The sequence below is a fragment of the Malaclemys terrapin genome, chromosome 8, assembly GCF_027887155.1.
Source record: "Malaclemys terrapin pileata isolate rMalTer1 chromosome 8, rMalTer1.hap1, whole genome shotgun sequence".
NCBI classification, from domain to species: domain Eukaryota; kingdom Metazoa; phylum Chordata; order Testudines; family Emydidae; genus Malaclemys; species Malaclemys terrapin.
The window spans coordinates 33,844,404-33,988,582 of record NC_071512.1 but is presented as its reverse complement, the minus strand read 5'-3'; the positions used below and the strand labels follow the sequence as shown (position 1 = coordinate 33,988,582).

General features: G+C 47.8%; 1 protein-coding gene and 1 non-coding gene across 2 annotated transcripts; both read left to right on the top strand.

The window, feature by feature from the left end:
- Positions 1-87,457: 87,457 nt before the first annotated feature.
- HSPA9 (heat shock protein family A (Hsp70) member 9) lies at positions 87,458-126,492 on the top strand. The gene is made up of 17 exons (XM_054036926.1): positions 87,458-87,620; positions 89,961-90,019; positions 93,938-94,025; positions 94,144-94,325; positions 102,843-102,967; positions 104,792-104,865; positions 104,951-105,057; positions 106,312-106,474; positions 107,266-107,358; positions 109,961-110,170; positions 113,143-113,370; positions 114,689-114,793; positions 115,897-116,014; positions 120,143-120,237; positions 122,759-122,851; positions 124,657-124,797; positions 125,781-126,492. The coding sequence occupies exons 1-17, from the start codon at positions 87,540-87,542 to the stop codon at positions 125,841-125,843; spliced, it is 2,025 nt and encodes a 674-aa protein (XP_053892901.1). The 5' UTR covers positions 87,458-87,539; the 3' UTR covers positions 125,844-126,492.
- Positions 114,253-114,323, top strand: LOC128842632 (small nucleolar RNA SNORD63). Its single transcript, XR_008446057.1, has one exon. It is a non-coding gene; the product is annotated as a small nucleolar RNA SNORD63 (small nucleolar RNA).
- Positions 126,493-144,179: the final 17,687 nt, after the last annotated feature.

The window sequence follows — 144,179 nt, the reverse complement described above, 5'->3', positions numbered from 1 at the left end:
TCTTTGGATATTTGCTGGAAAGAAACAACGTTTGGACAAGAAGACCTGCTCTTGCAACATTTCCTCCCCTATCCTGCATGTTCAGGAGGTCAGAGGCAGGTCAGATAAACACCTAACCTGACCGATGCTTCCCCAGACAGAACCCTGACTCTGTACCCAGAGGTCTCCCCGCAGCACTGCTCTTTCTGTTAGATTCAGGTTCTCATTCCAGGCTTATCACGGTGGAACTTGAGCACCTTCCAATAGCGCAATAAGTGACGTGACCAGCACTAGCACTAACTCAGAGCACCATCACCACTTTCTGACTATAAAAACAACAAGGAGTCTGGTGGCACCTTAAAGACTAACAGATTTATTTGGGCATAAGCTTTCGTGAGTAAAAACCTCACTTCATAGGATTTCAGGGTGTGACCCAACAGTAATGTTGGCTGACTCAGAACAGCAGGAGGTGACGCTTTGTGAATACACACAATTAAAAAAGCAAGAATACGGTGTCACGCAAACACACTTCGTCCATTTATTTGAAAACTGTAGCTGAGTTTACCCATTTCTGATGCGCCATAGCAGGCGAGTACATGTTCTGCAGTAGTCTTTGTAAAGAGGAATGAAGCCTCACTAACAGATCACACTGGTAAGCACTGTGCTATTAAATCTGTGTAAATCTGTGCACAGTCCAGCCCTTTGTGTGTGGATTAACCAAAACAAAGGAGTGAGGGTCTACAGTGTCCTAGTCTTCTATCTCCTGGGGCCTGATCCTAAGCCCACTGAAAGCAACGGGAGCCTTCATTTTGGGTCACACCCCTAGTGCACTTGCTGTGCTAGTACTGTAGCTATCAACTTTTGTCCAATATTTAGGAAATTTCCCAGCTGAGGCTCAGATTTCGTTCATGCAAACTATATATCTCTGAATTCAACATTTGACTCTCCTAACTGAAGTTTTGTAGCAACCACAGCAGAATCCCCATTGCCAGCAAACCCCCTCGGCAATCTCCTTTTTACCATTTGGAAAAAAAAAGCAAACTATTTTGTGGTCTTACCTCCAATTTAGGAAAAACCATAAGGCATTTTCTCTTGCTAATACCAGCTGTGTGCACCATTCACTTCTGCAGGCCGCAACCAAGCTCAAGTTTCATTGTGCTAGGCTCTGAACAGACAGTCCCTGTGCCAAATAGCTTACACTGTATAGCGACAGGACAGCCAGAGAAGGGCTCCTTGTCCCATATTTACAGATGGGAAACCAAGACCCAGAGAGAACACCTGCCTTATCCAAAGCCACACAAGGCTGAGAATCAAACCCAGATCTCCCGAGTCCCTATCTATTGTCTTAACCACAAAGCCAGCTTTTCTGTTGTCTTCCTGATTCTCTGCCATTCCACTGCACCCTCCCGGGGTTAATATTTACTCCCATTTTGACCTCTGAACTCTTATGGCTTCTTTGCCATCCTTTCTGGGACAAAAAAGGAAAAAACAAAATTTGGGGGAAGAAGCTTTTCCCCCTTCTCTGCTGTGTGGTTCAGGTAAAGCCGCCTTGGGGTGGTCAGCAAGCTATAAATGTTATGTCTGTGGATATGAACACAACTCAGCTTTGCTTCCCATCCATCATGCAGCCTTGATTAAGTGAGTGGAAATAAAACCACTGTGCAATCTGATAAAGGCAGCATCCTCCCAGAGTGGGCGATACGGAGAGTGCTCATCCATCAAGCTGTGCTCCGCATCTCTCGTCTACGGTTCTAAAATAGGACAGCGCGTACAATGGCTTTCTTCCTTGGCTTTTGTAGAGTGAGTTACCCCCATGAAAGGGTTAGTCTGCCTGAAGCTGCTGATTCCAGAGGCAGCCAGTAAGAGTACCTTGCCCTGGGGTATGATCAGCCAATGAGAATGTGGCCCAATGACATAACATTTGTACTTTGACAGCCTGTTGGAGGTGGAACCAGGGAGAATTGGAATTACTCCTCACCTGCTGATTTTAATTCAACTGTTTTTAACAGGAACTAATCTCCTTGGGTGAAATTCCAATTGAAGTTAATGACAAAACTTTAATTGGCTTCAATGGGACCAGGATTTCACCCTTTGTCTTCATTAATTCAGTTGTTTACTGCAGAGTTTCTTGAAGGCTTTTACTTGAAGGTTGCCCCAAACCCCTTCTGTCCACCCACCAACCCGAGAGGGGTGCTACTTTCACCTCTGGCTAGCCGGGCCATCCTGGCTAAAGGCTAGCCAGAGGCTAAAGCCCTAGTGAGGCTTTCACTGGGACTGGTAACTCACCTGCTTTGCAGTCTGGACACAGGCCCAATCACTTGAATGCTAATAATCTTCCAATTTCTTCCCACCTTTCCTGCCTTGTGTCCAGAAGGGCAGACAAGTTCTGCTTTGCAATGTGGCTGCTCACTCCTGGGCTAGGCCAACCTGGGTGCCAATCACCCAGGTTAACTCTGAAGCGAAGAAATACCAAAAATGTGTGAACTCTTCACAGCCAATCACTGAAGCGATCCATTCTGTGCTGTTCCCATACTCTGTACCTATATGGCACCAGGGCCGGCTTTAGGCCGATTCAGCCGATTCGGCTGAATTGGGCCCCGCGCCAAGAGGGCCCCGCGCTGCAGCTGTCCACCCCGCCCCCAGCTCACTTCCCCGGCCCCTCCTCCCTTCCCCTGAACGCCCCGCCCCCTCCACTGCTGAAAAGTCTGAAAAGAAGCAGGGGCGGGCCAGCAGCACAAGGTAAGCTGGGGTGGGGGTGGGGGTGGGTGGGGGTGCGAGAAGGGCTCCGGGGAGGCACGGCCCGTTCCCGCAGGCCCCAGCGGCTCTGGCCCGGCCTGGTCCCCGCGGGTCGGCTCCGGCCCGGTCCCCCCCCCCGTGGCGCGGCTCGGGTCTCTCTCCCCCCCCCCCCCGTGGCGCAGCTCGGGTCTCTCTCCCCCTGTCCCCCCGCGGCGCAGCTCGGGTCTCTCTCCCCCTGTCCCCCCGCGGCGCAGCTCGATTCCTTGCAGCAAGCCCCGCCCCCAGGAATCGGGCCCCGCTCTTGCTAAAGCCGGCCGTGTATGGCACCATGGTATCGAAGTGCCTTCTTCACCAGACCCCCTACATGACCATAATGTGGGGCTTACATTACACCAGTTGACTTGCACAGGCCTGCACTATGAGGAGTTTCATCTTAAAAGAGAATAAACATGGAACTGTTCAGCAAAGCACATGCTTAACATTAAGACCCATGGAACTAAATTTGCTGAATCAGGGCCTAGATCATACATATTCTCTCGGAGGACTTGATTCAGTAAAACATTTAAGCATGTGTTTAGTTGTAAACATGTGCTTATATCCGCCTCTGTTCAGCAAATCATCTAATCACATGCTTAAGCCCCATTAAAGTCTATGGGATTTTTCACTGGCTTCAAGTTAAGCATGTAAGTGCTTTGTTGAATCAGGGCCAGAATGAATGAAACACCCTGTAACAAATCCCTCCTCCTACCCTATTTATTTTCTAAATGATTTTTTATTGGTTAGGAAACGATACCTTTACTTTCTTCTATCATTGTAGTGGGCGTCGGGGAACCTTAGCTCAGTAACACTGCTTGGTTATCTGTGTTGTCATCTCCACAAAGAAATGGGCTCTCCAGGGAAATTTCTCTAATTGTTCCCCGTTGTAATCCTGTCGGGTTTGTCATTTGACTCTGCTGAGCTTTGATTATGGGAACCAAACCTGTGTCACAGTAAGCAACCGAGATTAAAAAAAATGTTCCTGAAAATGTCCATCCTTGTATTTTGCAAGTGATTGTTGAATATTTTAGCGTGCACACTCTCTCTCTCGTAGATAGGCTGTGGTAAGATTCATGGCAATGGGAAATGACAGGCAAGTCCATTTCAGACAGCGTACAGCATCTAATAAAGCTGCAATTCCAGTGGTACTGTTTGTCATATTTCACATCTCTTTTCTTTCCTAGCCATTTAATACCGGTGCAAAGCGCCAGCTTAGAGCTGTTTGAACAGTTTTAAAAAAGGAATAAGAGCATGGAGAGCGAATTGCTGTGGGTGTTAGGGTTGTGTTACTCACAACACCCAGCAGCTACTGGCAATACCCTACATTTTAGGATAGCTGATAACAGAAAATGTGTTATATTTTATTAATTTGTTGTTTTGTCATTCATTGTTCTCTAGTTTTAAAACATTTCAGTCATAGAGGACCCTATATAACACTCATTAAAGTTAATAGCGATGTTGCCCACGCTCCTGATTTTATTGCAAGTCTAGGGATAATTTATATTTTCAGTCAAACCCCAGCACCCGGTGTCATGGGATTACATGCGAATTTCAACTTTCATTGGAAAAAAAAGTTTCTGCCCTGAAAGTTGTTGAAAAAAAGCTTAGATATGTGACTTATAAAGGCTCAAAAGCCAGAAAGTAAATCAAAAGAACCCAACATTTATTATTTTCAAATCTCTTGATTTTTCAGCCAATCTCATGATGGGGGGAGGAGAAAGGGGGGTTGGGTCATTATTTTTTGAAGGGTTGGGGACACTGCAATGGAAGACTCCCATTGATCAAAGAGGGCATTGGATGAAGCCCATAATGAGAACATTGAAGTTATACCAAGGGGCCTGATTTTGCACTGTGCTACACCATAGGTATCTGTGCAAAGTAGACGTGAAATGCCACCACTCTGATTTGGTAGCCTTTGGCAATGGTGCAAGTGACTATCCCAACATGCAGGTAAGGAAGAGCCATGCCCCATGCAACTCACGTGACCAATCACACACCAAAAACAGGAAGCAGTTGAGTGGTTTGTAAAGAACCCTCAGGGTGAAAGTGATTCATCCAGTCTGTGTGGCAACTCCTTGAATAGTCCAAGGAAATCACAGCATGTGCAAAGGATTCACCAGTAAGGAAAAGGGGCTAAACCAGCAACAAATGGTAATCACAATGAGTAATGTGACCTGCTATTGTATAACTGGGATATTGAATTGGCTGGATAACTATTGGATAACTGGGAATGTGGGCAGAATCCAGCACAGTAGTGACAGACCCACCCTTTCAGGTGAGTTTTTCAGAAGTCAAGAGATCATGGAGGCAAAATAATGAAAAATTAGGGAGGGTATTGCAGGTCACAGGGTCAAAATGAGGGAATTCTGGGCTTGATGGGTGGAGCTCACCAAAGCAACAAAAAGCCCACCCCTGCAGAGGAGGGAGGGGCCACTGGACCACGATTTAACTAAGAACAGGGGACTAAGAAATGAAAGAACAGGGAAAAGGGTGCAGGTCACGGGGTCAAAACGATGGACCCAGGCAGCCAGTGCTGGAGAAGGATGTCCTCTGTCTATTCAGACACAAGAACGGCAAAGGCAGAGGAAGGTCATCCAACACTGACCTATCAAAGTCCAATATCCCAGACCAAAGAGGACCAGTACTATGGGTATAAGGACGGCTCAGGCCCTGTGCTTCTTGGGGAAGGATGCTGATAACTGTAGAGGTGGTTTTCTGATAAGGTCCTGGTCGCATCATGGGCTGAGTTCTTCTTTTCACTCAGCGCTGGGGTGGTTACCACTTTCAATCACTGACCTGGCCTTGAAGGGAAAGGTTCCCGCTCCTGTGAGGAATTCTCTTGACCCATCTTGGTCCCTATTTTGCATTTTAACACCTTGCCCTGAAACGTTGGCTGAACTTTCCCCCAGAGTTTTCTTTCTCCACCTGGCTGTTCAGAGGTCTTAGACTGAGGAAATGAAGGTGGTGGCAGCCTCTGATGAGCTGGGCTGCCATGGGCAAGTCATTGCATAACGAAGGTGCCTGGACTGAGGCTCCTATGCTGGGAACAAGAGTTCAGGATGTCCTGGACATGTTGAGAGCTCTCCTAGCTCCCTGGTATGACATTGGCTGCTTTGTATACTCAATATGACGCAGAGCTTTTAGACTGAATCAGTTTCCTCCTCTATCTGGCTGGGGACATATCTTTCCTCATCCTCACACTGAGGGTTTTTACAGCTTGTTAGCGCATTTCAAGCCCCGGAGCGATCAGTTATTAAGGATGATGATGATCATCCACAGACTGTACGGCAACATTCACAGGCCATCAGCACAAACAAAGCAGGTTTATAATTACCGAGAATAAATTGATGGCACAAACCTTAAGGACATTTCAAGCCTTTCCCCTCAGGAGATATTAAACAGCCCATTCACTGGGACAACAGCTGACACTTTGTCAGGCTATCCAAACAAATGCCTGAAATCAATCCAAACCCTGCATCAGCAGAACCATCTATCTCTGGTTTTTATCTTTTCACTTATTCAGTGCTGTGCAGCAAGGCATCTAAATTCCAAGTGCTCACACCACGCTTCCAGAATGCAGATACAGGAGCTAACTTGAAAGTACCAGGCAGTGGAATTAGTTGTTGAGGAAGGTATTATGCTTTGCTGTTGTCATGCAAAATAAAAATAAAACAGCCCCAAATCTCAGGCTGTATTTGCTGCCCTAACTTTAAATTTCTTTGCTTCCGAGGGACTTAGGTCCAAGCCAGACTTGTAACATACCTTCATCCTGGGTTTCTGCAGGTGATGTTCCACTGAGAGTGCAAAGGCAAGCTCCAGTCATAACAAGAGTTGGCATTCTCACTTCAAAGCCTGAGAGCTCACCCATCAACTCTAGGTGACCTAGACATGTATAAAGCCCAATCCGCATGCACGTACTCTCCTCCTCTTCCTGGCAGACAGTCCATTCTGAGGCCATGTCAGCACTCAGGGATCAATTAATTACTTTCAGTGTAGATGTTTCTCTCATTTTCACATCTGCGAGTTTATGCCAAATGACTTTATTCTTTATAGTCAGTCTGGAATAGCTGGTGCCTGTAATGGGGACATTGATCTAACTTGGGCTGAGATAAACTTGGTTTTAGAATTGCTATCTTACTTGTGGGGGCAGCTGAATCGCAATGGGCCAATTAGTGTTCACAAGTTGGGCATCTTTGCAGGGAGAAGCTTTGGGTAGGGAGGCCAGCCTCCTTTAGCCACTAAGGGTATGTCTACACTGCAATGAGACACCCGTGGCTGGCCCATGCCAGCTGACTTGGGCTCGCGGGGCTTGGGCTAAGGGGCCGTTTAACTGCTGTAGACATTCCAGCTTGGGATGCAGCCTGAGCTCAGGGACCTACCCACTTCACAGAGTACTAGCAGGGACGGATTAACTTTTTGTGGGCCCGGCGCTGTTACACAAAATTGGGTCAGCTAGTAAGCTTAGGGAGAACTAATGACCCACCAGAGTTTGGCAGAAAGCAGCATGCTTATTATATTGATAGCTAAGCTCAAAAGGGGGGGTGTCACATTCACACTCGCATACTCACGCTCCCAGGACAGGCACAGCACTGAAGATGTCAGGATCCTTCAAGGTAAGTGTCCCACAGCACAGCAATGGATGGTACGATGAAGGTAAGTCTTCCCAAGGCACGATAGAATGCAACGCGGAGAACCACTGGCCAGGCAGTCCGGGCGAAGGGCCTTCATGGGAGGTACAAGCTTGTGAGTGCACTCCTGAGCACATGGCCCTTTCCCCTTTTAAGGACCTGCTCCTCATGGCCTGCGACTAGAGATGACTTGGCCACGTCTGGTTGGTCACACTCCACCTCAGACAGCGTCCATGCCTTGGGTGTGTGATTGCTGCCTAATTAGAGTCCCAGACACTTTGTCTACCTGGGAGCTCTTCTGATCTTCCAGCTGTTCAACCAGCCCATTCATCCCACAAGCATGCTAGGAGGGAGGGAGAGGGGGAAAGCCACTTCACAGGTATTCAGAGGGAGAGGAGACAAAAGCAGGGTGAAAGTGTAACAGACCTTTTGAGCATACAGGTTATACATAGCATACAGATCACTGCTGCTCCTACAACAGGCGCCAAACATATTTGTGGGCCCCCATTGGGGAAATAGGGCATATGATGGGGAGCGGTCCGCAGAGCGAGGGGCCAGTTGGGGGCAATGAGGCACAGTGCAGTGGGAGTGGCCCCACTCAGCCCAGCACAAGGGCACTGTTTACAAATCCACAACTGCTAGATGTGCACTGGCCCGCCCAGCCCTGCACTGCCAGCATGCACCTTCCACACTGCCCCCTGCCCAGTGCCCTGCCCTTATGCACAGCACCCCCTCAGAGACCTCCCCCACAGATTCCTATGCCCAATGCACCCGGACCTGCTATGCCCAACACCCCCTCTCCAGAGACCCCCCCCACTGACCTCCCACCACAACTGCACAGCACCCTGCTCACCATACCCCCCGCCCAGCTCCCCCACCCCCAGATTCCCTACTATCCAGGACCCCCTTCACAGTCCCACCATCACAGCTGTACAGCACCCCATATTCCTGAGGGAATTCTGCATCAAATTCTGTGCATAATAAATTTTATTTATTTATTTACAATAAATAAATGTGGAAGCTCCACCATGGCAGGGGGAGCACAGGCCACTGGCTGCATGGAGGTGGGAGAATACCCTGCAGCCTACCCCACCCCCTGGGACAGGGACTTGGCAGTGAGGCTGAACCTGACCCTGACACAGCACAAGGGCCAGGCCTGCCAAAGAAACACCCTGGGGCCCTGTCCCTTTTGCACCAGGTGCACCAGATGTGGGCAGGGAAGCTCAGCCTGGCAGCAGGATCCAAGTGCAGAGGGACTTAATGTGGGGGGATTCAGATGGGGGTAAGAGGGTTCTGTGTGGGGCAGTCTGGGGGCAGGCAGCTCAGTGGGGGATCTGGCTGCACAGGGAGGTTCAAGGTGCAGGGGCAATGGGAGTCTGCAGGGGGGACCAAGTGAAAGTAGTTGGAACTCAGCAGGTGGGGTGTCTGGGTGCAGGGGTTCATTTGGGAAGGGGGGGTCTAGGTGTAGGTGGTTGGGCTCAGTGGGGAGGGTGTCTGGTGGGGGGCTCATGGGGATGGTACAGATGCAGGGGAGGTGGGACTTGTCAGGATGAGGATTTGATGGTCCTGTTTAAACAGGGGAGCCCCAGCTGCTGCTAAGGGGATCCGCATGCTGGGCTCAGGGCCGGCTCCAGGCACCAGCTAAAGAAGCAGGTGCTTCGGGCAGCCAATACCAGGGGCGGCACTCCGGCCGCTATTGGGGCAGCACGTGAGGCTCTTTGGCGGCGGGTCCCTCCGTCCCTCTTGGAGCAAAGGACCTGCCGCCGAATTGCTGCCAAAGAGTGGAGCAACGCGATCGCGCTGCCATGGCTTTTTTTGGGGTGGGGGGCTGCTTGGGGTGGTAGAAAACCTGGAGCCAGCCCTGGCTGGGCTCCCACTTCCCCCCTAGCCCCGCTTCCCCACTGCTCCATCTCCTCCCCATCCCACCTCCTTCCTTCCCCCTGCCTCTTCCCCCATCCTCCCGCTTCCCCCATCCCCTTCTCCTCCCCATCCTATGCCCCAGCTTAAGACATGTTCCTGTCTCCAACACTCAGATGCCCAGCTCCCAATGGGGTCCAAACCCCAAATAAATCCATTATACCCTGTATAAAGCTTATACAGGACAAACTCATAAATTGTTCACCCTCTATAACACGGATAGTGATATGCACAGCTGTTTGCCCCCCACCCCGCCCCAGGTATTAATACATATAGTTTGGGTAAATTAATAAGTAAAAAGTGATTTTATTAAATACAAAAAGTAGGATTTAAGTGGTTCCAAGCGATAACAGATAGAACAAAGTGAATTACCAAGCAAAATAAAATACGCAAGTCTAAACCTATTATAGTAAGAAAGTGATTACAGATGAAATCTCACCCTCAGATATGTTCCAGTAAGCTTCTTTTACAGACTAGTCTCCTTCTCGTCTGGGTCCAGCAATCACTCACACCCCTGTGGTTACTGTCTTTTGTTTCAATTTCTTTCAGGTATCCTTTGGGGGTGGAGAGGCTCTCTCTTGAGCCAGCTGAAGAGAAAATTGAGGGTCTCCCAAGGCTTTATATAGTTTCTCCTTGAGAGTCAATACTTCCCTCCCCCTGTGTAGAATCCCCTCTACAAGATGGAGTTTTGGAGTCACATGGGCAAGTCACATGTCCATGCATGACTTAGTCCTTACAAGCCAGGCCACATTCCCAGGAAAGCTCAGATGTGGATTGGCATCTCAACATTCATTTGTTCATGTGTTTCTTGATTGGGCACTTAACTTGCAAATTCCTTTCTAAAGAAGCTGACCAAATGCCTTACTAAAGCTACTTAAAATCAAACAAGTACACAGCCAATATTCATAACTTTGAATATAAAAATGATACAGTCATACAAATAGGATGAATATATTCAGTAAATCATAACCTTTACAGAGATATGTTACATGGCATATGTAGCATAAAACATATTTCAGTTATGTCATATATACATTCATAAGCATATTTCCATAAAGCATTATGGGGTGCAACGTCACAAGAATACTTTGCAGTCTCTCCTTTGGAGACAGAGAGTGGAGACTGAGGGACTGGAAGGCTCCTGAAGGATGAGGAGGAAGCAAGCTTCTGTGGCGGACACTGGCTCAAGGGCAGGAACTGGACCTCTGGGGAGAAGCCCTGGGAGATGCTGATTGTTACAAAGAGTCCAGAAAGGGATGGGGGAAAATGCCTGAAGAAATGGCAGGAAGGAATCCAGGAAGGCAGCGGCAAGATGTCTGAGGGAGCAAACCTTGGCTGCTCGGCCTAGGGTCCCTGGGGTGGAACCCAGGGTAGAAGCTGGGCCTGGGTTCCCCTCCCAACCAATGGGAAGGTGACGTGAAGCCCCTGACATAAGGGGCAAAGGACAATTTAAAGCCCTAGAAGAAAGGTGTAAGGACTGTGAGTCCGAGAGCTGGTGCTGAGGACAGATGTAAGGACTTTGGATTTTGTGTTGGACTTTTTGTTACCCCAGAATGGGTGGAAGTAAATGTGACTTGGCTGGAGGCCCGACTTACAAGAAGAGAGAGACCACTGAAGCGACCGTCAGGAGCAGGTGCTAAAGAGACAGCTGCTATGCCACATCTAGCCATGAAGGGGTGCATCAGCAGTAAGTTCCCTCCCCTGAAACCTTTGAGAAGAATGAAGTGGTCAGGCAGGAGCATGATACAGTGTGGTGATCCTGGTCAGCAGAGTGTCTTCTTGGCTGCTCTAACTTGTGCTGAGGGCCAGTTCAGCCCCCAGCAGCTTTCAGAATTAGCAAGAAAAGCAGAAAGGTGGCAGAAAACCTCTTCTGGCCACCCCTCCTGAGATGGATTAAGTGCTACTTTGGTGCATCTGGGGAATTGGCCTGATCTCTTAAAGAACATCCAATGTACATGGGAGTTTGGACCCACTTGACCGTCTGGAAACTGGGGTATCTGCCAAGAACTCAGGACCAGATAGAGGAATTATTAGACTAGTTCAGCCTCCCAGATGTGCTGAATGCCCCACTACAGTGCAGTTAGCAGGAGCCTTCCGCACACACTCCATTACTGCGCTTGGCTCCATTTCCAAGTTCCCTTTGCAGGTCACCTTAAAGATATTTCCCTCAGGCCTAGTCTCCTGATAGCAAAATCTTTGTACTTTGTCAAATGAGACTAACAGCAAAGTCTTGGCAGGGTTTTGCTGTAAAGGAGGATTGCCCTTTTTCTGTTCTGTGCTTACCTGGGAGGCTCCCCTTTGGAGGCCACTCCTTGGGGCGATTGGGGAGGCTGTGGTGATGAACAGCAGCATTTGCAGGCCCTGTGTGTAAACGAAGCAGATTGCAGCAATCGTCACTGGAAAGCAGAGTAGCCCACAGCAGCTATGTTCTTTGCATCTGATCCCTGGCTGGTAGATTCAGCCGAGTCCGGATGCTGTAAACTGGAAAATAAGATGGAGCCCCAATGGCTGGACTGTAAGGGATCAGTGATGCAACGGCTGTTGTTAAAGACTGAATCCTGCTGAATGATTGTTGAAAGCCGGAGGATCTGTCTACACTGTAGTTGGGCACTATGATTGCAGCCCATGTAGACATACCCGAGCTGGCTTTGATGTAGTCAGCTTGAGTAACAATAGCATTGAAGCCACAGCAGCATGGATGACAGCATGGGTTACCCCTACCCACACGGGACCTGAGCCACATCAACGCTAACTCAGGTATGTCTACATATACTGCAGTCGTGCCTCCAACAGCAGTGTAGATATGTTCTTAGACTGAGGACTCATGATAAGGCCACATGCTAAGGCCACAATGCTGGAAGAGCACACAGTGCAACTCAGGACAGGGGTGCAAGTGTGGGTTTAAACTACCTTTGTAACCCCCTGCTCCCAAGCCAGCTGTGTGCCAGGCCACTGGCATATGTTAGAGCAGGCAGCAGGGATCAGCTGGGAAATGGCAAAGTGCCAGGATATAGGGAAGCCCTGGACATGCCCCCTTTTCTTAGCCACATCCCCCTACTTTGACAGCTGCTACATTAGCTCTATGCTTCTGGAGTATACTCTTCACCAGGGAGACCTTCCTTTGGGTGAACACATCAGCACTGTGGTGCAAAATGGCCCCAATGCAGCCAAGGATTGGGGCCTACAAATCCTTCCTGGGCTGGATCATGTAATGAGGCATCTCTGTCTCTAACATCTCTTGGTCTTGATAGTGCTAAGTACCACAAGTCTGTGGGGTCTATGGAAGGTATCTTTGCCTTGGGTGCTTCTTCTCTAGCACTCTGGAGAAACTTCTTAGCTGACAGTTAAAGAGGATGTTTCAGGAGATATCATAGATCTAAAAATGGATGAGAAACTGGATGTTGGAGGATCCAAATCCTCCCTTCAGATAAGGAATAGAGCTAATGGGAATTGCAGGAGAATATCTGATGTGACAAAGTTCCTCCTCTGCCTTGGTGGGTCCTGCACTTTCCAGTGGATTTGCTCACCTCAGAGGTTCACAGCAGCCCTCAGTTTGGCCACTTTTGCCACTGGCTCAAACCTGCCGTTCACTCAGCTAACCTCATCATTGGCCAGCATGGGGGAAAGGAAGGAACACAATCCCCACAGTCTAGGTTGTCCCATCTTGTGGGTTGGGGACAGGCCAGAGACTTTCCCCTCTGATATGACACTCAGTACAGCTCAACTCCTCCTGTGTCAAATAGTGTGCTGCAGGAATGGGGCCCACCCTCTACTCCAGGTTCCAGCCCAGAACCCTGTGGATTGCAGCGGTCTACAATGTCTCCTGTAACAGCTGTGTGATAATTACAACTCTCTGGGCCACTTCCCCATGATTCCCCCCCCTTATCCTCACCGCAGGACCTTCTTCCTAATGCCAGACAGTATTTGTACTCCTCAGTCCTCCAGCAGCACACCCTCTCACTTCCAGCTCCTTGCACACCCCTCACTAAATGAAGGGAGGTCTTTTTTAACCAGGTGCCCTGATTACTCTAACCTGCTTTAATTGGTTCTAGTAGCTTCCTAATTGGCTCCAGGTGTCCTAAGTAGCCTGCTTGCCTTAATTGGTTCTAGCAGGTTCCTGATTGTTCTGGAACTGCCCCTGTTATCTTACCCAGGGAAAAGGGACCTGCTGGTTCTGCAGGATGATCTACCTGCCTTCTGCTCTTTTTGGTTGCCCCCCTGGCTACTACTACTACTACTACTACTGCTGCTGCTGTGGGTAGGACCCTGCTGGTGTGACCCTCAGAGGGGAGTGTGAGGCCCCACTTTCTCCATCATTTCTGGGGCCTCCTCTGGCTGGGTTGCTGCTGCCCTTGCTGCTGGGGAGTTGTTACTGCTGCTGGAGCTGAGGAAGGAGTACAGGAGGCCTTGTTTTGTGGAGGGGGTTTGTAATGTTCCTGCTTCTGTGGTGGTAGGCGCCTTTGCTGTGGGGAGCTGGGGGAGTGGCCTGGAGCTCTCCCCCTAGTCCACCCGCTCCCATACTGCCACCACCACCACCACCCTCTCCACCTTTCTACCTGCCTTCTGGCTCTGCTCCCTGGCCTAGCAGTTTGCTCTGCCCGTCTAACCATCCAGAGAACGTAGCGGCAGCAAACGGGCATTTGTATTTCAGATGCCTGTGGGTGCTCATTTCCTTTCCCTTCCCTTGGCTTTGTCCTCCCTCCCTTGCTGCATTTGGCTGGTGGATCCCCTTTTCCTCTGCCTTGTCCACTGCCCTGCAGTTGCTTGCCCCCTTTCCCTTTGCTGCCTGCCCTGCCCGTCCCCCTTCTACTGCCCTGTTCGCTCTGGTTTGCCCTGTTTCGTTTTTTGATCCTTGATTAGTTTGTTTGTCCCATGGTGCAGGCGTGGTTGCCAGCTCTCCCTCTCCTTCCTTCCATTTCCCTGCCCTAGTGGCCGTCCCCTTCCCTCCCTTTCTGTGGTGGGTGATTCACGGGGTGGGACTTCCCTGGACGCCCCTGCAGTTCCCTTTCAGTCCCCCTCCCTTGCGATGGCCGCCTCGACTGCTGCTGCCGGGCTGCCTGCCATCGCTGCCATTGAGGCACCGTCAGGCATGGATTGGGGCTCCCAAGACGCTGCTGCTGCTGTGACCTCCACTTCTGAGACCGCTCCCTTGGCCGGTAGGAAGGGTCGGGGGTCGAAAAAGGGCAAGGGCCCTGCCCGGAAGGTGACCGTGATTCCTTTTTCTGCTGCGGCCCCGTTAACGGCCACAGCTCTCCTTTCTCCCTTGCCCATTGTTTCCTCTACCAGCTCAGGAATCCCTGAGGGGGTTATGGACAGCGCCCCTCGCTGTCTGCTCCAGCCGCCTCCCAGAATACCATTCCTTGTGGTCGGGGCCCCTTTCCCACCCTCACCAGGGAGCACGGGGTGCGTTGCCTCCTGGTGCCGGCCTTGTCCCACGTAGAAACCTACGTGCGGGCGTTGGCGTGGGTGGTGGGGCCCACGGCCGTGGTGACGGCCTCAAAGATGTTTGGGAAGGTGGTGTTCTTCCTGGCGTCAGAGGCTGCTGCCCAGGAGGTGGGGGAGAGGGGCTTGGCGGTGGGGGGCATTCACGTTCCCCTCGAGCCTTTGGAGGACCTGGGCGTATGGGTGGTTTTCTCCTCTGTTCCTCCCTTCCTCCCCAATGCCGCCCTTTTGCTGTTCCTCTCCACCCTGGGGAGGCCCCTGTCCATCCTCAGCCCTCTTTTGTTGGGCTGTAAGGACCCCGCCCTCCGCCGCGTTCTGTCATTCCACCGGCAGGTGCAGGTTCAAGTTCCACCTGCGTCACGTGATGGGGAGGGTCTGGAGGGGTCCTTTCTGGTGCCCCATCAAGGGGCCCAGTACTGGGTTTATTATTCTTCAGGGGTGGCCTAGTGCCTTCTCTGCCTGGTGACGGGACATGTCCAGAGGGACTGTCCCCTGGCCCGGCTTGGAGGGGCATCTGGGACCCCCGATACCTGGAAGGGTGCCAGCTCTATCATTGCTGGCGGCCCTGATCGCCCAGTCCCTGGGGTCACCCCTCCTCCATCCGTGACCTTTGTCAACTCTGCTTGGGTCTTGGGGGAGGCCCCCCGATGTGCCCAGATGAGCGTGCGGGCCCCACCGCTGAGGTGGGTAGTAGACCGGGGCCCGCGGAGGAGAGGGTGGCAGGGCCGGTAGCAGGACTCGAGCGGGGCTTGCCTCAGGGGGAGTTTGTCCCTGTTGTCCTGCCCTTGTCTTCCTTTACCCTCCCGTCATTACCCTCGCTCCCAGGCCCTGACCCAGCTGGCCAGCCCCCCTCTTCAGGGAGCTGGGAGCTTGTGTGGGGGAGATGCCGCAAGCAGAGAGCTCGGGCTCAGCACCTCCTCCTCGTTGGTGAGGGGGAAGGGACCCCCTGTAAAACTCTGAAGGGGGTTGCTGGTGCTGGGCCTTCTGTTGACTCCCCTGTTGACTCCCCTGCTGACGTTCATCATTTGGTGTTGGCCGAGGTCGCTGCAGCTGCAGAGGCGGGTAGTACCACCTCTCCTATGGAGTCCCTCCCTGAGGGGGTTATGGACAGCGCCCCCGTTGCCATCTGTGCCCCCTGTAGGCACCACAATGGCTACTGCCCTGGCTGCTGTCAAGGGGGAACCTGTAGAGGTGGGTGGGGACTTTGCCTCTGTTTTTGCTGGGATCGAGGCCCTTGGCTTGACCCCAACCACTGAGGGAGTGGATGCCCCCCTGTTAGAAGGCCTTGGTAAGGGTGATTGCTCTCTGGTGCCCCCCCTTTCCCCTTCCCTCCGCCTCAGGTGGTTGCCCCCGTTTTGGCCTCTCCAACGCCCCGGGCCATGTCTGCCTGCCCAGCCGCGAATGGTAATCTGGCTGGCGAGGGCCGGGCTCTGAGCCCACGGGTGCCTTATCCCATGAGGCGGGCCGCTGCTCTCATCTCCCCCCAGCGCTGTAATCGTGGGTGCCTCTTTTAGTGGGGCACCTGAGCCTAGCGCTGTGGAGCTGCCCCACTCCCTTGCTGCCCCTTTTAGTACCATGTTGGGTCATGAGGCACCATGCCCTGGAGGTTCTGCCACTCAGACCCTAGATTTTGTCCCTGCTCCCTGCCCCGATCCTGCTCCCATCCTAGATCTGTGTTCTGTCCCTGTCCCTGACCCAGTTCCAGCCCTTGTCCCTGCCCTTAACCTCTTTTCCTTCCCCCCTCCTGTTGCTGCCGCCCCCGGGGTTGCCTCATTTTCTTTTTATGGGGGCACCCAGGAGGTGGTTTTTGTTTTTTTCCCTCTTCTGGCCCATCAGGGGCTGCAGTTCTCCCTCTGCCATTGTTCCTAGGGCCGAGTGCTGCATCAGGTGGCACAGTGCTGGAGGGACGGGCGCCACGGCGGGGCTCTGATCCCTGCAAGCCTGTCTCGATGGGCCACGGGGCTGGCAGGGGGGTCAAATTGGGGGACGCCCTGGGGTCCATGACCCCGGTCCCTGCCACGCAGAGGAGCGAGATGCACTCTTTCTTGGAGGACACTCGTGGCTCCACAAACAGAGTGCATCTCACTCTTCAGCGCTGGGGCGATTTCCATCTCGTTCTCCAGACCGTGAGGGCCATTATGGGGGAGGGGAAAGGGACCGAGAAGCAACATGCTGTGGCTTACCAGTGGGCCTGCGGCTTCCGTGAAGCTCTGCTGGCTTTCGGGGTTGGTCACGGTTTGCTGTGGGGTCTGACGGGAGCCGCTAGTGCCCCAGACCCCAAGGATCATCCCCAGCCCTCCTTATGTCGCCGTCCATCTTTGCCACTTTGAACATCCGTGGCTGTAGGTTGGGTCTCCGCAGGTGCCAGGTGCTCTCCTTCCTTCGGGGGGGGTGGGGAGGTACTCGATTATTTTCCTGCAGGAGACCCATGCAGATCCAGCCGCTGAAGCAAGCTGGTGGCTGGAGTGGGGGGACAGGGTCTACTTTAGCCACCTTTCGGCCCGTCAGGGTGGGGTGGCGACCCTGTTCTTCCCGCACCTACAGCCCGAGATGCTGGGGATTACCAAGGTCATGCCGGGTCGCCTGCTGCACCTCCAGGTTCAGATGGAGGGGCTAGCATTGCATCTTGTCAATGTCTATGCCCCAGCGTCCGGCCCGGTGAGAGTGTGCTTTTTTTCAGCAGGCATCCTCCTTCCTTGGTACTTTAGATCCTCGCGAGTGCCTGGTCCTCGGTGGAGACTTCAACTGCATCCTCAAGGAGCGGGACCGCACAGGGATCGAGCTGAGCCCGGCTGCTGTAGATGTCCTCAGGGAGATCGTAGTCCATCACTCCCTGGTGGACGTCTGGCGCGACCACCACCCGGACGATGACGCTACGTTCACTTTTGTCCAGGTGGAGGAACAACTGTCGAGCCACTCCCGATTGGATCGCATCTATTTCTCTCGCTGTCATCTTTCGCAGGCCCACTCCTCCAGCGTACGGCCAGCCCCATTCTCGGACCACCATTTGGTGGCCGTGACAGCCTCTTTTTCTTTGGAAAGGCCGGGGCCGGCCTATTGGCATTTCAATAACAGCCTGCTGGAGGATGTGGGATTTGTGGCATCCTTCCAGGAGTTTTGGCAGACCTGGTGGGAACAGAGGCGTGCCTTTCCCTCAGCGTGGCAGTGGTGGGATGTGGGGAATGTGCGCGCCCGGCTTTTCTGACGTAGCCACACCCGGGGCACCAGCCGGTGGAGGGATGTGGTGATAGAGCAGCTGGAGCAGGAGGTATTGGAGCTGGAGAGGCGTCTGGCCGCCAGCCCCGGAGATCCACCCCTGTGGAGCGTACCAGGAGAAGCAGGAGGAGCTCCAGACCCTTGACAATCTTCGGGCCTGGGGCGCTTTCGTACGATCCCGCATCCATCTCCTGCGGGAGATGGATCACGGCTCCTGCTTCTTCTATGCCCTGGAGAAGAAGAGGGGGGTGAAAAAGTACATCCTCTGCCTTTTGGCAGAGGACGGCGCCCCCCTCACGGATCTGGTGGAGATGTGCGAGAGGGCCAGGGCCTTCTATGCTGGCCTTTCCTCCCCGGATCCAACCAACGCCGATGCCTGCGGAGTGCTTTGGGACAGGCTCCCGACGGTCAGCGCGGGCGACCGGGACCGGCTGGAGCTGCCTCTCACTCTAGCCGAGTTCTCGGAAGGCCTCCGTCTCATGCCCACCAATAAATCTCCGGGCATGGACGGGCTGACCATGAAGTTCTACCGCGTGTTCTGTGACGTCCTCGGCCCGGACTGTGCCACCGTCTGGGCCGAGTCCTTGGAGAGCGGGGTCCTCCCTCTTTTGTGCAGGTGAGTGGTGCTCACCTTATTGCTGAAGGAGGGGGACCTCTGCGATCTTCTGAATATAGCTCCTCAGCACGGACTATAAGGTCGTGGCGAAGGCCATCTCGCTGTGGCTATGGTCCGTGCTGGCAGACATGGTCCATCCAGACCAGACCTACACCATCCCGGGCCGTACCATCTTTGACAACCTTTATCTGGTCCAGGATCTCTTGGAGCTTGGGTGTAGAGATGGTCTGTCGTTCGCCCTCCTGTCCCTGGATCAGGAAAAGGTGTTCGACCGGATGGACCACGGGTATCTCCTGGGCACTCTGCGGGCATTCAGCTTCGGACCCCGGTTTGTGGGGTTTCTCCAGGTGCTGTACGCAAGCTCAACTTGACCCTGACCGTGCCTGTACTTGGCGCAGTTTACCACTGTCCCTGAAGCCTGTCCCTTCTGTGGCGTGAGGGAGACCCTGGCGCACACGTACCTTCACTGCACCAGGCTGCAGCCCCTTTTCCGGCTCCTCCAGAACCTCTTATTGAGGTTCTGGCTGCACTTTTCCCCACACTTATTTCTTTATGCACGCCCAATCTGAGGCCTCACGAAGTTGTGGGACCACCTCGTCAACCTCCTCCTAGCCATTGTTAAGGTAGCCATTCGTAACACCAGGGAGAGGAGGTTGGCGGGGGGGGCAGGGCGGCCTGCAACCGTGGGGCCGTTTTTCGTTCTTTCATCCGTTCATGTATCCGGGCAGAGTTCCTCTGGGCAGTGTCCACAGGCTCTCTCGATGTTTTCGAGGAGCAGTGGGCGCTGTCCGGGGTTCTCTGCTCGGTGTCCCCTTCTGGTTCCTTAGTTTTGGCCTTTTGACCCACACACCTGTTCCTGTTGTTGCCTTTGTTGTCCCCCGAACTCAGTTGAGTTCCAGGTTTAGTAGCACCTCCCTAGGCTGGAGGAGGGGCTGTTTGCAGTGGGCGAGCAACACTGCAAACAGCCCCTCCTCCAGGAGGGCTACCGCTTGCCCACGTCCCGGTACTCAAAAGGACCACTCTCCTGTAGCCATCTGGCCTGACCCTGTCACACTGAGGACAGCATTTTTGCTCACTATGTGAAAATAAATAAATAAGATGGAAAGGGAGTAAAGTTTCCTTTTAACTTCCTCTTTCTATTGGATTTTTAGCCAGGCACGATTGTGTGTTCTCCACAAAGCAAGGGAGCAATAACATCAGAGATGCCTTGAAAAGGCAATAGACATTACCCGCTGTTATGCTTAAGAGGAAAAAAGAACAGCCCCCAAAGATTTTTGATGCTCACGCTGACCTCATTAGAATCTGTGAGAAAGCCAAGTTATTAGTTACACAGCACAGCAAGCATTAGGTCCCAGTTTCTTCAGTTCAGTCATCCAAAGCTAGAGAAGCATCATGTAATATGTTCCAAGCAAGATGTTTCTGTCACTGATGGCCACAGCGCGCGATGGTCAGCACAGCTGGCTAATACATATTATTTCTCTCATGCTCTACACTCTCCCAGTTTGTATCTGGGAATGTAAAACAAAATTCAGGCAAACAGTGACTGGTATTTTTCAGTTCCTTTCAGTTTTGCTGGTTTTCATTATAAGGAACTGGCTACTTCTTAGAGGAGATGCAAACAGAATTAGATGTGATACTGGTGTGAGATCAGAATTAAGTGGAGAATTAGATGGAGGTTTTCAGAAACACCTAATGGGTTTAGGGGCACCAGTCCAATTAATTTCAATGTATAACATTTTCATAAGCACTTGAGTGACCAAGGAACCAAGCCTTGTTGGAAATCGCTGGGACTTGTCCTCCTAAATCACATAGTTGCTTTTGAAAATCTTTCCCATAATGCCACCCTACAATCTGATGTCCAGGGGTATAATAAATATCTATACCTTTCAAGCTGATATTTTCAAAGGAGCCTAAGGAGGTTAGGCACTCAGATCCTGTTGACATTCAATGGGATTCAGCCACCTAACACCATTAGACTTGAAAATCCAGCTTAAATGAAGCCATCACAGGTTCCCATTATTGCCGGCCACATTAGGGCTTTTCATGAGTTCCCTGATTGTCTGCTGTTCTGAAACCTCACTTGTTTTTAGCAACAGCTGAGCTACAGAAGCTGAGTTACGGATGGGATGCTGTGCTGCTAGGATCTGCTGTGTTTTGAGGGTATGCTGTGCCGAAGTTCTTCTTCTCATGGCAGTTACAGATAACAGAACTGGCTCAGAAACAATCTGAACCTGTCTCCTGAACCATCATTCATTTCCTTTCACAATCAAACCTTTTCTGAGGTTCTGAAATGGTTGGATCTGTTGAGGTGTTTTTTGCTTGCTTTTCTCTCTCTCTTTTGGTTTTGTTTTGTTTTTTTAGATCAGACTGGAAATATTGTGAGAAGTTCTAAAGGCATTTCTAGCCAATAGCAGAAGTGCCAGAAATTTCTGTTCCAATGAGATTGCCAGCTGAGTTGGGCAGAATCAAAGGATCCTCCAAACTTTTGGATGCTAAGTCAAACCTATATGGTGAACATTTGGGGGATTCCCCCATCTCTAATGCAAATGACCCCATTTTATAGAGAGGGCTTCACAAATTCATGACAATTTTTTTTTTAAATGAGGCCAATAAACAAAGAATCTGCCTGGGTTGAGTAACTCAGCTGAGAGACAGAAAAAAGTCAGAATGGAGGATTTTAGAGGTTAATTCCCTTTGTTGACTGGACAGTCAAGAAAAAATCCATCTTGCCCATGATGATCGTAAAGGGAGGGTATGTCTGGATCTCTGTTGTTACGCTGCTGGTTTGCCTTCTTCATGAAAACCCTGTGTGCTCATCAGATATAGATCAGGTCTTCAGTGATATTAAGGACCAAAGCCTCAGCTGCTGGAAGCTATGCTGATTTAGTCCAGCTGAGGATCTAGCGCCAGGTCAAAGCTCAGCAAAATGGGTGTGCTGCAGAAGTGCGCGCACGCCACTGGTCATGTCCACAGAGCCACCCTGTTTTCACATGTACGTCATGGCCTTGCACACCAGAATGCCTCATTGCCTGGGCAATTACCCAAATGCAGGCATAATGGATGCACATGTGGTTTTAGTGGGGTACGCATTGAACTAGGCTTAGAAGGATCACCCCACTACTGGCAGAGAGAACATCCATTCTTCCGTAAGGCATCTCACGTCCTGCTTTCCTTTAACCCCTAAACTTTGGCCAGTCATAGACCTTAGGTGATTTTCTGGGGGTTCTAAACAATGTTCTACCACTCTCTCTTTCTCAGGGTTCCATTCACCACTTCTCTGAGGAAGGAGTGGGGTGGGACAAAAGTGGGGCACTGAGTTCTATTCTTGATAACAATAGGAGGTATAGTGCCTTCCCTCTGAGGATCCCGAAGCATTTTATGAACATTTAATCAAATTAGCCTCGGGGCAAACCTTTGAGGCAGATGAATAACCAGGTGACCACAACTGGCTTGTAGTAGGCTGCCTGGTTGGCTATGCCACCTGAGTGGTGGGAAGAGTCAGCAGACCAGCTCTTAAGCCCAGCAACAGCTCAAAGCATTCACCCACAGCTGCAATAGCTCTTGCACCTGCTTGTTCCTAGCCTTGCTCCAGCTTTGCCTCATCCTTACGCCCCCACTCCAGGCAACCCAGTTCTGCCCCTCAGCTCTGATTCCTGACCTCTGATTCCAGCTCTGACCATGGGCTTCAATTCCTGGCTACTGATTCCTGCTCCAACCGCTAGGCATGACTGCCCACATCCCAGTCATGTGACAGCGGCATATTATTAACACCAGCAAGGAAGAATCTGATGCACAAAGAGGTTACATGGCTTCCCACAGTCACACAGGAGATGTACAACCGATCAGAGGAACAGAACTTAGATCTCCTGACTTCCAGCTTTGGGTTTCAGTCACAAGCTCTTTGACTTTCTCTCCCGTACTTACCAGGCCTCAGAGAGGAACTGAAGCAGCTGGGAACAGGAGGCCTGTGGCTCATTAAACTTCCGAGGATTCCTGGAAAGTCATTGTGCTGGGCGATCTGTAGGAGTGTGTGAGCTGAAACAAGACCTTATGGAGAGACAGATTGAACAGCCGCTACTGAGCACAACACCCAGTTACTGTGTCTTTGGCTTCATTGCAGTTTGGACTCACATGGGCCCCTGTTCTACTGCAGAGCATATTTTAATAATAACATCTCTTGTCTGCAGAACTCAAATGTGGGCATATGCTATCTCTTCTGTTTTATAGATAGGGAAACTGAGGTACAGAGCGGGGCATTGACTTGCCCTAGGACCATGCAGAGAGTTGGTCTGTTTCTAGATCTGCAGCCCAAGGTCTCCCAGGCAGAAGCTCCTTCCAACATGTGTACTTGAGTGGAGTTCTCACTCACTGCGTTTCTCATCAGCACGTAAGGTTTAGACCCTTAACTCTGGCACAGACAAGAGCGCCCATATCCCTAAATAACTGGGAGAACTATTCTGTACGTGGCTGTGGTGAAGTGTGTGGCGGGAGCAGCAGAGGGCACGGACTGTGATGTGGTTTAAATGTGTAAAATCTTGCTCTTGGGGCTTTGTGACAGGTGTGTTAGGTATGCGGCTGTGGCATAGCACCATCTCATGGACACCACCCATAATTGACAGGAAGGGCAGAAGCAACAAGACAGGGGCCTGGTCTACACTATGACCTTTAATTCGGATTTAGCAGCGTTAAATCGAATTAACCCTGCACCCGTCCACACAACAAAGCCATTTATTTTGAAATAAAGGGCTCTTAAAATCGATTTCTGTACCCCACCCCAATGAGCGGAGTAGTGCCAAAATCGATATTGTCATTTCGAATTAGGGTTAGTGTGGCTGCAATTCGATGGTATTGGCCTCCGGGAGCTATCCCACAGTGCACCATTGTGACCGCTCTGGACAGCAATCTGAACTCGGATGCACTGGCCAGGTAGACAGGAAAAGCCCCGCGAACATTTGAATTTTATTTCCTGTTTGCCCAGCGTGGAGAGCACAGGTGACCACAGAGAGCTCATCAGCACAGGTAACCATGCAGGCCAATAATCGAAAAAGAGCACCAGCATGGACCGTACGGGAGGTACTGGATCTGATCGCTATATGGGGAGAGGATTCAGTGCTAGCAGAACTTCGTTCGAAAAGACGAAATGCCAAAACTTTTGAAAAAATCTCCAAGGGCATGATGGAGAGAGCTCACAATAGGGACTCAAATCAGTGCTGCGTGAAAGTCAAGGAGCTCAGAAAAGCCTAGCAAAAAACAAAGGAGGCAAATGGTCGCTCCGGGTCAGAGCCGTGGACATGCCATTCTTTGCTGAGCTGCATGCAGTTCTAGGGGGGGCCACCACCACTACCCCACCTCTGACCGTGGATTCCGAGGCTGGGATAATCTCATCAGCTACACCTGAGGATTCTGTGGACGGGGAAGAGGAGGAGGAGGATGAGCTTGCGGAGAGCACCCAGCACTCCGTTCCCCCCAACAGCCAGGATCTTTTTCTCAGCCTGACTGAAGTACCCTCCCAAGTCAGTATCCAAGACCATGACCCCATGGAAGGGACCTCAGGTGAGTTTACCTTTTAAAATATAAAACTTGTTTTAAAAGCAAGTGTTTTTTTAATGATTACTTTGCCCTGAGGACTTGGGATGCATTCGCGCCCAGTACAGCTACTGGAAAGGTCTGTTAACGTGTCTGGGGATGGAGCGGAAATCCTCCAGGGACATCTCCATGAAGCTCTCCTGGAGGTACTCCAAAAGCCTTGCCACAAGGTTTCTGAGCAGTGCAGCCTCATTCCGTCCTCCATGGTAGGACACTTGACCATGCCACGCTTGCAGCAAGTAATCTGGTATCATTGCATGACAAAGCCTGGCAGCGTATGGTCCCGGTGTTTGCTGGCATTCAAGCAACATCCGTTCTTTATCTCGCTGTGTAATCCTCAGGAGAGTGATATCGCTCATGGTAACCTGGTTGAAATACGGGAATTTAGTTAAGGGGACAGAGGTGGCCGTTCCTACGGGGCTGTTTGCCTGTGGCTGAAAAGAAATTCTTCCCTGCAGTTAGCCAAGTGCAGGGTGGGGAGGGGGAATTGGCCCTGAGCTTTTCGCGTTTGGCTAGCAGGGATCTTCCCTGATACCAGCCATGTGGTGGGAGGAGGGGTAAAGCGATCATCCAGAGAATTGGATGGGGGGAGGGGAGGGTTAGTTTGTTTTCTGCTGCTGAAGGTTAACAGGAAAACCGCAGCACTCAACGGGCTTTGCTTGGTATGTAGGAAAGGAGGGTGCAGAAGCCAAAAGACAATGGCTTACCATGGCCTTATGCAAGCCGAATTCTGTTGCCCGGACCTGCCTCTGATCTCTAGCAGCAAAGCCACAGGCACTCAATATTAAGAGGCAAAATGCGACCTTGCACAGAAATCACATGTGCTATGTAATGTGAATAGTGTTGGTCACTGTGAAAGAGTATAAGCATTGTTCTGCAAAATGCATCTTTTTAAAAAATTCTCTCCTTTTTTCCCTCCCTCCAGCAGATGCAAATTTTTCAAGCTTCCCTCCTCCGTCCCGAAGGCTATCTCAGATAAGGCGTCGGAAAAAGAAGATGCCAGATGAGATGTTCGCAGAAATCATGGAATCCACCCGCAGTGAAAGAGCTCATCTGAATGAGTGGAAGGACACGGTTTCAAAGTATAAGAAAGAAGCCAGTGAACGTGAGGACAGGAGGGACCAATGTGAGGAGAGGAGAAATGCTCGAGATGAGAGGTGGCGGCAGGAAGATCAGAGGAAGCAGGATGCAACGCTCGGGCTGCTGCGTGAGCAAACAGACATGCTCTGGCATCTGGTGGAGCTTCAGGAACGGCAGCAGGATAACAGAGTGCCGCTATAGCCCCTGTATAACCTCCCTCACCATGTTCCATAGCCTCCTCACCCCCACATGTAAGAACGCAGGGGGGAGGCTCCATACAACCTCCCATTCCACCCCAGTGGACAGCCCAAGCAAAAGGCTGTCATTTTTTTAACCTTTTTTAGCAGCCTTTTCCTTCCGGCCAATCCTCCTCCCAAACCCCACCCGGGTTCTCTCCCTCTTTTTATAATCAATTAATAAAGAATAAATTATTTTTAAACGATAGTGACTTTATTTCCTTTGAAAGCAAGCTGGGGGAAGGGGGAGGGTGGGTTCCTTACAGAGAATGAGTCAAAGGTTTTCATGAAGGAGAAACAAACAGAAATTTCACACTGTAGCCTGGCCAGTCATGAAACTGGTTTTCAAAGCTTCTCTGATGCACAGCACTTCCTGGTGTGCAGGGCTGGCTCTGGCTTTTTTTGCCGCCCCAGGCAAAAAAGCCGCCCCCGGGCCCCCGGCGGGGAGCGCAGCAGGGGAGGGGGCTGAGCCCAGCCGTGGCCCCGCTCTCCCCCGACGGCCGGAGTGCCGGGGGGAGGGCAGCGAGCCAGGCTGGGGCCCCGGTCTCCCCAGCGGCCGGAGTGCTGCCCCCTCCAGCTGCCGCCCCAAGCACCTGCTTGGTTGGATGGTGCCTGGAGCCGGCCCTGCTGGTGTGCTCTTCTAATCACCTTGATGTCTGGCTGTGTGTAATCAGCAGCCAGGCGATTTGCCTCAGCCTCCCACCCTGCCATAAAGGTCTCCCCCTTACTTTCACAGAGATTGTGGAGCACACAGGAAGCAGAAATAACAATGGGGAGATTGGTTTGGCTGAGGTCTGAGCGAGTCAGTAACGATCGCCAGCGACCTTTTAAATGGCCAAATGCACATTCTACCACCATTCTGCACTTGCTCAGCCTGTAGTTGAACAGCTCCTGACTCCTGCCCAGGCTGCCTGTGTATGGCTTCATGAGCCATGGCATTAAGGGGTAGGCTGGGTCCCCAAGAATAACTATTGGCATTTCAACATCCCCAACGGTTATTTTCTGGTCCAGGAAGTAAGTCCCTTGCTGCAGCCGTTTAAACAGATTAGTGTTCCTGAAGACGTGAGTGTCATGAACCCTTTCCGGCCAGCCCACGTTGATGTTGGTGAAACGTCCCTTGTGATCCACAAGTGCTTGCAGCACCATTGAAAAGTACCCCTTGCGGTTTATGTACTGGGTACCCTGGTGCTCCGGTGCCAAGATAGGGATATGGGTTCTATCTATCGCCCCACCACAGTTAGGGAATCCCATTGCAGCAAAGCCATCCACTATGAACTGCACATTTCCCATAGTCACTACCTTTCGTAGCAGCACCTCAGTGATTGCTTTGGCTACTTGCATCACAGCAGCCCCCACAGTAGATTTGCCCACTCCAAATTGATTCCCGACTGACCGGTAGCTGTCTGGCGTTGCAAGTTTCCACAGGGCTATCGCCACTCGCTTCTCAACTGTGAGTGCTGCTCTCATCTTGGTATTCTGGTGCTTCAGGGCAGGGAACAGCAAGTCACAAAGTTCCATGAAAGTGCCCTTACGCATGCGAAAGTTTCGCAGCCACTGGGAATCGTCCCACCCCTGCAACACTATGCGGTCCCACCAGTCTGTGCTTGTTTCCTGGGCCCAGAATCGGCGTTCCGCGGATAGAACCTGCCCCATTAACAACACGATCTCCAAAGCACCGGGTACCGTGGTTTGAGAGAATTCTGTGTCCATGTCCATGTCCATGTCCTCATCACGGTTGTCGCTGCGCTGCCGTCGCCGCCTCCTCCTCGCCTCGTTTTTCTGGTCCTGGCTCAGCATAAACTGCATGAGAACGCGCGAGGTGGTTACAATGTTCATGACTACTGTCTTGAGCTGAGCGGGCTCCATGCTTGCCATGGTATGGAGTCTGCAGTGTTCACCCAGGAAAAAAGGCGCAAAATGGTTGTCTGCCGTTGCTTTCATGGAGGGAGGGGTGAGGCTTTACTCAGAACCACCTGCGACAATGTTTTTTGCCCCATCAGGCACTGGGATCTCAACCCAGAATTCCAATGGGTGGGGGAGACTGCGGGAACTATGGGATAGCTATAGGGTGACCAGACAGCAAATGTGAAAAATCGGGATGGGGGTGGGGGGTAATAGAAGCCTATATAAGAAAAAGACCCAAAAATCGGGACTGTCTCTATAAAATCGGGACATCTGGTCACCCTAGATAGCTATGGGATAGCTACTCACAGTGCAACGCTCCGGAAATCGACGCTAGCCCCGGTACATGGACGCACACCACCGAATTAATGTGCTTAGTGTGGCCGCATACATTCGACTTTATAGAATCTGTTTCCAAAATTCGAATTATATAAATTCGGATTAATCCCGTAGTGTAGACATACCCAGGGAGACAGGCAGCATTTAGGGCAGTAGTGCACAAACTTTTCCAGTTGCACCCCCGTTTCCTCCTCCACCGGTAATGGAATCTGTCCATACCCTCCCCACCCCCCAATTACTGCACAGTCAAGGCTTCCTCAGCAGTGGAACTTGGGCTAAAGGAACTGGGGCTAGGGAGGAGCTGGGACTACAGGCAGAGCTGGGCTGGGGACGGAGCAGGGGGCGGAGTGGAACTGGGCTTGGGGGCGGAGCGGGATTGGGGGCAGAGAAGGATGTGGGAGATGAACGGGGTTGGAGGAGGAGCAAGGTTGGGGGCAGAGCTGGCCTGGGGTGGGGCAGAGCAGGGCTGGAAGCTTGGTGCTCCCTGCCCACCACCATGGGGGCTGGGCTGGGCTGGGCCTTGCCACACACACCTCTGAACATTCCTCTGTGCCCACCCCCCTGCCCCCCTGGGTTGCACCCCGCAGTTTGGGAGCCACTGGTTTAGGGGATTTTGGAGACATACTCTGAATCCAGTTTCATCCATTATGTGGTTGCTATAATGGTTAAATAAAAGCTGAGCCTGGAGACTCTCTACTTCCATGCGAACACATATAGTGGCAACTTTAACTGTCTCATAGTAATTTTTATGTCTAAATTACATAGAGTCATAGAAGTGCAGGGCTGAAAGGGACTCAAGAAGTCATCTAGTCCATGCACCTGCGCTGAGGCAGGATTAGGGAAACCTAGACCATCCCTGACAGGTATTTGTCCAACCTGTTCTTAAAAACCTCCAATAATGGGGATTCCATAACCTCCCTTGGTAAACTATTGTAGTACTTAACTATCCTTATAGCTAGGAAGTTTTTCCTAGCAGGGGAGCCCAAAGAACAATCTCATAGGCCCTCCTCAAAATCCAGTGCTAGGTATATATGTCCTGGAGCGGTTATGGTGGACACCGGCTGGTTACATTAGAAGGAGACCCCCAAAATGTTTTGCTGCCCCAACCCTGGAATGCTAAAGTGGGCTCTGCCTGTGAGTCACCTGAGGCCAAATGCACACAAGTGTAAAATCAAACAACATAAAAGGCTAAGTCTGTAGTCTAAAGGCAAAGAATAACATAGCTGAGCAATGTGACAGAAAATTGAAACAATACAAATGCCAAAGAAAAATCAGGCAGGATGAAAGGAACAAACACAATGATGTCAATGCAAATTCAAGCTGAAATGATGTGAATGAAATCCCCAAAGATGTGATGCCAAGAAAAATATTACCCAACAGAAGATCAGAAGGCCAAAATGAAACAAACAACATGGGAGGAATGGGGTGGAGAGAATAAGAAATGGAATAATGCACATCAGACAGAAGGAAATGCAAGCAAGTGTCAGAGGCAAATGGGCAACAACCCATGTGGTACAAATCAGAACACAGTCAATTCACAGGGGAAAAAAATCAAATAAAATGATAAATGATGCAAAGTGAAACCAGAACAGAACAATGTCAGACAAAACTGCAATGGGGTGGTGTGAAGACAAAACAGGATGGAAGTGACTTGCAAACCAAACAGTGATTCAAGGCCTTGAATAAAATCATCCAAAGAGCAGAAGGTAAAATACAAAGCAGACTGATGTAATGCCAAGTGCAAACATGCATACAGTCTGGAAATGCAGCTACTAGAGAGATATCAGAACTTAGTGACAGAAAATGCAGGACTGGGACAAGCCCTTCAGACAACAACCTGCTCACAGAGATGCACCAGGGATAACTTCATGGACTAATACTTGTCCCTTTTGAGACACCTTTCTTCTAAGGAGCTCCAGGCACTTTGCAAACATCTCCTATGTGAGGCAAGACAACAGCATTAATCCCATTTTACAGATGGGGAAACTGAGTCACAGAGCTGGGAAGTGCTTGTCTTTTGATGCCCTCCAATCACTACTGGCTGGTGGCCTGCTGGGACCACAGGTCTTATGAATTTATGCACATACACTCATCTCTACTCTTACCTTGTCCTCCTCCCATTTCTACTACTTGCCTGTTTAGCCACTTGTCCCAACATGTCTAAACCCTAGACTCGGAGCTCTCTGGGGCAGGAGCTGTCCTTGTGCTATTTCTTTGTACAGTCTCTAGGATAATAGGGCCCTGATTCCTGCACTGGGTCCTTAGGGGTTACTGCAATCACAGTAATACGAAGAGATGCCCAATGTAATGCAGCAACTGGGAGGTGGTCATTGAACTGAGCCTTCCTGACTCCCAGTACTCTGTTGTCACCACTCCCTCCCTGTATTGTTAGTACCAATTACCATGCAGCCATAGCCTCTGAAGCACAAAAGAATCCGATGTTAAATTCATGCTGTCTGCGCAACAATAAATGGAGACAATAGTGAGCCGGGTACAGTTGGTACATGAATAACTTTAAAATAGCAGTATTGTGCAAGGGAAATCTGTCATTTCACTGCAGTACTTTTCCATCAGCGCTCTGCAGCATTCTTTCATATCCAGTTAGAAGGGATAGAAATGCACCTGGAGGGGGACATCTGCAAAGGCATAGGTGCTGGAACTAAGGGTGCTGGGGGAGCTGCAGCACCCCCTGGCTTGAAGTGGTTTCTATTATAGACAGGGTTTACAGTTTGGTTCAATGGCTCTCAGCACCCCCACTGTACAAATTGTTCCAGCACCTCTGTGCAAAGGAGGAAGGGACAGGCTTGCCAAATCCAGCTTGTGGGCAGGCAAGTTAGGGTATTACATGTGAAAATTGGCACTGGGTGCAAATGGTAACTTGCACTGGAATGTGAGAGCTTTGGTGAGCACACGAGGGGTGCACGTTTCTGCTGCTTTCTCCTGCGACAATTGATTTGACCCTTTTTACATTGATATTCGTGTGATCTGCTTTTTCTGATCGGCGAATAAGAAACACAGGGAGACACCCTGGTCCCATTGAAGTCAATGGGAGTTTTGCTGTTGACTTCAGTGGGACCAGGATTTCACGCATTGACTATATTGAGCAGTTTGCCACCTTAATGATTTGAAGTGAATTTTTGCTGGTGGAAGGTGCTTGTCTACACTGCAGTCCTGGAGACTGACATCCTCTATCCACAGAACAGGTTCAGCATGAGCACCAACCCCATGAGGTTCCCTGTGCCAAGAGCTTGCACTGGAGGGAATGCCTCCTAGGTGGAATGGCAACTCTACAGTCAGGGTATGTTATTTATCCTCGTTGCTGAGACTTCGAGACAGGGAGCCACTTACTACAAAGATGTGGAAACAAGTCATCTAGGAACTGGACTGAGACCCACCTCACTCCTTTCATATGAATATCTATCACCTGGAACTAACTTGGAGGAGTTTAAACCAGTGCCCAAGAGATGAAAGGGAACCTATCCCATTCTGAATATTTTGAGCCTTCTGCATGCCCTGCTTAGAACTTTCCTGTTACATTCTTATGTCAGGGAGCTGAGGAACAGTCCCTGACAGACACAGTTTCAGTTTCCCAGGTCAGCCCTCTCAACCTGCCCTGGCCCCAGTGTGGGACAAAGACTCAAAGATAGGGAGACCATAAAATTATTCATGCAGGAAACTTAACATAGGATTATTTATTTCCGGTACAAATCCTTTTCAGCAGGAAAAATGATGGCCTTTGGCTCAAGCAAAAGTAATGGTGGGACTAGGATGAGGGTCTGTCTACAATGCAGTCAAGAGGTGTGATTGCAGCAGGTGTAGACATACCCCAGCTGGCTTTGATCTAGTTAGCTTGAGTGAAACTGCAGCAGCATGGATTTCAGCGTGGCCTAACCACCCCAGTATGACCCCAAGCTCCTAGGCATGGAAATCAATGCTGCCACAGCTTCACTGCTATTCACACTTGCACTAGCTACATCAAAGCTAGCTCTGGTATGTCTAGATATGCTGCTATCACAGTTCCTGCTTGCAATGCAGACATACCCTCAGTACCAGGCTTTGCAGTGAGGGTCAGTTGAGCAGGCCAACCTACAGTATCTATGGTACTTCTCTGCTCCCCATCACTATAGATCTGAGCACTCAAAATCTTAAATGTATTTCTCCTCACAGCAGGACAGGTCTCTCATGCCCACTTTACAGATGGGGACCTGAGGCACAGAGAGGCCAAGGGATTTGCCTATGGGCACACAGGGAGTCTGTGGCAAAGCAGAGGATTGAAGGTCCATCTCCCAAGTGCCAGGTTAGCATCCTAACCATAGGACCCATCCTTCCACACTGAGCATTATTCAGTGACCTGACAACTGGTTCACATTTTGTTATGTGAGTTGAAAAAGTCTTTCCCACAGACCTCCCCAACTCAGCAAATGAGTGTGCTAGTATTTTTATTATCTTGGCATTCAACAAGACAGCCCAAGGAAGGCACAACAGGATTGCAGCGAGGCAGGCAGATCAGCAGCACCCTACGCCGTGAAATGCTCAGGGAGATTAGACAGGCTACAAAAACAGAAGACCCAGTAATAACAGGGGATTTCAATTAGCCCTGTATTGACTGGGGACATGTCACCTCAGGACAGGATGTAGAGATAAAGTTTCTAGATTCCATTAATGACTGTTTCTTGGAGTAGCTAGTCCTGGAACCCACACGGGGAGAGACAATTGTTGATTTAGTCCTAAGTGGCTCAAAGGATCTGCTCCAAGAGGTGAATATAGCTGAACCACTCGGTAATAGCAACCATAATGTAATTAAATTTAACATCCTTGTAGGGGGTAAATACCAAAGAAACCCACCATGTTAGCATTTAACTTCAAAAAGGAAAACTACACAAAAATTAGGAAGCTAGTTAAACAGAACTGTCACAAGAGTGAAACGCATGCAAACTGCATGGAAAATTTTAAAAACACCATATAGAGCCTCAAACTAAATGTATATCCCAAATTAAAAAAACAGTAAAAGGACCCAAAATATGCCACGATGGCTAAACAACAGAGTAAAAGAGGTGGTTAGAGATAAAGACACCCACTAAAAATTGGAAGTCAAATCCTAGTGAGGAAAATAGAAAGGAATATAAAGTCTGGCAAGTCAAGTGTAGTATAATTAGGCCTGCCAAAAAAGAATTTGAAGAGCAAGTAGCAAAAGACCCAAAACCCCATCTCAAGAAAAATATATTAGCATTGGAAAAGGTACAGAGAAGGGCAACAAAAATGATTAAGGGTATGGAACAGCTTCCATATGAGGAGAGATTAAAAAAGACATGGATTGTTCAGCTTGGAAAAGAAGCCACTAAGAGGGGATATGACAGAGGTCTATAAAGCCTTGACTGGTGTGGAGAAAGTGAACAAGGCAGTCTTATTTACCCCTTCACATAACACAAGAACCAGGCTTTGCACAATGAAATGAATAGGCAGCAGGTTTAAAACAAATGAAAGGAAGTACTTCTTCACACAGTGCAGTCAACCTGTGGAACTCCTTGCCAGGGACTGTTGTGAAGGCCAAAATTATAACTGGGTTCCAAAAAGAATTAGATAAGTTCATGAAGGATAGCTCCATCAATGGTTTTTAGCCAGGGATGCAACTCCATGATCTGGGTGTCGCTAAACCTCTGATTGCCAGAAGCTGGGACTGGATGAAACGACAACAGGATACTGGGCTAGATGGACCATTGGTCAGACTTCATATGGCTATTCTTATGTTCTTACTCATTAGTGACAGCCGGATTGAAGAGGCTGGCAGACTTTAGATGGGAAAATAGATGGACAGGCGAGATTCTGTAGCAGCAATGAGACCTGGACATGGGATCTAAGATGAGCATGAGTCCCCTCCCCAGGCTGCTTCCAAAGACGGTCAGATTGCAGATTGGTGTCACCTCACCAGCCATGACAAAGTAAGAGCGGCAGCTGCTGCAGTATGGTGCCTGGCATGCAACTGCATCTGTCTTCTCCTTATGTCTTCAAATGGGAGCTCCAGTTACAACGCTGTGAGTACAGAAAATGCCTTACAGAGTGTACTATCCAGAACACCTGACAGTAACTTGGGCAGTCGGGTGTGGGAGATGATTAAACAAAGCCGGGGGAGGTGTTTAACTACCCACAGACTGCAACGTCTTTCTTTTCTCACCAAGTCCCACTATGTGCAATATACCGCAAACTTCCTCTCCTCTTGGCTGCAATGAGCTCCCGCTCTTCCTCCTCCTCCTCCTCCTCACTTATGGATTCTGACAGCATCTTCATCAATCAGAAGCATCCTCTTCTCCAAATATGGAAGCGCCTTCCTTCTCAGTGAAACTGCCTCCCAGCTCTGCTCAGCGTCTCTAGGGTGGCTTGGTGCTTGAAGGTTGGTGAATTAGACATCAGTCTATGGCTGGCAGCTCTGAGATCTGCAGGCAGAAGTCCCTGGTTGGGAGGAAGCTATGTTATCATAGAATCATAGAATATCAGGGTTGGAAGGGACCTCAGGAGGTCATCTAGTCCAACCCCCTGCTCAAAGCAGGACCAATTCTCAACTAAATCATCCCAGCCAGGGCTTTGTCAAGCCTGACCTTAAAAACCTCTAAGGAAGGAGATTCTACCACCTCCCTAGGTAACCCATTCCAGTGCTTCACCACCCTCCTAGTGAAATTTTTTTTCCTAATATCCAACCTAAACCTCCCCCACTGCAACTTGAGACCATTACTCCTTGTTCTGTCACCAGGTATCACTGAGAAGAGTCTAGATCCATCCTCTTTGGAACCCCCTTTCAGGTAGTTGAAAGCAGCTATCGAATTCCCCCTCATTCTTCTCTTCTGCAGACTAAACAATCCCAGTTCCCTCAGCCTCTCCTCAGAAGTCATGTGCTGCAGCCCCCTAATCATTTTTGTTGCCCTCCACTGGACTCTTTCCAATTTTCCACATCCTTCTTGTAGTGTGGGGCCCAAAACTGGACACAGTACTCCAGATGAGGCCTCACCAATGTCGAATAGAGGGGAATGATCACGCCCTCAATCTGCTGGCAATGCCCCTACTTATACAGCCCAAAATGCCGTTAGCCTTCTTGGCAACAAGGGCACACTGTTGACTCATATCCAGCTTCTCATCCACTGTAACCCCTAGGTCCTTTTCTGCAGAACTGCTTCCTAGCCATTCGGTCCCTAGTCTGTAACAGTGAATGGGATTCTTCCATCCTCAGTGCAGGACTCTGCACTTGTCTTTGTTGAACCTCATCAGGTTTCTTTTGGCCCAATCCTCTAATTTGTCTAGGTCCCTCTGTATCCTATCCCTATCCTTCAGCGTATCTACCACTCCTCCCAGTTCAGTGTCATCTGCAAACTTTCTGAGAGTGCAGTCCACGTCATCCTCCAGATAATTAATGAAGATATTGAACAAAACTGGCCCCAGGACTGACCCTTGGGGCACTCCGCTTGAAATGGGCTTCAAACTAGACATGGAGCTGTTGATTACTACCCATTGAGCCCGACGATCTAGCCAGCTTTCTATCCACCTTATAGTCCATTCATCCAGCCCATACTTCTTTAACTTGCTGGCAAAAATACGGTGGGAGACCGTATCAAAAGCTTTGTTAAAGTCAAGGAATAACACATCCACTGCTTTCCCCTCATCCACCGACCCAGTTATCTCGTCATAGAAGGCAATTAGGTTAGTCAGGCATGACTTGCCCTTGGTGAATCCATGGACTGTTCCTGATCACTTTCCTCTCCTCTAAGTGCTTCAGAATTGATTCCCTGAGGACCTGCTCCATGATTTTTCCAGGGACTGAGGTGAGGCTGACTGGCCTGTAGTTCCCCGGATCCTCCTTCTTCCCTTTTTTAAAGATGGGCACTACATTAGCTTTTTTCCAGTCATCTCCCCCAATCACCATGAGTTTTCAAAGATAATGGCCAATGGCTCTGCAATCACATCTGCCAACTCCTTTAGCAACCTCGGATGCAGTGCATCCGGCCCCATGGACTTGTGCTCGTCCAGTTTTTCTAAATAGTCCCGAACCACTTCTTTCTCCACAGAGGGCTGGTCACCTCCTCCCCAAGCTGTGCTGCCCAGTGCAGCAGTCTGGGAGCTGACCTTGTTTGTGAAGACAGAGGCAAAAAAAGCATTGAGTACATTAGCTTTTTCCACATCCTCGGTCACTAGGTTGCCTCCCTCATTCAGTAAGGGGCTCACCCTTTCCTTGACTTTCTTCTTGTTGCTGACATACCTGAATAAACCTTTCTTGTTACTCTTAACATCTCTTGCTAGCTGCAACTCCAAGTGTGATTTGGCTTTCCTGATTTCACTCCTGCATGCCTGAGCAATATTTTTATACTCCTCCCGGGTCATTTGTCCAATCTTGCACTTCTTGTAAGCTTCTTTTTTGCATTTAAGATCAGCAAGGAGTTCACTCTTAAGCCAAGCTGGTCGCCTGCCATATTTACTATTCTTTCTACACATCAGGATGTTTTTTTCCTGCAACCTCAATAAGGATTCTTTAAAATACAGCCAGCTTTCCTGGACCCCTTTCCCCCTCATGTTATTCTCCCAGGGGATCCTACCCATCTGTTCCCTGAGGGAGTCAAAGTCTGCTTTTCTGAAGTCCAGGGTCTGTATTCTGCTGCTCTCCTTTCTTCCTTGTGTCAGGATCCTGAACTTGACCATCTCATGGTTACTGCCGCCCAGGTTCCCATCCACTTTTGCTTCCCATACTAATTCTTCCCGGTTTGTGAGCAGCAGGTCTAGAAGAGCTCTGCCCCTAGTTGGTTCCTCCAGCACTTGCATCAGGAAATTGTTCCCTACACTTTCCAAAAACTTCCTGGATTGTCTGTGCACTGCTGTATTGCTCTCCCAGCAGATATCAGGGTGATTAAAGTCTCCCATGAGAACCAGGGCCTGCGATCTAGTAACTTCTGCTAGTCACTGGAAGAAAGCCTTGTCCACCTCATCCCCTTGGTCTGGTGGTCTATAGCAGACTCCCACCACAACATCACCCTTGTTGCTCACACTTCTAAACTTAATCCAGAGACTCTCAGGTTTTTCTGCAGTTTCATACTGGAGCTCTGAGCAGTCATACTCCTCTCTTACATACAATGCAACCCCCGCACCTTTACTGCCCTGCCTGTCCTTCCTGAACAGTTTATATCCATCCATGACAGTACTCCAGTCATGTGAGTTGTCCCACCAAGTCTCTGTTATTCCAGATGGTCAGCACTCAGGACTCTGAATCCTGCAATCTGAGTTCATATCTCAGTGAGACCTCCTGGAAATATGTTGGGGTGTGGGGGAGGGATAGCTCAGTAGTTTGAGCATTGGCCTACTAAACCCAGGGTTGTGAGTTCAATCCTTGAGGGGACCATTTAGGGAGGGGGTAAAAAAATTGGGTATTGGTCCTGCTTTGAGCAGGGGGTTGGACTACATGATCTCCTGAGGTCCCTTCCAACTCTAATATTCAATGACTCAATCACATCATAGTTCCTTGACTGTGCCAGGACTTCCAGTTCTCCCTGCTTGTTTCCCAGGCTTCTTGCATTTGTGTATAGGCACTTAAGATAACTGATTGTCCTGCTTTCTCAGTATGAGACAGGAGTCCTTCCCTCTCCTGCTCGTGCTCCCTCCCAGTATCCCATTTCCCCACTTATCTCAGGGTTTTGGTCTCCTTCCCCCGGTGAACCTAGTTTAAAGCCCTCCTCACTAGGTTAGCCAGCCTGCCTGCGAAGATGCTCTTCCCTCTCTTCGTTAGGTGGAGCCCATCTCTGCCTAGCACTCCTTCTTCTTGGAACACCATCCCATGGTCAAAGAATCCAAAGCCTTCTCTCCGACACCACCTGCGTAGCCATTCGTTGACTTCCACAATTCAACGGTCTCTACCCAGGCCTTTTCCTTGCACAGGGAGGATGGACGAGAACACCACTTGCGCCTCAAACTCCTTTATCCTTCTTCCCAGAGCCACGTAGTCTGCAGTGATCCACTCAAAGTCATTCTTGGCAGTATCATTGGTGCCCACGTGGAGAAGCAGGAAGGGGTAGCGATCCGAGGGCTTGATGAGTCTCAGCAGTCTCTCCGTCACATCATGAATCCTAGCTCCTGGCAAGCAGCAGACCTCTCGGTTTTCTCGGTCGGGGAGGCAGATCGATGACTCAGTCCCCCTGAGGAGGGAGTCCCCGACCACCACCACCCTCCTCCTTCTCTTGGAAGCAGTGGTCGTGGAACCCACATCCGTAGGACAGGGCATCTCATGCCTTCCAATTGGTGGAGTCTCCTTCTGCTCCCTTCCCTCAGATGTACCATCTACTCCACTCTCCACATTAGTACCTGTGGAGAGAACATGAAAACGGTTGCTCACCTGTATCTCCATTGCTGGTACATGGACGCTCCTCTTTCTTCTTTTGGAGGTCACATGCTGCCAAATTTCTTCACCATCCCTCAGTCCCCTCTGCGCAGCCTGCTCCGATTCTTCAGAATGTTGTGCCCGTAGAAGCATATCCTGATGTTGAATGTGACCTGGTCTCCAATAGCAAATTTGCAACTGCCCATTAATAATGGCCCCCCTGTTGGAGAGATGCCATTCTCTTTTGTACATGCAAAACTCCTGCTGCTCCTGAGGTCTCTGTCATGAACTCTGCCTCTGATGCCACAGCAGAGCCGGGGGCATTGTTCTGCTGCTCAGATAGTAGCAGAAATGCAAAAGTGAGGCTTTGTAAGAGTCTCTAATGCCAGAGAATAATACAGCCTGGGTGTTGGTTCTATGATCAAGGTATTTAGAATACTGGACCAAAGAAGAGACATGGGGGTTTTCTGACTGGCTTAGAGGCAATAATATTGTCTGGCTGATGAACTTCCTGAGCATGTGAGGTAGGCTCAGCCAATCAGGGCACAAGAAGAAATAACATGTAACAAAACCCAACCAACTTAGCATGGAACTCAACAGTATCAGGAGACGCTCACCAATAACTGAAAAATGCATACTGTCTCATGCAGTAAATTAGATGGAATTGTCCTCCATGTCAACATTCCACAGGAGTGGCTATGTTTGCAGTGGGGCCCCAAGAACTAGGAAATGGGCATGGTTTTGGAGTCGGAGTTGGCAGGCCTGATTCTAAACTGCCTGGCACCTTGTGTTGCCCCTTACACCAATGGGTGTACAGTGGGTGATAAATATTACCAGATCTGGTTGGTTTAGGGTTTCATAACCACTTCGCACTCTGTCCACAAGGTGCAAAGCTGTACAGTGGGTGAGGCAGTTTATGGATTCACCTGGGAGAACCACCCACAATTCTGGAGTCTTTTTGGAGCCTTTATACACACTGTCCAGACCTAGTTTTGCAGAATTGACCTGGAGATGTCATGAAAACAGACTTTCCCGCAAGCCTCTCAGTACATCCTGCACACTGCCTCAAGATAGTCCAGGGGGAAAGGGCGCAGTAGGATCCATACCAAGGAATGGCCAATTCCATGGATCACAAGAATATCCAGAGTTACAATAGTAAAGATTTGGAAGAGTCCTTCCAATGTCCTGCTTCTGTGCTTAATCCAACCTGCAGCTAGAGGGGGTTAGAAAGAGACCTCTCTGGGGGCAGGTTATTCAATAACTGCTCACTGCAGGGCTTCTTGTACCTTCCTCTGAAGGAGCAGATACTGGCCACTCTCAGAGACAGGATCTTGGGCTAGATAAACCCCTGCTGGGATCCAGTCAGGCAGTTCCTATGTTCCTACTTCCAGCTGGCATGGCTATACCAAAAGAAAAGCCTTTCTCAGTGAAGAGTAGCACAGAAATGAAAGAAAGGAGGAGGGGGAGTTTGCCAGCTTTCTGGATTCTGAAAAACGTTTATTTTGGGGGCTGGGGACAAGGTTCAGGGTGGTTCTTATCTTTGCTCAGCACCTGATTCAGGAAGCACATGAAGGTTTGTGGAATGAGGCCTCTGAGTCCTACTCTTCTGGCTCTGCACCAGCTAGGCCTATTCCACTGAAGCCAGGACAAGGAGTAATGAGCTTACTGAAGCAAAGAAGGTTTAGGTTAGATACTGGGGAAAACTTTCTAACTCTAAGGGTAGTTAAGCTCAGGAAGAGGCTTCCAAGGGAGGCCATGGAGTCCCCATCATTGGAAGCTTTTAAAAACAGGTTGGACAAACACCTGTCAGGGCTGGTCTAGGTTTACTTGGTCCTGCCTCAGTGCAGGGGGTTGGACTTGATGACTTCTCAGGGTCCCTACATTTGTATGATTCCCAACTGGGCACCATTCAAGGTGTTGCTAGGAGCTGTGGTTTGGGTCTTGACTATCTGGAAGACCAGCTGTCTTCCCTGGGAGTCTGAAAGCACTGAGATCAGCTGAGGAGTAACGGTGCCCAGACTGGAATGGCTGCCAGTTGGAGCCAGGGTGCGCTCAGTGCCAGGCCTTTGATACCTGGAGCTTACTTCCTCCACTGGCTGACAGAGCCCCAATCAGGTGCCGTTTGGGCACTAGGCAGGGCCTGGCTGTTTCTCCAGACATGCTGCTGAGAGGCTGGTGTGATGGCATTTAATGGGCAGGAATTTCCTGTCTTTTAAACCTGGTATACTAATTTTTTTATAATTGGGTGGGTTTTGCATATTTAAAAAGCAGAAAAGGAACAAATAATTAATCCGTAAGAGGGCCATTGAGATTCTCACAACAATCCACTTCCTAAAGCATGTTCTTTGTGAGCAATTTGTGTCTCGTTTCAATGACTATGAACATGCGCTAGCAAACTACATTCTTTGCTTATACCTCCTGTCACCATGTTACTAAGCAACCTTCCGAAGCTTTTTACAGCCACCTCCTAGCAAATCAACAAATTCGATGGCCTACTGGGGATGTCTACACCAGCCGTTCTCAAACTGGGGTCCATGAGGGTACTCCACGGGGTCCGCGAGTCATGTCCGGGGCCGCTGGCCTTGCTGATCAACTCCTCCCTCTCCCCTCAGTGCCTCTCACATGCTGTGGAACAACTGTTCAGCGGTGTGCAGTAGGCACTGGGAGGGAGGGGGAGGAGCAGGGATAGGGCGTGCTCAGGGGAGGGGGCGGAAAGAGGAGGGACAGGAGTGGAGTGGGGCTGGGAAGATCTGGGATGGGGGTGGGGCCTTGTGGGAAGGGAATGAGTGGGGAGGGGCCTGAGGCTGAGCAGGGGTTGAGCACCTCTGGGGAAAATTAGAAGCCAGCTTGAGGATCCATGAAAAATTTTAAATCAAAATGGGGGTCCTCGGGTTTGCAAAGTTTGAGAACCGTTGGTCTACACTGCATCTAGGAGTACGCTTTCTAGCCTGGGTGCATAGACGTGTTGGCAGGACTCGCACTAGCATGCTACAAATAGCTATGGGAACATTGCTTCCAGGTTGTGGCTTGGACTGGAGCTTGGGCTTACAAGCCTGAGGGGCAAGGGGTGGACTTGAGAGCCCATGCTCCAGCCCAAGTCACAACCTCAAAGCAACATTACACAGCTACTTTTAGCATGCTAGCGTAAGCCACGCTAACACAAGTCTGTGGAACCAGTTTGGGAGGCTTGCTCCCAGGTGCAGTGTAGACATACCCTTAAAGGCTGTAATCAGCTACCGTGACTCATGGTAGCAGAAACACAAACACTGTGAAAGGCTTAGATGACCCAGTACTGAGCTCTAGGAGCCAAATCTCGAGCATCACTCAGCTGACTTCAACTTCCATTGAAAGCCAGTCGAACTGAGAATGCCTGGCAGTTCCTCAGCCCTTTCCATGTTGCCCCTTACAGCCCATGGATGGAGGGGACAAAGCCCCTATGAAGGCCAGGAGGGAGGACACACCCCAGTTGCGGCACTCTGTGGACACTACTCCAGGAAGTCAGAGATCCACATGTGAGAGAGGGCAGGCTGGGGGTGGTGAGAGGAAGCACTCCATTGCACGCATGATTGTCCCCTTGAGGAAAGGATGAGAGAGAACAAACCACAGGTGACAGATGTTAGTGAGATCACTTAATCCACTGGTGGAAGACACTCAGATACTCCAGTCCTGAGGGTGGGATAAGAACTGGAGGTAGAATAGAATAGGTACACATTCTTCTCCCACTAACTTTGCCCTGCATTTATTAACTTGTGCAGAGCTCCTCCATGCTCAGGATCTCAAAGTGCCCTACAAAGTTGGCTAAGATGTTCTTACCTCACATTAAAGATGTAGAAGCTGAGATATAGAGAGGCTCAGTGACTCACCCAACATCACACAGGGTATATCTAGACTGTAAGCACCTAAGGGTAAGCATTGTCTTGTGTCCATTTAGCACCTAGAACAGTGGGGCCCTACTAGACTAGGAAAATAGGCCATGTTCTAAAATGTGTTAGCTAAGATGATCTTTAGACTCTGCACCTAGTGCACCTTGTGTTAACTGGTAGTGATTACCCGGTAGGGCATAGGGAGTGTTAGTTAAGCATGATTGCTCACATGTTTTCAAACATGACCTCTTTTCCTCCCCTGAACATGGCTGGGAACAGAGCCCAGGAGTCCAACCTGCCAACCCTTGTTCTAACTGCTAGAGCGCTCTAGTGGAAATGCTGGAGGACCAGGTGAAAGCAAAACAAGCCCAGTTTTAATAATCTCATCACGTAACAAAATGCGAGAGCCCATTGAGTTTATGGGAAAATGTGCTCCAGAGAGTTAACCGTATATGGTAAAGGTGGCCCTGTGTGTGGAAAGCCAGAACGGTGCTGCTGAGCCCGAGGCCAGAACTCTGGAAGGAAGGCAGCATGGTACAACAAACAGGACACCAGACCAGGGGCCAGATTCTCCATTGCCCTGCCCCTTCTGTACTCACACCATGCTGAGTGCAGAGTACGGCCAGTTCTTCCTGGCAATGTTTTACATCCATTGTGCACTGAGACACATGACTAGCCAAGGTGCAGGCCTGTGGAGAGTCAGGCCTGGGGCTCTGGAGACTAGATTAACACAAAGGATCTAGGCTCATGTACATGAATCCTGGCTCACTGCCATTGAGAGGAGTGTTGCCATTGACTGGTCACTGAGTTCTATTTCTAACTCTTCCCTTCACTCTTTGTGATTCCAGGCAACTCTCATCACTGCTTTGTGCCTTAGTTTCCCCTGCAAGATGGGGATAATAATGACCCTGCTCTTTTTGTCAAGTGCTTTTAAGATCTGTGGATAGAAATCCTCTTAAATGCAATGCACAATTGTATTTTATTACTAAAGCAGTTATCACACTGCCCTGGCTACTAGATGGGACTCAATTCCGAATAGCCACAAGTTCCAAATGTAGCTATAAATAAACAGGAAGTAAAATATTTAATAGCTATTTTAGTGCATACAATATTGTCATATCTGGACCAGACCCAGACAAGAGGCCTAATTAGATACGATGGTGTTGGGGACCATACCGTTAGAGAGAGAGACAAGAAGAAAAGATCTGTGGGTCCGTCCACTGTTGAAGGATTAACAGCAGCAATGCTGCTTCCAGCCAAACTCCAAATGATGCAACATAATCAGATATATAACAGCCTCTTGGAAAAAGAAAGTTATAGTTCCCCCAGCCACTGTAACTCAGCCATATTACACACACGCACACGCATATATAAAGGCATAAATTTAACGGCATATATTTTAATACAAAATACTAGCAATACACAAGGGGGACAAATTACAGTGGCCGAGGGAACCATGAGATTTGGATCTCCTGGCTTTCTTATGTCTGAAGGCTCAATCCTAACATTGCAATAAAGCAGCTTTTTCCATTGAATAGACGTAATCTTTTCTATTAGCCTCTCATTCCCCCCCCCACACTCCCACTCACTCATATATGGATGCAAACCACACACACACATTCAGACAGACACACACACATGCAGATACACTCCTATCCATGGGCACGTACACCCACACTTACGCATATTTATAGGTACAGAGGCACATACACACACACATACATGTATACCCCATGCATATACACACATATAGATGTACATTCATGGTTGCACACACCCACTCATATGCACAGATACATGTCCACACACACACATGTTCATGGATGCACACACACACACACACTCATGATCACTCATGTTATGTATGGAACAGTCCAGAAGACGTTAATAATAATGACACCTCTATGAAAATGGCTCTGGGAGCTAAACGACTTGCTACAGATACCCATAGAACTGAATAAAGAATGAAATCCTTTCCAAAGTAGGGTGACCAGACAGCAAGTGTGAAAAATCAGGACAGGGGATGGGGGGTAATAGGAGCCTATATAAGAAAAAGACCCAAAAATCAGGACTGTACCTATAAAATCAGGACATCTGGTCACCCTATTCCAAAGGATTCTGTGGTTTCAATGATTTCATAGAATTCTGCAGCAAGGACACAATTATCTATATAATTGTATGGGCTGCTTCAGAAATATGTCATTTTTAGCTCATTTTTCTCAACCTGTCCTTGGGTTCTCGGAAGAGGAAGCATGTCCAGTTTTTTACACACACCACACTGCACAGCAACAACAAAAACCACAACACAGGCAACCAAAAATCCTGACTCCTCTACACCTGTTTTTGGTTCTCAGTCTCTCTGTGGAAACCTGTGGTCTCGTGGTTAGATCACCTGCAAACGTACTAGGCAAAGGAGTGCAGCAAGTAGGAAAGTCACAGACTGCGGAGCACTGAATGTAGCCATTGCTCCATCTGCTGGTCTGACAACAGCACTAGGGATTCATCGTTAACTTAGTATCAACAGTAACCTCTCTCCCACCTATTGAACCAAAATCTATCTTGGAGGAAATGACTTCGGACAAGGAAAGAGTGTGGAATTAATTCACACCATAAAATGTGACACAGCCAATGTGTATGAAAGACAACCTGATTGTTTATTGATCTGTCTTGCATTATCCAGGGCCACGCTGGAAGAGCTGTAACGTTGAACTGGGGAATAAAGCAAGCGGTTGGCTGTATACAGTCTAGAAAGTTTGGCCTTTATGAGATACACAAGGCCCATTCCATTTGATGCTGCTGAAATTACACCTGAGCGGACAAGGTTATTCAAGAGCGACAGGGATCTGCTTAAAGGGGAAAGGCATAAAATCTCTCTCTGAAAACCTCCCAGCATAGCACTGAAAATATTCCTCCATTCTTAATGGCCAAGAACTTTTCAGATTCTTCCTTTGACTGTTCAATAAAGTTCCTGCTGAAGTACCAGAGTGCTAGAGTTAACTGTTTCCTCTGTGGCTTGTGCTTAGAATAAATCTCTTCCGCTCAACAATAGAAGCTTCCTGTCAAGGCTCTGGTCATTCCTTTGATATTATTACACACATTTTCCCCCACTCTGCCCCATATTACTGATCCCTTCTTGCTCCCATGCCTAGAAGCGATTAACATGAAAGATGGATTAGGAGCTGGCGTGTAGAGTGGACCAAAAGGTGACCTCCAACCGGTTATGAGCAGGCAGCCAAATGTATAAGTGATGCAAAACTACAGAATTGGAGATGAGGGCATCAATCTTTCCTTCCTCTTCTTCCTCTCCCTCCTCCTCCTTCCATTGCTGCTGAGATGAGGTGCCCACCATTGGTCTTTCTGAAAAGATTTGAGCTCAGTAGATCCACACGTTTCAGCCACGGAGTTAGGGAAACGAACTGTGCAGACTGCTAGTGACTAACGAGAGCTTGTCCTCTCCCCTGCAATGTGCTAAGCAGAAAGGGGGCAAGAGTAGATGAGCCTGATCCCGCAGGCCTCACGCAGGCAAAGTCCAATGGAAGCCCATGGGAATTGTGCCTGAGTGAGGGCTGGGGGAGCAGATGGCCTGTCTATAACACACTGCTGGTTACAGTATCTGGTTAGTTAAAAACTGACTACGAAGGGGAACTGACACACTGTAAGGAGCATTCATTGCGGGGGAACATGCTGACTTTGGGATGGTATTTCGTTCATTCGGGATAATAAGAGCTAGAATACTGGTGACACTTATAGCTAAGTACTTCTGGTCTAAGACTCATCTAAATTTGCAGTTGTTAGCTCCATAAACTGCATCATCTCCTGCACTGCATCTAAGAAGGGCTGTGTGTGCATGCGAGCGTGGCTGTGTTACTTTCCTACTTACTGGATGTAATCAAAGAATGCAAATTATTGTATACACACAAAGGGGCAGAGTTAAGGCTTATGCGAATACCCGAATTTTGCATTTCCTGATTTTTGTAATGCTTACTGTATAATCTTAGCAAATTAATCTAGCTATGTAGGTTTTTATAATGTGCTTTTGACATGGCTTTGTATGGGATTTGGTATGGTACCTGTCATAAAAATGTAGTACAAAATGTTTCAAATTAATAATTTAAGTCCTGGTTCCAAAGTTACTTAAGAACATGCCTAGCTTTAAGCCACTGACGTCAACAGGACTATTTGTGTACTTAAAGTTAGGTACTGGCTTAAGTACCTTACTGAACTGGGGCCTTAACACCAAATCCAGCATTCCTAAATTCTGCTCAGGTAAATATCCAACTTGATTGACCTGAGAGATAAGTTTGCCTTGGTCAATATTACATCTTACAAGAAAAAAATATTGGAACAAAAAGGCAGTACATATATTATTCCACACATTCTCAATGCCTTCATCAGATATATCTGGACATCTTTCCAATCTATTAGTAAGCAGAATATATGTTCAAATTGTTTTCTAAGTATAAGGCCAAATTTTCCCCAACATAAAACACCCACTTCATGCCAGAGCTGACTCTAATCCATGAGCTTCACAACACCCCTGTGAAGTAGGGAATTCCGCTATTTCCATTTTATAGATAGGAAACTGAAGCATGGAGCACACCAATGGCAGAGCCAGAAGTAGAGCCTGGGCATTTCTGGCTTCCAGCTCTTTGTTCAGTACACTTGTCTGTATCTTGTGTCCATACGTCTAATGGTTGTGAATGTCAAAGGTGCCTTTCATTTTAAATTAACATTCTAAGAGGGAGATTCACTGAGTATTTTCAGAAATCCTACTACCATTGGCCTAGCATCACTGTGGCTCCCCTCGTGTACAGGAGTGCTAAAGTAGCAGAACTGCAGGCAAGGGCTAGACCTTTCAGGGAGTCAGATGCCCAGTCAGGGCCAGCCTTATGGAAAATGTTGCCACCTATCCCCCTAGCCCCCACTGGCTCCCCATTACCCCCAGGCCCCACCATTGCCCCGAGCGCCATTCCACGGTCTCACATCCCAGGCAAGCCCAGATCCTTGCCTCTTGACCATGGTGTCCCCCTGATCACAGCACCCTGAGTAGTCACCCATGTCATCCACCATAAGGCCAGTCCTGTGCCCACTCTATGTGTGACAAACTCCACTGAAGGGAAAGAGCCAACCCAGGTCCACCTGGGCCTAAGTAACTGCTTACATAGCTGGAAGGCAGTTAAATTAGTAAGGCACACCTGGGCCTGATAAAAGGCTTAGGAGAGCTCAGCTGAAATATAAGTTGTGAAGGCATTTTCAGTGGACGAGAAGGGAAGCTCTGCAGGAGGGGAGGTCCTAGGGAGCCTGAACTAGGTAAAAGCTCTCCAGCCAGGGAGGCCTGGGACAGGCCCTGAACAAGCAGGAGAAAGTTGGCAGAGTTCTCCAGGCAGCAGAACAGCCTGAGGCCATACAGCAAAAGGCGCTGCTGCTGCTAGAACCCTGAGATGCTTGTTTTGAGAGTCTTAAGTATGATCTGTGCTCTGAGGTAAGAGCCTTTAAACCCTTGTATAATGGCTTCTTTCAGAAGGCTTGACTAGAGGGAGCGAGAGCACTTTAATGTAGTGTTTGGCTCCTTGAGCAGGCTGTGTACCTCATTGAGGGAGAAACTGAGGCAGGCCACATTAAAGCTGTACTTGGCTGCAAGGGAGCGCTTGGAAGGCTTATGTGCCCTTCTACAAGGCAGATCCCCAGTGGTGTCAACTGACATAACTTCAAGACACCAGCCAAGCCTCTGTCCCAAGTGTGTTAACCACCATGTCCTCCAGCCTTCCTTAGAGCAGATCTAGATGACATGGTAGTAAATTGAGTCACCTGTATTCTAATGATAACAGGTACCTAACAGAACCAATGGGAGTTACCCATCTGCTATCCTTCTCTGTAATTTTGAAAGGGAACAATGATTGATTTTCCCCCCCCCTTCCTTGCAACTGCTCAATTTCTGCAAAATATAAATAAAAAGTCTTTTTTTTTAATTCTCCATGTTGAAAGGCCCCTGCCTTTCAAATGCAGTTATATAAGTGACATGCTTTGATGGCCATTTCTTTTCCCACTTCCATATGTTCCTGAATCTGACTCAGTTTTAGTCATTTCAAAAGAAAAAATGTTTCCACTTTTCTTTGCAATAGGCAGAAATTAGCTACAGTGAAGGTGCACTTTGAAAAGCCCCTTGTGATAAGTGACGTGGGTCTGGAGCTGTGAAAAGTCTCTTAATCCAAAATAGGACTCCAAGGCCTTGCTTGCTGTGAGGTGTGTGACTTCACCCTGGGCTAGACAGAAATAGGGTATGTCTAAACTCCAATAATAGCCCCCCAGGACAGCCACGGCTGGCCCGAGTCAGCTGATGCAGACTCGTGGGGCTCAGGTGACATGGCTATCAGACTGCTGTGCAGGGCTGACAAGAGGGGGGGAAGCCAGTACAAATTACCAGGGCCTGGCAGTTCGGAAGGGGGCCCGGCTTCCCCCCGCCCCTCTCGTCAGCCCTGTTTAGCTGGTCCGCCCTTGCTGGGGGGCCCAAAAAATCTTTTTCACCAGGGTCCAAACCCGCTCTCGGCAGCCCTGTTGCTGTGTAGATGTTCGAGATGAAGCCCAGGCTCTGAAACCCTGCCAGGCTCCAGCTCGAACCCAAACATCTAGGCTGCTATTTTTAGCCCTTTCAACCTGAGTCAGCAAAGCCGGGCTCTGAGACTTGGTGCCGTGGGTGTTTTATTGCAGTGTAGACATGGCTGTAAAGGCCAGGCTTGGGCTCAGTTAGCCACACCCACTGCACCGGTGTTGGGTTTGGTCTTTAAAAGGGGAAAGTCCAGCAGCTGAGGCTGGAGAGGGGGAAGAGTGCAGACAGGCTGCTTCTGCTAGGGACAAGCAGCTTGCTGGGAGGCGAGGAATCCTATGGAGAGCATGGCTGGCCAGAGTTCATTGCCGAAAGGCAGGCTTAAGCCAGGAAGGCAGCAACTGAACCCAAACTGTCTGAATGAGAGCATGGAGCCAGGGAAAATGACTGGCACTTATGTGCAGAAAAAGAGATTGGAGGTAGAGCCTAGCGGGGAGGAAGACTTCTTTGTTTTGTATTTTTGGGGGACTTTGCTTTGAAAGACTCTTTTACCCTGGAAGGGGTGGGAGCTTTTAGATCACATGGCTGGAGGATTACGCTGATATTATGGCTGGAGGAGCTCCAGCACACTGGGGGTGGAGACACTGACACAATATGGTGCAGGACCACCTTGTACCACAAGGAGGTGCTCAAGGGTTGCACCCTGTCATACTTGTACTGAGGGTTTTGGCCCATTCCAGCCTCTGTGTAGCTGCTCTGATGCCTGCCTCTAGGGTAGGCCATTATGCATAACGATTTACCCCAGTACACCTTTCTCCAAGTAGAGATCAGTTCCACCGCAGCCTAAAAGCATTAGGCTTTTCAGGCCAGTTTTCCAAAGGCATTTAGGTGTCTCAAGATGCAAAGAGGTGCTTAGTCAGATTTTTAAAAGCATCTAAACAAGTTAGGTGCCCAGTGTCAGTCAGGGTAACTGCATCTGTATTTCTGCTCTGTGGTCCCTCCAGGGCACCCACTCTCCTGGTTCCTTAGCAGTCACCTCTCTTGGGCAAAGAGACCCATGTCTCTCTCCCTCCCTCCTGACCAGGTATATTCCAGCTATTTCTAAGCAAGCACATTTATTCTTAAGGTGAAAGCACTACGGAGAAACCCGATTAAAACTCAAAGTTCCTATAAGCATTCTAATAGCTTACCAGAGATCACCCTAGTCCTTCCAACCCTTCCCAGGAAGGGGTGGGTACTGTCCATTTGCTGGATCAGAAAGAAGGCCCTGAGTCAGTTTAAACTCAGGGTTTTGGGGATAAATAGTCTTTCTTTGTCTGTTAGTCTCTGGAGTATCCAGTTTGAACAAGTCTACATGAACCGCTCCATGTGGTGGTACCTCTTTGGAGGTGTTACAACTGAGTGAATTTGCCTAATTCCCTCTCCCCCACCTCCACTGTTCTTAGTTCTGGAAGTAATGTAGGCTGGAGAGGGGGAATGCTCCCCCAGGGCATTCCATACAATCCCTGACTCTCACTGATATCTAAACTTAATACAGTGAGATCTCCCAAAGAGGGTGATTTCCTGCAATATATCTCACTCCCAGCTCCAGTGGGAGTTGGGTGCCTAACTTCCTTAGTTCCCCAGAGTTAAACACGATGCCGTCTGTAGGGTTTCCAACTTTCTGATTGCAGAAAACTGAACACCCCAAAGTCCTGCCCCTTCTCCGAGGCCCTGCCCCTGATCACTCCATCCCCCGTCCCTCCATCACTTGCTCTCCCCCACCCTTGCTCACTCGCTCATTTTCACTGGGCTGGGGCAGGGGGTTGAGGTGCAGGAGAAGGTGAGGCTGCGGCTGAGGGGTTCAAAGTGTGGGAGGGGTCTCCAGGCTGGGGCAGGGGGTTGAGGTGGGGAGGGTGAGGGCTCAACCTGGGGGTGTGAGCTCTGGGGTGGGGCCAGGGATGAGGGGTTTGGGGTGCAGGATGGGGCTCTGGATTGCAGGGTGGGGCTGAGGTTCAGAGTGCAGGAGGAGGTTCTGAGCTGGGGCAGGGAGTTGGGGCACAGGAGAGGGTGTGGGCTCCGGGCTGCGCTGACCTCAGATGGCTCCCGGGAAGCAGCCGGCATGTCCCTCTGGCTCCTAGGTGCAGGGGCAGCCAGCGCTCGGGGCGGGGGCAGCATGTGGAACCCCCCTGACAATCCCTGCACCTAGGAGCTGAAGGGACATGCCGGCTGCTTCCGGGAGCCGCGTGGAGCTGGCCACTGCAGCCAACCGGACTTTTAGCGGCCCGGTCAGTAGTGCTGACAGTAGCCGCCAGGGTCCCTTTTCAACCGTGCATTCCAGTCAAAAAACAGACACCTGGCAACCCTACTCTCTGGGGCAGAGGCTGAGCCATCCTTTCTCTGTTCAGTGGCTAGCACATGGTGTGGGTTTGAAGTTATTTAAAGCACTTTGACTCCCATTTTAACACTGATTAATTCAGCTCCTCAATGCCCCCATCAGGATTGTTACTGTGCCTGTCTTACACGTGGGCAAACCAAAGCACAAAGATTAAATGACTTGCCCCAAGATCACACAGGAAGCTAGTGTCAGAGCTAAAGTTGGAACACAGGATTGGTTAAGCCATAGTCCATGCTCCCTTGTTGCAGCTGGTCTATGAAGACAGGGTGACTGCCACTCCCTCTGGAATGGGGTTGACATGGAATCAGTGGAGTATGAGTCATAAATCATTTCTAATACAGAGGCCACTGATTTCAACTGGACTTCTTTTTTTTTTTTTTTTTTTTAAATGTCAGCTAGGACAAAGGTTCTCAACCTGGATGTTCTGACTGTCTTGCCCTTCACATCTTGGGAAATGGGAGAGTGGTCCCAGCTTTCTCTTGGCTAGGTGGGTCTGGGCTTTGCAGGGATCACAGCCTGGGAAAGACTGAGTACAGAACCGCAGGCTTTGCTGCTTTTGCATGATGAGATGGCTGTAACCAGCCTCCTGAATGCGGCTGACTTCTCTTCCCCCTTAGCAGCCTGCGCTGGTGCACAGATTTCAGAAGCATCTGCCCCTTTCCTGCTTACGCCAATCTGCTTCAGATTCCTCAGAATACAAATTCTTAAAACTGATTAATCATTTTAATAAGATCAGGAACATAATCTCCCCCAGGAGCCTAAATCGTCTTAATTTCCCAGGAAGCCACTCGCTTTCCTGCCCTCTCGGTCTCCTCAGTGGTAGTAATTATGCTTGCTCTGCAAAACAGCTCTTTCCTCCAGATTTGTTTTAAATGAATTAATTTGCAGCTTTTTGTTGAAGAGTTCACAGGGCGCTGGGGCGGCCATGTCTTCTATGCACTAGCTCCAGCTGTTTAATTTCATCTTCAAGGACAACTAATTTCTTCAGCAAGGCCTTTTCCTTCACCTCCTGAGACACACAGGATGGTGTGTGTGCAATAGTCTGACCTCTAGTGCCTTCTGTTTGCTCCAAAGGATACCGGTAACAAAACCTATGGAAACATGAATCTCAAAAAATATATCCAGTGGAAAACATAGTTATAGAGTCAATAACTACCCCATTATCTAAAATGGCTTGGAAATTACATTGCCAATTATCCATAGGCTCATAGCAAGGAGTTCCGCTCTATATGAGCAATTCTGGAGAGTGATCACAGATCTCCATGGGTACAACCCCAATTAACTTCCCTGGGAGCAGGCTCATCATGAATTCTGGTGTGGAATCCATGCAAAACTGAATACACAAGTGATTCTAGCTGGGCAGGTTCTTCCAGATATTGGGCAGCCTCCTGACATCCAGTTCTCTCAACTCAATTTTGGCTGTTATTGGGGAAATGTGTTAATGAGTGTGCCCATAATTTTGCCCACATGTCCAGCTCAAGTTGCCAGGATAAAGTTGGGCAGAAATTGTATATAGAACCTCCTGCTATATTGATCCTCCCACCGTGGAGGGGCCACATCAGCGCCGTATTATTGCCTAGGCCGGCAAATTTGCAGGGGCGGAAGCTCCCCTCCACGCCCCACCCCCCTGCTCCAGCTCATCTCCGCCTCCTCTGCAAGCGTGCCGCCGTGTCCTGTTTCTCTCCCCTCCCTGCGCTTGCGCCGTGAAATAGGGGCAGGGAGGGAGGAGGGGGAACGCCGCGCGCTGGGGAAAGAGGCGGGGCCGGGATCGAGGATTTGGGGAAGGGATCCAATAGGGGAGGGGAGGGGGCGGAGTTGGGGTGGGGACTTTGGGGAGGGGGTTGGAATGGGGGCAGGAGAAGGGCGGAGTCGGGGCGGGGCCAGGGCGGCAATTATTTCCCGGCCTAGGGACGGCAAAATTATTAATCCGCCACTGGGCCCCATGAGGGTAGTGGAGACGTATATAATGGGCTGGGAGTGCAATCCAGCTTCATCAGAAGTTCCTGGTTTAAAGCAGCTGTTAGATAGATAGGGCTGCTGCCCTGCCTTAATGCTAAATAGCTGTAAATAAAAAAAAAAACTTTTTGGAGAGGAGTTAAGGTTTAAAGTTCATGGGCATCCCCCTCACCCCCAAATGACCCATTCTGTACAAAAATGTGATTCCATTTAGAAAACCCCAAACTTTAGAAAGTCTAGAGATAACGGCTTAGGGATTTAGGCTATGTCTTCATGGCCACAAAATGTGTGTTTTTTACAATGCAAGGGGTCTCTCGAATTAATTGTCTTACTGTAAAATCTTAGTGGGGAGAAGGCACTGGTAGTTTTTACTTCCATATGAGGACAACATTCAAGCATTCCCCCATGCCACCAGTTGGGGTTGACCTTGACTAGCGAGCAGCCACATCAAGGTAAATATAACAAGCCCAGATCCTCAGAGGTATTTGGGCATTTGATGGATGTTAAGCAACTAAATACCTTTGAGAACCTGGGCATAGAGTACCTTGTCTCCACTAGGCTCTTACATTGTTAGCTATCTCCCTATAAAAACAGAACCTTTCGGGCATTGCCCTAGTCGGTGCCTCACTGCCATATAACTCCGACTCACCAGCCCCACCCCATTTACAATGCCCACACCCAGGGGCGAAAGTAACTTAAAGGACTTACCAGTATGGTGGAGTCCTGAGCTGGGCGTGACCTCAACCAGAAGAGGCATGGCCTCAACCGGAAGAGGCGGGGCCTTTCAAGATTTAAAGGCCCTGGGGCTCTGGCTGTGGCTGGGAGCCCCAGGGCCTTTAAATCACCCCGGAGCTACCAGCTACAGAGGCGGCTGGGAGCCCTGGGGCTCAGGAGCAAATTAAAGGGCCCGGGGCTCCTGCCGCCGCGGAGCTCTGGGCCCTTTAAATCACCGCGGGAGCCCTGCTGCCGCTACCCCAGGCAGCAGGGCTCGGGCTAGGGCTGGGGTAGTGGAGGCAGGGCTCCGGCAGTGATTTAAAGGGCCTGGGGCTCCCTGCAGCAGCTGGAGCCCTGGGCCCTTTAAATCACCACTGGAGAAGCCGGTCCAGTCCGGCACGATGTACCGGCTCTTGACGGTACGCCGTACCTGACCGAACCAGCTTACTTTCACCTCTGCCCACACCAATTTAGTTTGTTCTCAGAACAATATTTGCATATGCAAAAGTGCAAATAACGAATGAGTTGGAGATGGCCTGAGGCTGACCCCTTAAATAAGAACTGGGATTTTTATAATCTAGTCATTTGCTATATTGACTTTTGTAAATTTTACCCGAAGTCAGTGTTAAATCTGAGTGGGCAATGGGAATGGGGTGGAAGTGAGGAGCTGGAGTTCCCCTGTTCTAGTTTGCTCTAGTATGTCTACACGGCAGTTTAAAACCTGCCACTGGCCTGGGCCAGCTGACTTGGGCTCTGAGGGCTCAGGCTAAAGGGCTGTTTAATTGTGGTGTTGATGTTTGGACTTGGGTTGAATCATGGACTCTAGGACCCTGCGAGGTAGGGGGGTCCCAGAGCTTGGGCTGGAGCTGCAGCCCAAACATCTACACGGCAATTAAACAGCCCCTTAGCCTGAACCTAAGAGCCCAAGTCAGCTGGTATGGGCCAGCTGCAGGTGTCTAATTGCAGTTTAGACGTACCCATAGTTTCAATTAAACTCAGATGAATCAGCCTTAATCAAAACAGGATTTGCTTTGCTAACTTGCCTCTGGACTCTTAATTTCATTTTACTCCAAGCCCAAGAGAACTCTTGGCAGCAGCTCCAATGACCACTGCGAATCCTAGGCTGTGAGATCATTGGCGTAGTGTTGTTTCCTCCACAGTTTAAACAGCTGAACTGGTATTCTACCCAAGGTGGCGCATTTCAGGTTACATCCTGCTGGGTGGCATTTTGGTAAGTCTGCTGCTGAATTATGTTCATTTTTAGTGTCACAGGGGAAGCCCTTACGCTGTCTTCAAAGGCCTCACTTGATACTTCCTGCCATGAGGAGGGAGGTGTGTGTGTGTTTTGTGGTGGGGAAGGGTAGGAGCCTTGGCTCCATATTTCCTACTCACCAGCTGGAGTAGATATCCTTTTCCACAGAGCATCTTATCCTGCCCTGTGTGTACCAGGCTGACTCAACTGTCCTCACCCAGCAGTAGCAGGCCAAGAACTGTGAGTCTCCAGGCCACAATTTGTACTCCAACCTGCTCCCTCGGCAGTCAGCTATAGGCTGCACCTTGTTTGGGGCAGCCTGTAAAATTATATCTAAAGCCCTTAGTATTATTCAGGCAAATCTCTTCCTCCTCCTCCTCCTGTGCACTTTCTTCCTTGCTCTCATGGAAGGTTAATGCTTTCCGTGATTGTTTAGACAAATTCTTGTAAGGATGCCAATAACTCTTTTCTTGTCTCTTGTAATTACTGTCCTATCGTTATCCTTGAGAAAGACCATCTGTTCCTGTTCCATCACCAGTCATCTTCCCATCTTCTTGTCGTGTCAGTTTCCCTGGAGAACAACTCTAATCGTGCTGATGGTGTATTTCCTAAGGTCTCCTGGAAGTTTTCTCTCATTCTTGCATAGTTCGTTATGTTCAATCAGATCAAAGTGGGTGGATGGTCAGGTGGCTAAAGAACTAGCCTGGGACTCAGGAAATCTGTGTTCAGTTCTTGCTTTCTGTGTGACCTTGGACAAGAAGCTTTGGCTGGTGTTTTCACAGAAATCTAAGGGAGTTAGGTGCGTGCTGCTGAAAGTGAATGGGTGTCGGGTGTCAAACACCCTTAGGCAGCTTTGAAAATCTCAGCCTTCATCTCTTTGAGCCTCAATTTCCATCTCTAGAATGGGAATAATAATATTTCTTTGTCTTTGGGGCAGGGATTGCTTCTTACCATGTATTTATACAGGTTTTGCACAATGATGCCTCTAGGCACCACTGCAATACAATAACAAGAATCTCACTGGCGTTGCCTCCTTCCTTTTTATCATGTTTCCTTCAGTTTCTCCAAACACAGGTGATTTAACCAGAAACAAAATTAGGTATGCAAAGAGGTCAGAGACAAAGTGAGTTACAGTGTTTCTGTTTAATTTCTGAAGACCACATTTCAAATCATGCCAGATCACTAGTAGAACTGAGCAGGAAAGTTTCATCTGCACGTCTGCTGACTGCACGGTCACATTATTGCAAAATCCCCACACAATTTGGCAGAGAGAAAGTCTGCTCAGGAGAGGCACTGGCTGAGAATAGCAGACCTGGATGCTGTAGCAAAGGACTGAGGTGCACTGGCATTAGAGAGGTGTTTCCAGGCATGGAGTGTTGTGGGTCAAAATTGTGCTGTTTGTAGATGGCTTGGAAGAGCAGAAAATGCTGCCAAGCGGCATTCTGAGGTGCATTGGCAGAGTTCTGTGAAGGGGAATAGCTAGAATAGGTTCATTGTGTATCCGGATCAAGGAGGCTGAATTGTGTGGTGAGGGTGAGAACTGAAACGGGAGGCTTTGTGGGTCAGGAGCGAGGTGCATTAACAGAGCCATGGGGGGCCCTTGGGACTGCAGTAGCTGCGCTTTTGCAAGTCAATGCATTGACAAAGCTGCATGTGGGAAGCTTCCACAATGCTTGTCCACACAACAGCATGCCTAGCGCTATTAGTCTCTTGCTTTTAATCAACAGCAAATTAATCCCTGGGGCCCTGTTCTCTCGCCGCAGGATACAAGTAACTTTCACTGAAGTCAATAGAAGTTACTTATACCCTGCAGCAGAAGAATTAGGCCCCAGAAACTTGAGACAGCAAGAGAAATGAGATTTATCCTCCATGTTTCAGATTCAACCGCAGCTAGGGCCTGCCGCTCAATATAATTCAAAAATAAATGTAAGTTTATATAAAAAAATCACATTTTATTAGAGGGGAAAATGCAATAAATTTTCTCTCAAAGCTTCCAGCAGCCAAAGATGAAAAGGATCATCATGAAAATCACTGGTATGGAGATAGACTTTCATCTTGCACTAGCAGGCAGCTCATTCATATTTTTAAGGAATCACATAACATTTAAATGATCTGTAAAGGGTAAACATCAAAACTCATTTTTCAGCGTCGATAGTGCCAACATCAAGGGCCAATCTTCAATGCGCTACTGAGCAGAGGAGGTGCATGCTGCACAATGTGGAGAACAAACAATGCTGGTTCAGGCTCATTCTGCTTCTTAGAGCTCATTTCCATACCAACTTTACATCCATGCAAAGAGCGCTCATTGTTTATTCATATCAGAGATCATTCTGCTTAGAACTCCTGTAAAACTCTTTCTGTCCATTTATCAAAATTGTCTATAAAATATCCTTCTCCCTTTTCCATATTTTATCATGAGCCTTTATATGTATATTTATATCTGCCCTTTTTCAGACGAGTCAAGGACACAAATCACCTGAGCATTGGCCATGGGACCTCCCTTGTCTTAGACTCAGGTGTGTTTTTAATTGGCCCACTCTAGCTTTGCTTATTGGGGATTGTGTTTTGATTCACAACAGAACTCTTTCTGGTCTAGAAAAGAGATGTGCTGAGGTGGCAGCGTTTGTGTTTGGATATGGTCTGGATTAGTTTTTGCTCAGGGTTCAAGCTTTGAGGCGATCTTGTGGTTTGGGTTTGGATTCAAAATGGCGGACATCTCACAAGCTCAGCCAATACGAAATCTCATGAGATTTTATGGAGATAGCACTGGGTGTGAGGATAGAAGATCTCGTGGCCAAGACAGCACAAAGACAGCCCCACTAATCATACTGGACCTATCTTCTGCCTCCAACACAGTCTAGGAAGGAACTAGCAGCCCATTTGTGGAACTGAGTAGGAGTTGAGAGGACTGCTCTCATTCCTCCCAGGCAGATCTCAGAAGCTGTGAGGGGCAGCTGTTTCTCCCTGAGAGCACCTGCCTCACAGAAACCCACATCCTTCCTGCTAGTTCCATTTCCCAAGAGAACTAGAGCTGAGATTTCCGCAGATTTTTGATAGATTCCAGTCTAACAATAATATCTGACAAATGTCAGATGAAAAATGATACTTTTCCCTTCTATAGCACCTTGTGAGGATTCCAAAGCACTTTGCAGACATTGATACAGCCTCTCAACATCCTGGGAGCAATACTATCCTTATTGTACCAATAAAGAAACTGAGGCAACAAATAGGAAAGTGCCTGGCTCAAGCCCATGTAGCAAGTCAGTGCCAGAGGTTGGAATAGAAGCCATGGGCCCAGTGACCAGTTCTGTTTGACATGTACAGGAATTTGGGGTGGAGGGTAAAGGCGGCTTTATGCTACTTTGCCATCTACTATAGTTTCTGTCTGGTCTCAGATATAAGTTATAGTAGCAAACAGGCAACTACACCTTTCATCATGGCCTCCATCAGCCCCATGGCTATTCCAACAGCTTCAAACAGCTGGTATGCAGCAATGCTCGAGCCACAGCCTCTTCATGAGAGACTCCCAGGGGGTGAGACAGAGCTGGCTCTGCTGGCTCCATGCCACCTGGGGAAGCCCTGGACACAGAGGGCTTATTTCCCAGTAGTGAGTTCTGTCTGAGTTTACTACCTTTTTACACAGGAGGAGCATAAAGGGGGTGAAGCAGGACTGACAATCAGACCCCTTATCTCCTGGCTCTCACTCTTCTGTGCTTCAACGTCAAGACCTCCTTTCCTCCTTTTGTTAATTTCATTTCATCCAAGAACTCATTTCATTCTGCCCTTTGTACAAGTGTCTGTTTGCCCATCTGTGAGTCTTTGGTAAGACCTTCATGGGCTTTTAACAATCCTTCTGTTCCGCTTCCTACATTTTCCCGTCTCTCTCCTCCCACTCAAGAAGCTCCTAGTTTATTACTTTATAAGAATGGCTTCTACAAATGAACACTTTTTAAAGACATCCAAGCATATATCAGAAACTTTCCAACTACTCCAAGGCTGGAAATAAAATCTACATCTGAAGTCACAGAAGTAATTTTAAGTAGCATTTTAGGTTTAAAGACATGTCCGAGTCAGTGAGGAATGTTTAAGTGTTCAGAAGTTAAGAGGCTCGCTGAGTCTGAAGAAGGGAAATAAAATGTTCCCAGCAGTTACGGATGAATGACTCTCTAGATGTTTGTCCTCTTTTGGAAGCATTTCAAGGTTGCGCTGGCGCTACATGGATATCAGAACATCCAGTAACTGATTTTGTGAATATTGAAGGCAAGGGATCCCTGCAGGGCAGTCTGCAGAAGCTTCTGGAATGAGCTGACACAGCAAAAGAAACTCATACATCAGGGTGTGTGGAAGACTGATTGCAGCGACTGGGACTTGGGCGGTCCAGGCTGGTAGTCAGTGTGATGTTCAGGAAGCCAAGGCCAATGAGCAGGTCAGGAGCCAGCATCAGACAGGAAAGAGGAGCCTAAGCGGAGGGTCAGTGCTGAGCCGGAAACTGAAGAGCCATAGCCCAGGGTTGGAGCGGAAGCATTCAGAAAGTAGGGGAACAAGGCTGAGGGCACGGTTGAAGTCAGGAACTGGAGGCAAGGAAAGGAGTCAGGTAGCTCAGTGGCTCTCAACCTTTCCAGATGACTGCACCCCTTTCAGGAGTCTTATTTGTCTTGTGTACCCCCAAGTTTCAACTCACTTAAAAACTACTTGCTTACAAACTCAGACATAAAAATATAGAAGCGTCACAACCCACTATTACTGAAAAATTGCTGCTCATTTTTACCATATAATTATGAAATAAATGAATTGGAATATAAATATTGTATTTCCATTTTAGTGTATAGCACATAGAGCAGTATAAACAAGTCATTGTCTGTATGAAATTGTAGTTTGTACTGACTTAACTAGTGCTTTTTATGTAGCCTGTTGCAAAACTAGGCAAATATCTAGAGGAGTTAATGTACCCCCTGGAAGATCTCTGCATATCCCCAGAGGTACATGTACCCCTGGTTGAGAACCACTGCGATAGCTGATGGCAGGGTCTGTAGCAGCAGCAAGTAGGGTGACCAGATATCCCGATTTTATAGGGACAGTCCCGATTTTTGGGTCTTTTTCTTATATAGGCTCCTATTACCCCCCACACACACACCCCTGTCCCGATTTTTCACATTTGCTGTCTGGTCACCCTAGCAGCAAGCCAGCATCCACCTTGTGGTATGAACAACTTCCTGCATCTCTTTCTGGCTTAAATAGTGTACCCAGCCCAATCAGGGACTCCGAAGCTCCTCCAATCAGGTCTCTAGAGACTGTACCTTTAGTGGAGCATAAAGCCTTAGGGTTTCTACCTCTCCAGTCACTAATAGAGCCTGAAATGTGACACAAGAGCAGCCTAAAGGCTCAGAAACTAGAAGGCAAGTGAAAGGATCCCCAAATGTATTTTGTTTTTGGCTTTAAAACCATGAGGGTTTTTTAAAATCTCATAGTTTTGGGGTTCCTAATTTTGGGTTGGCAGTAGTAGGAAATCTTTTTTTTTTTTTTTTTTTTAAGAGAGAGAGAGAGAGAGAGATGTGAGATCTAATGAGATGAGCTCAGGTCTGGGGTTTCCCAAGTCCTACTCACAGTCCTGACACTGACGCACTGTGTGATTTTTGATCAAGTCATTTCACTTGTGTCCCAGCTTCCCCCTTGATGAAATTGAGAGATGTGATGGGTGGACCAACCCCACCTTGAACCAGGGCAAGAAGGGGTTAATGGTCTGCCCTGAACACAAGGACAGAAACCAACCCCGCCTTGCAACACCTGCCAGTGCTATCAAATCTAGAGGGAAGGACATGCAGCCAGAAGGAAGGTCCCAGGCTTCAGATCCTTGGAGGTGGGATCTTGGCTGTGAGACAGAGGATTGTTGTGTTAAAAAGTGGGGGTGTCTCAGGCCCAACAAGGGATAGGATATTAATCATAGAAATGCAAGGCTGGAAGGGACCTGGAGAAGTCGCCTAGTCCAGTCCCCTGTGCTGAGGCAGGACCAGGTGAAGCTAGACCATACTCGATTGGTGTTTGTCCAACCTGCTCTTTAAAACCTCCAGTGATGGGGATTCCACAACCTCCTCTGGAAGCCTGTTCCAGAGATTAACTACCTTTAGCGTTAAAAAGGTTTTTCTAATATCGAACCTAGATCTCTCTTGCTGTAGAGTAAGCCCATTATTTCTTGTCCTACCTCCAGTGGCCATGGAGAACAATTGATCACCATCCTCCTTATAACAACCCTTAGCATATTTTAAGACTATTATCTGCTTCCCTCCTAAGTCTTCTTTATTTCAGGACTAAACATGCCCAGTTTTTTTTTTTTTAATATTTCCTCATAGGGCAGGTTTTCTAAACCCTTGATTATTTTTGTTGCTCTCCTGTAGACTCTCTCCAATTTGTCCACATCTTCCCTGAAGTGTGGGGCACATAACTGGACACAGTATGCCAACTGAAACATCACCAGTGCTGAGTAGAGTGAGACAATTACCTCCTGTGTCTTACATATGACACTCCTGTTAATAAATTCCAGAAATATTAGCCTTTTCTACAACTGCATCACACTGTTGAATCTCATTCTATTAGTGATCCACTATAACCCCCAGGTCCTCTTCAGCAGTACTATTGCCTAACCACTTATTCCCCATTTTGTAGTTGTGCATGTCTGATTTTTTCCTTCCTAAGTTAAGATTAAATTCAATAGAGACAAGTGCTAAGTACTTGTTTATTTCAGACCAGTTCTCCAAGTTGTCAAGTTTTGTTCTCTCAAGTGCTTGCAACCCTCCCAGCTTGTGTCCTGAAAATTTTATAAGTATATGCTCCACTTCATTATCCAAATCACAAATGAAAATGTTCAATAGTGCTGGACCCAGAATTGACCCATGCTGGACCCCACTAGATACACCCTTCCAGTTTGTCAGTGAACCATGGATAATCATTCCTTGAGAATGGTCTTTCAACCAGTTGTGCACCTATTTGTTCTAGAAATATCTCATCCACCTCCTCTTCCTGGTTCAACATTAAACAGTTTAAGGGTGATCTGAGACTGTGTGTCAAGTTATTGCTGGCTCACTCCCATTGCAACAACCACCATTACAATCTTTTTAACCTTTTATTAAAGATCAGGGGATGAAAAAGCATTTGGAATGTAAAGGATTAAGTAAGACTTTTTTATTTTAGCAAACGTGTGCCTGCCCACCTCCTAGGATTCCAATAAGGCCTCACTACAAAGTCCAATCCTGTTTTCTTTAAAACAAAACAAGACAAACACAGATAAGTTGATAAATGCAAAGATATGCACATTGAAAAACATAATCCCAACTACACATACAAAATGATGGGATCTAAATTAGCTATTACCACTCAAGAAAGAGATCTTGGAATCACTGTGGATAGTTCTCTGAAAACATCAGCTCAAAGTGCAGCGGCAGTCACAAAAGCAAACAGAATGTTAGGAACCATTAGGAAAAGAATAGATAAGACAGAAAATATCATAATGCCACTAATGAATCCATGTTATGCCCACACTTTGAATACTGCATGCACTTCTGGTAGCCCCATCTCAAGAAAGATGTATTTGCATTGGAAAAGGTACAGAGAAGGGCAACAAAAATTATTAGAGGTATGGAACAACTTCCATACGAGGACAGATTAAAAAGATGGGGACTGTTCAGCTTGGAAAAGAGACAAGTAAGGGGGTATCTGATAGAAGTCTATAAAATCATGACTTGTTGTGGAGAAAGCAAATAAGGAAGTGTTATTTACTCCTTCATATAACTGAAGAACCAGGTATCACCCAATGAAATTAATAGGCAGCAGATTTAAAACAAACATAAGGAAGGACTGTGGAACTTATTGCCAGGGGATGTTATGAAGGCCAAAAATATAACCGGGTTTTTAAAATAATTGGATTAATTCAGGGACGATGGGTCCACCAATGGCTATTAGCCAGGATGGGCAGGGACGCAATCCCATGCTCTGGGTGTCCCTCATCTCTGACAGCCAGAAGCTGGGAGTGGACAACAGGGATGGATCATTTGATAACTGCCCTGTTCTGTTCATTCCCTCTGAAGCATCTGGCATTGGCTACTGTCAGAAGACAGAATACTGGGCTAGATGGACCATTGGTGTGATCCAATATGACTGTTCATATGTTCTTGAGAGGAGAGAAAAGAATAGCAAAGAGAGAAAATGCTGTGTCCCTCTGTGATGCTGACATTTGCTTGCTCATGGTCTGATCAGTCACTTTGAGAGCTGGCTGTGTAGCTGCCTTTCTAGTCATGGGCTCACAGCAGGGTTGCAAAAGATGGACTAGTCTTGCTGGCTCACCCAGATACTTATTACAGAGAAGGCAAAAGGGGAGAGAAAGGAAAATATGGTGGGGGAGGAAAGTGACACATGAGAGAGTGTGACAGCAGGACCCCAAGGCTCACATCCCAGGTGATGCTCAGAATTTAGCAGAAGCTGGTGGTGGTGTCATTGCCTCCTTCTCTCTGGGCCAGTCTAGTCAAGTTGCCTTCCGAGATCAGCACGATGAAGGCCAAGCATGTCATGGTGAATCCCCAGGTCCTAGGAGACAGTGGGGGTGGCAGCCATGATGGTAAAGCTCATCCTGCCTGTCTATGTGTCCCCACTTCTCCTTTAGTGACCCCCAAATACACAATGTCCAGGAAGGGGCATCAGCATCATCCTATCAACATGGGTGATTTCAACTATAAACATTTTCTCCTATTTCTAAATTCGCTCAGGGTCTTGCCACCTCAATCTACGACTCTACCTGCAGTCTTGCAGACCCCTTATGCTACTTCTTGTAACCTGACCAATCCAGTCTGTTCCAGTCTTTGTCCCCAGCTGTTGCTGACTTTTACAAATGATTTTATGTAACAGGCTGCGACATTATTGACATGAACTGTAACGGTATATATCATTGTTGCAACCACTGTTATATATTTACAGCAAATATTGTACAGAGGTTGTTGAGTGAGGTGTCTATGAAAAGGTTATTATTTGCTGGTTATGATTATGCTATCTGTGTGCATATATCATTTTTGTATTTGAAATTATTAATATTGTCTATGTACTTGTTGTATCTCAATATGTTTAATTCTAAGTAGCACCAGTAAAGCATTTGGCCAGCTTATTGAGAAGGGACTCTTCAGATTAAGTGCCCAATCAAAAAACACTTAACTGACAATTGACCTTGGGAGACTCCAATCCACATAAGAAGTCTTCCTGGGAACGTTCAAGATAGCATGTGAGCAATGGATGCTCTCCCTGTAAAGAACCGAGTCATGCATAGACATATGACTTGCCCATGTCGCTCCAAACTCCATCTTGTTGCTATAATTTTGCGCAGGAGAACAAAGGGGTTTCCACCCACAAGAGAGAGAATATAAAAGGAAACCCCTGGAAACCCCTCCATTTTGTCTTCAATCCTGTTTCTTACCTCTGAAGGAACGTTGCTACAAACTGAAGCTCTGAACAAAGGACTGAATGACCCATCCAAGCTGTGGATGTACTCCAGAGACTTGATTTGAGCCTGCAGTTTATCCCATCGCTGCTACAAGCCTGAACCAAGAACTTTGCCATTACTGTATGTAATTGATTTCCATTTAACCAATTTTAACTCTCATCTATATTTTTCTTTTTATGAGTAAACCTTTAGATTTTAGATTCTGAAGGATTGGCAACAGTGTGATTTGTGGGTAAGATCTGACTGGCATATTGACCTGAGTCTGGGGCTTGGTCCTTTGGGATTGGGAGAACATTTTTTCTTTTACTGGGGTATTGTTTTTTGTAACCATTCATCCCCATAAGAAGTGGCTGCTGGTGGTGATACTGGGAAGCTGAAGGGACAGAGGGAATTGCTTGTATGACTTCTGGTTAGCCAGTGGGGTAAAACCGAAGTCCTCTCTGTTTGGCTGGTTTGGTGTGTGCCTTAGTAATAAAGGACACCCAGCTTTGGGCTGTGACTGCCCCGCTCTAAGCAATTGTCCTGAATTGATACTCTCAGTTGTGTCCCACCAGAGAACGCATCGTTACACAAGCTAATTTGGACTTTTGTTACCTGGAACAACCAAGGGTCCATCTGCATTGCAGTTGGGAGGTGTAATTCCCAGATTGGGTAGATGTACATGCGCTAGTACCTAAAAATAGCAGTGTGGCTGCGGTGGCTCTGGCTGGCTGCCAGAGTATGCACCTTGGGGGTTGGACAGGGTTGTATTTGGGTGGCTAGCCTTTGCCGACGCCCATGCCACCACAGCTGCACGGCTATTTTTAGGCACTAGCCAAATCAAAGCTAGTCCTGTACATCTACCCGAGGGGGGAATTACACCTCCCTGATGCTGCACAGATGTACTCGTAGAGTACAGGCATCTGCACAACAGGACCTACTGGATGAGGAACCCTAGGAGCAACCAAGTGTGAGGAGACGACTTGCACTGGGTCTGTCTTCTTATTTGCATAATAAGTTGAACCCCAGGAAGGGGCTGTGTTTTGGCTATGTATAGCACGTGTTGAGTTACTGTTGAGCAGTGAACTGATGGCTGGTCCCACCCTGCTCCAAAACACTTTTCTACATTAAAGGGTGCTCTGAGGATTAAATCATGTTTGTAAATTTCTTTGAAGGAGGAAAGTGCTGAATAATAATAAATAAGTTTCATTTCATGAAGACGTCCATATAAATAAAGATCTAAACAAATGTTACTGCAAAGGCCCCAGAAATCCTGTAACTCTATGTTCAAGTTTCTAATGTGGGGATGCAATTCTGTGGAGTAAGTATCTGAGCAGGTGGGATGGTTTAAAGCTATGATTTGTTAGGTGCTGGAGTAGCTTCCTCGCTCATAAGGGGCGAAGCCATCAGCGAGTCATACAAGTTGCCCTTAAGGAGTGCCAGCATATGCTTTATACTGCCACACGCATGCTCATATGTTCTGCTGATGCCACATATTGTAGAAAACATTTTTTTACAGTTCGGAAAGCTTCCCTAGTATGTGGCCTAGGTGACTGTGTACAGGTCCCAACGTGGCAGAGGAGTTTATACTAACACATTTTCAAAAAAAAATCTAAACATTTTACGGAAAACTTACTTAAAAAATCATGTCACAGTTTTAAGGTCCAATATCTAGCAAGTTGCCATGGCTAGAAATGGATGCCGGATATCGCTGGAGAGCCTAGGAAACCAGTTCTGCACAGAAGAGAGATTTTTGAGCTCTAAGGGTTGCAACTTGTAAGGAGCTCAGTGGCCCAACCTAATCTGCATATATTTACATAAACATCATATTAGTTAGCATTTCCCTTGCAATGCTCATACGTTGGCATAATTGCAAGATATTTTACTAAACTAAAGCCATCTCTTTTTGTTTTCGTTTCCCTTTCTTAATTTCCACCTGTCATGTTCCTCCTCCCGTATCTACTCTTTCCCTTCCGTTGTTTTCATCTTCTTTTTCTGTTCCCCTCCTCTCCACTCCTGATCCCTTATTACTGGGCTAGTATAGACAAGACATGTAAGATATGGTGGCTGTGGGGTAGCTGCTCAGGGATTTAGGTTGTTAGAAATTAGCTCTGGGAGAGATGGATGTAAAATAGTTTGACTTAGATAAATAAATAGAGGTGTTTATTCCATGTTTAGCATGGCTACATCTGTGCTGTAATTATGGATCTATTAAATTGATGGGTATAATTAAGAAGGAATCATTTATTCTGTAATTTCTTATTTGTCCATTCACAAAGTGTGATTTTTTTCAAGTTTATTCACACTCATTAGGCATCATTTGCCAGCAGTTCATTGCAGGGAGCGTAGCGTCACTATTGACAATCAAGCTGATTTGATTGGGCACAAATCAGATGAGATATTTCTGTTCCTGGGAAGAGGTTTTCTGTGCTAATACCTGTGACTACAAATTCCAAATTCACTTTTTGTGGATATTCTTCCAGTATAGACTAGAACATTTTTTCTTCTTTGGACCTTGATCCAAAGCCACTGAAGGCAATGGAAAGATTCCCATTAACTTCAATGGCTGTGGATGAGGCCCCTGATATATAGTCCTGGCTCTATACTTATTTGCTATAAACTCATTCATACAAATCAAGCACAAAAGCAGCATGACTCCAGCGACAACATGTGGGAAAATGTGTGTTTGGTTTTTTTAAAGGGGCAATGTGTCTTTAAAAATCAGTTTAATCAAATCAGGGACCATAAACATTAAAATAAATTCATCTATAATTATATGGTTATTGCCCAATGTAGCTATAGAACAGAGTTAAGGTTGGTTGGGTGCCTTACCTGTACATGTCCATATCTTAAAATGCTTAGGATTAATTTATGTTTAACCTTAATTTTGAGTTACTATTAAGTGCATGCTATTTTTATTAGCAAGGTGTCTCTCTGAAGGATGCCCCAGAGTAGGAGGGGAACATCTTAAGTGTGTTGTGAATATTTGCTCAAACAAAAGATTGCATTTGCTTTGGCTGCGTTTGTGACGTTGTGTTCATTTTCCATGGAATGAGTTTGCTGGCAGGAATATTAATAGAAATGACACTGACAGGATGCTGTTAGCAGCTACAAAGAGCCCTTTGGAGGCCACCACACTGGTCACTTAGATCATGTAGAAAACCAGCTGTGGTTAGCGTAGGAGGGAGTTGGGTGGCTTGATTGGGTTTGGAAGGGCAGAAGGGATCAATTACACCTGTAGGGAGCCAGATAAACTAAGGAGGTGATTAGCTCATCAGCTGGAAAAGCCAAGGAAGAAAGCAAGCAGTGTAAAAGGCTGGCCCTGGGGCCTCCATCCACCTGCTGCTATACTGCATTGTACCTGAAACATATGGAAGAAACAATATTAATACATTTATTGAAAATACCCTGGTGGACTGTTTGCTATATAATTCACCAGGCGGGCTTACTAGTCAGGTTTTCCAGGGTTTGAAGGGGATTCACAGATATAGCTTAAGGCCCCGATCCAGTACAGAGAACCATGATTTTAATGGGGGTCCATGCAGAACCCCATTGAAATCGTGGCCCCAAAGATGGATTGAGAACCAAGTGAATATCAGAGAATATTTATGGAAAGTCAGATTTGAACTCAAAGGTCTTTGCAGTGGGTACCAGATTCTAAGCGTGATGCGCATCCAAACAGGGGAAGAGAATTGGTATCATCAGACCTCTGTGTCCAATCCAAATTAACCAGCACAGCTCAAATTTCCAATTTGGGACACTGACTATTCACGGTGAACATCTACAGCCCAAGAATTATTAGTGGAAATTATTCAGTGAATAATTCTGGAAAAGAAAGAAATTTGAGAAACTTCAGTACTTGTGGGCAATTCAGAGAAAAAAAGAATTCACTGAATAAGTTGCTCCCTATGAGTTAGTTATTTCAGCAAAGGATGAGCCAACTATGTGGGAAGTTATGAACATTTAAAATCAGCAGTTGGAACTTTAATCTTGTCCCCCCTCAGACACCTAATTCAGTTTTGGTTTAGATAATTTCAAAATTAGTGGGATTTGGAACATTGGCCTGGAGTGGCAAACTGCGGCCAGTGGGAGCCACGATTGGCCGAACCTGTGGACGCGGCAGGTAAACAAACCAGCCAGGCCCGCCAGGGCCTTTCCCTGAACAAGCGGCGGACCACCTTTGAGAACCACTGTCCTAGTGAGATGGAAGGGGGTTTTTCATTCCAGCCCCTCACACACTGAATTGTGGATTCCTAGCTGGATTCACACAGCTCTAACATCCAGCCCAACCACAAACCACATATCTACTCCATCTGGACTTTAGTGAAGTATTTGATACGGTACCACATGGGAAATGGTTCGTGAAACTGGAGAAGATTGGGGTCTGGTCTACAGACCTATATCGGTATAACTACGTTGCTCAGAGATGTAAAATCCACACACCAGAGCGACATAGTTATACCAACCTAACCCCCCCGTGTAAACAGCACTATGCCAGCAGGAGAGCTTCTCCCACTGACAGAGCTACCACGTCTTAGAAAGGTGGATTAACTAAGACAATGGGAGAGCTCTCTCCTGTTGCCTTAGAGCGTCTTCATTAAAGCTCTACAGTAGCACAGCTCAGCTGCATCGGTGCAGCTGGGCCAATGCAGCGTTTTAAGTGTACTGTTGCCCGGAAACTAGTACAGGAATTGTAAGTATTGAACTGGCTAAAGGGGAGGCAGCAATTGCCTGTGCCAGAAGGAGAATGATCACATTGGAGGGAGGTTACTAGTGGTATTCCTCAAGGATCTATCTTGGGACCCATCTCGTTTAATATTTTCATTAAGGCCCTTGGCACAAAATGTAGGCGTGCACTAATTTGCTCATGACACAAAGTTGGGAGGCATCATCAATGCAGAGTCAGCGGTGGCTCCAGGTATCAGTGCAGCAAGCGCGTGCCTGGAGCGGCAAGCCGCGGGGGGTGCCCTGCCAGTCCCTGCAAGGGCAGTAGTCAGGCAGCCTTCGGCGGCATGCCTGAGGAAGGTCCGCTGGTCCCACGAATTCGGCGGCAATTTGGCGGCGGATACGCCGAAGCCGCGGGACTGGCGGACCTCCCGCAGGCATGCCGCCGAATCCACGGGACCGGGGACCTCCAGCAGGCAGGCTGCCGAAGGCTGCCTGCCTGCTGTGCTTGGGGTGGCAAAAAAGCTAGAGCCGCCCTTGTGCAGAGGAAGACCAGAATGTGATACCGGAAGCCTTGAGGACTGGAGTGATAGAAATGGGATGCAATGTAATAATATGAAGTGGAAGGTCATGCACTTAGGGACTAATAAGAATTTCTACTGTAAGTTGGGGGCTCATGGGTTGGAAAGAACAGAAAAGGAGAAAGACCTGGGAGTATTAGTTGGTCATAGGATGACTATGAGCCACAGTGCGATGCAGCCGTGAAAAAGGCAAACAAGATCCTAGGATATATTGGGAGAGGTATTTCCAGTAGAGCTAGGGAAGTATTAATGCCATTGGACAAGGCACTGGTAAAATCCCATCTGGAATACTGTGTACAATTCTGGTTACCATATTCAGGAAAGATGAATTCAAACTGGCACAGGCACAGAGAAGAGCTACTAGGATGATCAAGGGAATAGGGAGCCTGTCTTATGAAAGGAAGAGCTCGGCTGTTTAGCCTAGTAAAATGCAGGCAGAGGGGATTTGATCGTCTGTAAATACATCCGGGGTGAACACCAGAGAGTCAGAAGAGCTACTGAAGCTAAAGGAAAGCATTGGCACAAGAACAAATAGGGAGAAACTGGCGATGAATAAATGTAGGGTGGAAATTATAAGAAGGATTCTGATAATCAGAGGACTGTGGCTCTGGGACAACCTCTGAATGGAAGAAGTGGAGATGAACAGCCTAACTGGTTCTAAGATGGAGCCTGATATGTTTATGACTGGGCTGATATGATGGGGTTGCCTGCGCTAGCAGCGGACTGGACAAGATGACCCACGAGGGCTCTTCCAGTCCTATGTCCTGTAATCACCATAAGGCCAGTTCCCCATGACATTTCCCCCTGCATTTTGCAAATCCAAGAGAGCCTGATAACCCCAAACAAGCACGTGGATGCTTATGCAAACCAAATGTTCAGTGCTATGTCCATTGTGCCCTACAGCTGCTTTACCTGTTTCTCTGCACACAGCGGCTGCAGTTCAAGCAGAGATCAAAAGCCTGTGGGGATCAGTGCACCTTTAATTAATGTCAATTTCATGGAAAATACAGTGTATCCAAAAACACCCTGCTAAGAGATGAGGATCTCCTCTTCTTTTAATCACATGCATCAAGATTTATTGAGACATCCGAGTTGAATTACTGGAGCACTGAGAGACTATCACAAATCTATAGATTTTTATGTGTTGGGTAATGTATTTCTGATGGAATTTTGAGACTAAAAAGAACAATGTCATTAGCCATGGATTCTTCAGGGCACAACTGCTTTCTCCTAAAGAGGAAAAAATTGAAGTATATTTAAAAAAAAATGAAAATAGATATTTGTATCAACAATCAACGAGGATCACGTTTGTGTGTTAAACAACCACCTTGAAATTGGCCTGCCTCAAAGGACTAAGCAATTGCCAGCTACCTTAGCATGAATGATTTATGACATTCATGAACTTGGCAACTACATCAGATTTCCTAAACCTGGCAGCAAACACTGCCTGCATATTAAGTGAAGATTTATGATTTATAAAACTCACCTCATTATGCGGAGGTACATGAATTGTCTTATGTGCGCAGTCTATAACTCCCCGGACAGATGAAAAGGCAGCTATGTCACACAATTTATGCATTCTTGCTGCTGAAGTTTGGGAGGAAAAACCAGACAAAAATCACTAGTTCTCAAAAGAATATCTTTAATCATTTTGGGTTGAAATATGTAGTTTTAATGGCTAAAATTGTACAGTATCTCAGAGGATGGGGGAAACTGCAAAGGTTAATGGCTAAGGTCACTTGAATCACTGTACTAAACTATGGCCACATTTTGAAAGGCACAGTAATAGACAGCTTCCTAAATGACTCCCTGGAAATAACAAGAGCTTTGTCAGTCTAATTCTCTTTATTTTCTGCCCACTTTTGTGTGCCTTGTGCTATTTTTCATCAGCAAACTCAGCCGGATTCCAGACTTGGTGACATGATCTTCTGAGAAGAAGACTGCATGCAGGGAACCTTTCATGGCACTAATTCAAAGTGGCTATAAAAGAAAACATTGTACTTAAAGCAGCATGTAATTAATCCATGGAACTCACTTCCACAGGTGGTTGTTGAAGCAAATAACTCCAACTTGCTTTAAAAATGGATTTTGCTCATCTTGAGCAAGACTAGAGTAGTGACGTTAACGAGGTTGAAAATTCAAAGGGTTATCAAGGAGGCAGCAAGGCCCAGTGGGGAGAGCCCTGGAGTAGAAGTCAGGACAATGCATTTTATGCCACTGATTTGCTGGGAGACCCTTGATGAGTCAGAGTCTTTTGCCTTGGTTTCCTCATCTGTAAAGATGGAGATAATGCTACTAACCCCTTAGCTAAGAATTGCTATTTAAGAATTCTCTGGGTGTAAGTTGATTGCTGGCTGGACTCAAGAATAAATCTATCAACTTCCTCCTAAAAAAACAAGAAGGAGTATGGTGGCACCTTAAAGACTAACAGATTTATTTGGGCATAAACTTTCGTGGGTAAAAACCTCACTTCTTCAGATGCATAGAGTGAAAATTACAGTAACTTTCTGTAACTTTCACTCTATGCATCTGAAGAAGTGAGGTTTTTACTCACGAAAGCTTATGCCCAAATAAATCTGTTAGTCTTTAAGGTGCCACCAGACTCTTTCTTGTTTTTGTAGATACAGACTAACCCGGCTACCCCTGATACTTAACTTCCTCCTAGTTGCACAAGTGTCCAAGTGTAGATGGATTTTCACCTCCCTCTGAAGCACCTGCTATAGGCCACTGCCCAAAGCAGAACAGCTGACTAGATGAACAAATGGGGTGTTCAGGTCTGGCAACTCCCATGTTTGCCTCTAGGCTAGTGTCCATTGGTCTAAAGCAGGCCGGGGGGGGGGGGGGGGGGTTAGACGGACTGCAGCACCGCATGAGGTGAAGGAAAACTATTGGAAGGAGAGAAGTTCTTCTGCCTTGCCCCAAGTTAGATGACCACACAACCAGAGGCAGATGCACTTGAACAGCTGCCACCTCTGTCCACACTGTGTCTATATTTTCTGTACCTCAGGCGCAATTGGTCTTGCCTACATTGGAGGTGACGATTCTGGATGCTTGAGGCGTCTGACTCAGAAACAGCAGCAAGGTGTTAATGACAGAAGGAGCTTAGGGGAAGAATGCAAAGTCCTTCCCCTCCCTTTTCTCCTTGCTGGAGCCATTCTCCTCTTGATTTAAGTGATTTGATCTGAGACGCAGTACAGTGCACAATCTTGGCGCAGGACTCCAATGCCTCTGAAGCCAGTAGTGCATTTGTTAACTACACCCAGGGATTTCGGTTACTCCGAGCCTACCGAAAAGAGGGGAACTTGCATGGACACACCCACACCCGTGCAAATCTCGTATGCAGATAGTCTGCACTGGTACAAAATGGGCCTGATGCCCAAATAGTTACCGGGGTAAGCTGCAAGCCTCATTTTGCACTGGTGCAGTGTGTCTGCATTAAGGGTTTACACAGGTGTAGCTACGCTAGTACAAATTTCCCTCTCAGAGACAGGCCCTTTAACAAAAAGTAGAATGTATAGGATGCTGCAGAATGCAGCAAAAACTGGGGCGAGACCCTAAAATCATGTTGCTTTTTTTTTTTTTTTTGCATAATGCCCCATTTTGTCCAATTGCACTCAGAGAAGGTAATGGGGGGTGGGGGGAAGTTGGCAGTGTGAACCGGCTGAGTCCTTAGCCCATCCTCAGCAGAACACACAGACTCTGAGTTAATGTCCCAACTTACCTACTCCTCAGGTGCTGGCTTTATTGGTAACTGAAAAGCAGTCATACAACCTACACAGCAGCTTGACAGCTCTTTGCGTTTCCCTCCAGTGCCTCCTCTGTCACCATCCTAAGAGCCACACTGACACTTCCACCTGCTGGATGAGCTGTCTGGACTCCCACTGCCAGCATCACTCCGCCGTAGTTACCCTGAATCTCAGTGCAAGAGTCAGCATGAGCCTGGCGTGACTCTACAGTCACTCTACACTGGGCCATGCTACCCTATTACAGGGAAGTTTTTCTATTTGGATTTCAGTGAAGCAGCAGCCCCAGTGCATGCAGGGCTGCTGGCGGGGAGCGGGGGGTTGTCTGACTTTCTCCCGCCTCTCTACATCATGTCACAATTGGGGCTCATTAAACTCCACAAGCTGCTTGATTGTGCCTTACGCCCTGCCCCCCTGCACTGGGAGATCCAGGAAGCTCTAGTGGCACTTCAGGGAGATCCAGAGACTTGCTGTGCTCCCCTGAGTTGTTGCAGCTACTTCCATCCCCTCTCAGGGGATGCAGCACACACTCCCCTCGGAGGGGCAGCTAGCTTTCCTGGCACACACTGGGGTGTGGACCCTGCCTCCTTCCTGCTGCATTGGGATGACCAGCACCACTCGCCTCCCTCAGCCATGGCACTTGGGCGAGACTGTGCTTGTGGTCAGCTCTGCGGAGGGATGTAAGACGTGGAAATCTCTTTGTTTGCTCCCTCCCCGCCTGGGTGGCCACATAGGCACAGGGCACCATATAGCCCATAGCAGGTGCCCATGGAGCATGATCAGATGCAATTTTTCAAACCCTTTTAACTTCTTTAATAGCCTCCCTCCCACACACACACACACACACACAAAAATGTAGGGCCCAATCCTGTGAGTTGCTGAGCTGAAGTATTCAGCATGTCAGAAGATCAGGCTGTGAGTGTCCTCAGCTCCCCCTGAAATCAATGGGAGTTGAGGATTCTCAGTGACTTGAAAGAAGCATTCAGCTCTGGCAGGACTGGCTCATATCTGTGATCTAGAATCATGCCACAAATTCTCACCAGCCTGAGTGGGAGTTTTGTGTGAGTAAGGAGTGGAGAACACCGCTCTGAGCTGGGCACGATTGCTGCGCAGGTAGGAGGTGCCGTGTAGCACATCCGAATATTGTGGTGGTTTGGTGTTTATGAAAAAACACTTCACTATTGATTTTTCTATGACACAAAATTGCAGAGAAGAGGATCTGAAATTCTGATCTCTTTTTCTCCCCCATCCTCTCAGCACCAGGGTGGCTGAAAATGAGTGTTTGTTCTTTTTATGCCTAAACCAGTTTTTTTTTTTCACCATTCTAAATTTAAACCTTCCTTTTCAATGTACATGCATCTGTCACAGGGCTGAGCTCACTATAAACTGCCACAATCGTTTGTATCAATTGCAAAAACAAGCAGTTCAGTATAAGGACTCGGTGTGTCATTCGCAGGCTGACTCAGAATGTCACTCAGTGTATCCAGGCAGCAGCCATCCTGGCTTGACACACAGACTCAAGTGGATCATTCTAGCCAGTTTGAAGTATAAATTCAAATTGGCTGGGGTAAAAGTGTTCAGATACCCTGGTGATGGGCACAGCGTCAGAACCTGAACAGAATAATAAATAATAATCGCAATATAGCATTTTTCAGCAGCAGATCTCAAAGCACTTTACAAAAGAGCTCAGAATCATTATCCCCCTTTTACATATGGGGAAACTGAGGCACAGAGGCAAAGGGACTGGCGCACTAGTGCTGTCATATGGACATAAAACTGGCCAAGGGTGCAAACAAAGAGTATTGATCGAGTGCAGGGTATTGAGAGGGTAGGGGAAGTGCCTCATGGATTACTGCAGGGATTGGTGTTAGGTCAGGACTCATTTGGAAGAAGGAATAAACAGCCCACTGTGTTCATGATGGGACATTGGGGCATGTTTCAAACTCTGGTGCGAACAGCAAGGCCAGACAGGTTAGAAGTATGGGCAGAAAATAAGAGAATGAGATAGAGCACAGAGAAATGCAGGCTAGTTCATCTGGAAGATAACCATTCAAACCGCATTTAATCCCAGGGCAAAATGTGGAGAGCAGCAAGGCTGAGTGAGAGCCAGGGGTGATCCAGGACAGCAAGTAGATCTGAGATTGGAATAGCACATGGCAGTAGTTCTCAAACTTTTTTTTTCGCAGCCCACTTGAAAATTGCTGAGGGTCTCGGCCAGGGCCGGCTCCAGGGTTTTTGCCGCCCCAAGCGGCGGAAGAAAAAAAAAAAAATGCCGCGATCGGCGGCAGCTCCACCGCACCGCTTTCTTCTTCGGCGGTGGGTCCTTCCCTCCGAGAGGGACCGAGGGACCCGCCGCCGAGTAAGAGCCCAACTTGCCGCCCCTTCCCCTTGGCCTCCCCAAGCACCTGCTTGCTGAGCTGGTGCCTGGAGCCAGCCCTGGTCTCGGCGGATCATTTAATGATCTTTCCAAATGTTGTTTGTACCGTTAGCTAACTATTGTAAAGCACTTTGGATAAAAGCACTTTATAAAAATACCTTAATAATAATTAATGTTTTTTTGTTCTACAAATAAAAGCACACAACTCATTTTAATATCAGTAGTCTTACCTTTCTAATGTGATGGATGTGCCCTCTCTCCCCCGCCAGGGCTGGGAAGGGGCGGTCTTTCCCTCTCTCCCCCCACCTGGCGAGCTGGGGTTGGGAAGGAGAGGGGGTCTCTCCCAGGCAGCTGCAACCCTGGAGCTGGGGAAAGTCGCCTCTTTCTCTGGCCGCCGCAGCTCTGCATGTCCCAAATTCCCCCACCTCCTTGCCTCACTCCACTGCCCCCTCCCACCTACCCCTTATTCTCCCCAAGGCCACCACCTTACCTTACATGTGAGTCTTCTCCAGCGTCCAGGCACCTAATTAGTGCCTGCACGGTTCCACTAATTAGGTGGGTGGCCCTTCATTTTCTTGTGTGCGGCCGCTCAAGCACTCACCTTAGAGGGAACTATCTGTGGATCACCTGAATGGAGCTCGCAGACCACTGGTGGTCCACGGACCACAGTTTGAGAATCTCTGGCATATGGCAATTGAAAAAGCTAATGCGATTTTGGCATACCCAGAGGCCTCAAGTTACAGAGCAGGGAGCAGATATTGTTGCTCCGTGAGGGCTCTGTCTGACAAGGTGCTGAGCACTGTGCAGCCTTTGGTTTCCTGGCAGTAGATGAATTTCACAGGGTTTTTATGGGGCCTTAATAGTGATTTATCAGCATCATCTTCCTTGGCTACTGTCAGCTTTTTACACAGCGGAACATGCCGTGTACAGTAGCACAAATCTTCTGACAAACGTATATTCATCCTGAGCAGCACAAACTGGAGGTGTCAGCGAGATGGCCATGTGGGCCTATACTATAGCAATGCCACCAGCAATACTTGCACCAGTGGGGCAACATGGGCCCAATCCTACCCCCACTGAAGTCAGTGGCAGAGCTCCCCTGGGTTACAGTGCAGTGGGGTTCAGAGCTGTTGTCTTACTCATCTGCTTCAAAACATGAGCTCGTGTTTCCGTAACAGTGACAGTGCTCTCGGGAAGCCAGCCAAGTCCCAGGCTATTTAGGGCTTTATGGATGCTAACTGAATTGCACCCAGAAGCAGACTGAGCCAATGAAGAGCATCTTTGTTTTGTGCTCATGTACTCATGCCAGTCTCCCCCCTTAAAAAGGCACATGGCTGAAGTTTGCACGTATGCACCAAGCATAGGACATTGCAGGAATCCAGCCATGGATCTGGGGAATGCAGGAGCACCAATCTATCCACTTTGGGTATTTATCTGGCCCCCATTACAGTAAAAATTGTGAAGTGCTCAGAAACTAATGTACTTCTCCTCACACCACGCCATGAGGCAGGGCAGTGCTGGTATTCCCGTTGTACAGATGGGGAACTGAGGCACAGGTAGGGCTAAGTGACTTGCCCGAGGTCACCCAGGAGGTTTGTGGCAGAGCAGATAACTTAACCCAGATTAATATATACCAGGGTAATGCTCCAACCTCTGCATCATCCCTCCGCTGATTTTTAAAGCCCCAAGATTGCAAATCATTCAGACAAAGGGTCGATGTGCCTTCTCACTGGAGGGAGACCTCATAGGCCACATGGATTTTTGAAGTTATACTAGTAACAGGGGCAGGCAAACTTTTTGGCCTGAGTTTCCAAAATTGTATGGCAGGCCGGTTAGGGGAGGCTGTGCCTCCCCAAACAGCCAAGCGTGTCCCCCCCCCCGGACTTCTGCCCCATCCACACACACACCCCATTCCCTGTCCCCTGACGGCCCCCTGGGACTCTTGCCCCATCCAACCCACACTGTTCCCTGTCCTCTGACAAGCCCCGGACCCCCTGCCTCCCCATCCAATCCCCCTCCCTTCCTGACTGCCACCCTGGGGCCCCTGTCCCATCCAACCACCCCTTCTCCCTGTCCCCTGACCGCCCCCGGAACCCCTGCCCCTGACTGCCCCCTGCCGCCCCATCCAACCCCCACTCCTTCCTGACTGCCCCCCGGGGATCCCTTCCCCCATTCAAGCCCCTGTTCCCTGCCCTCTGACCGCCCTGACCCCCACCCCCTAAGCACCACCCCGAACTCCCCTGCCCTATCCAATCCCCCCTGCTCCATGCCCCCAGCCCCTTACCGTGCTGCCTGGAGCACCAGTGGCTGGCGGGGCTAGAGCCGCACCACCCAGAGCAGCAGGACAGACAGCCACGCTGCCCAGCTGGAGCCAGCCACGCCACCGCGCAGCACGGAGCACCAGGTCAGGCCGCAGCTCTGCAGCTTTGCTGCCCCAGGAGCTCGCAGCCCCACTGCCCAGAGCATTGCGCCTGCGGCGGGGCAAGCTGAGGCTGCGGGGAAGGGGGAACAGTGGGGGAGGGGCCGGGGGCGAGCCTCCCAGGGCAGGAGCTCAGGGGCTGGGCAGGAGGGTCCCGCAGCCCGGATATGGCCCGCAGGCCATAGTTTGCCTCTGCCTTACAGGATCTAGATGGGCTCATAATTCTATTTTATTTCTACCTCCACTGTAGCCCACTATTTTATATGTGTTAGTTTTAGTTGTAGTAGTTTATGACACAGGATATTGATTCTTTATTATGCCAGGTAAGTGTTTCCCGATTGAAGTTAAATTCCTCATTCTCAGAATCCCTGATAATATTTGCTGAGCATTTTGTAAGACCAGTAATAATCTTGGACCTCGCCACTGTGTAGATATCAACTCACCCAAGTGCTCACTACTGGGTCAAAAAGGACATGTCTCCAGAAGAAGTCATTTTGTTGCTTAAAAGAGGTAAAACAATTCCATGGATGTACCCTTGTCTTGCCAGGGTCAGTTCCTTAGTGGAAGGTGAAAAACACTTCTAGTCCAAGCCTAGGTCTTCCCTTTCCTGGAGCTGTCTGGTTGGTCTCTCCCACTCCAAGATGGTCTGATTCCACCACCTTTATTCACTGAGCAGTGCCATACTTCTCAGGTGACCCCATTGATTTTAATAGAGTAAAGGTAGCAGAGTTTTGGCTCAGAGCAGACAGACAGATTGGTTTGGGGGGAAAATACAGACCTAAGTATAGTCTGTCTTTTGCATAGGGAGTCCTAGTCAGGCTCTCCCACTCAGGAGGTTTGTTGATTGAGCCTTGTCCTCTCTCCTCAGGGACATCACCCATCTCACAAGCACTTGTATTCCCTTGACCAGCTGCTTCTAGATAAGGATGACCCACTCACCATCTCTGATGCCTGACTTCTCCTGTGTGTCCTGTCCAGGGCCGGCTCTAGGCACCAGGAAAACAAGCTCGTGCTTGGGGCGGCACATTTTTAGGGGCGGCATGGCCGGCGCCAGAATGCCGCCCCTAAAAATGTGCCTCGGCCGCCCTAGCTCACCTCCGCTGCTGCTGCCACTGCGCGCGAAACAACTGATTCGCGCGCCACTACTCGCCCTCCCTCCCAGGCTCTCAAACCTGGGAGGGAGGGGGAGCAGCGGCGCGCGAATCAGCTGTTTCGCGCACCGCGGCGGCTTGGGGTCTCCCCCTCCCTCCCAGGCTCTCAAACCTGGGAGGGAGGGGGAGATCCCGAGCGGCCGTTTGGGCGCCTGGGAGGGAGGGGGAGAAGCGGCGACCGCGCCGCGGTCACTCGGAGTCTCCCCCTCCCTCCCAGGTTTGAGAGCCTGGGAGGGAGGGGGAGACTCCGAGTGGCCGCGGCGTGACGCCGCTTCTCCCCTTCCCTCCCTCCTTCCTAGGCTTGAGAGCCTGGGGGGAGGAGGCAGGGCTGGGGATTTGGGGAAGGGCCGGGGGTGGGGTAATTAAATAAGGGTGGGGCAGCCAAAATTGTTTTTGCTTTGGGCGGCAAAAATCCTAGAGCCGGCCCTGGTCCTGTCTGGTTATTAACTCCAGCTGGACTGTCCTCTTTCCACACTTGACCCTTCAGGAGGCCTTGCATGATGGATTTAGGTACTTGGGCCAGATCCTTAGTCAGTGTAAATCGGTGTAATTCCCTTGAAGTCAAGGGAGCTATGCTGCTTTAGACCAGCTGAAGATTTGGCCTTCATTTCCAGCACAGACCACTAACCTTTCTGCCTTGGCTTTGTGTGGGCTTTGAACAGACACAAATATTTACTTTGAGTTAAATGTGCTGTTGCATGGACTTCATGTTCCACTTTAAATGTACAAGAGATTGTGGCTTAATTGTAAATCTTACCCAGTCAGAGCTCCCACCTGTGGACTGATGGACTCAGGCTAGGTTGGCCCCATCCTTTACCTGTGTCTTCTTTAACCTGAACATGTAAACAACTAGCCTTCTTGGAACATGGCTCTTTGTACGGAGATCACACCTTCACTGAACTGAACTAGGCTTTCTGGAACCTCCCTCTGTTGGTGGTTTTCTTTTTTTATCTGTGAAAAGCTTCAGAGCAGAGAAACAATCTACAGAATGTATAAAGGAGAGGTTCTCATTTGTAACATGCTAATTGCCTTCATTATTCTGGTTCCTGGAGGTGCCTCACATACCTATCACAACAGCTGCGATTGTGCAAGGGTGAAATGTGGTTTGCTGCTTCCCACTGTGGTCTGCATCTTTAGCACAAGTGACAAGTCACTGACACTTAAATAGTAGGAAGGATTTTTTTGTGAGCTGCTAACAGACTCTAAAGCAGCTCTAAAGATTTTTGTCTACTTGTTCTGTTGTTTCCATATGACTTTCTAGTCTCCCTCTAGGCCATGATCAAGTAATAAAATTCACATCCACGTAGCTAATAAAATGTACCTTGGTAATTGTCAGTGAGGATCCCAGCTGCACTAGATTCTAGTATCAGTTGTGCTGAGGTAAATTTGGAGTAACTCTTGAAGTCAGTGGGGTTACCCAAGTGATGAGCATGGTACAATTGTCTCCCATCTATGAGCTGAACACCCATACCGAATCAATTTATACAGCCACTCCTGTCCTCCGCCAAATAACTTCTGAAGACTCCCATCCCCTTTGATGCCCATGGTAAAGTGCCTAATGATAATGGCTAGGCAAGTGTCCTGTCAGTGATTCCTTAACCTCTCTTACTCCCTTAACAAAGATCAACATACCACCTATGAACCCCATATGTCATCTTGATCTTCCCAACTCTTCTCCCTGCCACCTCTTGGTTGTTTTCTACGCCCACCTGTTGTGTCTTGTTTCCGTTCAGGCCCCGATCCAGCAAACTACTCAAGAACATTGTAATGGGGCATGACTCACGACTGCAGCACCTCCTGCTGGCCATCCTGGGAATTAGCTCTCATTTCACCAGAGCACTCTTATCTACTGGTGTCTCATCCGTCATCACTCTCGCCTCCCCCTCTAGGACCCATGTTGCTCCCCAGACTGCAGTGTCCTGTCCTGGACACAGCCCTCTGGCTATGCCCCACTCAGTTCTCTCCCCCATTCCAGGGGACCCAACAGTCCTAGTCCAGCCGCTTGCCTCGGTGGCTGTGACACTCTGTATCTTGGGGAAACACCCTGCACCCCAATGTTCCTCCTGATAATATGATTGTGTGGTATCCAATGTAAAGTTTGTCATGTTGGGTGTCTTCAGAAGGCTCATGATGCACTGAGTATTGTTGTTATAGTAATGTTATAGGTTGTAATTTCATGTATATAGTTATGAAATTGAAAATGTGTCCTCATGGCTTAAAACAAGCCCAGGCAAAGCTCTCCAGGAACAGAGGGGCAGTTCACACCTCATCAGGGCACGTATGGGACAAACCCAGCCCAGCCTCACAGGAACAAAGGACACTGGCGTAGGCAGCAACAAAGGATCTGTTGGACTTTCAAGTGAGTCAGTCAGGGACTATGATGAGGTATTGCTCACCTGACCCTGAAGGGGGGGCAAAGCCAAGAGAGAAGAAAGAACATGATAAAAGGAAGAGACGTTTGCCATGCTCTTCCTCTCTCTTCCACCTCTATATATAGACATCACTACTAAGCGACTGAAGCGCTGATCAAAGGGGAGAGCCTGGCTGAAGGGCAACCAGCCAGCCTGTGGTGAGAAGCATCTAAGTTTGTAAGGGCACTGAAAGTGTTAAGATCAGCTTAGAATGCATTTTGATTTCATTTGACCAAATCCGACTTATTGTGTTTTGACTTATAATCACTTAAAATCTATCTTTTGTAGTTAATAAATCTGTTTGTTTATTCTACCTGGAGCAGTGTGTTGGGTTTGAAGCATGTCAGAGACTCCCCTTGGGATAACAAGCCTGGTGCATATCAATTTCTTTGTTAAATTGACAAACTCATATAAGCTTGCAGCATCCAGTAGGCATAACTGGACACTGCAAGACAGAGGTTCCTAGGATTGTCTGGGACCAGAGATATTGGCTAGTGTCATTTGGTTGCACAATCCAAGAAGCTTACGTGCTAGAGGCTGTGTGTAAACAGCCTAGGAGTGGGGGTTCTCACAGCAGAGCAGGGTAAGGCTGGCTTCCAGAGTCAAGGATTGGAGTGACCTAGCAGATCACCAGTCCAGATAGCACCAGGGGAATGTCACAGTGGCAAACTGCAGTCTTTGGTCTAGCCACTCACCTCAGTGGCAAACTGCAGTCCATGCATTGGCCATTCACCTCAGTGAAAAGTGGAGGGGCGGGGGGGAGAGACCCAGGCCTGTCCGCTACTCCAGGTCCCAGCCCAGGGACCCTATAGCCAGCAGGCACATACTGCCCCTTCTCCTACTCCACCACCTGTTTCCCTGGGCCACTTCCCCACAGCCCTAGTACTTTCTCCTCCCTTGTATCAGGACCTCAGGCTGACAGCTGTCAGGCTGGAACTCCCTCTTGCTCCCCCTGATCCTGCCTAGCACTGCTCTGTCCATGCTGCTATCCCTTTCAACCCTCCTACAGGGCAGCCGCAGCCCCTGCCCCTGCCCCTTCCCCCCCTGCCTAAAGAAGAGACTGCTTCTGAGCTGCTCAGCAGCCCTTCTTATATGGGCCAGCCTGGCCCTGATTAGCTGCTCCACTAAGTCTTCTCCCTATTGGCTGGCTCAATAAGCCCTCTTCCAATTGGTTGGGTTCTGCACAGCCTCCCCAAGGCTGTTTTAACCCTTTTTCTGCCTGTGCACAGCTGGGATCCTCATTGACAATTACCAAGGTACAAGTGCAGCCGCCCCACCACACATTCTTAACTTTAAGCACATGAATATTCCCATTGACTTGAATATCTGTTGCTTATTATGGGCCTGTACACTGTAACAATAACACAGAGCAGAATTTGGCTCCTAATATTCTCCATTTGGGCTCTTGAATTCTAGATATAGCTTGACTCCATGTTATGTTTGATCAGCCAGTGCCTTTTCTATTGGACCTAATTTCTGTGTGTAGGAAAGCGACTGGGGTATAGCTGACTCCAAAGGCTGCTCTTCCAGACCCTTTCGTAGTAGGACATATCAGCAATGCATGTACAAAATACACCTAGGAACCGGAGAGCAGCAGCTGCCTTAGAGTCACTGCAGACAGGAACTAATTACTGTGGAGAAGCTAACGCACAGCTCCCTGCAGAACTTGTCACATTTGTCTACGGATTTAAGTTGCCTTGGCAATGACAGATGTTTTATAACATACTAATTTCACTGAAGATTGCATGTAACCTTTTTGCACGCTGCCAGTTACGGAGGAATCTGCTTAAGACAACTGCAGGTTGAACTAACAAGACTTTTCCCCAAACAAATTGAAACTGACTTAAACCGTATCAAAAATCAATTAGGACCCAATGCTGTCCCCATTGAAGTCAATGAAAGTTTTGCTATTAACTTCAATGGGAGCAGGACACAACCCTATGGCAGGATATTTTTGTGTTGTCTCTCCCTCATCTTTGCACTAGCTGACTAGATCATTTCAAGGCTAGAATGCTGAGTGGCTCTGGAATAATTTGGTCCTGAAATGTTGCGAAGTGTCTTCACTAACCATACCAACTAGCATAAAACTGGTTAATTGTATCTGCACACACGACTCCCTCTTACCATTTCAATGGCACTGCATTGTGGGTACCCATCCCACAGGTCCCCGCATAGCTCCTTAAAGAGGGGTTTGTGAGAGAACCTAATGTGGGTCCAGAAAGGTATTCTGGGAGACTGAGTCAATGTCGCAGAATCCTCAGGGAGTCACACCATTGTTTATGATGATGAAACACACCCTACCAGCCCTCTTCTCTTCCTCATGGCCCCTCCTCACACCAGCACCCTTCCCTAGAAAGGCTCAGATCCAGGAAACTGCAAATATAGGGCCCAATCCTGCAAGGCACTGAGCATCCTCCATACCCTGAGAACTCAATGGGAGTTGAGAGCACTGGGCATCTTTCAAGAGTTGTTCGGCATCTTGCAGGATTCAGGTTCAGAGTGACTGAGTGGTGAGGGGAAGGTCACATTGTCTGTCAGGAAGTGTCTGTTTCATTTATTTTGCTACCTTGTGGGGAGGACAAAAGTTAATAGGCATCACAGCACAAAACTGTTTTAAGGAGGTACTTGGAGGAGGAGAGATGGATAGGATCCATGGCAGACAAGGTCAGGGAGGGAATCACATAGATAAAGATTCGGCAGGAGAATGGACCAGGTCTGAGTAGGAACTGCATGGAAGAAGGGTTGGAGAGGAGAACAGGGCAAGGAAAGAAAAGAGTCAGTAGAATAGCATCAGTGGTGCAAAAGGGAGTGTAAAGAGGCAGGGGAAAAGAGAATCCAGTAAGTTAATTCAGGGCATATTGAATTAACACAAAAGATCTTGCACTTAGTGTGGTGAAAGATGGATGTGTGACATTTCAGCAATGGTTCTTTAGATCATCCACTGGGCTTTGAGTCCAGCTGCATCCCAGGCCTGCGCAAGGCCACATCTGGAAATTGTAAATGGGGGCACTGACTTTTCAGGAGTATGCTCCCTAGCTAAAATCAACTAGATTCTGAAATATTAAACCACCAACATTCCAAGGGCACTGTACCCAGAGCTGCTGCAGGAAACTTCAGCCTCTTACCCCTGCAGTGACATGGAGGAAATGTTTAGGCGCTGAGTTCAGCTACTCAAGAGAGCTGCTTTTTTCATTTGTTCTTACAACATCCTTGTGGAGTACTGAATTGAATTGGCCGCTGCTTTGTTGATAGCGGCCTGTACAGTTAGTGCAACTGAGCCAAGAATTAGAGGCTCATTTTCGGCAGGATTGGATGGACGTTCTATCGTTGACTCTGTAAATGAAAAGAAAACAGGGGGGATTGTTGCAGACAATGCTTCAGGACAGCTCCCTCTGAGAGCACTTTTGCTTTAATTGCAGCCTTGCCAATACTTGCAAGTTATTTGTCAGTAATTTGAATTAAGTTGTCTTTCTCATACTGCTCATAATTCACAAGAACAGTCTGAAAGAGATGCAACTTTAGCATGGCACTCTGCTGCCCCCGTCTGGTAACGTGACAGAGCAGCACCCACAGACACGCTTACATGGGTATATTGTTTGTACTTCCAACTCGTTTATCTATTTATCTGAACACAGCCCCCTCTCCCTCCAATAGATTCAGATCCTACAGAATGCAGGGTTTCAATAGCTGAAAATTGTTCCCTGCCTTTCTTGCTGTGACGATCAGCTTCTGAACGTGACCTAAGGTAGTGTTTGTTGTCTTACAGAGACTGAAACAAAAGCTTTTAGAGTAGTGTGAACTGCACTTGTTCATATCTACTATGTACTAATGGGAAAGCCTGTGCAAAGATATGTGGAAATTGGGGGTAACAAAATGCACAAGAGGCAGAGTTGGGAAATAAATGGTTAAGAGCAAGACTGGGAGTTGGAACCTCTGGGTCCCATGCTAAGTTCCAACATTGACTAACAACCCCCCAACCTGAAGCAAATACTCACCAGCAACTACACACCACACCACAGAAACACCAACCCAGGAACCTATCCCTGTAGCAAACCTCGTTGCCTACTCTGTCCCCATATCTACTCTGGCAACAGCATCAGAGGACCCAACCACATCAGCCACACCATCAGGGGCTCATTCACCTGCACATCCACTAATGTCATATATGCCATCATGTGCCAGCAATGCCCCTCTGCCATGTACATTGGCCAAACCGGACAGTCCCTCCGCAAAAGAATAAATGGACACAAATCGGACATCAGGAATGGTAACATACACAAGCCAGTAAGTGAACACTTCAATCTCCCTGGTCATTCTATCACAGATTTAAAAGTCACTGTCATTGAACAAAAAAACTTCAGAAACAGACTTCAAAGAGAAACAGCAGAACTAAAATTCATTTGCAAATTCAACACCATTAATCTGGGCTTGAATAGGGATTGGGAGTGGCTGGCTCACTACAGAAGCAGCTTTTCCTCTCCTGGAATTGACACCTCCTCATCTATTATTGGGAGTGGACTACATCCACCCTGATTGAATTGGCCTTGTCAACACTGGTTCGCCACTTGTGAAGTAACTCCCTGCTCTCCATGTGTCTGTATATAACGCCTGCATCTGTAGCTTTCACTCTATGCATCCGAAGAAGTGAGGTTTTTACTCACGAAAGCTTATGCCCAAATAAATCTGTTAGTCTTTAAGGTGCCACCAGACTCTTTGTTGTTTTTGTAGATACAGACTAACACGGCTACCCCCTGATACTTGACCCAGGGCAATCACATGGGCCAAAATTTTGAAAAGTAGCCGGAGATTTTGTGTGCCTCACTTTTGGGTGCCCAGTCTGAGACATCTTGGGCCCAATTTTGAGAATACTGAGCAACTAGAATCTCCATTGACTGCATCTGGGCTCAGCAACTCAGAAAAGCAGGCCCCAAGTGGCTGAGGTTGGGCAGGGGTCATTTTTGAAAATGCTGATGTGAAACACAGAGCATGCTGCACCCATGTGTGGAGGCAGGGCAGGTTAACAGGATCAGCATGCCTGCTGCAGCACACGGAGAGACCTCTCTTCAGGGCAGTGTGGCCCCCGCACCCAGGGAGCAGCCTCCTGGCTTTAAGGGCTCTATAGCCAGCGCTGCCCATGGGCGTGCCACGCTGGGCCAGGCACCCATAAGGCCAATGTCCTGCATGGAACAAACAGGACAAGGGAGTCAGGGCAGGAGGGACCCGCCCTGCTGTGCGCAGGCGTGACCTTGTGTCACAGCCCTGTACTGCCAGCAGCGAGTGGGGAGCCGAGCCGCCTATTCCTGCGCGGGGAAGCTGTGCCTGCGGAGCTATACCCGCCGGGCTTTTCCCCCAAGGCCCCGGCCCCCGCCGGGGCTGGTTTCCCACATCCCTAGCGGCTCAGTAGCACAAATCTGCCAGCCACCGCTGGGAGCAGAGCACACGTGGTCCCTCGGCAGCCTTCCGACTGCGCATGATCAGTAAGGCGTCGGCAACAGCCACCTCCCTTCGGCTCATCTGCGCATGAGCCATGCAGACTTCCCTAAGCAGACAACGCATGCGCTCTTGCCTCTAACCGGCGCAAGCGTAGTGTGCAGTCGCCCTGACGCAAGGCCGCTGCAATTTCCCAGTTCTTCATCCCGTCCGACCTTGAGTACGCAGTGCCCGTCAGGACCCCAGCTGCCCTTCACAGTGCCTGTGTGGAACTCCCCCGGGGTGCCAGCGCTTCACAGGAGGCTTGTCGGCCGCAGCGCGGGATCGGGTAGCGCGCGCGGGGAGGTGCTGCGCGGAGCCGCCGCATAGTCTCCGCTGCGGCGCGGGGCGCTGAGGCGTTGCTGCGGGGTCAGGCTTTTGCAGCAGCCAGCCCCGTCGGGGTGAGCTGACCCGGCCCACGTGGGTGGAGGTTTCCAGAAGAGCTGCTGCGCAGTCCCCATTCTCCTCTCCGCGTGAGTCTCCAGCCCGCCACACCCGGACCATGCTGAGCGCCAGCCGCACCGCCGCCCGCCTCCACCTGCTGCCCTGCCGGGGCACCGCTCCCAGCCCCGGCCTCGCTCAGGTGCGGATCCGAGTCCGTGGGGGGCTGGTGTGGCGCCCCCCCCCGCGCGTTATTTGGGGGAGGTGGGAAGCGATGGGGCAGGCGTGGGGGGCGGCACCCTCGGGGTGCGGGGTGTAGGGAGGCCGAGGGTGGGGGAGGGGTGCAGGAGCCGGCCTCCTCTGGTGCTGGCGGGGGGTACCTGTATAAGGCGCCCCCCCGGGGGTCACGGCCGGGCTCTGCCGGCGAGTTGCGCGGTGGGGCTCCGAGACGGAGGGAGGGGGTGCCTAGGCCGGGGGCCGATGGCTGGCGGAGGCCCTGGGGCTGGCAGCCCTGTGCTGAGCTCCGGGGCGAGTCCAGGGCCAGCATCGTGCGGGGTTGTGTAACTCTCCAACTTGGATCGGTGGCTGCCCCGAGGCCACTTGGCGCAAGTCTTTTAATCTCGGTCTCGTTCCCTGTCCGTCCCGGCCGGCCTGTACTGCTGGCGGATGAGTTCATGGGTCCGTTAGGTGCTGAGAGGTTAATGATGAGGGAGCACCAGAGAACCGGGGCAGCTGGAAATGGGGAGGGCGCTTTTGGAATCTGGGCGTTTAAAATGGATTTAACTATAAGAGCAAGAGATTTCTGATTTTAACACCCAGACTGGTGAATGGGAATATCTAATAAAGGTGGCTCAACACAGAGTCATTGGTACTTAGGGGCGGGGGCTCTTCCTTTGACCTTCATTGTCAGCATGTGTTGACAGAGTTTAGTGCCAGAGTTCAGCTATACTACTGTGTGGCTTTCAGCTAATCGAAGTACCTGTTCTAGGAACTGTTTTTAAAAGTAAACAGCTTTGTGTCTTATTTGTTTGCTCCCTCAAAACTGCAAAAATTAGTAGAGAATCTTTAGTTAAGGAGCATTTGTTAGTTGGTATTGCTGACAGACAAGAAAGAGATTTTTAAAGGTAACTTGGGGGATTTGAAACGGAAAGACTCCCCTTGGTTTTAATGGGAGTTGTATCTGGCCCTGTAATGAGAATCTTAAATTGGCTAAGCATTTCTACTTCCCTGTGGTAAATAACCATTTGCCTCATCTGTAAAATGGGCATAATATTTAAGTAGTTCAAGGATAATGGAGATCGTATTGCAAGACCCTTTCAATGCTGAACAGTAACCTAGTTTCTGAACTCCCTGGTCTGTGTACAGAGAGGTACTCTGTCACGGTCTCAGGATGCTTTACAGTGGCATAGCTATGGTGCTTCCCTCACTGACAGAAAAACCACTTTCATCAATGTAGTTAATCCTCCTCTCCAAGAGGTGATCACTAGGTCAACAGAAAAATCCTTCAATTGACCTAGCCATGTCTACACTGGGCATTGGGTCACCCTAACTGCAGTGTGCAGGGTGTGACATTAGTTACATAATGTAGCTAGGTTGATCTAATTTTTAAGTGTAGACCAGGCTTCAGCCATTACTCTCTCCTTTCTGTCTCCTGCCTTTCCTCTTCTCACTCATCCCCAGGTCAAAGTGTATGCTAAGCAGGAGGGGTTTGTAGTCTCTGACGTATTAACAAAGCAGTATTTTCTTCTCATGACAGGATTTTATTTGTCCTAAGATGTGTTATGAGGTTACAAACTCAAAAACACTGATGTGTTTCATCCAGCATCTCTTAAACCTAGTTGAAAGAATGAAACTCTGAAGCACTGTCATCTAGTCTACCCCTTGAGGAAATTTCAAGAAACTTGTTTAATGTTTATCTGCTGCTGCCTGTGTCATGCTAAAGGTTCAGCTTTACGCGTTGCAGCAATTGCAACAACTTTAACTTGTGCATGTTCATAGCAAGAATCTTCTATACTAGCAACTTGCTCAGCTCGGATAATATGGGTCTTAAAATGTTCACATTTCATATAAACAACAAATAATAAAACTTAAGGTAAATGTTCTGTGGCTGTATAATATATTGAAATATTTTCTTGAGTCCTCGGTTAGTCTTCAGTTAAGTAAAAGGTTTCAGAGTAGCAGCTGTGTTAGTCTGTATCCACAAAAAGAAGAACAGGAGTACTTGTGGCACCTTAGAGACTAACAAATTTAGTAGAGCATATGCATCCGAAGAAGTGGGCTGTAGTCCACAAAAGCTTATGCTCTAATAAATTTGTTAGTCTCTAAGGTGCCACAAGTACTCCTGTTCTTCTTTTTAGTTAAGTAAAAGGAATTGTGAAGATTAAACACAAAGCTAATGTGGTAGTGGGGGTGTATCACTTTTTATTATTTGAAGGTAGCATAGCTACAGATCCTTTTAAAATACTGGATGTGAGGTAATCTTACCTGAAATAAGATGCAAGAAACCTCTCATTGCTGTAATATCCTGATTTTTATTTTATAGGCAGTCTGGAATACTCTCAGTCAAGATGTTATCAGAACAGTATCAAGTAGGAAGTATGCGTAAGTATCTCTCTTCTCTCCCTCCGCCCCCCCCCCTTTTTTTTTTTTTGAGGAAAAGATTGAACTGCAAGAAAAACAAAAAACTGTGTAATAGTCTTGATACCTAAATTGACTTTAGCTTCATAATTTGAAATCCTTGGTCAGATGTGTGTATGGTTAATTAAGGAGAAACAAAATGGCCTCTACTGGCACAGCATTTCATAAATAATCAGATACTAAGTATGCAAAAAATTTCCTGCTATAGGTAAAGTTCTTAGACCTAATAAAATTCCAAACAAACCTATTTATTTCAACACAAAGAAGAAACTTAATAAAACCTCTTTAACTTCATTTAATCCATCAGTTTGTTCCATAGATGCCAATGAAACTTAATATTTTTGTGAGCATAATCAATATACCAATCTTCTGCTGTCCAATATAAAGTAATGGAGGAAAATTGTGTGTGTATTGGAATTTGCAAAACTTGGTGATTTCTCAAGACTGACTCTGTCTCCTAATTTGTTTCCCTCACTTTTTCAGGAAACACTTAAAACGCTGTATCCCTGAAAAAGGTTATTCTGTTTAGGAATCCCCCTTTCTTGTGAAATCAGAACATTAAATGGGTGTGATAAATTACTATCTACTAATCCTGATGCATCATCAACATTATCTTCTATTATTGTGTTGGAGAAGGTTCCACAGCTCTGCGGATCAGTTTACATTCATTTTTTTTCTTTGAAGTGGTTTGTGTTCCCTCACAATATATTCTGCAGTTTTTCTTAATTTGTTAATCCAAGGTAAAAATAAACCTCAGGGATTCTGGTCTGTTGTATAACTTGATGAAAACAATATAATTGATGTAAGTCTTTAGCACTGGAGACAAATAAACTAAGTCATGGAGGTAAGGTAGCTCGGGGAGAGGGGTGGGAGGGTTGGGTGGTGGGGAGAATGGGGTGAGACCTTGGAGAAAAAGCTCATACCTGGGGCTACCTCCCTATCTCTGCTCACTGCATGTCTAATAAATTGGTATAATTGCCACTGAAGACAAGACTTCTCAAGTATACTAAGGAAAGAGGATATTCAACCTCCCCCAAAAGCAGCACCTCTCTGTAAATCATTTCATTTGGAAATACCACCCATCATGTTATCCCCACAGTCAAGGCTTAAAAATGTCAGTATGTCTTATTTCAAAAAGAAAGCTAGCTGTAGCTCTAAACACCCCAGGCTCAGAGGACCTCAACAGGGCCTTAGTTCATCCCTTTTATCTATAGATGTGTACTTTTCCATACTGAGAATTGCCTAATAAACTGATCTGAGCACTTTTCATAGTCTTTTTCCTCCAGGCAGCTGCTTTCAAGCAGGCGTGACTACTAACATCTGAATTATTAGATACAAATGAGGGGCTCTGACTACAAAAAACCTGTATTTCTGTATTAACTCTTCATAAATGTACTACAGTTTTTATGCTTGCTATATGAATGAATAAATCTGTTGTGGATTTTCCAGGTTAGATTGCAGGAAATAGCCTTTTACGTGGGAATTTGTAATCAAAACTGTGTATAGGGGGAATTATTGTAAAGGTGAAATAAAAAGCTACAGCTAGTAATTCTGATCACTTAACTGATTAATCAACAGCCCTAAAAATAATTAAACTCACTCGATTAACTTTGAGTTAATCGCAATTAATTGCCATTTTAATTGCACTGTTAAATAATAGAATACCAATTGAAATGTATTAAACATTTTGGATGTTTTTCTACATTTTCATATATATTGTATTCTGTGTTATAATTGAAATCAAAGTGTATATTATTTTTGCTTACAAATATTTGCACTGTAAAAATGATGAAAAATAGTATTTTTCAATTCACCTCATATCAGTACTTTAGTGCAATCTTTATCCTGAAAGTGCAACTTACAAATGTAGATTTCTTTTTTTGTTAGGTGACTGCACTCCCTCCCCCCGCCCCCCCAAAGTAAAACTTCAGCACCTACAAGTCCACTCAGTCCTACTTCTTGTTCAGCCAATCGCTAAGACAAACAAGTTTGTTTACATTTGCAGGAGATAATGCTGTCCTCTTCTTATTTACAATGTCACCTGAAAGTGAGAACAGGAATTTGCATGGTACTTTTGTAGCCGGTATTGCAAAGTATTTACGTGCCGGATATGCTAAACATTTGTATGCCCCTTCATGCTTCGGCCCCCATTCCAGAAGACATGCTTCCATGCTGATGACACTCGTTTAAAAAAATAAGTGTTAATTAAATTTCTGACTGAACTCCTTGGGGCAGAATTGTTTGTCCCCTGTTCTGTTTTACCCGCATTCTGCCATATATTTCCTGTTATAGCAGTCTCTGATGATGACCCAACACGTTCATTTTATGAACACTTTCACTCAGATTTGGCAAAACGCAAAGAAGGCACCAATGTGAGATTTCTAAAGATAGCTACAGCACTTGACTCAAGAGCCACTTCTACATTACCCGCCGGATCAATGGGTAGTAATTGATCTATCGGGGATCGATTTATCGCGTCTCGTCTAGATGCAATAAATCGATCCCCGAATTGATGCCCATACTCCACCTCAGCAGGAGGAGTAAGCGGAGTCGACGGGAGAGCCGCGGCGGTTGACTTGCCGCCGTGATGACGGCTAGGTAAATCGAACTAAGTTGCGTATCTTAGATCGAGCCCTCTTCCTCCCCTCGCTGCCCCCCAGTGTAGACCAGCCCAGGGTTTAAGAATCTGAAGTGCCTTCCAAAATCTGAGAGGGATGAGGTGTGGAGCTAGCTTTCAGAAGTCTTAAAAGATCAGTACTCCGATGCGGAAACCAGAGAACCTGAACCACCAAAAAAGAAAATCAACCTTCTGCTGGTGGCACCTGACTCAGATAATGAAAATGAACTTGCGTCGGTCTGCACTGCTTTGAATTGTTGTTAAGCAGAACCTGTCATCAGCATGGGCACATGTCTTCTGGAATGGTGGTTGAAGCATGAAGGGATGACATAAGAATCTTTAACGCAGCTGGCACGTAAATATCTTGGGACACTGGCTACAATAGTGCCATGAGAACTCCAGTTCTCGCTTTCAGATGACATTGTAAACAAGTGGTCAGCATTATCTCCTACAAATGTAAACATACTTGTTTGAGCAATTGGCTGAACAAGAAGTAGGACTGAATGGACTTGCAGGCTCTAAAATTTTTACGTTGTTTTATTTTTGAATGCAGGTTTTTGTATGTTCTATATTTGTAAATTCAAATTTCATGATAGAGATTGCATTACAGTACTTGTATTAGGTGAATTGAGAAAATACTATTTCTTTTGTTTACATGCAAATACTTTTAATAAAAAATATAAATTGAGCACTGTACAATCAATATATTTGAAAATGTAAAAAAATCCAAAAATATTTAAATAAATGGTATACTATTATTGTTTAACAGTGCGATTAATTTTTTTATCGCTTAACAGCCCTACTTATTTTAGCTTAATTCTACTTGAGAGGGAATAAGGCCTTTCATATGAAAGATTTGATGTTTAGAACTGACTTGACATCAGTCTTTGAAGGACCACATTCACAAATAACGTACAGACTCTTAAGTATGTAAAGTGTGATGCTAGCCAATAAAAAGTCCAGGGGATTTCACAGTGGAACGTAGAAAACAAGTAAGAATTTAGACACAACAAACTCCTGGGATGACCAAATCTAATACAGAACCACAATTTGATGATGCCAAGTTGATTTCCAACATAAGCTGGGTTGTTCTCCAATTTCCTCTTACTCTAGAGTGGAAAATGGATTTGCTTCCCCAGCTGTAGGTAGAATCTGGTTGAAAGGTAATTCCTGGCAAGATGATGCGGGGAGGGGAGGAGAGAAAGCTTTCTAGTTGTTTCACCGGTTGCAGTAACCCTAACATTAGTTTTAAATATATTTTACAGCTCAGAAGCAGTCAAAGGTGCTGTTATTGGTATTGATTTGGGCACAACTAACTCCTGTGTAGCAGTTATGGAAGGAAAACAGGCAAAGGTGAGTAACTAACTGATGACTACTAGTGTATAACAATCTGTATCTAAGGGAGGGAATCAGTGCTGCCACTTTCACAGGTAGTTTTCCTGGGTTATAGCCTCTTAACGTTTTTATGTAGGTGCTGGAAAACGCCGAAGGTGCCAGAACAACCCCATCTGTTGTAGCATTTACAGCTGATGGTGAACGATTGGTTGGGATGCCAGCTAAACGACAGGCTGTAACTAACCCACAGAATACATTCTATGCTACTAAACGTCTCATTGGACGGCGCTATGATGATTCTGAAGTACAGAAAGATATGTAAGTAGAACTAATTAAAGTTATTCCCCTGTTCTGGAAAGAGAATTTGTAGAGTGCAGTGCGCCCATGCATGGCCTAAAACAAAGTGCTGTTTGCACATGGTGAGACGTGGTACTCCGTGCGTAGTGTCCCACATGTTGATTGCTCATATTCCTCAAAAGTTTAGCCTGTGTTTCACTGCATTTATTAATGATGCTTTTTAAGCTTTCAGGGGTGGACTCATAAGTGTAATTGGTTCTTGACAATGCAATATAGCTGGTTTGGTCTGCATTGGCAAGAAGAATGGATCAAATGACAAAGTGCTGACTGTACTTTGTACTGTTCAGAACCCTGAGCACCCCTGCCCTGAGGGTTTCCTGTATCTCACTTTCTGATTGAATCCTCATGCTATAGAACACTGCACACATAATGTTCACTGAATTACAAGGAAGGTTCTTCTTCGAGTGCTTGCTCATATCCATTCCATTAGGTGTGTGCGCGCCGCGTGCACGATCGTCGGAAGATTTTCTACCCTAGCAACACCGGCGGGTCGGCTGTGGAGCCCCCTAGAGTGGCGCCTTCATGGCGCTGAATATATACCCCAGCCGACCCGGCGCCCCCTCAGTTCCTTCTTACCGCCCCTGACGGTCGTTGGAACTGTGGAGCGCGGCATAGCTGTTCTCCACTCTCCCTAGCTTAATTAGTTATTCGCAGTTGTAGTTATAGTTATAGTTCTAGTGTTTGTAGTTTAATAGTTAAATAGTTTAAAGTTGTTAGATTTGTTATAATAGTCCAGGGGACTAAGGGGGTCGTCGCCCCCTTTCTCCCCCGGCCGCGGGCCCGGGCTCATGCCCAGAGCTCCCGGCTTCAAGCAGTGCGCCTCCTGCGCTAAACCTATGCCCACGAGCGACCCGCACGACTCCTGCCTGAAGTGCCTGGGAGAGTCCCACCAAACAGATAAGTGCAAGATCTGTAAGGCCTTCAGACCAAGGACCAAGAAAGAGCGGGACTTTCGGCTCCGGCAACTCCTGATGGAGGCGGCACTTAGCCCGGACACTCCTTCTACGAGCCAGGCCCAGGCACCTAGCGCCTCGGTGCGCAGTGCCCCAGCAGCACCGGCAATGCCGACAACGCGGGCGGTGTCGGACAAACCTCCCCGGCACCGGACCTCGTCGGCACCGCAGCAGGCACCTCGGCGCCGGTCATTATCCCCGGGGCATAAAAAAGCCCATAAGACAGGGACCTCTGTACCGAAGACGCCGGCTCCCCCAGTGCCGGGGGTAGAGCCGAGTGCGCCGGTGGAGCACCGGAAACAGGTGCCTCCAGCACTGTCGACTCCGGCACCGAGGCCGTTGAGTCCGGTGCAGATAGCGTCTCCACCGAGACCGGCGGTAATACAACTCCCGTCGACTCCGGAGACCTTCGTGGTGGCGAGAGACTTGATAGCTCTCACAGAGCCGGCACCGCCTCAACCACTGGCACCGACGGCACCGTTGACCCGCCCGGTCCAGTCAAGGGGGAAACCTGCCTTGATGCGCCCTCCATCACAAGGGCTGGAACCTCAGCACCGGTCCAGGTCCAGAAGCAGGTCCCCACGCCGCTCGCAGTCCCGGCACCGAATATCACCTCGGCACCGGTCGTACTCGCGGCCAAGATCTTCGTCGCGGCACCGGTCTACGTCTCGGCACCGCTATAATCGTCGGCACCGATCAACGTCGAGACGTAGTTCTCGGCACCGCTACGGTCGACGCTCGACGTCGAGAGGCCGCTCCCGGCACCGGGCATGCTCCAGGTCCTCGTCGAGGTCCAGATCCGGCTCCCGGCACCAACGAGGTCATCGGCACCGATCGCGGTCCCGGCACCGTTCGCCGGCACCGCACAGAGATAGATCATCTCCGGACCGGTACCGTGCGGCACCGCAGCCCACGGGGGTCGTTTCATCTCTCTCGGCACCGCCATGGCCGTCAAGATCGGTGTCTCGCTCCTCGGAGGACCTGTCGAGATCGGCATACCCCCCTCAAGGGCAAGCCGAGGAACGGAACTTGGGCCATTGGCAGGAGATGGCAGAGGACCACTCTCATGGACCATCTCACTGGTCATTTTGGACCCCGTGGGCGTACCACCAGGAGCAAGGGGCTCCAATACCATCGACCTCTCGCTCGGGTCACTCGGTTAGAAGGGCCCCAGAATCCACCATCTCTCGGCCTCCGCCAGGGGGCATGGAGGCTTCCGTGTCCACGCCACCTGACACCATAGACCCGAGTACAGGTGATGCTCCGGCCCAAGAGCAGGGGGATCAGGACCCCCCCTTGGATCCAGTACCACCGGAGGCGTCTTCCTCCTCCTCTCCGGATGAGGCAGTGGCGGGCACTTCATGTACGGGTCCCCCTCCGATAAATCTTCGGGCTCACCAGGATCTCCTGCGTAGGATGGCCCGTAATATGGACCTGCAGGCGGAGGAGATAGTGGAAGTACAGGACCCTATCGTGAACATCCTCGGAGCGGATGCCCCATCGAGGGTGGCGCTACCCCTGATCCGCACGATACAAACCAATGCGGATACGATATGGCAAACTCCTGCCTCTATCCCACCCACAGCGAGAGGGGTGGAAAGGAAGTACTTTGTCCCGTCTAAGGACTATGGGTACTTGTATACCCACCCCCAACCGTGTTCACTGGTGGTGGAATCAGTGAACGCACGAGAGCGCCACGGCCAGCAGGCTGCAGCGCCTAAATCAAAAGAGGCTAAGCGGCTCGATTTGTTTGGCCGTAAGGTTTACTCAGCCGGAGGGCTGCAACTTAGAGCGGCGAACCAACAGGCGCTATTGAGCCGTTACAATTTTAACTCCTGGAACTCTATGGGGAAGTTTAAGGAGTTGATTCCCCAAGAGTCCAGGGAAGTTTGGAGCCATGGTAGAGGAGGGTAAGAAGGTGGCTCGGACCTCCTTGCAGGCCTCCTTGGACATAGCAGACTCAGCTGCGAGGACCCTGGCTTCGGGTATCGCTATGCGGAGGATCTCCTGGCTTCAAGTTTCGGGTTTGCCTCCGGAGCTACAGCAAACCCTACAGGATCTGCCCTTTGAGGGACGTGGATTGTTCTCGGACAAGACGGACTCTCGCCTGCAGAGCCTCAAGGACTCGAGAACAATCATGCGCTCCCTGGGGATGCATGTTGTGGGCCCTCAGCGCAGACCATTTAGGCCGCAGCCTCAGCGCTTCTACCCCCCCCCCCGCCTCGTCAGAGACAGGACTCGACCCGGAGGCGAGGGCGAGGTGGTAGAAGAAGGTGGGCCGGCCCTCAACCCGGCCAGAACCAGGGGCCACCTAGACCACCTTCAGGCCCCAGGCAGAACTTTTGAAGGTGCGGTCGAGGACGGCGCCCCAGTCATCCCCCAGGATCCAGCCCCCTCCTTTCGGGATCGTCTCTCCCACTTCCACCGTGCTTGGTCCCTTATAACTTCGGACCGTTGGGTCCTCCGCACAGTGGAGAGGGGATACACTATCCAGTTTTCTTCTATCCCCCCCTTCCCCGTCCCTCTTCAGGGACCCTTCTCACGAGCAACTTCTTATACAGGAGGTTTCCACGCTCCTTGCTATGGGGGCCATAGAGGAGGTTCCAGTAGAGTTAAGGGGCAGGGGATTTTATTCCCGTTACTTCCTGATCCCCAAGTCCAAAGGAGGTCTGCGACCCATCTTGGACTTGCGCGGACTCAACAAATTCGTAGTAAAGTTGAAGTTCCGCATGGTCTCTTTGGGGGCCATTATCCCTTCCCTCGATCCTGGAGACTGGTTCGCCGCCCTCGACATGAAAGACGCATACTTTCACATCTCAATTTACCCACCTCACAGACGCTTCCTGCGATTCGTGGTAAACATGGTGCACTACCAATTTGCAGTCCTTCCCTTCGGCCTATCCTCGGCCCCAAGAGTGTTCACGAAATGTATGGCTGTCGTGGCAGAGTACCTTCGTCGGCAAGGGATACAGGTGTTCCCGTACCTAGACGACTGGCTGGTACGCGGTCGCACCAAGGAGCAAGTTCAAGCTCACGTCCACATAATAGTGCACACATTCAACGAGTTGGGCATCCTACTCAACAAGGACAAATCCACTCTAGAACCTACCCAGAGAATAGAATTCATAGGCGCAGTTCTAGACTCCAGACGTGCACAAGCCATCCTGCCAGACAACCGATTTGGCACCATCACGAGCCTCATTCAAGGGCTCCAGGCGTTCCCAACTACCACGGTGAGGTCGTGCCTTACCCTGCTGGGTCACATGGCCTCCTGCACGTACGTAACCAGGCATGCCAGACTTCGGCTTCGCCCACTCCAGACCTGGGTGTCGTCAATATATCGACCAAATCGGGACAGCCTGAACATGGTGGTCACGGTCCCGATCTCGGTCCTGACCTCCCTCACCTGGTGGCTAGATCACAATGTGGTCTGCGAGGGGATGCCATTTCACGCCCCACAACCCTCTCTGCACCTGGTCACAGACGCTTCATCTCTGGGTTGGGGCGCCCATCTCAACGAACACCATACCCAGGGCCTGTGGACTGCACCCCAGCTAGCCCTGCACATCAATGTTCGGGAACTGATGGCGGTGCGCCTGGCGTGCCAGGCATTTCTCAACCTCCTACGTGGCCGATGTGTGTTAGTTCTCATCGACAACACCACGGCCATGTTTTACATCAACAAGCAAGGAGGAGCACGTTCGTCAATTCTATGCCAAGAGGCCATTCGCCTGTGGGACTTCTGCATCGCCCACTCAATCCATCTCACGGCATCGTTCCTCCCTGGAGTCCAGAACACTCTAGCGGACCGACTCAGCAGGTCCTTCCAGACGCACGAGTGGTCTATCCGTCCGGACATCATACATTCCATCTTCCGGAGGTGGGGGTTTCCCCAGATAGACCTGTTTGCATCTCGAGACAACAGGAAGTGCCACGTGTTCTGCTCCCTGCAAGGTCGAGCTCCGGGCTCCCTCTCGGATGCGTTTCTCCTTCCCTGGAAAGACCACCTGTTTTATGCCTTCCCTCCGTTTCCTCTGGTCCACAAGGTACTGTTAAAATTGCGCAGAGACCAGGCACAGGTAATTCTGGTCGCTCCAGCGTGGCCGAGACAACATTGGTACACCACACTGTTGGAACTCTCGGTTCAGACACCGATCCCGCTTCCGTTGTGTCCGGATCTCATCTCTCAGGACCACGGCCGGCTGCGTCACCCCGACCTGCAATCACTCCACCTCACGGCGTGGCTGCTCCATGGTTCACCCAGGCAGAGCAGCAATGCTCGCACTCTGTCCAACAGATTCTGCTGAGCAGTAGGAAGCCCTCAACACGCACCACGTACCTGGCCAAGTGGAAGCGGTTCTCCTGTTGGTGCGAACAACGAGCCATGTCCCCGTTGCAGGCACCCATTCCTCTCATTTTGGAATATCTCCTCTCCCTAAAACAGCAGGGGTTGGCGATATCTTCAATTAGAGTTCACCTGGCCGCTATATCGGCCTTTCACCCAGGGGAACTCGCGTCCTCGGTATTCTCTAACCCGATGGTCGTTAGATTCCTCAAGGGCTTAGACCGGATGTACCCACAACAACGTCAGCCCGTTCAGACGTGGGACCTCAACCTGGTTCTCTCCAAGCTCACAGGTCCTCCATTCGAGCCACTGGCCACCTGTTCACTTTTGTACCTATCCTGGAAGACAGCCTTCCTTGTAGCCATCACCTCAGCAAGGCGCGTTTCTGAACTCAGGGCGCTTACATCCGAGCCCCCTTATACAGTTTTCCATAAGGATAAAGTGCAGCTTCGTCCACATCCTGCCTTTCTCCCTAAGGTGGTTTCTCCTTTTCATATCAACCAGGACATCTTTCTCCCGGTCTTTCATCCCAAACCACATGCCACTCGCCAGGATCAACGTTTGCATTCCCTGGACGTACGAAGGGCCCTGGCCTTCTATATTGACCGCACAAAGCACTTTAGAAAGACGACGCAACTCTTCGTTGCAGTGGCCGACCGAATGAAAGGCTCACCGGTCTCCTCACAACGCCTATCCTCCTGGATTACGTCTTGCATCCGGACTTGCTATGACCTGGCAGGTGTCTCAGCACCGCACCTCACCGCTCACTCCACGAGGGCCCAGGCTTCCTCGACGGCTTTCCTGGCACAAGTTCCGATCCAGGACATTTGTAGAGCAGCGGTTTGGTCATCAGTCCACACATTTACAGCTCACTATGCACTAGTGCAGCAGTCCAGAGACGATGCTGCTTTCGGATCAGCGGTTTTGCACACAGCAATGTCTCACTCCGACCCCACCACCTAAGTTGGGCTTGGGAATCACCTAATGGAATGGATATGAGCAAGCACTCGAAGAAGAAAAGACGGTTACTCACCGTTGTAACTGTTGTTCTTCGAGATGTGTTGCTCATATCCATTCCAAACCCGCCCCCCGTCCCCACTGTCGGAGTAGCCGGCAAGAAGGAACTGAGGGGGCGCCGGGTCGGCTGGGGTATATATTCAGCGCCATGAAGGCGCCACTCTAGGGGGCTCCACAGCCGACCCGCCGGTGTTGCTAGGGTAGAAAATCTTCCGACGATCGTGCACGCGGCGCGCACACACCTAATGGAATGGATATGAGCAACACATCTCGAAGAACAACAGTTACAACGGTGAGTAACCGTCTTTTATACTTTCTACATAATGTCTATCATATAAAAGTTGTGAGCAGATGCCTTGTGATTGGGATACTGAATAGCCATTATTTTTCATGGGAGGGAAAGGAACAGTAATTTAATGGCCACTTCTCCCTGGGATTGCAATTCAGTTCTAGTGGCTTGTCCTACTCCAAAGCTATTTTCCTCACTTTAGGAAACTCTCATAATACAAAAACATTTAATGAAAAGGAAAGCAGCATGCTTACAATTTACTAAAGGAAATACTTTATGCACTAGATAGAAAGTATCCTGTGGAATTTGTCACAGGATATCAGAGGCCAGGAGTTGAGGGATTCAAAATATGGTTAGATAAGTGGATGAGAAATATAAGCCAACCACTAGCTGACGGGGGGGCTTAGGAAAATCTTTTCCATATGTGACTTAATTGTCCACAACTGGGTTTCTTGCATCTACCTCTGAATCAGCTGGTACTGGCCACCGTCAGAGGATGGCTTCTGGACTAGGTGGACCACTGGTTTGATCTTGTTTAACAGGAATTAAAGTTTGCATAAAAGCAGTTATGGCAAAGTTTACACTGGGATTCTTAAATAAAACTGTTCAGTTTAAGTGCGCACTGGTTTTATTGTATGCCCAGAAATTCTTGTGTATTTACAACTTAATGTATATCCTTAATTCCAGCACTTTCTGCAAAATATTGCAGAAAGTTGTGTACCTGAGTCTAGAAAACAATCTTATGCAGGTATTTTATGCAAAATTACTCTGTCCAACACAGATTAGTGTGAAAGCTTTTAAACATTCTTCTGGCTTTTTAATGGTATAGGCCTTACGTTATTTTGGACTTAAGCAAGCAAGAGGCTATGATGGTTATTTTACAGCACTCGTAAAACACTGTATTTACCCCCAGAGAGCTTACAAGTCTACTGTAAATAAAGAGTTGACATAACAAATGGATATAAAAAAAAACAGAGGAGCTGGGGGATGTGAAAGGACACGTTACAATAAGACTGTTGCTGGATTAAAGTAATGTGCGCACACAATGGGTTCTAATTGTGACTTCTGTAGCAACAGCATATTTTAGCTCTTGTGTGCATTATAAAAACTGGGTGTTCTGGTAGGTCCTCACTGGAGAGGAGAGTAATGGGGGAAGGGTGGCTGTAAAGGAAAAGTGGGGAGGACAGCAGCAAGGAACTTAATGGGCAGTAAGATTGGGCTGGGTAGCTGAACGGTTGCAATGGTAGAAGGGTGGAGGGAAAGGGGAGCAACCACCAACTGCAATGCAGCAAATGAGGGCTCCAGAGTCCATATTTCAGAGTTGAGTGAAGAGTGGTGTCAGGAGTCTGACCGCCTGTATAGGTCCCTTTGGGAGGGAGCAGACTGGACAACACGGAGGTTACTCAGGGTCCTTGGCTGTAACTGATACCAGGATACATCAAAGCTGACTCAAACTGATTGGTATTGACCTTTTCCAAGAAATGCAGTGGTTTCCATCTGGGATCTTTGCAAATGGTATTTTCAGGTGCCTCCCTTACATCTGAGGCTGTTAGGGGAAGGTTTACTATAGGATCTCTCCCTTTAAAACCCAGATATCACTAAGTTTTGCCAATTTCAGGTTAACCAGCAATACTAGCTATGTATTCACAGTAGGGTTTAGACTCAGACTAAAAGGCCAGAAGGGACCATCATGATCATCTAGTCAGACCTCCTGCACATTGTAGGCTACAGAACCTCAGCCACCCACTCGTGTAATAGACCCCATAACCTCTGGCTGAATTACTGAAGTTCTCAAATCATGATTTAAAGTCTTGTGTGATGCATTCAGTGTTCTCTAGACAAACTTTACTCAATGTGAAATTCTTGTGTTTCAGTAAAAATGTTCCTTTTAAAATTGTCCGTGCCTCTAACGGTGATGCCTGGGTAGAGGCGCATGGGAAGCTGTATTCTCCAAGCCAAATTGGTGCCTTTGTATTAATGAAGATGAAGGAGACTGCAGGTTCGTACAGCAAGGTGTTTACCTTGTTTGACTTGTTTGAGCACAAGTTTAACCTTGGTATTGGAACTAGGTGTCTGATAAATATATTGGGCGTACTACAGCCATAATAAAAACTTCCTTCTTCTAGAACCCTTCTAAACCATGGCCTGAATTACATCAGATTGTGTAAGGATAAGGTAGTAAGTTATCTTTTACCCTCCAGGAGAGTGAAGGACCCTTAATTTTGTACGGACCAATTTAGGGTATTTGACCGAGTTAGAGCTTCAGGCAAAGCATTATCCTGGTTGCTCTTATTCGAAGTCTCAATTTGCAGAGTCTTGAAATACATGAGTGTTTAAAACAAAATGTCAGTCCTGTCTGCTGGCTGTGAAGGAGTGCACACTTGTCTTCATCTCTTCCAGATAACCATGCATATTGTAAAACTTGCCATTTACAGACTCCTAATACTTGCCTCCTTTAGCATAGTGATTGCTGCCACAAATAACTGCTAGCCTTTGGTCTCTACAGCAGCTATTTGACTTCCTGTTCAGACTGGGTTAGGTCCTCTGCCTAGCTAGCTGTAACATGTCAGCTTCTTAAATCTGCTGCTTTTCTACATGTGGAGTTAAGCTCTGCCCAGTTGCATTATGTGGTAAGCAGATTGATGGGAGTGGGTTGGTTCTTACATGGCTAGTTGATATCCATCAGCAAGAGAAGAAATGTTAAAGGGACCTCATGTTGTGAAGTACTTCTCCCTAGCTAGTGGTGGCTGTGGAGCTCTGCCAGGGTGATGGCCCACAGAGCTGACGATTCTTTCCCCTTCCATCCCTACTGTGATCTCAAGGAAATCCCCCAACTACAGTGTGGTGGGGTAGTTTGACATTTAGTTTTGGAACCCTCACTACTCCTCAGCTGCTGTGTGGGTTGGCGAGCACCTGTGCACCCCAATATCAAGTGATCAACAAGTAAGACTGCAAGTGGGTGACTATACATGGCTAGCAGGGATGGAAGGAGAGGCCTAGATGACTGAGTTACAGTGTGTGAGAGGTTAGAGATTGCCTCCAGATTTTGGAAATGGCGGTCTTTAGTGTTGTGCAGCAGGCCAACCCATATCCCAGATAGCCCAGTCACCACAAAGGCTGTAAATTAGATTGGATAAAATACTGTAAGGATATTAAAACAAACAAAATAAAGCACTGTGATGTCTCTGGGAGGGTAGCATGCATCCAAATACTTGCACAAGTTTGTTTGCATTTAATGATGACTTTCTACTTTCAATATTGATTGAAAGAAAACAGCAAGTTATGATACTGAATAAGGATGTGCCAGAAAACTAGGAGCTTTTCTGATTAACCATAAATTACATTTTTATTTGTCCCCATTAATCTGCGGTATATCAACCTGTTTGGAAAATATTTATACTGGACAAACAAATGATAGTAAACGGGTGGACAGTCTGTTGACCAAATATAAGACATTCCAAAGTAAAGACATAGCCTCAGAATTGTTTTCTACCGCCTATAAAAGCACAGAATTCTGCAAATGTTATAGGTGAATTCACACTAACCAGTTTTGTCTGATCACTAGTGGAAAGCATAGAAATGTCTTGAGGTGACTGTGATTCTAAGGGGTCACAAGCTCTTCCATACTGTGGCCCCCATGTTAAAAATGAAAAAAGCTTTGGGACCCTCTCCCATCTCTCCATAAAGGGAGGGAAGTCACAAAGCCCAGATTGAGGACCCCTATTCTGTTTATAGCTGAGGGAGTAGAAACAAAGTACTAACATTTTAGAGTGGGTCTGAAGTTTTTATTAATTACAATAACTTGCTGGTTTTTCTTTTCCAGAAAACTACCTGGGACACTCAGCGAAGAATGCTGTCATCACTGTCCCTGCTTACTTCAATGATTCTCAGAGGCAGGTAGGGTCACAAGCTCCTGGATTTCCTGTGTTGGTAAGCAGAGATTTTAACTTCTCTCACTGGTCAACTTTCTTCTCTTTTTCAGGCTACTAAAGATGCTGGGCAGATTTCTGGACTCAATGTTCTGAGGGTGATTAATGAACCAACTGCTGCTGCCCTGGCTTACGGTCTAGACAAGGCTGAAGACAAAGTGTAAATATCTGCTAGTAATCCCCATCCCTCTTAGCCAGAGCACTGTAGGGTTCTGTTTTCTAAATAATTTAAGACTTTGTGCTGCTTAAGATACTAGTTCATACCCTATTGCTAAACTAATTCCACAGTAATAAAAAAAAAAAAAAAAACCCTGAATCTTAGATGTTCATTCCAAAACTGCATCTTAAATTAGTTAGCAGTAGCTCCACAGCAGCACAACTGCACACCACTAATTTAAGAACACTCAACTGTGGTTAGTAATAACTTCTTAGCATGGTTCTTCAAGATGATTGAGTTGACAGGTTCCTTATATTTAAGATTAAATTGGCGTAAAAATCTCTATCCAGGTTCTGGTTTACTGGAAAGCATTTGTTTCCCAATGTACCTGTTAAGAGATTAGTTTTATTATCCTCTGCATGTCAGTATTACCATAACAGTTTTGCTGTGATAGAGCTTACAAACTGTAAATTCATGTTATTGAAGAGAATTGTTCATAGTTTACAGTGCTGTGTAAGCGCTCTCTGCTTCCTCTGGCCTTTCCCAAAACCTGTCTCATAACTGTGAAATGCCTGGGCTTTAGCTCCATACCTTAATTTGCTTGTGACTTTATGGGGGGCAAACCACAAATGCGCTCTCCTTTTTAATAAAAATGTTAAGGCTGGTTTAACTGCAATATCCAGTTCCAGTCTTTCTACTTTGGTCAGTGGTTGGCACAGAGCATTGGTGAGTATGATGTTCTCCTGGAGAAGCCTTCCCTAGTAAGGCATGTAATAGCAATGACCGAAGTTATGTAATGGCACAATAGTGCAGTCCATATGCACCCAGAACTTTCATTTGAAGTCAGGAATTCCAGATGTGCATGGAATGGGCCTATTATGTCAGCTTGGTAACTCTCTCTTTTTAGAGAAGGCTTTTTCAGGGGAAAACTTAGTATTCAGCAGTTCTCCAGGAGATGAAAGAATTGAATAGTGCAGTAAACCAGGTGCTGAAATTACGTAATGGGCGTGATCCTGCATTCCTTGTGTACCACAAACTCTCACTTTAAATAGGAGTCAGATGTCTTCAAATGGGGACTTTTAGTGTGTAAGGAATGCAGGATCAGGCCCACTATCAGCCTTCACCTTTGTAGACAATAGCCTATGAATGCAATGTAAAGGTTCACATGACTATCTGCACCCCTGTCTCATGAGTTTGAAAGTGTTCAAGCCAAAAGACTGTCTTTAAAGGGTGTATTCTCTCTGTTTTCTGTCTTAGTATTGCAGTCTATGACTTGGGTGGTGGCACTTTTGATATTTCTATTTTGGAAATTCAGAAGGGAGTCTTTGAGGTGAAATCTACCAATGGTGACACTTTCTTGGGTGGTGAAGATTTTGACCAGGCCTTGCTGCAGCATATTGTCAAGGAATTCAAGAGAGAGGTAAATGAGATCTGTTTGCACAGTTAACATGCCATGTGTAATTTTGATAGTGTTACTAAGAATGCTTTGAAAACCAGTTCTCGAAGCTAGGGACTCTCAAATTACCTTAGAAGGATGAGGATCCTCTTCTGTATTGATATGTTTTGAGTTTTAGTTGACCATTGCCCTACACTTTTAGCATTTAGGTTATTAAAATGACTTGAGCTGCTCTTTAGTAATCTGCCTCTTATTTGGCTAAAAACAAATACAAATTAAAGAGCGGACATCTCACGGGAGTCTAGGTCAAACAGAATAGCAAGACTTCTGCTCTTCTGTTCCTTTGACACTGTCTCTATGGGGTTGTCCTACAGATAATTAACCCCCTTTCATATTACAAGGGAAATTGGCCACATAAATCCACTAGTGCTGCATGATGCTACTGCCTAGTAGATGGCGCACAAGGGTGGCAGCTGGGAAATTGTGCAATCTAATCATAACTCAGTCATTTGATCCAGTGTTACCTTCAGCAAGGCACAGCGTCTGCCCCAATTCTTCTAATTGTTAATGGATATATCACTACAAAACTACTTCACGTGGTGGTTAGGGCTAATGTATGTAAAATACTAAATACTTGTATTTATTGTTATGGTTACAAGTGTGGGGGATAAGCAGACAAAGGACTAGGACCCAAATTCTAATTTTTGCAGATGTCTTTGTGGAACGGGGGTGGCCTACAGCAAATGACAGCTGCAGGCTAATGGGTGTTTGGAGATTGGCAGGTTTTTTGTTAACACACATTTCTTACTGGTTAGACGGGCATTGACCTGACTAAAGACAACATGGCTCTTCAGAGAGTGAGAGAAGCATCGGAAAAAGCCAAGTGTGAGCTCTCTTCATCTGTGCAGGTGAGATGACTGGATAATAAAGTGCATTAGTAGGCCACTTTGATATGTCACTTTGCACATTTTACTTTGCACACAGCCAAATGTGAAGACAGCGATTTCGGTTGATAAAACAAACTTGAGTATGTGCAAAGGACATCATTCTGTGGGGAAATGCTTTGACAAGCTAGTATTGGTATTAACAATCTGAGAAAATTGAACATCTGTTAGGTGATGCAAGGTAATTGCTTGAGGCTTAGAACAACAGTGGCGGTTTCTACCTCCTGGATAGGAATATTAATCCTGTTAGCTTTGACCACAAAAGATGTCCCCTCTCTCTCCTGTAGGAATATCTGACCTTGTTCTTAAGTCTGCATGCTACTTATTCCAGAACTCTAGAGGGCATCAAGGAATTGAATTGCTGATAATCCTGCTTCTGGTACATTGTGGCTTTACTTCTAGCAATTCAAAATCTTGTCGTTTTAAATGTAACCACTGACTGAACTACTTATTTGCATAATGACAAGAAAATAATCTGTTTAAAAAAAAAACCTACTTTTAAAAGTGGCACACAAGGGGATTAGTCACTAGACACTGAGAGCAGATTCCAAGGATCATATCTCCCACCCTCTGCTTCACACATCAGATGCTTCCAGACCCCCCCTCTTTATCCGCTGCTAACGTTGAACCATTTTTCATCGAAGGGAGCAGTCTCACTTAGATGTTGTTGAAGTCAACTAGACAGTGTCTGAGTTTGTCTTCATTCTGTTTCCAATTTCCAGGATTTGACTAGTGTTAAGAACTGTTATTTCTGGGTGGGAGTTTTCTTTGGCAAAGTGGGGAGATCACAGGAAGCATGGTCTTTAGGCCAGTCACAATGGATAAATAGTTCTGACAAGGGCATAACAGATTCTGGTTTGCTAGCTCACCGGAGAGAGAACATACGCTGTTAGAAAATACACTCCATTCTGCCAGGAAATTCTTCTGTACTGCACCAGTAAGAGTTAAATAAGCAAGAGCCTTCAGGAAAATCTTTGATATGACTTTAGTGTCTCTTTTCTATTTAAGAGGAGAGAGCGTGGCTTTAGTCTATAACAGGGGTCGGCAACCTTTCAGAAGTGGTGTGCCGAGTCTTCATTTAATCACCCTAATTTAAAGTTTCACGTGCCAGTTATACATTTTAACATTTTTAGAAGGTCTCTTTCTATAAGTCTATAATATATAACTAAACTATTGTTGTATGTAAAATAAATAAGGTTTTTTAAATGTTTAAGAAGCTTCATTTAAATTAAATTAAAATGCAGAGCCCCCTGGTCCAGTGGCCAGGACCCAGGCAGTGTGAGTGCCATTGAAAATCAGCTTGGTGCCGCAGCCCTGGCCTATAACAAGGGACCTGTTCTGATTTTGCAAACTTACTCCATCGAGTGATTGTGTGCGTGAGCATGTGTGTTGAGGCATTAATGTTTTGCAGTGATTTGTGGTGTCATTATGACTCAGCACTTTTGCCATTATTTTGCCATGCCTTCAAATTAGTGCAGTGAACTTATAAGCAGGGACACTGGATTTTAAACCTCTTGCATAAATAGTTGGAGAAAATGAGCATTCTAAATTGTAATACCTGGTGCTTAATTTTAAATGGAAATCATTGTTTAAAATATTCAATTGGCTTTGCTCTCAAGCATAAATATTATAAAATAGAGATTTTGTTTGTTTTTTTGAGAAAACAGTTTGTTATTGCTGAATATGTTTAACCCCGGTGAAGTAGGCTGTCTTGTGTTTTAAAAAACAAAACAAAAAAAGAAAGGGTATTTGGTGAATTTTTCTATACTCTCTTAACAGCAAATACGCATGTGCTCTCTCTATGGGGTTTTGTCACTTTCTTCTACTTGGATTTTTTTTTTTTTAACCTCTGATGTGAAGATCTTGATGAAAAACATTGGCTGTAATAAGGGGCTAGTGGTTTCTAGACTGCCATTCCTGTGTGTTTACACATGTTGGTTACAGCAAACAATTCACAACTCTGCAAAGTTACTGTGAACAGGGCCTGACTCAGCTTTATGAAATTAAAATAAGGTAAATGTACAGAAAAGTTGCACCACTGAAGAAATTGGGAAGAATACATGGGATTTGTCTTAACCATGGAGGATCTGTGGTTGCACTTAATGTTAAGTTTCTGTTTAGATGTCGTTTATAATGAGTTAATGATTGATATTTTAATAAATGGTTAATCAGTTGTTAGATTTTTAAAGTCTATTGGGTCAATGGATTGCCTATAGCCATGGTTCTAAACATCTAACATAAGCAGATCATGTCTGTAACCTGCTTATAATATTAATAATTTATCCTTTATAAGCTATTTATAACTGGAACCTGAATATAAAATGTGACCAGCCTCCTTAAACTGAGGCGATAGGGGATGGAGTAAAGATGTACAGAAATCTTAAAATATATGTGAACTTTTTTTTTTTTTTTTTTCAAAAGATTCTTAAAGGGATTCTTACAGAAACCTGTTGGCTTCATCTGTAGGTGATCAGTTGTCACAATTCAATACATAATACTGAAAGCCACATATAGTTGCTTGTCTTGATTTCCTGCTTCTGATAACCAGTAAATTCTTGTTTTTCAGACGGACATTAACTTGCCCTACCTTACTATGGATGCTTCTGGACCAAAGCACTTGAACATGAAGCTTAGTCGTTCCCAGTTTGAGGGGATAGTAGCAGATCTGATCAGGAGGACAGTAGCACCTTGCCAAAAAGCCATGCAGGATGCTGAAGTCAGCAAAAGTGACATTGGTGAAGTCATCCTGGTTGGTGGCATGAGCAGAATGCCTAAGGTATGGCATGTTCCCCTGTGACACACCACTTAACGCCTTTGTCCAAGGATTGAGTCACTTTTATTTGTGTTTCACAAAAGCATTTTAAAGGGGACCTAAGTCCTAATTCCAGAAACTTTGGAGATGCTGTAGGTGAAAGGCTGTCTATATAGTCAGCAGGATGAGTGGGGAGGGGGGACAGGATCAGGCATGCCTGCTCATGTGAGTAGAACAATTGCCACTCCCTGCTTGGGTTGGTGTTTGATCCAGGGGCCTGCCTGGAGGATACTGTTGACGGGATTACCCTTTCCAAGACCAGTGAGAGTTGGCAGGTATTACAAATTTCTGTTCCTGGCTCCTGCTGCCTGATGTGGACTGAACGTAAGCAGTGCTGTTGAGATTTAAGAACTTAAGACTTTTTCTCTCTAGCCTGGGAGAGCAGCTTGTGGGTCACTATGCTGTTGCCAGACTTGTGACCTATGTGGAATTCACCCCCTCTTGTCAACTTAGCTTTGCCATCTAGGGATCTTGTAGGTTCACTGTTCTGGCTATCGGCAAAGCCATTCTGTCACCTGCCGCTAATGCATAATTGGGTACGTGTTTGCTCCCTGGCGTGAGCAGGTTTCACTGGCCTTATTCTCTTAGCACAGGCTACCTAGATATACCTATGGTGATAAGCACCAGCAGGTGACTTAGACTTGCTTTGCAGACATGCAGAGTCTTGAACATTAGGACCTGCCTGCTGTTGATTTAGTGTTCTCAGATTCCAGGCTCCAAAAAGAACTGTTCAGCTTCCCTGAAGTCAGTGGGAAACATGCTTGTGCAAGGGTGTCCTTAAGAACGTGGACTATGCTGCTACTTAGAGGTCTCTTAGGGTGCGTCTACACAGGGGAGGGGAAAAAAAAGACCCATGGCAGTGAGTATCAGAGCCCAGACCAACTCACATGGGCTTGTGCTGCAGGGCTAAAAATAGCAGTGTAGAGACTCAGTCTGGAGCCCAGGCCCTGAAACCCAGTGGATGGCGGGGAGATCTCAGAGACCAGGCTCCAACCCAAGGCCAAATGTCTACACTGCTATTTTTAGCCCTGCAGCACCAGCCCAAGTCAGTTCACCTTTGCTCTAAGACTCACTGCCATGGGTTTGTTTCCCTCAGTTATTCTCTCCCAGTCTGTGGAGAACAGTAAAGACTGCTTTACTCAGTAGGTGCTGTGGTACTCTTCAGATGTTATCATTATCTTACTGTGACTGACAGCCATCCAGGATCCAGAGTACACTGCTGAGGAGGGTCTGCCTGGGAGTGATTACTTCAAAGTGATGTCTACACAGCTGCTTTCAGAGCACTAGCAGGAGCCCCACTAACCCAAGTCTGTTGACGAGGGCTGGGAGGCTGCTCCTGCAGGTGCTCGAATGCTGTGTAGACATACTGTGAGGTTTGCAGGACAGAAGTCACTAAAAGCTGCTGTCCTGGCCAAAATCCAGTGATTACATCCCCCCCTTGCTAAGGTCCCTGCAGTTTAAACTGGGTACAATATTTTTCTTGCCGTCTGTCTGAGTCTTATGTAGTGTTACACACTGTGGCTTCATTGCCATGGTGGGGGAAGCCCTTCCTGAAGTACTGAGAATCCTTTGGGGGTGGAAGACACTACTTAAATATCAGTATCCTATTTATACCTTTCTAGCACCATGTGGCCTTGCAAGGTTACATAACGCTTCCCTGACTACTCTCCCTCAGAGCTTTAACTGCAGGCTGAGTTGAGCACAGGCATACCGAAACCTGCACCTGTGTATTGCACACAGTAATGTAGCTTTCTCCCTCCACACCACTGCTGGGGTGAAATTTGACATTACTTGGAACTGCTCTCACACAGACAATGCTCCGGGAAATGTCAGGTCTGTGATCAGAACTAATGCTTCCCCTTGCACTGTAAAACATGCCCCCTAGGGGGAAGATTTCCAGTTAATTATGTGGTCTTCCTTTATGTACAAGGGAGTGTTCACGGGCAGATGAACTGGAGCAGTGCTCACAGCTCCCCAGGAGCACAGTGTTCGCCTGTGCAGAACATGGCTGCTCCACTAATGCAGCTTGGGCTGCAGAGGAGTTGTGAGCATCAGCTAAAATCTCAGTGGTGGAAGTGGGCCCCTTGGAGTGGAATTGAAAGCCATGTAGAGTATTTCAAACACCCAGCTGAGTTCCTATCCTGATACTTCAGCCATGGATCTTCATCAGCATATTGTTCTGAAAAGGTGGAGAGCAAAGTATCTACTGAAACACCACAGTAAATAAGGGTCTGGAGATATTGTTGCCTTTCATATGGCTTCATTTATTCTTTAATATACTAAATGAGATGAGGTGTGCCCCCTCCTTTCTGTGGATTTTCTAACCTGTCCCACGGTTCTGTGCTTACTATTGCATTTCAGTCCCTAGAGCTGGGCCCAGCTCTGGGGAGAACAAGCCTGGAATGTGCTGACTTGTGCCCAGCTGGGATAAGTGATCTCCGTTCTGCTTGAGCAGGTTGTTGCTGCGTTATTGCTGAGTGTGGTGAGCTAGGGGTCAGTGTAGGTGGGAGTGTTTGAACTCTGGGGAGCTAGAGTTCTTCATCCCCTTCCTTGGGTGACTCACTGCTGGCTCACTGGGTTGGAAACAGTACTCCAGAGGAGGGGACTGGCTGTCTTTTGGCCTCCGAGATGATGTAGGTGTAGGGCAAATATGGGTACACCTGAATCCACTCAAATGGGTGCTATGAGGAGCAAATTGAGGGATGGGGGGAGTAGGAGCCAGTCATGGGCCTGAAGCTTAATCTTATCTGCCACTGGATGGCAGAAGTAGTAGGGGTGTGGGGAAGGGAACGGCAAAAGTGACAGCTGGTTGGAGGACAGATAATGAGGGGTTCCTTTCTCATACATATTTTCACTATACCATGGGATGGACTGTGGCAGCCAGGCTGTGATAGCAGGAGTTCCCTACACATGGGCTGTGTTCTGTACTCATTCAGGTGCAGCAGACTGTGCAGGATCTGTTTGGCCGTTCTCCTAGCAAAGCAGTTAATCCAGATGAAGCTGTTGCTATTGGTGCCGCTATTCAAGGTGGTGTGTTAGCTGGTGATGTCACCGATGTGCTGCTGCTGGACGTGACTCCTTTGTCCCTGGGAATCGAGACGCTGGGAGGTGTCTTCACTAAGCTCATCAACAGGAACACGACGATTCCAACCAAGAAGAGCCAGGTGAGGGTTAAACATCTTGGTAAGTGTCTGCTTCTGATGGCGTTCCTGGGCTGTTGTCTTAGGGGACAGCACAATTGGAGGCGTTGGGTGCCCCATGTTCTATTTCTGCCCTGTCCCTGTATTTAAGTCCCATGGGGACACTGTGATAAGTGTACTTTTTTTCCCCCCATCCATGTTGCCCAGGAGGGTCGAAGTCATGCCACTCAGTGCTTTCCTCATGGCCCAGCAGACTGAAACTGAACAGCTAGACAGTTCACTCTGCTGCTTGTGGCAGCATGACTGGAGGAGCACTGTGTGCAGAGATAGCAGCATGGGCGTGATCCTAGGGTTGGGGAGGGAGAAGGTGGGACACCCAACGTGGGGAATAGGTATAGGGCATTTGGAATTGAACACACAGTGAAGATCCAGCTTGCTTAATAGTGGTCATGTGGTAGCATTTTTGGGCTCAGGACTAAGAAGAGTTCTCACTGCAGCAAGGGCTGGGAACCCTGTTAAGGCAGCCCTCTGCCCGAGAGAGAGAGAGAGAGAGAGAGAGAGAGAGAGAGAGGATATGCCTTGTGTTGCTCTCTAGCAACCATCCAAGGCTGAGGGCTTCTTCAGCTGGCTAATGAGGGTCCCTGCAATGGGCAGCCATTGGGGAGGAGAGCAGGGGATCCCAGAAGAGTCTCTTCTCCTTTTCATCCCCAAAAACCTAGATAGAATTCCAAGTGGAAGGAGAGGCTGAAATCCAACACAAAATGAGGCAGATTAGTGAGTAACTTTTCTTTGTCGGGGCGGAGGTAGATTTCAACCCAATAAACTCAACTTCCCTCCCCCCTCTTTAGAAGCATGTGGTGAGAAATCCCTTGAGCTTTTGTCTTGGGACAGAACTGGGCTGTGTCTGTGCTATGATGTTACTATCAACACATCATTCTGAAGAGAACTGGTGCGGAGACTTAATATAACTGAGCACCATGCACGGCCAAAACGACCTTTGGTGGTCTGGAGTCCTAGAGAATGCTCTTCCCCCTATCTTGCAGGGATACTGAAAAGATTGGGCTCCAGCGCTAGTTTCCTTGTTCCCCTCTGACTCCCAGACAAACATTTTGACTGCCTGTTGAAATCTTGCCCTGGTGCCTGCCAATCTTTATCTTTTTGCCTTAAAATCTTTACTGTATTAAAAGGCTTGTGAGGCATGGAGGGTTAATACACATTTAAAGTAGTTCTTTATCCCTTCAGCCTAACTTCCTAGTTTTCATGCTGTTCCCTGTCTTTGTGTAGTAAGTAGCTCAATTCAGGGGTTGTAAGCTGTCAAATATTCTTTCTCCCCCTTCTACAGGTGTTTTCTACAGCAGCTGATGGGCAGACTCAAGTGGAGATTAAAGTATGCCAGGGTGAGAGAGAGATGGCTTCTGACAACAAGCTTCTTGGCCAGTTCACTTTGGTATGTTTGCACTAAATATTCATGACCTTAAACTACCTTAACTCACTAAGTTCCAAGCCTCCTCCCATTTTGTTTGACCCCCCCCCCCCCCATTCTCTTGAAAGTGGGGACTTTCACAGAAGCCATTTGATTTTACCTACCCCACAAATGTAAAGCACAAAGTGATCCAGGCTTGTAAATCAGTAGGCCTTACTGTCAGCCTGCCTTCAGTAGCCATACGATCTTAGAGGGATTGATGATTTTTGTACCCATGGAACTAGGATGTTGGAGCCTGTTGCCAAATATAACTCACTACTTAGATCCCATGTTGCTCCTCAGTTGTCCCTGAGGCAGCCAGTAGCTGGCCAATCACCCCCTCCCTTCAAGTCCCTTTGGAGCAGCCTAGACTGTGTTAGACAGCAGTTACCATGCTCAAGGGGTGATTGTGTATAGGACGTAGCTGCTGCAGTTCAGAGTGGCTGATTAGTTGACTCTCTTCATAAGTAATCAGCCTGTACAGGTATTTGTCCTCCTGATCCGTATGGACACTTGTGATTTAATTTCAAAAGCAGTCATGTTGTATAGGGATGTACTGTTTCGGGGCCGCCTCAAGCTTATACGGATTCTTAAGAGGCCTCTTCCTGCTTGACAACTCTATCCAGTTGCTGGAAGGAGCCCTCCAGTAAGGCAGGACTTTGCCTTTCCTGAAGCATGGTGAATATGTCACTATTTAAATAGGGTAGCCTCAAGCAGGGCCTGGCTCTCCCTAGAATAGACCCAAGTAATTAACTAAAGGAAATTGAACTTGCTACCATGCATGGGAGGGGGAAAGTGACTTACTGGCATTAAGTTGTAAAACAGCTTTTGCTCTTCTCGTGACATTTATGGCAGCTTCCCTAGCTTCTGGGTAGAAGTCTGCTGCTGCATTAAATTAGGTCTGTCCCATTAAGTCTGTCAGATACCACTAATTTGCCACAAATTCTGACAAGCATATCCTGGGATCTGCTTTGAGATTGTTTTAGTTGAATTGGCAGTTCACCAAGATCATATGCATAACACTGAAGGCTTGTACACCAAGCCCACATCTGTTGGGGAACTAATGGCTAAGCACTTCTGGTTTCCAGGTTGGAATTCCTCCAGCTCCACGGGGCGTGCCCCAGATTGAGGTCACATTCGACATTGATGCTAATGGAATTGTTCACGTTTCAGCAAAGGATAAAGGGACGGGACGTGAACAGCAAAGTAAGTGCAGCTATCATTGGATCCCTTATAGTGAAGGGAAGGAAATGTATGGAATTATGCTTGGCTACTCTGTATGAACCTCTGAGTGTATGAACCCCAGTAGCGTGCTAGATGTCTCAAACTAGATGTGATCCCTGCCCTCCAAAAAGCTTACAGTCTAGAGTCAGACATGGCACAGCAGGTGAAGGTGATAGGCAGACAAATGGAGGGAAGGGGAGAGGTAGGACAAGTTGTATTTGAAAAGTTATCCAGGAGGCGTGGTATCAGCTCCAGTGTGTTAAACCTTGAGCACCAGGGATGGAATGTTGATGGCCATATCCAGCCACCAGATCGTTTTATTTGGCCTGCCAGTAGGCAGCAGAGATGTAGCCACAGGTGAGCCACAGTCAACCCAGCTGGCCCCCAGCCCACTCAGATCTGAGCACCAGGCACTGTGCTTAAAGTAAGGGGGAGTCACGGGATACAGGGCAAACGGAGCCCAGGACTGGGAACAGGCACCCACACACCAGGTTGCAGTGCCACCTAATGGCCCAAGCACCTCTCCATCACAGAAGCAGGGGTGGGGCTCCACCCCTTACCACCAGTGGGGAGGCATATCTAGAGCTGGGGTTGTAATGGTAGAGCCCTTCCCAGCTGCTGTGAGGGGCATTGGGACCTGGACTGGTTCTCCCCCCAGACTCTGCCTCCCCCAGGGACGCAGACTCCACCCATGTGCCAGGCTCCCCATCAGCTCTGGTCTCCAGCTCTGGTTGCGTTCTCCGTACTGGCAGAGGTGTGCCCTGCCCCTGCTGCTGTTGGCTCTCAACTCTCAAACAGCCAGCCAGTGGGAGGCAGTAATGAACTGGGTGGCATTGGGCACAGTCGGAGCATGTTGTGATTGGGGAGTGGAGCAGTATGAGGCAGTGGTGGTGGCTTCAGTAAAAAACTGCACCCTTCAGTAACCTGGCTCGTTCATTAACTTTTATTTCTGCATGGACCACCAAAGGGTTTTAGTGGCTGTTGTGACCCTCAGCTACTACCTTACAGTTGCCCAGCTTACATTTAAAATGAGCCTTGTACATGAGCAGCCCTTGTTGAGACTCATCGCTGGTGGGAAATAGGACCAGCTTTTAAATCCTCACTTCAGCAGATGAAGTTGCATTGAAAGCAGCCTGACTGTCTTTCACTCTGTGAAATGCAGTGATGTAGGCAGAAGAGAAGTCCCCTCATAGTGATAAATGAGCAGCTGTAGGTCATGCCCCCATGTACCTCCAAGAAGCAGAGCTACCTACCCACAGTGGCACTTGGGGCAGGGACTGTTCTGTTCTTCCTTTGGTTGGGGAGAAGGGAGGGGGCTGAGCAGGGAGGTAGGTGACTGGGAACCCTGGACTAGGTAGGAGCTCATTTTCACTTGTCTGCTGTGCTCCTTGGCACACTGTCCATCTGAGAAACTAGTGTCATATGCCAATAGTCCTAGCAGCTTATTGTCTAGTCATGGGACAGCATCAGTGTGCCAAGTCCTATTAGGGGGAGGAGGTTAATTAGCAAGACACCTGGCCAATACCAAGCACCCTGGCATGAAGAGTGCATCTGATCAGACAAGCACAGTACTAAGAATGTACTTTATTCCTAGCTACTCTGCCACAAGAATTTTAAAACCCAGGTGCTTAAGGCAGATTCCCCTGATAACCAGCTGATTCTGGTAGCCTAGAAACATCATCTTTTAACTGCAGGGAGTTTGGGGAGCTGAAGTTGTTGTCACTATGTTTACTTAATAACACAATCAAATATTAGAGGCAATATTGCCTCCACAATTACTGTTGTAACCATGAAGCACTGTTTAGAGCCCTATAACTTTGGCTTGGAAAACTTCTTTAGCCTGGATTGCTGGATTTCTACAAAGCTTGAAGAAAAATTGTCATTATTTGACACTTATTTTCCTATCATGATAATTTGTTGACTTCCAATTTTTTCTGCTTCATTCAAAAATGGTGGGTTATAGCTGAAGAAAACATAATTAGAAACTTGGTTTAATGATCTTGGTGAATATTTTTGGGTTCAGTCCTGTTGCTGCTGTTGACGACACAAAAAACACCTTATCAACACCAAATTAATTTGGAGCAGAAGCATGCACTGTTTGTCGCCTTGTATTAGCTGGTTGCAGGTGTTCAACAGATATTCTTCTAGATTAGTATAGATAACGCCCCTTGGATATGGGGGACCACGTTCTCGTCCCAGCCCTTAGTGATCTGTAGCGAATAACAAAGGTTGCAACCATGATCCCATTGTAAACCTCTGGCTTGTTTATCCCCTGTCTAAGTTTGAAATAGACTCGTGCTATTAGGTTTTTAGGGTTTAGGCTCACTGTCACCTAGAATACTCTGTGAAAAATTAAGTGCTTACTGAGATGACCTAAAATTGGTTCCCTTCCTGAAGTATTGTAAGATGTCCAATGACATCTGTCCCTTGCTTTCCAATGAAATTGCATTACGCCACCCCACTTGAAATGTAGATTGTGATATTGGCTCAAACAAGGCAGTTTTCACAGGGCAGCGTAGGAAAAAATAAGTTGCCTTTATTTGAAAGCTAGTTACAGCTCTATCACTGAAGGAAATGGAGGGAGAGCATGGCTGGAAACAAACTTGAAGCCAGGTTCTGAATTGCTCTGGGCTGCTCTCCAAAAGTGAAAGGAAACTCCATGACCTGATAAAAAGGCTCCTCCTGCATTCTGAGCCAAAATGCCTCCTTGGCCTGAGGGCCTTATACACAGGCTCACTTTCCATGTGGAGTAACTGAAGAACAGTGTGAAGTGACTTGCAGATGGTTACAAAGGAAGTATCTAGCACAGCTGGGGAACAGAGCCTTTATCTGAGTTGCCATTCTACCAAGCCTCTCCAAGTGCAGTTCTGTCCTTGTACTTGTACTTTCTAGTAGGTCTCCTTAGATAGGTACATTAACTAGAATAAGACAGACTACTAGCAACTTTGTGAGAAACTGCAGCCGTTCAGCATTGTTACTTTGAAGATGTACAAGGGTTGTTCTCTGAGCCCAAAAGTTGAATGCTCGCATGAGAGCAGAGAAGTGGTAAATGCGGCACTAGGAATGAATGTCATTGGGGATTGGCACTCTTCTCTTATCAGATCTTAGTTTATACTAAGCACTCTCTTAAGGCAGTGGTTTTCAAACTGTGTGTCGCAACCCAGAACTGCATCGCAGAATGGAAGGGACTGGGTCACGATGGTTCTGGTCAACCCCGCCGAGTGGGCTGTTAAGTCCTGTCAGCAGTGCTGCCCGGCTGAGGCAGGCTGTTCCGACACCGCACTGTGCCCCGGAAGCACCAGCAGCAGGTCTAGCTCCTAGGCAGGGGGGCCACGGGGCTCCGAGCACTGCCCCCGCCCCTAGCACTGGCTCCGCTCTCCCATTGGCCAGGAACCGGCCAATGGGAGCTGGTGGGGGGTGCTGTGAGCGAGAGCCACTTGCGCATGCCTCCGCCTAGGAGCAAGACGTGCTGCTGGTCGCTTCCGGGGCATAGCATGGTCCATGGTGCCAGGACAGGCGGAAAGTCTGCCTTGTTTGAGCCACGCCCCAACCCCTTCCTCAGCCCCCCCAAACCCAGAGCCCCTTCCTGCACTCCAAACTCCTCATCCCCTGCCCCACCCCAGAGCCTGCATCCCCAGCACAGTGCCCTGATCTTTTCCTGCACCCCAACCTCCTACCCTGGCCCTGAGCCCTCCCAAACTCAGAGCCTCCTCCTGCACCCCAAACCCCTTACCCCCAGTCCCACCCCAGAGCCCTAACTCCCTCCCTCACCCCGGCCCCAGCCCAGAGCCCCCTCCCAAGCCCCTCATCCCCCAGCTCCTTTGGCTCACAGGCATCAACAATTTTCTTCAACTGGGTCACCAGAAATTTTTTTTGAAAACCACTGCTCTATGGTGTCACTATTGCACTGGCTCAAATACATGCCTTGTGCTAGCGGCTCATTAGTACAAGGAAACGATCCCTGGCAACATAAACTAGTTGGTGTGGCTGGAGCATTAATATAGGAGCGCTCTCTTTGAAAGGGCATGATTATTTCGATCTCTGCTGTAGGGGAAGAGATTAAAATGCAAAGCAGATTTTTTTAATACTGTACTTTATTTTCTAACACAGTCGTGATCCAGTCTTCTGGTGGCCTCAGCAAAGATGATATTGAGAACATGGTGAAGAATGCAGAGAAATATGCAGAGGAAGATAGGCGAAGAAAGGTAACTTGATGGTGGTTGTTGTGGTCTCATCTAATGGGTTACTAGTTTACCAGTCAGAAAATCTCCATTCCATGTTCTGAAACTGCACTCTACTCAGAGGACTTCTGGCTTGACATACAAGGGCCAGATTAAGAGATCATAGGTCATTGTACTCAAGCCAATGTTTGCATGTGCAATGACTGCAATTGCATGTGCAAATGGGTTTTTAGATGCCTAGATAACCACTTGTCCCCCTATTACCAGATTTCTACATGCAGTTGGCTTTAACTGCAAGAAAATATAGGCATATAAATACCCAGCTCGTTAACCTCTGTTCAATAGCTGACCTTACATTTACAAACCAAGTATTTTAAAATTCTTCTCTAAAGAATTAAAGGGACATGGTTGTGTTATAAATAGACAAATTTCCCTACCTGTTACTAATATGTGAATGGAACTTTTAAAATCTAGTTGAATCTACTTTTCACCACGGATGCTGTTGAATGTTTACATTTAATTCATCTTGGATATTGAAGCTAGACCTACCACTTTCACTTCCAGTTTCTCATGGAGCAGTGCAATGCTGTGTCATTAGGTGCAAATACAGCAGGGAGCTGTTTAAACTGTTTTCACTGAACTCATTGAAATAAGTTTTTTGTAAATTCTACAAAACCAAAATGTTGGTCCTAACCCCCATGACACACTCCCCTTCAATGGGCAATTGCAGTGCGCATGTTAAAAGCCTGGTCTCCAGCATCTTGGGTGTCAGGTCTCATCTGAGTCTTGGTATTTATGCCTTCCATGCGCATGAGAGCACCATTCCCTCAGGGAATATCTGGCCAGAGTCCACATCGACTTAGTCAAAAAGGAGTGATGCTTTCTGCACTCAAGTGATCCAATCTATAATATTAATAAGGTTAATGGTTGGGACTAATGATTTAATGAGAGTAAACTATAATGAATTGCACTACTAAATATAGAACATTGATTTAAGCAGATGTTACTGTAGGATATGGCACTAGCATATGCTTACAGACTGCAGAAATTGACACTAGATGCTTTACACTGCTCTCATCTCTACAGAACTAGTGATCTTGTTTTGACAACACTTTTAAATCTCTGATCCTCAGAAGGGTGAAGTTCTGGTATAGACCAAAGGGTAGAATATTGGAGTAGCTTTCTGTGAAAGGAGCTGAGTTTTCTTAAGAGGAGTTGTAGCTTTTTCTTCTCTGCTTAATACCTCTGTTGAAACCCTGAGATTCTTGACCCCTTGGCGTTTGGAAGTTACATGTGCAAAATACACACTTGAGGTGCTAGCTACTTGCATAACTGTCTGTTTTCATGTATTATCTGTTGGGCAGACTTTGTAGATATATAGGTCTTTTGTAGAGTGTTCTGAACATTCCCACCCCATCTTTGTCTTGTCACTGTTTGTGTTCCTAACCCATTGAACTAGTGTTGGTGGTTTCAAGTGCCCAGATGACAATCGTGAAATGGGGGAGATACACCCCTCCACAGATTGGGTGCATGACAGACAGCAGTACAAGTTTTCCTGTGCTGACTGCTACATGCTTAAACTGTGATCTGGAGTGACTCACTCATGGATGAGGGTAGTTCATTCCCCGGTTCCCATTTTTAACTCTTGGCCTCTGTAGAGTGTACTAGCTCAGGTGCCTGGGGTGGTGGTGGTTTCAGATTAGGTGCTGTGAAGTTTGAACCACTGACAAGGATCAGTAGAAAATAAAGGAGGGTTGTTTTTTTTTTTTTTTTTTTTTTTTTTTTTGCCAACAACTCCATTGCACCTCACCCTTCTGAGGACCACATTATTCTTGTGGGGCATTCTTCCAAATGGGTGGAACATCCAGCCCTGCTCTGTTTGAGACTGCCATCAGTGCGATAGTTCATGGTACCACATGGATTAACGCACTTGAGCAATGGGCCACATGGTTCATCTGCCTGTAGTAAGGCAGTACTGCAGGAGGCCCCATGCTGGTTATCTTTGCAACCAAGAAAGCTGCTCGGGATTTGCATTTCTTTGCAAAAATAATTTAAATATTGCAGAAAGCATGGGAGATGCCAAAAATCTGAAGGACCCCCAAATTCACAGAATGCACGATGTTCCACACTGCTCCTAGTACCCTGTCGGGTCTGAAAGCTGAGGCTCCAGGTGTCTTGCCCAAAATACTGAAACAAAAACTATATTTCCTTCCTTGTTGGTGTTACTGGCACATGGGACAATCCATGTGCAGTAAATGCCATGTGCTTGGCCTCGCCATCTGGGAACGCACCTGGGAATTTCCCAGGGGTATGAGGGTTGAGATGGCTCACTTGGATTTCCAAACACAGATTCACCTGTAAGTGACTTGTTTGTTTCCTTACCGTGTGGGGAGGAAGTTGGTTAAGTCTTGTCTGAGTTCTCTCCATTGCCATTCCGCTAAGCCATCCAGTTCTGTGCCACTCACGTCTGTTTACACTGTAACTGAGTTGTGTAGATCTGAATGTTATATGGCATAGACCCTTACCCAGTTGTCAATTTGCCCAGGAACGTGTCGAAGCTGTGAACATGGCAGAAGGGATTATCCATGATACAGAATCCAAGATGGAGGAGTTTAAGGATCAGCTGCCAGCAGATGAGGTGGGTATTTTCTGATGCCTTTGTTAAAGGAGCCAGAGTTCCCTACGCCTCTCGGGTGAAGCATTGGTTAGCATGTAACCTCTCCGGGATTCTTAATTGTTTAAAATAGCATGTGGCTGAAACTTGCTAGAGAAGCCAACTTCCAGAATACATGAAGAATTCTTAACAGTGGAAGGCAGGCACAGTCCTTGGTTGCTTTTTGTCCCATTTGGATGGTGGAAGTGATTGGCTATGTGGGAGGACATTTTATTGTAGCAGAGAATTTATTTCATACCCTGAGTCGCAAGTCTTAGTAAGGTGTAGGTGGCCTATGAAGATGTTTAATGTGAAAGGTTTTTCAGTTAACCATACCCTTGATTTAACTCCATAGAAACATTTGCAATGGCTGATTTCAGAGGGAATTTTTTTCTTCAAAGACACTGAATGTATGAAACCAGTTTTCTTTGTCTGTAAGTTAATAAGATTAAGTGAAGGCTTCCATTCTGTCCTGAGTGTCTCAGAACAGTGGGTGAACTTGCAAGTACAATACCCAGGAACTTGGGAGCAGCTTAAATGGTTTTAACATAGTTTCCTTCCTTTACCTGGAGTGAGTCAGATGCTTAGTGTTAGAGGGGTTTTAATACTGTTCAGTGACTGCTTCATCTCTGCATTATTCTTCATTTCAAAAGCTATGTTTAAAACTGAGTTCACAAGCTGCAAAAGTATTAAAGCATCCACTTCAAACAAGTAATTTGGGGTTTAGGAAGGGCCAAGGCTGGAGATTCTTGGCAAGTACCCTTAGATTAGCTTAGATAAAGATTCAGTGGCTTTACCCAGATCACTGTTGGGCTTTTTTTAAAAAAAAAACATGGGTGTGGACACACCAGGTCCTCGTGTAGCCCAGTGAGAGGGTAAAACTTGTTCTCTGGCCTAGCAGGGGCTGGGAAGACAAGAGACTACATACTTAGCCTCTGAAGGGAAGTTGTATGGGAAAAATGTCTAACCCCATCATTGCTTTGTGGGAGACCAGAGGGGCAGTGTTAATGAGCCCTGGAAGAAGTGTGGCCTGCTTGGAGCAGGGAAATCTGTTATACAAGGCTTCAAGAACATAGTATTCCTTCCAACCTGTGGGCCTAAAAGTAAAGGACTGGCAGTGCTTGCCCACGTTCTGCCTCTAGACCTGGCTGAGTGAGTGTCCCACGCCCTCGCAGCTCTGTCAGTGCAGCTGTCCTACAGTAACCTCATATCGCCAATCCTGCCCTCTTGAGCGCACTCCCAGTCTGACAGAGAAGTGCCAGATTGTGTGGAGGGTTTGACAGATGGCAGCAGGGACTGGGATGAGACCATATTGCTTTTGTTTGCATCCCCACTCCTCCCACACACAACAAAGGGAGGAAACTCTTTGGGGCTTCGTGCATTGAACACTCTGCTTTGTGGCTCTTTCTGGTGGAGTTTTAAAGACGGGTAGATGAAGAGCAGCTTTTTCTGCTCCCGTTGATTCTGTGGTGACAATAGGTCACTAGAGGTATCAGTGAGGCCAGCTCTCAGCCAAAGGGGGCAGTTCGGTCTCTGGCCCTTTTAAGTCCTTGGCTTCTCTGCTGAGACTGCAAACAAGGTGACCAGTTAGTGCCAGCTGTGGTGTATTCAGTGATGTGGATACATGCCCATTGGGAACTGGACAAGCTACTAGGCACTGCAGATGTTTAATTTGAGACTTAAGTCCACTCCTTTTGGCAAGAGCTGAGAGGGGGCTGTAGAAGTGAAGGGCAGGGCTCAGTTTTAATGAACTAAGTGCAATGTAACTATTGTTTGTAACTTGTTTACAGTGCAACAAACTGAGGGAAGAGATTGCTAAAATGAGAGAGCTGCTGGCTCGTAAAGATGCGGAAACAGGAGAAAACATCAGACAGGCAGCATCCAGCCTACAGCAGGCGTCCCTCAAACTCTTTGAAATGGCATACAAAAAGGTGGGTGTGCAGGGCTTGTGGATTACACTGGTGCTTGTACAGGGAGAGGGGGCTGGTCTGAATGAAGCCTTAGAGGATTGTCCATGCCTGGGTAGCTTGAAGCCACAGGTCAACTCCCCTAAATAGCAGCTGTTGCACTAGTGACATCTTCTCTGGCACAACGTCTTGGGCTGTCCAGCCAATCATGGAAGTTCTGAAGTCTGATCCTCAATATTATGCAGCATTTTGTTTGTGCTGCTGATGTGTCCCACCGATTACATATCACTTTTTTTTTAATACCTTGTAGAAACAGTCATTACAAAGCTCTTGATTGGTGACAAGCAATACTGGAGACTGTTTTTGTACATCAAGATAAATGTGCATCAGGCAAACCTCCTAGCAGAAGTATGAATGTAGATCTTTCAGTGAGCGTAGAAAGGGTACCGTGTCCAGATGTTCAAATGCAGTTATTAAAAACCATTAAAATGATGGCCACATGCGTCTGACGAAGTGGGTATTCACCCACGAAAGCTTAAGCTCCAATAGGTCTGTTAGTCTATAAGGTGCCACAGGACTCTTTGTCTCTTTTTACAGATCCAGACTAACATGGCTACCTCTCTGATAATTAAAATGATGGTAAATGTTGTTTAAATTTCTGTGCATAATCACTGACTGCTAGAGACTCATCATGGACTTCCTGACTGCTCTGTCTAAAATGGTCAGCTAGGGCCAGATTGTTAACGGTATTTGGGCCCTAATGAGATTTTCGGATGCACTGAGGTGCCTAACTCCCATTGGTTTCAGTGGGTGTTAGGTGCCTAGGTGCTTTCGAAATTCCCACTAGGCGCCTAAATACCTTCAATAATCTAGCCTTTAGGCTTTGTCTTTCAATGTCAGAAGAGTCTTGTGATCAGTCTAGAAGAAACCTGGGCAGCTGCTTCCAAGCTATCAGGATATCTCTGTGGGAGTAGCGTACTGTAACTAACAGATGGTGTCTTTCACAGATGGCGTCGGAGAGAGAGGGGTCTGGTGGAAGCTCTGGGGACCAGAAGGAAGAGAAACAGTAGAATGTCACTCTTGCGCAGAGACTGCAGCAGGAAGAGGGTGAAAATTCTGAAGCTTGGGAGCGAAGGGACCTTCCTGAGCAGAAATGGGCAGAATTCAGTCTTACTGTGTTTTTGCAGTATTCTATATATAATTTCTTTAATGTATAAATTTAGTGTTGTGTCCACTAGATGATTCATCATTTCATGAAAGTTAATTCATGCTAGACAAAGTTCTAAATATTCAGCCCTATGGTATTTTCAACTGAGCGCCCAGGGGATTCACTCCTCATTTACTCCTAACATTTAACGAAGTGGTATACTACATTTGTTTAAAGGTTCGAAACCATGTCACAAATTCTGGGGTGGGAATGGGAGTCGTGATGTATCCTCTTTGTGGAGCCAAGTGCCTGTGAACTGATTTGTAACAGGTCCTGGGTTCAGCAGTTGCAGGGCCAGCTACATTGCTAGAGACTGTTAAATCTGCAGCTAGCTTAGTATTCTTGGACTGAAGGAGAATGGATTACTTTCATTTGGCTGTAACTTGATTCCTTTTAAATAAGGCCACATTGAAGTTACATGCATTGCTTGTCTAAGCTTTCTGCTCGATACCATGTCTGTTCTCTGCGTATGGTAAAACAACTTCCCTGATAATAAAATTGTTCTTCTTGGATCTATTCTGGATTTTTTTAATAAAAATGGAAAAGCATCCAATTTTTCTTGAGTTTTTGGCTAGTTGCAGCCTGGTGAGGTGGCATTTGTTGGTAGACCCACTTCTGGCACAAAGAATATGAGCAAATTGGAAACCTGAATGCCATATGTTTTTGAAGTAAACTAGCTTCATTAATGCTTTAGTCCTAGTTACATTCAGAAAGGTTCTTCCTGCTTTTCTCTTACTTAGTGCTTGCATGCTCTTCTTGGAACATAGGAATTGTCCTGCTTGGAGCCAGGCATCACTGGCTCCAGAAGAAATTGTGCGTTATGGGGCTTTTTGCACTTACAGAAGTTTCTTCCAGGCAGTCAGTTGGCCACTGCTATGAGGAATGAGGGTTTATACCCATCATTACTACGCTTCTAACACAAACTTAATTAAATGTGACCAGTTGTCCATATAAATGTCTCCTCGTCTGGGCTAGATGCAGTTCTGGGAATTGTACAAAGAATGGAGGACACTTCATAGAAACTGGACTTTTGACCAAGTGTCAGTAGATAAAGGCTTCTCCATTACCTCACTTTGCACTAAGTATGAACAGGCAAGACAGTGTATCAACTGCCTCCTGACTATTACAGTCTGTGCAAATTAATACTTTAACTCACCCAAAGTAAGGATTACCATCCCAGTCTCTCCACTCCCAAATGTCTTCCTTCCCCTTTCCCAAGCGCCCAGCAGTGATTTCACTTCTGTGGTAAGTCTAAACCCTACTCTCATCCCAATTGCAAAACCCTCCCATTCCCTGTCGCCTCCAATATCTGTCAATACTGACCCCAACAAGCATCTTGTCTTGATGATCTTCCCCTAAAATTGCTCTCTGCTCTGCATTTGAGCCTGAGCTTTCACTCCTTAAACTTCGTGCTCTCTCAGCTGTAGATTTCAGATTAAAGTATCCTCCATCCCTTGCTGCTAGCCCCCCTTCTGCCCCACAAACCAAGATTGTTTTTCCTCTACTAACAGCAAAGCCTGCTCACTCAGCTACTCCACTTCTGAGCTGCTGCTCCTATCTTCCCAAGTCCACGTGCTGCCAGTTTCCAGCAGGGAACTTTGGCACTGTTGGGTGAGTCAGTGTGAGCTGTCAGGTCAGCCACTTACTTTCATCTCCAAGTGGGCTCATGTAAAAGCCTATACAGGTTTTAGAAGATTCCTCTTGAGCGGAATTGAGAACATGCCTACTCTATTAAATCTATTCAAAGAGGGGCTTTGTAAAACTCTTGGGTCATCTGTGTGGAAAGGCAGACATTAATAGCCCCCACCAAATAGATCTGATCTACAGGTTCTACCTCTTGCCTGAAATAGTCTAATGATGACACCTATGTTTGAGCTGAACACCCTGGGCTGGAACATATTAAAGGCCCCGTTCTAATTAGTGAAAAGGAAATACATTTGTACTTGCTGTGCTGTTTCAAAAGTGTGCTTGGAAAATAAACGGCTTGAACAGGAGCCCTTGGCACAAGGCCCGTACAGAGGCTAACATGATGTTGTACCAAGGTATACAGTGGTGCCCCTATGATCAGAGGTTGATCTGGTGTTGAACAGCTTCATCAGTGATCCAAAAGTGTTGGGGGGTTGGGCTAAACAGGGCTCTAGAAGTATCAAAGGGCATGCAAATTCCAGGGAGGACAGAGAGAGGCCTAGAGGTGAAAAAGATGGGCATCAAAGAATGAAATGAGTTTGAACTTGGAAAAGTGTAAGCTGAGAGACCTGGGAGAAAGCTAATCAAACCACATAGTTAATGGGGAGAGGCCAGAAATGCGTCACTGCAGAAAGAGAGGCACAGTAGTTGGCATCACAGCTTTGAGCCAGGAATTTCCAGAGCAGACTCAGGATTGTCATGGGGCAGGGGAGTGATCACAGGTGGAGGAATGTTGCTGATAGCAGCGGCAGCTCCAGGCACCAGTGCTCCAAGCGCGTGCCTGGGGCGGCAAGCCACGGGGGCACCCTGCCAGTCACTCTGAGGGCAGCAGGCAGGCTGCCTTCAGCGGCGTGCTTGCGGGAGGTCCTGCAGATTCAGCAGCAATTCAGCGGTGGGTACACCGAATCCGCAGGACCAGTGGACCTCCCGCAGGCGCGACACCGAAGGCAGCCTGCCTGCTGTGCTTGGGGTGGCAAAAAAGCTAGAGCCACTCCTGCTGGTAGTGATGCAAAAGGGGTGTCTCTCTTGCAAACTGGCTGCTCTTTGATCTGAGTGAATTTTGTGGCAGTGAAAGTTGCTGCTGTGATACTCCTTGTGTCTGATTTTTCTGGTGGCTTCAGTTGGGTATTTGTTTCTATCCTGGGATGAGGGTAATCAGTCTACTGGAGACTTAAGGGCCTTTCTGTTTAAGGGTCTCAGGTACTGTAACTTATAGGCTTTACTTTGGCAAAGCAGCCCACAGGGATGGGGAGGTTTGGTCTCCATGGCCCATTCAGACATTGGCAATACCAACGGTCCTAACAGCGATAGAAATTTCTGTAATGTGGACACTTCTCTGCTTAAGAGCTAGACCGAAACCCCCAACTCATGTCACGGGCTAGGTTTGGATTTTATAAACCCAGAGGCTATAAGCTTTTTGACACAATCTGCCTTGACTGATCTTCAAGGGCTATTGTGCTGCAACTTTTCCAGGTTTCCTTCTAGAATCAGTAATCACCTGGTGTAAAAAGGACTGTGGGTAAGAAAGGGTTGGACTTCCTCAGAAACTCAGCACACAGCTACATGGGCAAATGTCTGGCTGTGGAAGCGTGTGCACAAAATTATCCACTTTGGAGTGGCACTTGCTGTAATTGCATATGCAATTTAGACATGCAGGTGTGCATGCATTTCGCACATCCATCTGTATGCTTAACATTTCCACAATGTGGTACTAGATCATGGTCCTGTATGCAGTATGGTAGGCACTGCTTAATAGTGTATCTCCTGATGAGAACAATCTCCTTTACAAACCTAGATTACATACCAATGTGACCACCTAGTTGGTTTTCCCCACAGTTTGTTGGCCTCATCAAAAGGGATTCTCCAACTAAAGTTACTGATTGTCTGGAAAAGAATCATAGAATATGAGGGTTGGAAGGGACCTCAGGAGGTCATCTAGTCCAACCCCCTGCTCAAAGGACCAATCCCCAACTAAATCATCCCAGCCAGGGCTTTGTCAAGCCTGACCTTAAAAACCTCTAAGGAAGGCGATTCCACCACCTCCCTAGGTAACCCATTCCAGTGCTTCACCACCCTCCTAGTGAAAAAGTTTTTCCTAATATCCAACCTAAACCTCCCCCACTGCAATCTGAGACCGTTACTCCTTGTTCTGTCATCTGCTACCACTGAGAACAGTCTAGATTCATCCTCTTTGGAACCTCCTTTCAGGTACTTGAAAGCAGCTATCAAATCCCCCTTCGTTCTTCTCTTCTGCAGACTAGACAATCCCAGTTCCCTCAGCCTCTCCTCATAAGTCAAAAGAGGAGGGAGAGACTTTCCTTGGCTAAGGGATGTTTTGGGTGGTTCCCGGAAATTGTCTAAATAGAATCTCTGATGGTTTTGGCTACTTTCTGCCTTAACCCACAGGCAAGGAGTATGCACAGTATTACACACTGTCTCAGTGGCAGAGCCAGGAACAGAATCCTGGAGTCCTAAATGCCAATCTCTTGCTTTTGGATCTAGTCTGCAGTTCTCAGACCATCAGGACAAAAGCATTGTCTGAAGAAGACTGCTCCTAAACTGCTTCCAGGGATTTTAATTATTGATCACAGCTGACCTTTACTTATGAATGAATCTTTTCTTTTACTGCTTGGGCTCCCAACTGCTTATGGCTATTGCATGGAAAGATACTATTTTTAATGCTTATCATTAGCTCTGCCTTTTCTTTGGAAAACTAAATTATTAAAAGAGCCAAAAAGTGGTGGAATCAGGAGATTTCTCTTTCATGGTGAGAACAGCTCCCTGCTGCAAAAAACTGCTGAGCTGGCAAGAGATACAGCATTGCAGCTAGACAAATGACTATTGTCGCTCATAAAAGGAGTGGTTCCTGTCCTAGAGAGTACCTGCTTTAACAACATGCTCCTGTGAAGACATCTGTCAGTAGAGGGGGTATTTTAGATTCATTGTGTTCTGTCATTCTTAAGCTGGTATTCATCTTGCAAAGCCTATGTCCTGTGCAATGCTAAGGTTTTTGAATAATATGTGCTGATCCCTGCATAATAATTCAGCACCTTTTGCACAACTGCAGTGGGGAAGTTTACTGGGCAACATCTGTGCCATGTGCGTTCATTTGGGTGCATGAAAGAATTCCTCACCCGGAGCTTAGGGCTGGGTGATACATATGATGTAAAGTCTAGGGACTGAAAACATGAAGCTAAATTAAACACGTCACTAGAAGCTGAAGGTTCTGTGGGAGAACCCTGGAAAATCAGGTTGTTTTAAGTAATAGATAACGCTAACAAGATTTGGGCTATTAAAACACTTGCTTCCAGGCTTAAGCCAATCTCTAATGATTAGATTTTAGAAAGAGACCTGTTGTGAGGGGCAGATTAGCCCACATCTGCCTGCTATCAGGTTCTTGCACCTTACTCTGGAGAATGAGTGCTGGTGTAGACAGGACACTGCACCAGACTGACCAGGGAGCTGATGGAGTCTGGCAATTCCTACATTTCAAATCATAAACTCGAGGAATGTGCCATTTGAACCAAAGGAGGGGAAATGCAGAAAAAGCTACCAACAGGCAATGAAAGGAATGGTTTCATTCAATAAAATGCTCTGGATACCGAACAACTTTGTTCATTAAAAATTAAAGACAGGCATGAGCCAATACCCCAGGTCCACATAACCCTCAGCTACTGGAAGACTCAGAATCCCAATCTGAGTCAGTTCTGCAGCTGGCCCTTCTCTGGCTATAGGGGTGAGCCAAACCTCAGATCCAAAGGTGCTTGTACTTTGGGAGCTTCAAAATCTGGAGCTAAATCTCTCTGTCTTGGACCCATTTCTAGCAATTGTTTCATTTGCCTTCGGCAGTGCAAGCACATTGACCAACATAGTTCAAGGTTGATTTATGTGTGCACAGCTGCTGTAACTATCCTTGGCTGAAATGCAGTTTTGTAACATTCTGCAGCAATATTTTACAGCTATAACTGAGAGGAATGGGACTCTCTCTCCACTTTTTCCAGCGGTGCAAGCACATCCATGTTACACGGCTGTGTCCTTTTGTAAAGTGCATTTCTACGCTGAAACATGACCTAGTGTGAAAGGATGCCTTTTAATTCAACAGCTCTTCTCCCGGGGGGCTGTGTCCCAACATAACTCTGAGAAAATGAGATGGATTGTAATCTGGCTCTTGCATCATCAGCGAGTTGTTAATTTGGCTCTGAATGCAGTGGCCTTATTGATGGTTGTGATGCATGAGTTAAGAAAAAGCCCAGCTTGACTCTCAGATCCCAGGGTCATTTTTTTATGGCTAGTAGTTAGAAACAAACTATCTACTTTTATTTTGTAAACTGAGAAGATCTGATCTGGAGTGATGGAAAGATGAACATGGAAATCCATGATGATATTTTTGCACATTCACTCTTCAGAGTAGAACCATTCCTTGAAGTACTAACCTAAGATGGAGGGATGTGACTGAACTACCAGAGAAAATTGAAGGTGTCCAGTTATCTATCTATCCCCACTAGGGCTGTCAATTAATCGCAGTTAACTCACGCAATTAACTCAAAAAAATTAATCGCAATTAATCGCAGTTTTAATTGCACTGTTAAACAATAGAATACCAATTGAAATTTATTAAACATTGTGGATGTTTTTCTACATTTTCATATATATTGGTTTCTGTCTTGTAATTGAAATCAAAGTGTATATTATTTTTTATTACAAATATTTGCACTGTAAAAATGATAAACAGTATTTTTTAATTCACCTCATATAAGTACTATAGTGCAATCTCTTTGTCATGAAAGTGCAACTTATAAATGTAGATTTGTTTTTGTTACATAACTGCACTCAAAAACAAAACAATGTAAAACTTCAGATCTTACAAGTCCATTCATTCCTACTTCTTGTTCAGCCAATCGCTAAGACAAACAAGTTTGTGTACACTTACAGGAGATAATGCTGCCCTCTTCTTATTTACAATGTCATCTGAAAGTGAGAACAGGCATTTGCATGGCACTTTTGTAGACGGTATTGCAAGGTATTTATGTGCCAGATATGCTAAACATTTGTATGCCCCTTCATGCTTTGGCCACCATTCCAGAGGACATGCTTCCATGCTGATGACGCTCGTTAAAAAAATAATGTGTTAATTAAATTTGTGACTGAACTCCCTGGGGGAGAATTGTATGTCCCCTGCTCTGTTTTACCCGCATTCTGCCATATATTTCCTGTTATAGCAGTCTCAGATGATGACCCAGCACGTTGTCCATTTTAAGAATACTTTCACTGCAGATTTGGCAAAATGCAAAGAAGGTACCAATCTGAGATTTTTAAAGATAGGTTCAGCACTCGACCCAAGGTTTAAGAATCTGAAGCGCCTTCCAAAATCTGAGAGGGACAAGGTGTAGAGCATGCTTTCAGAAGTCTAAAAAGAGCAACACTTCGATGCGGAAACTACAGAACCCAAACCACCAAAAAAGAAAATCAACCTGCTGATGACACCTGACTCAGATAATGAAAATGAACATGCGTCGGTCCGCACTACTTTGGATTGTTATCGAGCAGAGCCCGCCATCAGCATGGACGCATGTCCCCTGGAATGGGAGTTGAAGCATGAAGGGACATATGAATCTTTAGCGCATCTGGCACATAAATATCTTGGGACGCCGGCTACAACAGTGCCACGAGAACGCCTGTTCTTACTTTCAGGTGATATTGTAAACAAGAAGCGGGCAGCATTATCTCCTGAACAGGGCCGCCCAGAGGATTCAGGGGGCCTGGGGCAAAGCAATTTTGGGGGCCCTTTCCATAAAAAAAGTTGCAATGTTATAGTAACATGTATTTGGAAATGTAAAAAATAACTAGTGAAATACATTCAAAAATTAATTTGTAATAATTTGAAAATACATTAAATACATTATTTAAAAACATTAAATGCTTTAATGGTATGTATACATTTGCAATTACATAATGGGCTGTTGCTGGATGATGGTGATGGTTGGTGCCAATGGGCTGTCGCTGCCTGGGGGTGGCGCTGCTGTGGCCCAGGGCTGGGTGGGGAGCTGGGCTCTGGATTGGGGGGTGCCCGGCTCACAGGGGCTGGACTCAGGGCTGTGGGGGAGATGGGGTCGGGGGGTGCCCGGCTCAGAGGGGCTGGGCTCAGAGCTGGGGGTCAGGGCTGTGGGGAGGATGGGGTCGGGGGTTGCCCAGCTCAGAGGGGCTGGGCTTGGAGCTGGGGGTCAGGGCTGTGGGGGGATGGGGTCGGGAGGGTGCCCGGCTCAGAGGGGCTGAGCTTGGAGCTGGGGGTCTGGGCTGTGCGGGGGATGGGGTTGGGGGGTGCCCGGCCCCGGCCCCTTACCATGCCGCTTACTCCATCTCCCAGAGCCTCAGCACGCCGTGTCCAGCGCTGCAGCGGCTTGGTGTTTCCAGCGGGCCCTCAGCTCCCGCCGCTCGGCCACAACTCGCAGCCCCGCCTCCTTACCAGCTGAGACTCTGGGGGATGGGGGAAGACGGAGGCAGGGGGAGCCTCCGACATAGTCATGGGGGCCCCTGTGGAGCCTGGGGCCTGGGGCAAATTGCCCCCCCCCGGGCAGCCCTGCTCCTGAAAATGTAAACATTTTTGTTTGTCTGAGCGATTGACTGAACAGGAAGTAGGACTGAGTGGACTTGCAGGCTTTAAAATGTTATGTTTTACTTTTGAATGCAGTTTTTTTTGTACATAATTATACATTTGTAACTTCAACTTTCATGGCAGTGCAAATACTTGTAATCAAAAATAAATATAAAGTACACTTTGTATTCTATGTTGTAATTGAAATCAATATATTTGAAAATGTAAAACATCCAAAAATATTTAAATAAATGGTATTCTGTTATTGTTATCTCATGCAAAACTGACTTCTTATTGGAAGATTACTGTAAAGCTGTGTGTAATCCACCTTCCTACTGTTCGGAGGGGGGATTATGACAGGCCATATGTAACCACAGGCTGTTTTTTTTTTGTGGGGGGGGGGGGCGGAGGGGAGAATCAAAATGCTTAGAAGGCTGAAAATTTTTACTCCCTCTTCCCCAAGGCTGAAGCAGCACTTTAGATATAGGCAGGTGCTTGAGTGAAGCCGCATTACTCAACCCGCTCACACTGACATCTCCACACTCAGAAATGATCAAGACATAGAGGGACAAAACCTCAGCTGGTGCCAACTGACATAGCTCCATTAACTTTGGGGAAACTACGTGGATTCACACCAGCTGAGGCACTGAGCCCGTGAGGTTTGCTCATGTTGATGGTAGGCTTGTGTGCACATCAGAGAAGTAAGGAATTGCTTTGTGTCTCATTTCTTGTAGTCATAGTGGGCAACTCTACTGAGCTGCGCCTCACAATCGTCATCTGGAGCAGGAACTGGTGGATCTAGGGCTGACACTGAATAATGTAGCCTTCCACCCATAAGTCACCATTCCAAATCCAGCCCACCTTGCCAGTGACCAGCGGTTACTATGGTCTGAGTTCTGTTCAGGTGACCACATTGCTCAGCTGCTCACACTCTGTGGTGATGAGGATCGTATAAGTGATCAATAAATAGATGATAGATACACCAAATGATGTGCAGTGGCTGTGTCACTTCATGTCTCCTTGAATAAAGGTGTCTACACCACAAAAACTGCCATCGCTTCTTGGCACCTTGCTAGTCTCCGTAGAGCTGCCAAGAAGTGAATGGATCATCATGACTCAACTCCTCTCTCAGTTCTTGCAATGGTCCTGGTAGGTCAGGGTGGGGGGCAGCCTATGGGAGGAAGCTGGCAATGCAGCTGTACTTATTCACTGGCCAGACAGCGCATTCCAGGCTCCCCACCTAGCACACTTCACCAGCACTGGCCTCACCAAAATACCATGCGTGGGCTCCAGCTGTCACGCAAAGCCACGCTGTGCCAGCTCTCTTTAGCCCAGTCTTTGATAATGCACCCTGTGACTGGCATGCTACAAGGGACGGGCTTGCCTAAGCCAGGATTCTACCTGCTTGACCTCATTGACATCACTTCATCCTGCTTCTCATCTGAACACACACTGCCTCCAACGACCTGGCAGACTCAGCTCCCTCAGCTGGCGTGAGTTGGACATCGCCAGAGCTATGATGACCTATACCAGCCGAGGGGCTGGGCCTGCATGGTATTCCAGGCTTAGCAGAGAGCAGCGTGCTGCCATTAGCTTCAACTACACAAAGGATAGCTCAGTGAGAGGGAATTGTTGGACCAGAACCTCCTTCATCATTCCAGACGCCACTCCAGAGTCTGCCCTTAGTTCACTCAAGTAAATGGGGAGTAACTCCAGTGGAATCTGGCTGGATTTACACTGCTGTAACTGAGAGCAGAACCTTGGCCTCCTGTTTGTACTTGATTTACATCATTTAATCAGCGAGATGAAAACTGCCTACAGTTAGTGCTTTCCTCTTGTAAATTGCACATAAATCCTCACATGTGCTCCTCAGAGGGGGTTGCCACTCAAGGGAAAACTCTGCCGCTCTGTGGCTTAGGGTGTAGGCGAGAAACTGGGCGGAACTAGCAGCAGGGAGCCAAAGAATCCTGGCCGTCTAATCTCTAGCATGCGGGCACTGAGGAGACACAGGCAGCAACCCCTGGACAGCAGGCTTCAATCTAGCAGCCAGCACTTGTGTGGCAGACGGCCAGCGTTTTCAGTGACCTTGGCATCGCAACTGGAGAAAGTCTTTCATAGGGCAGCACTCTGCACACTCTTTTTCTGCAGCGCCTTGTGCATGAAGGTACTTGCCTCTAGCACATGGCATGTCCTCCCTCTAGCCCCCGTTTGCCTCTGCTCTGTTTTGCATGTGCCCAAGGCCGGCGCTTCCACTAAGCGACCCTAGGCGGTTGCCTAGGGCGGCAGGATTTGGGGGGTGGCATTTTGCCGCCCTTGGTGGAAATTCGGCAGCAGGGGGTCCTTCCGCTCCAGGTCTTTGGTGGCGGGTCCTTCACTTGCTCCGGGACCCGCCTCTGAAGTGCCCCGAAGACACAGAGCGGAAGGACCCCCGCCGCCGAATGCTCAGAGGAGCGCTGCCGCCTAGGGCGGCAAAAACCGTGGCGCCGCTCCTGCATGTGCCACACATTTATTGTCATGCCTTTGGCCTTCCATTCTCCAGCCCCTTCCTATCCTCCAGGCAGTGTGTGAATGAGAATATCTTACATTGCTCTGCCACCTTCCATCCCAGAGGGCCTTACAACCTACATGCCAGCGCTCAGCCTGCCCTAGGCCCCTTGCCCTGGTCCTGTAGCACAATGGGCTGAGGATTTCCAGGCACAGAAGAAGCACTGCTAGGTGTAGAGATCACACAGCCAACTCTACATCGCTCCTCAGTCCCGCCCTGCCCTGGGCTGTGCTGGGAGGAGAAGGGGGTGGCCGGCATGCTGCTGTGCTCTGACAAACCCCAGCTGGCATAATGGCCCTTTGGGGGCTGTGACCAGCTAGCATCTGTGAGAGGAGCCCCAAATAGCATACAGCCACCTTTGCCCGCCTCCACAACCCCTCAGGTCCTGCACAGAGTATATGTAAGCCGGGGAATGGTCCCACTATTGTGGGGAACTTTCCTGGCTTCTGCACTACCCCGGTGAAATGGGCTAGCGAAAGGATCTGAGTCCTCGCTACCACTCCCTTTACCCAGAGGCCTCCCTACCCTTGAGGGCTCCCCTTTCCACTCTCCTGTCTGGCAGAGTCCTCGTAACCTAGGGTTACCATTCGTCCGGATTTACCTGGACATGTCCTCCTTTTTGTGCTAAAAATAGCGTCCGGGGGGAATTTGTAAATCACTCAAAATGTCCGGGATTTCCCCCCTCCCCGGCAGAGCAGAGCGAGCGGCTGGGAGGGCTGCAGGAAAGTCACGGGCTGGACTCCGGAGCAGCTGTAGAGGAGCTCCTCCTCCCCCCCCCGTCCCTCCCTGCATTCTGAGCTGGCAACTCCTCCTCCCCTGCAGCCCCGCGCCCCGCTCCGGCAGCACTGTGCAGGGCCAGGGATCGGGTTTTGTGTTGCGCTGGGGAGCGCAGCCACGTGTCCGGCTCCGCACAGAGCCCAACACCCTGTTCTGAGCAGCAGGGTAAGGGGGCCAGGGGGCAGGAGAAGGGGCAGGGAGGTTCTTGAGGGGGCAGTCAAGAAACGGGGGGGGGGGCGGGAGTTCAGGGGGGGCTTTTTGGGGGGAGTGGAGAAAGTTTTGGGCAGTCAGGGTACAGGTAGGGGGTAGGGTCCTGGGGGGCAGTTGGGGGGGGTCTTAGGAGGGGGCAGTTAGGGGACAAGGAACAGGGAGTCTTAGGTAGGGGGTGGGGTTCTGGAGGGCAGTTAGGAGCAGGGGTCCCAGGAGGGGGCAGTCAGGGGACAAGGAGCGGGGGGGTGGGGGGCTGGGAGTTCTGGGGGGGAGCTGTCAGGGGGCAGGAGTGGGGAGAGGGATCGGAGCAGTCAGGGGACAGGGAGCAGAGGGGTTTAGATGGGTTGAGGGTTCTGGGGGGGGCTGTCAGGGGGTGGGGAGTGGTTGGATGGGGCATGGGAGTCCCAGGGGTCTGTCTGGGGGTGGGGGTGTGGATAAGGGTTGGGGCAGTCAGGGGACAAGAGGCAGGGAGGCTTAGATAGGGGGTGGAGTCCTGGGGGGCAGTTAGGGGCAGGGGTCCCAGGAGGGGGCAGTCAGGGGACAAGGAACGGGGGGAGGGTTGGGGGTTCTGGGGAGGCGGGAAGTGGGAGGGGCAGGGGCGGGGTTAGGAGGGGCTCCTCCCGTCCTCTTTTTTGCTTGCTGAAATATGGTAACCCTACGTAACCCCAACAAGGCTGGACCCAGGATTCCTGGGGGGCTCAACCCCCAACCCTGCTGTGGTCACCCAGGACAGGGGCTAGGGTGTCCCCACTCCGGGGTACCCTCTCTGCACTGGGCACGTCCCTGACCCACTGATTATTCCATTCAATTTAAAGCAAATACAAGTTGTTTAATTAACAATTAATCTAAAGAAAAGAACAAGGAAAAATGGGAAAGGTTAAAGGAAAACCCATCACCCCACTCTGTGGCAGGGAACATCACAAACAGTGTATCTGGACATCAGGGCACTTCACAGTCTGTTCCTTGTAGGTCCCAGATTTCCTTCTCAGGCCCTAGCTGTGCTGCAGGTATGCTACGGGTTGGACACTTGCAATGGTGGTGGCCACACACCTCCGGGCTTTGAGTGGTGGGACCCTTCTTCCCAGTGTCAGCCCCCCGTCAGGTTACGGTCCCCCTCCCGGTCTGGCCTGCAAGGACTCTTGGCTAGGGGTGTCCTTCTGTGCTGGGCCCTTTGCCCAGGGTCCCCCGTTGGCTGGCCCCACTTGCTCACCACACCTGGCTCTGTGGCTGCAGCTCTGCTCCCAGCACAGGATCTGCTCTCCCTGGGCTGCGTCTCTGGCCCCTCTGGCTCTGGTTGCTACAGCTCTGCCCCCAGGACAGGTCTGCTCTGCAGGCTGCTTCTGTGACTCTGCTCCCAGCTCTGACCTGCTTCCTGGCTGCTTGTCTGGCCCCTCTGGCTCTGGTTGCTGCAGCTCTGCTCCCAGGGCAGGTCTGCTCTCTCTGGGCTGTGCTCTGGCTTTGGGGCTGCAGCTCTGCTCCCCAGCTCAGCTCGGGCCCCTGCTCTCTCCTTAGCTCGGCCCCACTCTGTCTGACTCAGGCCATTCTAGTTCACACGGAGGACTGGACCCCTCTGGCCTCCTGACTCTCTGCTTAGCCTGCCCGCCCTGTCAATCAGGCTGATCTGGAGCATTGGCCTCTCCCCATTGTTCCTGGGGACTGTCAGTCTCAGGCTCCTGATTTCCCATCGACCCTTCCCCTTTTAGTGCTGGGAGCGAGCAATCAAACACCCCCACTGAATGTTAGTAAGGGGGCAACAGTCCCCTTACATATAGCCCAGGGCCTAAATTTATACAGGAAACAAACTGCACTGAACGGCTGCCACCTCTGGGATGGAACATAGCAGCTGTTTAACGGTGAACAATATGGTCAATGGATTTGTCCTTGTGATGAATTTGCCTCCCTCATAGAGCACATTGCAATACATAAACACTCCCTCCAAACAGTGTTTCATAGCTTTTTTGCCCAGTCGAGTCTCTTAAAGCCTGAGCCTGCAAAACCCTACTCACATGAGTAAGCACATGTGGGATCAGGCTCTTATTCACATGGTCATCACAGTGGGGGTCAGGATGGAATTTCCCATAATGCACAGCATTGCATGCTGACCCAGTTTTCTTCACCACGATGCCTCTGAGGGACGGCTGCAGTAGCCACAGCCCCAGGCAGGCTATCAGATGTGATGGAGCCCATGGCCGTGTATTCAGCCCAAGAGAAGAGAGCCTCAGCATGCTTTGTGTTCCGTGGTGCTCCACACACAGAGAGCTGGGTTGTGTTTGCAAAGTCTAAACGCTGATACATGAAAACAAAAGAAGCTGAGAGTGTCCCTCTTTGCCCCAGCAGGCCAGTGCGGCACTGCCAGCTCCTAAAGCTACCCTGGCAGCTTTGCTACCCCCCTGAACTGAGAACATGCCACATTTGCTGGCTCCCATGGACAGAGAGAGCTGGCCAACAGATGGAGATATTTTTCTGCCTGTCAGATTCCCTCAGTGCTAATGTTACAAGTCGTGGCTAAGTGCCAATTAACAAATCCTTGAGATACAGCATCACTGAAGCACCATCCCAAAGGGAGAGGAGCTGGGCAGGACTAGAGCCTGCCACTATCCACCCCTGCAAGAGCAGGGCACCCACCATACAATCGCTCCTCTCCACCTCACATCTCTTCCTCTCCTCCCATCCTGGAGGTCCCACTGCCTGCTGACAGTCTACATGGTAGAACTGGAGCTCCGCGTCTTTCTCTTGTGCCCTTCCTCTTCCCCTACCCGCATCAGCAATGTCATTCACTTGTGACTGCTGTCACTTTGGCCAACCACCTGGCATTCAGTCAAGGACCTCCAGCGCTAAAAGCATGAGCTGCTACAGCTTGGGCTAAAGAGTCAGGCTCTCCAGATGGGGCTGGCTCATGAGCTTTTTGGATCAGGCTCAGAGGGTGGCCTATAACACACACTGACCGATGGGTTACACACATTCATGGTCTCAGGAATAGAGCTGATGCTGCAAACTCCTTCTCTCCCATACTTACACTTCTTGGTGCATGTCTCTGAAATCTGCCCTTCCCTCTTCCTCGCACCAGGAGAATTTCCCAGGACTTGCTCTGTGAAAAATAAAAACATTTTTTTGTTAATTTCTTGCAAAGAATAATGAGAATTTTGGACACAATCTAATTGGCATTGCTCAGTAATACCAACACAGCTCCAGAGGGAGGGAAGTACCCCTAGCCCTGAAGAGAAATTCCTCCTGAACATCGTGATCATCTTAACGCTGGGCATATTAGAGAAAATTCCTCCGCTTACACCGTTAATTGGGTCCGGAGTGTGACGGTACCTCCCATAAGGCATTATGGAAATATGCTTAGAATGTGTTTTATGCTACATATGCAATGTAACATACACCGCTACCTCCATATAATGCGACCTGATATAACATGAATTCGGATATAACGCGGTAAAGCAGTGCTCTGGGGAGGGCGGGGCTGCGCACTCCGGTGGATCAAAGCAAGTTCAATATAACACGGTTTCACCTATAAAGCGGTAAGAGTTTTTGGCTCCCGAGGACAGCGTTATATTGAGGTAGAGGTGTATCTCAAAGGTTATGATCTACTGAATGTATTAATCCTATTTGTATGCATGTATTATTTTTGTATTTGAAGTTATGAATGTTATGAATGTTGACTGTGTACTAGCTTGATTTCTAAATAACCTTAGTAGAGCATTTGGTCAGTTCCTGGAGAAAGGAATGTTGAAGTTAAGTACCTAATCAAGAAACACTTAAAGGACAATGGATCTTGGAATGCTCCAATCCACATAAGTCTACTTGAGGACGTTCAAGGTAGCATGTAAACAATGGATGCTACCTGTAAAAACTGAGAGTCATGCATGGACATGTGACTTGCCCAGGTGATTCCTAAACTCCATCCTGGAGCTGGACTTTGCATAGGAGTGAGGAGGGGGTCTCCACCCACAAAAGAAAGTTTATTTAAACCCCTCCATTTGGTCTTCAGCTGGCTAAAGAGGGAGCCTCTCCACCCCCCAGGATACTTGAAATACACTGGAACAAAGGACAGTGTGCAAGAGGTGTGAGTGATTGCTGGACCCAGGCTAAAAGGAGATTAGTCTGTAAAAGGGAACATTCTGGAACTGGTGAGGCTCTTATCTGTATTCAGTTTGATTAGACATAGATTTGTGCATTTTATTTTATTTTGCTTGGTGACTTACTTTGTTCTGTCTGTTACTACTTGGAACCACTTAAATCCTACTTTCTGGATTTAATAAAATCACTTTTTACTTATTAATTAACTCAGAGTATATATTAATACCTGGGGGAACAAACAACTGTGTATATCTCTCTATCAGCGTTATAGAGGGCAAACAATTTATGAGTTTACCCTGCATAAGCTTTATACAGAATAAAACGGATTTATTTGAGGTTAGACCCCATTGGGAGTTGGGCATCTGAGTGTTAAAGACAGGAACACTTCGGTTAGCTGCTTTCAGGCAAACCTGCAGCTTTGGGGCAAGTAATTCAGACCCTGGGTCTGTGCTGGAGCAGACGGGAGTGTCTGGCTCAGCAAGACAGGGTGCTGGAGTCCTGAGCTGGCAGGGAAAGCAGGGGTAGAAGTAGTCTTGGCACATCGGGTGGCAGCTCCCAAGAGGGTTTCTGTGATCCAACCCATCACATGTACCACAAGATATCGCAGGTGTCCATGTTAGTCTCCATTTCATTCCTCGATCCCGGTGAGGTGGATTCGGCTGCTAGGTCTGGGAGCAGAGAATGCCTACCCCTGAGCACTCGCTGTGAAAAACAAGCCCCTCTGCAAACGTATTGTGATGACAAGGATGATACATTTATACTGTGGTAAATGTTCCATAATCTACATACATACACTGTATTTATAATCTGGAGAGCCAGTCCCAGCCCAAAAGACAGTTCTACCCATAACTGGCAAAGAGAACAGCAACAAAAAAACTCTGATGCTGACAGGCTAGAACTGGCTACCCAGCAGCTAGACTGAGAGGAGAACAAGAGAGGAAACCAGGACAGGAGGCAGAGAAACTGCAGTGTCTTGTTCCAGGGCTGCTTGGGGCAGCAGTATAATAATCATTTTGTTAACATACAGAGAGACTGCTTCACTCCTGTTTAAAAATAGTATTAAACCACTGCAGGAGTTGGGATTAACACTGATGATGAACTAGCCTGGGAAATGATGGTCAAATAGCTGAATTCAGTGGTCCACACCCACCAGACGGGGAGACAAACTCCTATCTGTAGCAATATGGTCAGGCCTATATCCTAACCACAGCGCTGGATGTCTGAGTTCTACTTCTACTTCTGCAATTGTGTTGCTTTGGGCAACAGCTCCAGGTATTAGTTTCTGAGGGACTCTTGAGAGGCAGAATGGACAGGAATAATGCTTCCTAATGAATTAGAAGGAATTGATTAATGGCTGCACATTATGTTGAAAATGTAAAGCAGGATGGAAGCTCTATGCAGCGCTGGATGAACACTGTGGAAAAATTGTCTATGAGCAGCTATTGAAATGAGCCTTGGCTGGGTTCATGGCTTTTTTCATGTTCATGCTTCATGGACGCTCGAATGTGAGAGTTACTAGCAGGACTGAGTGTGGAAACAAACCAGTTTCAGTGATTAATAAAGAATGTTCGCCGGGAGCACATTTTACATTTTCAAAGGTGAATATTCATAGCCATAAACCGGAGTCTGGCTTAGACTCAGCCAGCCAGGGAACCAATGCATGCCTTGTGATCTGCACATCCAGGCAAAAGTCACCAGTGCTTCTGGAATTTTGAGTGTTGACTGGCAAATACTCACACAGACTTGCTCGCCAGCAATCTAGAGTCCCAGAATTGTTTGGTGAATCATTTCAGAGAATGAATGAATCTGAGAAAATCCGATCAGCTCACAGGCATCTGTTAACACAACCTCCTCTCCCCGCACAATTCATCAAGGACCTGATTTGTTAGGAATTATTCATTCAGCTCTAGTGCTAAGGGTTATTGTTCTGAGCACCAAACCTTCCCCTTGCACCAGAAGAGACAAGCTAGGTAACAGGGATTTGAAATGCAAGAAACTACTTCCTTAAGCCTTAAGCTTCTGGCTGTGTTTGTTTCTGAGCACCGGAGAAGTAGTGTCAGAGCATGATGTGCCCAGGTCGGATGTGCAGCAGGTTACACAGAGTGGCATTCACCTGGAGAGCAGGAACAGCTCAATCCTTGTGGCGAATTTTCTTCGTCTGCTCCAAATGGGCTCTTTCTAAGCACTGCTCCAAGTACAAGGACAAGCCACTGAGGAAGGACCACGGTGAAAAGCCCTGTGTTCATTGCACTCTTATTTTTTCTCCACTGAGGCCCAGGGCTACACAGTGACTCTGCTGACATCCA

Coding starts and splice junctions, on each gene's coding strand:
- HSPA9 (XM_054036926.1), top strand. CDS start 87,540: ATGCTGAGCGCCAGCCGCACCGCCGCCCGCCTCCACCTGCTGCCCTGC. Junction 87,621..89,960: donor CCAGCCCCGGCCTCGCTCAG/GTGCGGATCCGA, acceptor TTTATTTTATAG/GCAGTCTGGAATACTCTCAG. Junction 120,238..122,758: donor AGGAAGATAGGCGAAGAAAG/GTAACTTGATGG, acceptor CAATTTGCCCAG/GAACGTGTCGAAGCTGTGAA.